This window comes from Vulpes lagopus, chromosome X, assembly GCF_018345385.1.
Source record: "Vulpes lagopus strain Blue_001 chromosome X, ASM1834538v1, whole genome shotgun sequence".
Taxonomy (NCBI): domain Eukaryota; kingdom Metazoa; phylum Chordata; class Mammalia; order Carnivora; family Canidae; genus Vulpes; species Vulpes lagopus.
Window position 1 is genome coordinate 106684560 of NC_054848.1, and position 144179 is coordinate 106828738.

General features: G+C 41.7%; 1 protein-coding gene and 1 pseudogene across 1 annotated transcript; one reads left to right on the forward strand and one right to left on the reverse strand.

Annotated features, from left to right (window-relative positions):
- Window positions 1–19953: 19953 nt before the first annotated feature.
- ADGRG4 (adhesion G protein-coupled receptor G4) lies at window positions 19954–105890 on the forward strand. Its single transcript, XM_041740084.1, has 22 exons — window positions 19954–20942; window positions 36974–42838; window positions 43807–43901; window positions 45756–45820; window positions 46909–46948; window positions 48220–48263; window positions 50144–50304; window positions 52072–52204; window positions 53921–54039; window positions 63981–64197; window positions 65624–65786; window positions 73667–73801; window positions 78815–78934; window positions 82883–82928; window positions 84478–84581; window positions 86703–86824; window positions 89085–89353; window positions 92833–92911; window positions 95802–96082; window positions 101069–101170; window positions 102118–102285; window positions 104716–105890. Exons 1-22 carry the CDS (start codon window positions 20318–20320, stop codon window positions 104841–104843), a joined length of 9081 nt encoding a protein of 3026 aa, XP_041596018.1. The 5' UTR covers window positions 19954–20317; the 3' UTR covers window positions 104844–105890.
- LOC121483044 lies at window positions 81327–82039 on the reverse strand (annotated as a pseudogene).
- Window positions 105891–144179: the final 38289 nt, after the last annotated feature.

The following is a 144179-nucleotide window of genomic DNA, read 5'->3' on the forward strand; positions in this document are numbered from 1 at the left end:
AATTGCATATAATTGTAGGAGGTATAAAACAAAGGTCCTTAATCTCTACCCGTTCTTTCTCTTCTTTCTTCTATTTTGAAAAAAAAAATATTTATTTTTAAATATTTTATTTATTTATTCATGAGAGACACACAGAGAGAGGCAGAGACACAGGCAGAGGAAGAAGCAGGCTCCATGCCAGGAGCCTGATGTGGGACTCTATCCCAGGACCCCAGGATCACACCCTGAGCTGAAGGCAGATGCTCAACTGCTGAGCCACCCAGGTATCACTATTTTGTAAAAATTTTAAAAGTAATGCACGTTCAGTATAAAATACTCAAACAGTACAGAATGGTATTAGCCATAGAGAAAACCTATTTAGTATGCATTCTTCCTTCTTATCTTGTCTTCTTCCTCTCTTACTCCCTCCCTTCCTGTCTCCTTTACTTCAGTTTTAAAAATTACATAGGTAATGGATGATAATCATAAAAGAACCAAGCAGTACAGAGCTGTATGGTATATAAAGGAAAGTCCTCAGTGCCCATCCCCCTTCCCCACTCACTTTTTTCATACCTGACAGACATATAGACTTACCTAATTCCTTTTAATGGCTGCATAGTATTCTGTAGTGTGTCCTATGAGTTATTTATTGGGCGCCAGGTAAGTTTCTGAAACATACATTGGAATTATTATAAAAGTTTAGGGGAAATGCAAGACAGATATAAATTGGATTGTTTGCTACTGAAAATTCCATTTTATAGATAGCAATCATATCCATTTCTATAGCACTTTAGACTTTGAAAATTGCCTTTGAAATATCACCTCATTTGATCCTCTTCCATAGCAGCTCTGGGAAATAAGCAGATTATTATCTCCATTCTTACAGATAAGGAAACTGAGGCCCAGGGAAATGAAGGAACAGAAATACGGTCTCACAGCTAGTTATGGATTCTCAGTCTGGTCCTCCTACAGCACTGTAAATTTAAGCTGAATTTCATCTTGCAAGTCATAAAGATTTAGACATTCCTGACTTCTAAGCTTATAGTTTAGAAAATCCATCCAAGTCATACAAATTCTGTTATTATTCTAATGAGAATGGCAGTAGACCGCTTGGTAAATATGAAGAGCTGTATCAATGGCTGGCACTCATAGCAAGCCCAAGATTCATTTGATATCCTAATTAGTTCTGTTACTTTAAATGTAAAATGAGCCTATTCACTCCAAGTCCCACTTAGAAGTGGTAAGAAATACAATATGTTGCATTATCCTATAGGAAAAGAAATGTTTAAATCAGTAGTAAATCATTCAGAAGTATATTTTATTTAAAATCAGAAAAGGCTCATCAGCACCCTACTGCCAAGCTTCTGTAATACAGTTCTGTAAGATTTGTAGTTTTAACACTGTTTTGCCTGGAGAAAAGGGGATTTCCAGTGTATTTCCCAAATAAGCAGCTTTAATTACACTTTCAAAAAAATCACTTTTTTTTTTTTAGAGAGAGAGAGTGGAGGGAGGGGCAGTGGGAAAGAATCTCAGACAGACTCCTTGCTGAGTATGCAGCCTGATGTGGGGCTTGATCTCACAACCCTGAGGTGAAACCAAGAGTTGGATGCTTAACCGACAGAGCCACCCAGGTGCCCCTAATTATACTTTTTATTTTATTTATAAATATTTTATTCATTTATTTGAGAAGAGCACGAGCAGGGAAGAGAGGGAGAAGGAGAAGCAGACTTCCTGCTGACCAAGGAGCCGGATGCAGGGCTCGATTCCAAGACCCTGAAATCATGACCTGAGCAGAAGGCAGACACTTAACCGACTGAGCCACCTAGGCACTCCCCTAATTACACTTTTTAAAGGAGAGGAGCTGGGTAAATGTAAAGAGATGATCAGGCTTCTCTAAACAGATCTACTTTATTTTTTAAAAGATTTTATTTATTTATTCATGAGAGATATATATTGAGAGAAGGAGAGACACAGGCAGAAGGAGAAGCAGGCTCCATGCAGGGAGCCCCACGTGGGACTCGATCCCGGGACTCCAGGATCATGCCCTGGGCCGAAGGCAGGCGCCAAACCGCTGAGCCACCCAGGGATCCCCTAAACAGATCTACTTTAAAAATAGAAATGATTTGATGGATTACTTTTACCAGTAAAGTCTTCTTGCATGGTGCTTTCTTCAAAATGTTTAGGATTGTTGGGGAATATAAAAAATAGTGAAAGGGAATAAAGGGGAAAGGAGAGAAAATGAGTGGGAAATATCAATGAGGGTGACAACAAGAGAGACACCTAGCTCTGGGAAATGAACAAGGGGTGGTGGAAAGGGAAGTGGGCGGGGGGTTGGGGTGAGTGGGTGACAGGCACTGAGGGGGGCATTTGATGGGATGAGCACTGGGTATTATGCTATATGTTGACAAATTGAATTCCAATAAAAATATATGAAAATCAATCAATCAATCAATCAAGGAAAGAAGTTTATAAAAAAAAAGGAAAAAATGTTTAGGATTGTTAAATTTGCAAGTTGTTGGGTCGAAGTCGTGTGCATTAAGGTTGAATTCATCCCACTTTGTAATTATGCTTGCATTCAATGTCTGTCTTCCCCTCTGGGCTAACTTGTCTTCCCAGCACTGTACTCCCCGTGTGTAACACAGGGTCTGGCACATGTAGGCACTCAGCAAAGTTTGGTTGGAAGGATATGCAAATAAATCAATCAGTGAGGTTTCAGCAAGGCTGCATAACTCAGGCAAGCTTCAATATTGTGGCTGGCGGACATGGCTTTAAGCAATTGGAAAAAGTCTTGCATTGGATGGGAAGAAGTGTGGTCACATGCACTTAAAAATTGTTTGTTCTGATTCTCAGCTGGGCGTATTTCTGACTTTTGAACACAGGTTTACACAATGAAAGAATACATCAGATGTCAGAGGCTTTATGGATTGATTCTCATGTTGAGCTTTATCTTTCTCTCAGGTAAGAAAATGGATTCTTATGCTTTTTTTCGATGTCTCATATACCATAGTTAGAAATAAGCCATTTGAAAGGTTGTGAGGCTGTCTCTCCACAGCTTCCTTTTGATCAATTTGGCTGTAGGACAGGTTGAAACTTTAGTCAGTGAATCCATTCACTCAGGATTGTGTTAAGTCTTTTATTTATTTATTTATTTATTTATTTATTTATTTATTTAATTATTTATTCATGAGAGACACGCACACAGAGAAAGAGAGAGAGGCAGAGACACAGGCAGAGGGAGAAGCAGGCTCCATGCAGGGAGCCTGATGCAGGACTCGACCCTCGGACTCCAGTATCATGTCCTGGGCCGAAGGCAGGCGCCAAACCGCTGAGCCACCCAGGGATCCCCAGGATTGTTGAAGTCTGATAGAAAACTGGCCTCAGGGATCCCTGGGTGGCACAGCGGTTTGGCGCCTGCCTTTGGCCCAGGGCACGATCCTGGAGACCCGGGATCGAATCCCACTTCGGGCTCCCTGCGTGGAGCCTGCTTCCCCCTCTGCCTGTGTCTCTCATGAGTAAATAAATAAAATCTTTTAAAAAATGAAATAAAAAAATAAAATAAAAAACCCTCTGCCTCTCTCTCTGTGTGTGTGTGACTATCATGAATAAATAAATAAAATCTTTAAAAAAAACTGGCCTCAAGTAGACAGTAGTTTGGACTATTGTCTTTGACATTTGTTTGTTTCTTTTTTTTTAAGATTTATTTATTTAAAAAAAAGATTTATTTATTCATAAGAGACACACAGAAAGAGGCAGAGACATAGGCAGAGGGAGAAGACTCCTCGCTGGGAGCCGGATGCAGGACTTGATCCGGAATCCTGGGATCACGCCCTGAGCCAAAGGCAGACGCTCAACTGCTGAGCCACCCAGGCGTCCCTCTTTCTTTCTTTCTTTCTTTCTTTCTTTCTTTCTTTCTTTCTTTCTTTCTTTCTTTCTTTCTTTCTTTCTTTCTTTCTTTCTTTCTCTCTTTTTAAAACTAAGTAGACTCCACATCCAACATGGGGCTTGAACTCAGAACTGTGAGATCAAGAGTTGCATGCTCCACTAACTGACCTAGCCAGGCTCTGTTCTTAACATTTCTTTTTCTTTTTTAAGATTTTATTTATTAAAAAAAAAAGATTTTTTTTTATTTATTTATTTATCTGTTTATTTATTTGTGATTTTATTTATTCATGAGAGGCAGAGAGAGAGAGAGAGAGAGAGAGAGAGAGAGAGAGGCAGAGACAGGCAGAGGGAGAAACAGGCTCACCGTGGGAAGCCCAATGTGGAACTCGATCCCAGGACACTGGGATCACAACCTGAGCTGAAGGCAGATGCTCAACCACTGAGCCACCCAGGTGCCCTTGTCCGTGACATTTCTTTCTTTTCTTTCTTTTTCTTTCTTTCTTTCTTTCTTTCTTTCTTTCTTTCTTTCTTTCTTTCTTTCTTTCTTCTCTGTTTCTTTCTTTCTTTCTTTCTTTCTTTCTTTCTTTCTTTCTTTCTTTCTTAGATTTTATTTATTTATTTATGAAAGACACAGAGAGGCAGAGACATAGGTAAAAGGAGAGGGAGAGGCAGGCTCCTCCCAGGGATCCCAATATGGGACTCAATCCCAGGACTCCAGGATCATGCCCTGAGCCAAAGGCAGACACTCAACCGCTAAGCCACTCAGGAGTCCCGTCCTTGACATTTCTTAATGCAACTCTGAAATGTTATTTGGTAGACAATGCACACTTAATAAGTTTTGAGTTTTCTTTTGGGCTAGTTTCTCTCATGCAAATGCTTTATTTATTTCTTTATGAAAAATTGTATTTATTTGAGAGTGAGAGAGTGCGAGCACAAGTTGGGGGGGCAGAGGGAGAGGGACAAGCAGACTCCCTGCTGAGGAGGGAGCCTCCTGACACAGGACTTGATTCCAGGATCCTGGGATCATGACCTGAGCTGAAAGCAGACACTTAACTGACTGAGCCACCCAGGTACTTGTCATGCAAATTCTTTATTTAAACCTCCCTGGAGGGGCACCTGCATGGCTCAGTTGGTAAGCTTCAGACTCTTGATTTCAGCTCAGGTTATGATCTCAGGGTCCTGAGACCCAACCCCACATTGGGCTCTATACTCAACAGGGAGTCACTTGAGATTCTCCCTCCCCCTTTCCCTCTACCCCTTCCCGTGCTTACAAGAATATGCACTATCTCTCCCTCAAATAACTAAATAAATCTTTTAAAAAATAATGCTTCCCAGAACATGATGATATCATCTTTCTTTTCTTTCAAGATACATATTTAATTTTATTTTTTAAAGATTTATTTATTCATAGGAGACACACTGAGAGGCAGAGACATAGGCAGAGGGAGAAGCAGGCTCCTCAATGGGAGCCTGATGTGGGACTTGATCCTGGATCTTGGGATCATGTCTTGAGCTGCAGGCAGACGCTCAACCGCTGAGCCACCCAGGCATCCCCATATTTTATTTTTTTTAAAAAGAATTTATTTATTTATTTTGAGAGGGTGAGCACAGTGGCAGGGAGGGGCAGAGGGAGAAGGAGAGAGAAAGAATCTCAAGCAAGCTCTGTGCTGAGCAGGGAGCCAGTTGCAGTGCTCAATCCCACGACCCTGAGATCACAACCTGAGCCAAAACCAAGAGTCAGATGCTCCATCAACTGTGCCATCTGGGCACCCCTAAGATATATATTTTAAATCCAATAATTATTTTATTGTGTTATGTGGTCATTATTATTTTCTTGTATTTGACTTTATTTTATTATGGTATCATCTTTCTATATATGTATATAGCAACATTCATAGAACAGAGATGGGGAAACTGAGGTATGCCAAAAGCTGATCACTGATTCACAGGGACAAACAGGCATCTGTTCTTCAATGGCCCAGACCTTGCCTAGGCTCTGTGACAAGAATGAAGATAGATTCTGTCTTTGTTTCGATTCTGCAGTGAATAGATGATTAAGATAGTTCAACTGAAGTAGCTGATAATTTGGAGACTTAAGGAAAAGGTTGCCTTGGAAAACTGCAATCTCATCCATATCAAGTAAATTCAGTTGATAACATTGTTCATTTAGCACATCAGTCTTTAGCTAAAAGGTCATACATGCCAGTGAATGACAATCCCTGATGAAATAGACCTGGGGTTTAATTTGAATAGCCCTCAGATTGAGAGCTAATCTTCTGGAAAAAATACCAAATCATCATCACCATCAACAACAAACACTGACTGGCTTCTTGCTGTGTGCAGGGCCTGATGGGAAACCACATTTCTCATAATAAAGCTTGAAATGGGACCTATGGGGCACAGTGGCAACTCTGTCACTTGGCCTTGACTACCTGCTAAGATGTTGATTTATCTTTCCCCTGTTTGCTTCCTCAAATGCAAAAAACTGTTTTCTCCATTTCTTTATCCAAACATCCAGCACAAGTCTTGACACACAGATTAGGCATTCAGTACACATTTGCTGATTTAATAGATTTGTTTTATTTAATAAATTGATGCAATTTAAAATTACAAATAAAAACTTTGAACACCTGTATGGTATCAGTATATGTGACACAGACTCTAAGTGGGTTTTTTTTGAGAGCTCATGGGGCATGAAATAGAGGGATCTAAGAACAGAAGGATCTAGAAGTGTAGTGTAGTCATGAAAGAAAAGGTGGAAGAGTGTGTTATACTGGAAAATTAGAATGAGTTTGTGAGGAATGTCATTGGTCAATGGAAATTATGATAGATGTGCAGATTTGAATCCTGAAGAGGTCACTTTAAAACAGTCACAAGGTTTTACAGACTAAGTCTCAAAGCCATGGGTCAAAACAATGATTTTTCTAGGTTATCAGACAAATAATTCTAATTGTTCTTCACTCATCATTTTCGTCTAGAGGGGTGGGGAAGATTCTGTCCTTGAAACAACGGTATAACTAAGGTTTAGTCTCCTTCGGGCTTCAGATAAGTCACCAGCTTCCCAACTGTGAGAGTCGTTGTGGGATAGAGGGCTAGGGTCAACACTAGATCAGGCAGAGGGTGACTCAGATGCTCTAACTGGATGGAGCCAGAATGTGGAGCAAAGCCATGTTCTTGGAAGAATATCAAGGGTCAAGAAGAAACCCAACTCTGTCATAAAGTCTAAGAATTGAGAACAGAGCCAGCAAGAAGGGATGAGGACGGGTCAGGAAGTGAATAGGTGCAGAAGGGAGCAGGAGGTAAGGATTTTTTTAGGACTTTATTCATGAGAGCCACAGAGAGAGAGAGGCATATACATAGTGGGAGAAACAGGTTCCATGCAAGGAATCTGATGTGGGACTCCATCTGAGGAGCCCAGGATTACGCCCTCGGCCTAAGGCAGGCACTAAACCACTAAGCCACCCAGGCATCCCAGGAGATGAGGATTGAAGTTCAAATAGCCTCCTCACTGGCCTCCCTGCCTCCACTCTTGCTCTGCTATAGCCCCTTCTCAACATAGTGGCCAGAGCAATCCTTTCATGTGTCAAGTCAGATCATGTCACTCTTCTACTCAAAACCTGCTGATAAGTTTCCATGACAATTAGAACACAATCCAAACTCTTTAATAAGACCTAAAAACAGGGGCACCTGGGTGGCTCCATGGTTGAGCATCTGCCTTTGGCTCTAGTCATGGTCCAGGGTCCTGGGATAGAGTCCTGCATTGGATTCCCAGTAGGGAGCCTGCTTCTCCCTCTGCTTAGGTCTCTGCCTCTCTCTGTGTCTCTCATGAACAAACAAATAAAATCTTTAAAAAAAGACCTAAATAGTACTGCATGATCTGGTCTTCCACTACTTCTTGAGACTCGTTTCCTTTCATCCTATTCTCACTCCACTCCAGACACACTGGCTTCCTTCTTATTCCTTGTATATGCCAAGCACAGTCCTACTTTAAGACCTTTACGTATGCTTTCATATGCTACTACTCATGTCTGGGTCACTCTTACTCCATATCTTTGTAACCCTAGCTGTTTCTGTCTCCTAGAACTAAGTGCAAAGGACCCTCTCTCAGAGAGGTCTTCCTTAACTATCCTATCTAATATAGATATTCCCATTTACCTCATCCCTTCCATCCCATTAGGTAACTCATCGGCATATTAATTTCCTTCAGAGGGCTTTTCATAATTTTAAATTATTTTAATTCTTTCATTAGAAAAAGATTTTATTTATTTATTTATTTGACAGAGAGATAGAGAGAGCCAGAGAGCACAAGTGAGGAGGGCCTGAGGAATGGCAGAGAGGGAGAAGCTCAACAGGGAGCCTGATGTGGGGCTCGATCCCAGGCCCCTGAGATCATGACCTGAGCTGAAGGCAGACGCTTAACCTACTGAGCCACCCAGGAGTCCCAGTTACTTTAATTTTTAAGGTTTTATTTTTATTTTTTATTTTTTTATTTTTAAAGATTTTATTTATTTATTCATGAGACACACACACACACACGCAGAGAGAGAGAGGCAGAGACACAGGCAGAGGGAGAAGCAGGGTCCATGCAGGGAGCCCGATGTGGGACTTGATCCTGGGTCTCCAGGATCATACCCTGGACCGAAGGTGGCGCTAAACCACTGAGCTACCCGGGCTGCCCAGGTTTTATTTTTAAGTCACCTCTACACCCAATATGGAGCTCAAACTCACAACTCCAAGATCAAGAGTCCCATGCTCTACCGACTGAGCCAGCCAGGTACCCCACAATTTGTAATTCTTATATTTACTTGTTTATTGACTACCTTTCTCTCTGGAATGTAAAGCTGACTAGGGTCAAGGGCCTGGTATGAACATGAGTTTACTCTATTGCTGGACTCTAGCACTGACACATAGTTGGTACTCAATGACCATCATTGTGGAGTAAATAAATTTTCCAGGGTGCTTCTGCTTTTATGAGTAAAGACATCCATTTTTTTTTGAATGGACATGGGCCTTGGACCCAAAATTTGAAGGAACAATCACGTTACCTATGTGGAGATAATTCTTCTGCTTCCTATTCTGAGAAGAATGCCTGGCAAGCTACATATGTGGCCAATTGCCTAGGTCTTAAAGGAGGGGATGTGTTGGATAACTCAGTGACCAGTGAGACAGAAATGAAGCTCAAAGATGGATGCTTTTATAGATGCCAGATCTGGTTTATCTAAAATCAGATTAGCACAAAACAAAACAAAACAAAATAAAATAAAATCAGATTAGCTGGTTACCCACAAGACCAGTGGGAACTGTAGGCAGTAGGTGGCAGACAGTAACTCCAGTTCTCTGTGGCTATTCACATGATGACCACAGTGTTGTGGGTAATGGAGTTCCCAGTATCAATCACCTATCCATTATATGACCTCAGACGGCCATAGATCTGCTAGACCAGGACTGAGTCTACAAAATTTTTCAAAGCTCCTGATCATTCATTTGCAAGGATTTGTGATATTAAGAGCCAGAAGACCCCTTGTGCAGATATAGGTTTTGTGTACTATGGAAATGAGTGTCTGCCCACTGCCCCCTCTTTTTAAAAAATATTTTATTTATGAGAGAGAGAGCAAGCACAAGTGGGGGGCAGGGGAAGAGGAAGAATCAGAGTCTCTACTTGGCAGGGAGCCCAAAGTGGGGCTTGATCCCAGGACGCTGAGATCATGACCAAGCCAAAATCAAGATGTGGACATTTAACTGACTGAGCCACCCAGGTGCCCCTGCCCATTCCCCTTTTATGAGTGAGTGGTGACATTTCCCAGTTGAGGCAGGCATGTTGAGGTGTACCCTTGGCAGAATGCCCATCCTCAGAATGGCCAGATTCTTGACAGTATAAATGTAGCCAATGCCTCTGGTGGATCCCTTCCCTGAAACTTGCTCTGTTTTATCTCCCTCTTCTTTTTTTTTTAGCTTTTATTTATTTATTCATGAGAGACACACAGAGAGAGGCAGAGACACAGGAGAGGGAGAAGCAGGCTCCATGCAGTGAGCCCAATGCCGGACTTGATCCAGGGTCCCCAGGATCACACCCTGGCCTGAAGTCAGATGCTTAACCACTGAGCCACTCAGGCGTCCCTTATCTCCCTCTTCTAATAGGAGGTATTTCCAGGTGTTTAGCTGGGCCTTGAGCCTTATGCAGCATTATGAGTTGAATTGTGTCCCCCCAGATTCATCTGTGGAAGTCCTTTCCCTCAGCACCTCAGAAGGTAATCACATTTGGAAATGGGGTCATTACAAGTGTAAGTGGTTAAGGAAAGATGAGGTCAAGCTGGAATAGTGTGACCTGTAACCTGACATGACTGGTGTCCTTATAAAAGGTGAAAATGTGGACATAGCATACAAGGAGAAAGCCCTGTAGAGATAAAGGCTGAGAATGGGGAGGCTCAACAGAAGCCTCAGAACACCAAATATTGCCAGTGAACCAGAAACTAGGAGAGAGGCATGGGACACATCTTTCCTTCAGAGCCCTTTGAAGGAAAAGACCCTGCCGACACTTTAATCTCAGCTCGTATATTCCAGAACTGCGGGACAATATTTGTCTGTTGTTTAACCCAACCAGTCTGGGGTACTTCATGCAATGAATATATGCAGACACCCCTGCTTGGTCAGGCTTTCTGAATCAGAAATCTGGAGTAAAATAGAGGAAAGCAGGTGACCTCTGGGGGGAGAAACAGTGACCGGGTCACGCCTACATTGTCCAACCATTATGAACTTCATTTGTCTGCTCCTCCTGAGATGGTTCAGGGCAGCACATGCAGAATCTTGGTCCCCTAACCTTTGAAACACTTTAACATTGCAAGGAGAAACTTGACAGAGATGACAGAGAAACAAATGCAGAATATATCTGATGATTACTCAATGCTGTCTTCAGAAAATTAGGGACTTTGCTGAAAAAAAAAATCCACATCATTTGGATTGCCTATCTCTTAGGGTTCTAAACCTTTTCCTCACTGACTTTTAAAATGAATGTATTGGGACACCTAGGAGGCTCAGTGGTTAAGCATCTGCCTTTTGCTCAGATCATGATCCTGGGGTTCTGGGATCAAGCCACACGTCTGGCTCTCTGCCCAGCAGGCAGCCTGCTTTGCCTTCTCCCACTCCCCCTGCTTATGCTCTCTCTCTCTTTCTGTGTCAAATAAAGAAATTTTTTTCAAAAAAATAAAATTTATGTATTTATTACTTTTGGGGTCTGAAACGAAGAGGAAACTTTCCCCCTGAACTTTTCCCCATTCTATGCCCAATGCTTCACTCACTTCAGAAAATAGTTATAAAGGACCCACTATGTGCCAACCATTATGCTGGGCACTGGAAACTGGCAGTAGGGGGGCCAAGACTCTGGTTAAACCACTGCCCTGAAAAATCAGAAAATATAAAAGTTGAAGCATTCTGTGGAAAACTGGCACTGTTGAATGCTCAATGAATTCAGTTCTGCTTAAAATTGTGTAAACATGGCATCACCAGGCAAAGCAGCTTGGGAACTTGGCAAAAGGAAAAATAAAATTACATACTGAGTAACCACTGTGGCAAGAGTTTTATTTTCCTATTCCCCAGGCTCTGCCAGAGATAGACCTGGAGCACAATGTTTTGCTATAGCAATCTGCTAGAGAGTTAAAAAATGTTAACTGGCAGACATAGACATCACAAGAAAAGAAATCTACATACCAATATCCCTTATGAATATAGATGCAAAATTCTTTTTCCTTGAGGATTTAAAAAAATTTTGTTTTGATTTTTAAAATTTTTAAGTAATCTCTAGACTCAACATGGGACTTGAACCCACAACCCTGAGGTCTAGAGTCATATACTCCCCCAACTAAGCCAGCCAGGTGCCCCCCCAAATTCCTTTTTTTAAGTAAGCTAATATGACCAACATGGGGCTTGAACTCACAACCCCGAGATTAAGAGTTTCATGCTTGACCGACTGAGCCACTAGATGCAAAAATTATTTTTTTGATTGTTAGTTTTATTTATTTTTAAAATTTTTAAAGATTTTATTTATTTATTCATGAGAGACACAGAGAAAGGCAGAGACATAGGCAGAGGGAGAAGCAGGCTCCTTGCGGGGAGCCTGATGTGGGACTTGATCCCAGGACCCCAGGATCACGACCTGAGCCAAAGGCAGATGCTCAACCACTGAGCCACCCAGGTGCCCCTAGATGCAAAAATTCTTAACAAAATACTGGCAGACTGAATCCAGAAATATATTTAGAGGATTATATACTTTGAACAAGTAGAATTTATCCCACAAATGAATGCAAAGGTGGTTCAACATGTAAAAATTGATCAATTAAGTACTACATCACATTTATAGACCGAAGGGGGAAAAAACCACATGATCATCTCAATTGGTGAGGGAGAAGAGTATGAAAAACTTCAACACCCTTTCATGATAAAAACACTTGACACAGTAGAAATGGAAGGGAGGGCAGCCTGGGTGGCTCAGCGGTTTAGCGCTGCCTTCAGCCCAGGGCCTGATCCTGGAGACCTGAGATCGAGTCCCACATCAGGCTTCCTGCGTGGAGCCTGCTTCTCCCTCTGCCTGTGTCTCTGCCTCTCTGTGTGTGTCTCTCATGAATGAATAAATTTTTAAAAATTAAAAAAAAAGAAATGGAAGGGAACTTCCTCAATCTGCTAAGAGCATCTATGAAAAACCCACAGTAAACATCATTCTTAATGGTGAAAAACTGAAAGCTTTCCCCTAAGATCAGGCATGAGACCAGAACACCCATATTCACCACTTGCACTCAGCATTATATTGGAAGTTCTAGCCAGAGTGCCTGGGCAAAAAGAAGATATAAAAGGCATCCAAAGTAGAAAGAAAAAATATACTATCTCTATTTGTACATGATATGATCTTACACATAGAACATCCTAAAGAATCCCCTCGATAAAGATATTTAAGTTAATAAATACATTTGGCAAAGTTGTAAGATACAAGATCAATACAACAATTAGTGGCATTTCTATGCACTGGCAACAAACAATCTGAAATAAAGTTAAGAAAACAATTTCAGGGATCCCTGGGTGGCGCAGCGGTTTGGCGCCTGCCTTTGGCCCAGGGCGCGATCCTGGAGACCCGGGATCGAATCCCACATCAGGCTCCCGGTGCATGGAGCCTGCTTCTCCCTCCGCCTGTGTCTCTGCCTCTCTCTCTCTCTCTCTGTGACTATCATAAAAAAAAAAAAAGAAAACAATTTCATTTACAATAACCTTTAAAAGAATAAAATACCTAGGAATAAATTTAACCAAGTAGTTGAAAGACTTCTACACTCAAATTACCAACATTGCTGAAAGAAATTAAAGAAGACCTAAGTAAATGGAAAAGATCCTGTGTTCACGGGTTTAATAAAAGATAACAAGTTTTAATATTAAAATGTCAATATTCCTCCAAAGAGATCTACAGATTCAAATGCAAACCATATCAAAATCCAATGGCTTTTTTTTTTTTTTTACAGATATGGAAAGGGTGATGTGCAATTCATATGGAATTGCAAGGGTCCCTGAATAGCCAAAACAATCTTGAAAAAGAACAAAGTTGGAGAAATCACATGTCTAGATTTCAAAACTTACTACAAAGCTATGATAATCAAAACTGTGTTATTGGCATAGGGATAGATGTAGATTAATGGGACAGAATTGAGAGTCCAGAAAGAAACTCATGCATATATGTATGGCCAATTAATTTTCCACAAGGATGCCAAGAACGTTCCATGGGAAGAAATAGTCTCTTTAACAAATGGTGCTGGCCCAACTGGACGTGTAAATACATATCCATGTACACATGTATACATGCATATACATGTAAACACATAAAAAGAATGAAGTTGGACTCCCTCTATATACCAGGTACAAAAATTAAGTCAAAATCAATGAAATATAAAGAACTAAATATAAGAACTACATCTGTAGAAATGAGAAGAAAGCACAGACACGTGTTTGGATTTGGTCTTGAATGACCTTTGGGCTTGGATGACCTTGGATTTGGCAATAGAGTCTTAGAACTGACACCAAAAGAATAAGCAGCAAAAGAACAAATAGATCAATTGGATTTTTATCAAAATTAAAGATGTGTGCATCAAAAGACACCATCAAGACAGTGAAAAAGCAGCCTAGAAAATGGGAGAAAGTATTTTCAGTTCACATGTCTTATAAGGTCCTAGTATCTAGAATATATAAAGAGTGTTTACAACTCAACAACAAAAACATGAACGCTATTTATTTATTTATTTTTTAAAAAATTTTATTTATTTATTCATGAGAGACACACAGAGAGAGTCAGAGATAGAGACAGAGGGAGAAGCAGGCTCCTCACAGGGAGCCCAATGTGGGACTTGATTCCCAGACCCAGGATGATGCCCTGAGCCAAAGGCAGATGCTCAGACATCCTGAACAACACAATTTAGAAATAGGCAAAGGGCTTGCTTGAATAGACATTTCTCCAAAGGAGATATGCAGATGGCCAACATGCACATGAAAAGATGTTCAATGTCGTTAGTCATTAGGGGAATTCAAATCAAAACCATGATGCGATACCACTCGACACCCTCTATGATGGTTATAATACTAATTTAACAAATGGAATACAAGTGTTGGTGAAGAGATAGAGAAATTAGAATCCTTATAAACTGTTGGTGGGAATATTGAATGGCTCCTATGGAAAACAGTGGCTGTTACGCAGTAAGTGAAATACAGAATTACTAAATGACCTGTCCTAGATATATACCCCAAAGAAGTGAAAGTACGTTCAAACAAAACAAATAGCACAAATGTCCACAGCAGCACTGTTTCTAATAGCCAAAAGGTAGAAAAAAACTAAATGTCCATTAACAGATGAATCAGTGAACAAAATATAATCTATCCACACAATGGAATATCATTCAGCCATTAAAAATAATGATGTGCTGGGGTGGCTGGATGGCTCAGTTGGTAGAGCATGCAACTCTTGATCTCAAGGTTGTTAGTTTGAGTCCCATGTTGGTTATAGAGGTTACTTAAAAAAAAGATCTTAAAGAAACATCGGGGTGCAGGTGTCCCAACGTTTCATTGCAAGTCAATCGGAGAAGGACAAACAGTGTATGTTCTCATTCATTTGGGGAATATGAATGATAGTGAAAGGGAATATAAAGGAAGGGAAAAGAAATGTTGGGAAATATCAGGAAGGGAGACAGAACATAAAGACTCCTAACTCGGGGAAATGAACTAGGGGTGATGGAAGGGGAGGAGGATGGGTGTTGGAGGGGAATGGGTGACGGGCACTGAGGTGGACACTTGACGGGATGAGCACTGGGTGTTTTTCTGTATGTTGGTAAATTGAACACCAATAAAAGTTAATTAAAAAAAAAAGATCTTAAAAAAATAATGTACTGATGTGTGCTAAAACATGGATGAATTTGGAAACATTATGTGAAGTGAATGAAACTAGAAACAAAAGATGACTTGTATGTTTCCATTTATATGAAATGTCTAGAATACTCAAATCCATATAGACAGAAAGTAGATTAGTGGTTGCCAGTGGGAGGGTGGGGGGAAGGGCCGCTGCTGCTTAATGAATATGGTGCTTCCTTTTGGGATGATGAAAATATTCTGGAACTAGATAATGGTGATGGTCATACACCATCATGAATCTACTAAATAACACTGAATTGTATACCTTAAAATGATTAAATGGTGAATTTTGTGTTATGCGAACTTTCTCAGTGCAAATCAAATGGTGCCTGGCACTCTGAGGGCTGTAGCATAGCCATTTGAATGAGGCTTATGATAAGTTTTTCCTAACATGGAAAACACTTATGTCATCACGTTAAGTGAGAAAAGCAGGATACCAAATTTTCCATACAATATGGTCTCAGCCACGTAGAAACAAACAAAACCCATGCCCGGAAGAAAAGAAACGCCAAAGGAAATTTACCAAAATGTTGTCTATGGGTGGTAGGACTCTGGCTGACTTTGTTCTCATCTTTTTACTTTTCTAATATTTTCCTTTTTTTAAAAAAAAATCATGTACAGTATCACTTTTATAGTGGAAGAAACACCTTTTTTTTTAAAGCGAGGACAACAATAAATGTAATTTAAAATAAAAGGAAGCAGGATAGAGGCGAGGAGACACAGAGGAGCCAAATCAAGAGAGAACACGCTTCAGGGGAGCAATCATGCAATTTGGACTTGAAAATTGCCAGGGAACAGATGGCAACGTCCAAGCAGACATCTGCAATGGATAGTTAAATCATATGCAAAGACACAAGTGGCCTTTGAAGCAGGCCCTGGAGAGGCCCAGCAGAGAACGCTGCTTGCCTGGCCAAACAGAAGGGCAAAGCCCTTGTCCTGCCTTGTCACAGCCTGGGCCCCTCTGAGCCCTGCTGGGGGCCCCAAGGGCTGCAGCAGAGCTCAATGCAGATGTGCTTGGCTGTGTAAGGGTACAAAAGAGGTTGTGGGAGAAGAAAGAGACTTCAAATCGTGATAGTGGTGAACATGCCAGCTGACATTTACCTGGGGCTTCACAGTTTATAAATGTTTCACATACATAGCATAAATGGCAGTTGTATTACAGCCTCATCTTTCATGATGGCCCCGCCAGGAAGGTAATTACTATTCCTATCTTAGCATGGAGGAACAAGACACAGAGAAGTGACATGGGTTTATTTTTCATACAGTGCTCACTAAATGCCACTGTCCTAAAAGCTTTCTCGTGCATTAATTGCCCATGTTGATGCAGCTAGTAAGCTGCAGAACCAGGACTCAAAGGCAGCTTTTTGGATTCCACTACCCCATACTTCTCACATCTATGTAGAAATTAGCTCTGCCTACAGAATCTCATATATGGCCACAAGTGGTTCTATCTATCCATCCATCCTTATTTTTCTGATTATAAATTTAACACAGGATTGTATAAAAAGTGCAAATATTACTGAAATAAGTAATATAGAAAGCAAGACCCCAGAACCCCCTAAATCTCACATCTAAGGATACTCATTCTTAACTGCTTGATGTGTGTTCTTCTAGATTTTTTCTATGCATGCTAATGCACATATTTTTCTCTTTTTTTTTTTTTTATTTATGATAGGAACACAGTGAGAGAGAGAGGCAGAGACACAGGCAGAGGGAGAAGCAGGCTCCATGCACCGGGAGCCTGACGTGGGATTCGATCCCGGATCTCCAGGATCGCGCCCTGGGCCAAAGGCAGGCGCCAAACCGCTGCGCCACCCAGGGATCCCCACATATTTTTCTCTATTGATAAAAAGCAGGATAATACTATATCTACACTTATGTAACTTCCATTTCATGTAGCATCAAGCCTTGGAAATCTCTTCATGACTATGTAGATCTACCTTATATGTTTAATTGTCCATTATATAGAGGTAAGAATTGCTTAACTAGTCACTTATGGATGGACATACAGATCTTCTTACTTTTGCTCAATTACAAACAATACTGCAATGAATATCCTTGTACCTGCATCTTTGTATACATGTAGATTTGTCTAGAATAAATTGATAAGGAACAGAATTGCTATGTCAAAAGCATATACACAGGGCAGCCCAGGTGGCTCAGTGGTTTAGTGCCGCCTTCGGCCCAGGGCGAGAACCTGGAGACCCGGGATCAAGTCCCACGTCGGGCTCCCTGCTTCTCCCTCTGCCTGTGTCTCTGCTTCTTTCTGTGTGTCTCTCATGAATAAATAAATAAAATCTTTTAAAAAAGCATATACACAGCCATATACAATGAAAATGTTCATAGACACTGACAGATTGCCCTTCAGAAAAAAGACTACTGGGGTGCCTGGCTGGTGCAGTCGGTGAAGCACGTGACTCTTGATCTCGGGGGTCGGAGCCCCACATTGGGTGTAGAGAAGACTAAAAAGTAAATAAATAAGGTTTTAAAAAAGAGACTATACTAATTGGTCTTCCCACGGTGTATTAAAATGACTTGTTTCCTCACAAGTTTGTCCATGCTGGGTATTCTCCGTCTAAAATGCTATAATTTCAAAACGTAAAAATAGTATCTTATTGTAACTTGTGTTTTAAAAATAGTAAGAGGCCATCTTTTTGTATTTCTCATTTAGTAAGCTGCTTGTTTGTGTCCTTTGGCAACTGGCTTTATATTAGCGTATTGCAGAGAGGAGAAACCCAGTAGACAACATGGGATTATGATACATTCTCTTTTAAGGGACAAATAAGCCCTGGAGATTTATGCTCACCATAAAACTTGTTCTTAAACGTTGTATTTTATGCTCACCATGAAACTCGCTCTTAAACATTGTATTTGACGTCATTTTGGAAGGCACCGTGGAACTCGTTCTTAAACATTGTATTTGACGTCATTTTGGAGGGCTGAACAGAAAAGCAGTTAGCCAACCATGATCGATATTGGGTTTCTTAGTGATTATCACCTTGTAGGGTTACCTTTTGATTTATTAGCCACATGAAAGATGATAAGATAATATAATCACATAAGCCAGGGACAGAAATAAACATTTGCTCATCTACCATGGACAGTTCAGAAATAGTTCCCTGGCAGGTGGATGGTAAGGGCTCCAGCACATGGGGGGGGGGGTTTGTGCATGCACACGCATGCGTGTGTGTGGGCAGGCATGTACTTGCTTGCCTTTGAAAGATATTCAGTGGAGGAATGAGGGAGAGAATATTGTAGGGCTAGAGAATATCTAGAAGCTTGCACCTGGGGATATCTCTCAGAAGCAGGGAAGTGGTCACTTCCTGCCGGCCTTTGTAGTGTGCTGTTCTGGCTATCAGTTTTATAGTGGTGGTCCCAATGTCACACCCCTAATTTAGAGGGAGGTTGGAATTCCGTTCTGTCATAAAGCTCTTTTTGGTTTGTCTTGGGCTGTGCTGGCACTGGAATTAGGTTGATGTTCAGCAGTTCTCAAGATATTTGCCTAGGGGCCTGGGGTGTGAGGTTTGTCATGATGATTGTATCACGATTCACCAATAGCTTCCTATTGAAACAAAGGGCATACTCCATTTAAATTTTCTTTTTTTTAAAGATTTTATTTATTTATTCATGAGAGACACACACACACACACACAGAGAGAGAGAGAGGCAGAGGGAGAAGCAGGACCCACGCAGGTAGCCCGATGTGGGACTTGATCCCAGGTCCTCAGGATCATGTCCTGGGCCGAAGGTGGCGCTAAACTGCTGAGCCACCCGGGCTGCCCCAATTTAAATTTTCATAGATATTGCCAAATTGCCCACCAAATGACTGTACTGATGGGCATGTTCTTCAGCAACGTTTGAGAGGGTTTTGCATGCATCATCTCACTTATTTTTCAAACAGTCTTGTATGATCAGTAGATAGGGCTATTATCTGGTATAAATTATAATATAAATAGTGATCCTCTGAGTTGTGTGTGCATACTGAAGCAGACGTTGAGGCATGGGGAGATTAAGCTACTTGATCAAAGTTATACAGCTGACAAATGTCAGAGCTGAGGTTCCAACGCAGGCTCTTTGACTTCAGAGCTGGTGGTAACTGGGTCCATGGCCACCGGAACCTTTTTTTTTTATTTCAGAGAAAGAGAGAGAGAGAGAGAGAGAGAGAGAGAGAGAGAGAGAGAGCATGAGCAGGGGGAGGGGAAAATGGAGGGGAAACAAACCGATTCCCCGCTGGGTGGGAAGCCGATGTGGGGCTCAGTCTCAGGACCCTGAGATCACGCACCACCTGAACCAAAGTCAAGAGTCATTCAATCAGCTGAGCCACCCAGAAACCTGCCACCTAGAAGCTCTTAAAGACATACAGCTCCCTCGGTAATGCGTTGGAAGGAAGGCATCAGGGTACACTCAGGGCAGTGCCATTCCTCCCATTCCTGAGTGCAAACAGAAGCCTTGCAGCTTCACTATTGTCCAACTGGTCATCCCCCAGGTCCCTGTTGGTGCCTTTAGTGAGAAGCAGTCTCCAGAGACAGAATAAATCAAGTAATTTGGCTCAGGAAAAGGCATTGGAGAAATAAATTGCTGTTGCACCATGAATATAATAAGGCAGTTAGGTGGATGGAAATAGCTATCTTTTGATTAGATGAGTGAAGATTATGTGCAGCAGATTTTAAGTCCAAGCTGCCTTTTCCTTGGCCTCCTCCCTGCCAACTAGCTACACACTTCTAACTGCCTCCCCAAACTGTCCAGCTGGTGTGTGCTCTGGGAACACTAATCTGACTTTTAATATTAGCCCAGGCAAAATATAATTAGGAAGAAACTCTTCTGCCAGAAAATGTCACATGCCAATGTCAAATAGAGATGATTTGTGTATATCCAGTATTTGGGCTTTTTTTTTGTTGTTGTTGTTTTGCACCAGTATTGACTCATGATAGCATTGTGTAATCCGGAATTGACTATGTGGCTAAAGAAGATGATAAAATTGAATTTTTGTTACTGAAATTTCATTTGCTTTCTCTCTCCCCTTCTCCAAATGTGGACAGATGCACTTTCACTAAAAGGAAAAAGACTGGATTTTTATGGAAGAGCTGACATGTACGTGAGCCTGACCAACACGATTCCTGAACTCACTCGATTCACAGCATGCATTGACCTGGTATTCGCGGATGACAAATCAAGTAATTGGATGGCCTTCTCCTATATTACCAGTAATGCCTTCCTGGGCAGAGAAGACATAAACCTTGGACTTGGAGGAGACCATCAGCAGCTAATACTACACAGCTTGGGCAAGACCTTTTATATCCGTTACCACCTGACTCCGTTTCAATGGTATACAGTCTGTTTGATGTGGGATGGTGTGAAGGGCAGATTAGAGCTCTTCCTGAATACAGAAAGGATACTTGTAATGATGGATCAACCACAAAACCTGACACCTAATGGGACTCTGATTCTAGGACACTCTCTTATGAACTGGGACAGCCAGGTTGAAAGTGCACTGCCTGGCTTCACTGGCAGCTTGTACTACTTTCAACTTTGGGACCACATCGTGGAAAATGAGGAGTTTATGAAGTGTTTGGGTGGAAATGTTGTTAGTTGGGACGAAGATGTTTGGCTCATCAACAAGATCATTCCAACTGTTGACATGAGACTGCGCTGCTGTGAGTAACTTCTGAATTGTCCTCCTTAGCAAGGGTTGTCCTTGATGTGGTCTTCTGCTCTCTACTCTGGATAACTCATTGTGGTCCAAGGCTCTGTCTTCCTCAGAGGGGCCCAAGGTTGCCAATTTTGTCATCTGCTTTTTAATGTAGAGCAAATACCATTTTCTTTTTCTTTTCTTTCTTTTATTTTGATATGATTTAAAATTTGCAGAAAAATTACAACAGGACAAGGAACTTCTACATGTTTTTACCTGGGTTCACCGACTATTACATTTTCCCTGCATTTTAGTAGTCTTCCTCTCTCTCTCTCTTTCCTCCTCCCTACACACACACACACACACACACACACACACACACACACACACATATACTGTTTCTTAATCATTTGAGAGTAAGTTGTGGACATAATGTCTCATTACCCCTACATATCTCAGTGAGTATTTCCTTAGAATAAGGACATTCTCTTACTATAATATAATCCCGGGGTCCTGGGATCAAGTCCCGCATTGGGCTCCCTGCTCAGCAGGGAGTCTGCTTCTCCCTCTTCCTTTACACCCTCCATCATGCTCTCTATCTCTCACTCTTTATCTAAAATAAATAAATAAAATCTTAAAAAATAACTAATTTCTGGGAAGGAGTGCATGGGGGGGCTCAGTCGATTAAGCGTCCTACTCTTGGTTTCAGAACAGGTCATGATCTCATGAGTCGTGGGACTCTGCTCTGTGTTGAGCTCTGTGCTCATCCAGGAGTTTGCATGAGGATTCTCTCCCTCTGCCCTTCCCCATTCACCTTCTTTCTCTTTTTCCTAGATAAATGAATCAATCTTTAGAAAAGAACTAATTTCTGGGGAGGTATTTGGAAGCTATGTAAATACCCTGTTGTTATCAAACTTTCACCCAAAAGTTTTTCATCTATTGATGATACTTGCCTCAATGGTTTATACAATGGTCACAAAATGTTGATTTTTAAAACTCCATCAGTTTTCAGCATTTATTAGTTAGTATTCTATTGCAAGGAAGAGTGTTTTCTTCTTCCACACTTACTTCTATATTCCTTCAGTTGTTTATGTGTTTATACCAGCATGAACTCATGGAGTCCTACCTTATTCCATGGGTTACAATATGTTGCTTTTATTCTGATGTTCAAATTGGCCCAGTTTGGGCCAGTGGGAGTCCTTCCAACTGGCTCTAGTGTCCTTTTGACACATTCACATCATTTTTTGAGTACCCCCTTACTTTTAGCATAAGATGTTATAGGCTCATCTTGTACTTTTTCTTCTTGGCACAAGAATCAACAATTTTACCAGAGAGTTCTGGTTCCTTTTAGCAAGGAATGGGATTTATAAACCAATTCATTTTTCTTTCATGAGCAATGATGATGTTAGGAACTGTTTGGGATGGAGTTCTTATAAGAAAACTGGCTCTTTGGAATGACACATGTATTTTTCTCCTTCTTTCCAATTTCAACAGGAAAATATAGGATTGGTTTTCTCTGTACAACCCTGTTCTCTCCTCAAATCCAATCTTTTCCACCCTCAGCATCAGCAGTCCTGAGCATGGGTAAAGTCAGTGATAATATCATCAAGATGGGATTTTTTTCTCATTTCCTGAAATGTTCACTCATTCTTAGGTTTTATGAATTTGGGGGGTGGTTATCGAAGAAATGAGGGCTAGATCCATGCTTAATAGGCTCCCACAGACTATGGAGATATATTTTCACCAGCAGTCTGGGTGCTGTTTGAATTAATGGCAAAGGTAGATTCCAGGGGGTTTCTGTGTTTCTTTGAGATCAGACTAATGCAAAGGAACAAGAAAGCAATTCCTTTGAGCAACTACCTAAAGGCATTTGGTTTTTCTCTTTTCTGAAGCCTTGAAAATAAAAGAGAATAGTCCTAGCTGGCTCCGATTACAAAACAGAGCTAGGGACTAGTAGGTTAAGCCTGAAAAGCTCACCCAAAGCAGTTTAAAGTAACTTTATCTTTGATCTAAAGAACCGGAAGCATGGCTCTATTAAATCCACATGCTTAGCAGTGGTCTTTGAAAACCTAATCTGGCCAGTGAATTGCCTTGGCCTTTCCTACTACTTTGCTGGTAACTAACTGATGTGTTAAAGTGCGAGACAACCCTCATTTACTTTGCTCTTTTGTACACTCTTTAAATGTACAATGTATCCTCTTGGTCTGATTGGGACCCGGTAGGCATAACACACAAATAATCCAACATGGCAAAAAGGAAAAGAAAACACAACCTAAAATGACAACCAGCAAAAGGAGTAGAAAATGTTATTTTTACTGTTCAGGTTTCTTCATATGTTCGTTCTAAACCGTAGACCAGGGGTCCAGAATGGCCTTGATGGGTGTTCAAAGCCCTTGAAATTGCATGCAACATACTAAAAATGCAAGATGTATTCTTTTCTCTGAGGACAGCATCTACAGTTTCCATCATATTCAAAAATAATATGATAATTGCTACCTTTTATGAAGTTCTTGCCGCATGCCAGGCATTTTATTAGATGAGGAAAGAAAGGCTCCACAAGGTTAAGTAAATTGCTTAATGTCACCTATTAAATAAGCAGTGGAGCTAGGATTTGAGCAAAGATTTGTCCAGTTGCAAAGCTCATGTTCTTTGAACCCCCACACCATGCAGGACTACCTCTAGGGATCTGTGGCCCCCAAAAGATTATGACCACTGTTTTAGAAGCTTCCTTTGAAGGGATTTGCTGGTGCTAATAACCCACCTGGGGAAATTAGGCTACCAGCTGCAGTCACTGCTTGCTCACAACTGAAGGAGCTGTAACACCACAGAATTTCTTCTATCACAGTCCTAGCCTAGCCTTGTGACATCTGGGGAAAAGGGGGCAATTACATAAAAAAATAGGAGTGATTACAACATGTCTAGCTTCAGCTTTTGCCTAATAAATTGGTATTTATGGTCCATAGAAGGATTATGACCTTTAAAAATAAATTTTAATGAGCACATTGCTAGGTTACAAATCTCAATAAATCTATTTACACGTAAATTATATATGTATATATTTATATATTCATGAGAACAAGGCTTTTGGGGGAACATTTGCTGAAAACCATGAACCCTACCTGGATTTAATAAACAAGTATTCACTATAGTTGGAGATGTCTCAGGAATATTTAAGCAACACAGTGATAAATAATAATAACAGCAAAGTTGCCAGTCATTAGTAATTTAGTTTTGGAGTTGTTTTTAAGCATCTTTTCTTTATTTTTACAACTTACGAATGCAGGCAGTGCCTGGCTGGCTCAGTCAGTGGAGCATGTGACTCTTGATCTCAGGGTTGTAAATTTGGTGTACACATTGGGTGTGGAGATTACTTGAAGACAAAATCTTTAGGGCCTCCTGGCTAGTTCAGTCAGTGGAGCATGTGACTCTTGATTTCAGGGTCGTGTATTCAATCCTCAAGTTGGGTGTAGAGCCTACCTAAAAGAAAAAAAAAATCTTTTAAAAATATTTTATTTGCTTATTTGAGATAGAGAGTGCTCACCACTTTGGGGAGGGGCACAGGGAGCTTGAGAAGGACAAGCAGACTCCCTGCTGAATGGGGAGACCTATATAAGGCTCCATCCCAGGATCCTGAGATCATGACCTGGGCCAAACACAGATGCTTAACTGACTGAGCCACCCAGGTGCCCCTTCAAAAAATAAAGTCTTGGGGATCCCTGGGTGGCTCAGCGGTTTAGCGCCTGCCTTTGGCCCAGGGCACTATCCTGGAGTCCCAGGATCGAGTCGTACATCAGGCTCCCGGCGTGGAGCCTGCTTCTCCCTCCTCCTGTGTCTCTGCCTCTCTCTCTCTATCATGAATAAATAAATAAATCTTTAAAAAAAATTTTTTTAAAAATTCCAAGTGCAATACATCATGGTTGTTTATTATACCGTGTTTACTATAATATAAAATCAAGGGCAGCCTGGGTGGCGCGGCGGTTTAGCGCCACCTTCAGCCCAGGGCGTGATCCTGGAGACCCAGGATCGAGTCCCACATCCGGCTCCCTGCATGGAGCCTGCTTCTCCCTCTGCCTGTGCCTCTGCCTCTCTGTCTCTCATGACTAAATAAAATCTTAAAAAAAAATAAATTGATTTATCATTTTTGCTATTTTGTTACTCTATTCATTAAAATGGATTTTTAAAAAGTAAAAATAATAGATATGCTGGTAAAAATTCAAACAATGCATAAAGATATAAATTAAAAGTAAAAGCCTCCTTTCTCATCCAATCTCTTACCCTAAGCACCTCTCCATAAAAGTGATGATTGTTAACAATTTCTATGTATCATTGCAGGAACAATTTAAAACTTGGGTTTACATGAAAATAGTCTTTGTTTTTCTTTTTCAAAGTTGGGATCATCATTATACACAAAGTCTTTTTTTTATTCACCTAGTAATATATTTTTGAGGCATTCTCATATCAGAAAATACAGAAAATAGAACTACCTGATTATTGGGGTGGGGGGGTGGAGAATGCTGATTAGTATGATAGAGTGGGAATCTCCTGTAATTTATTCAGTGAGCTCCCCTTGAAGGATATTTAAGTTGTTTCCAGGTTTTAGCTGCGTCAAAAGTCTACAGTATTTTGAAAATAAATGGATGGTGACAAGAATTTCTTGAAGTGACCATTAGGGACTGATCAATCACAAGCTAAAATTCCTCTCTAGGTATGTTGAGCATAATTGCCTAATCTTAGCTCAGACACATGATCCAACAAAGGATTTGTTCTGACTTATGGATATATGAAGACGAAGTCTTCCTAAAGATACGCAGGTGAAATGACTCCTAGTTATGCATTTGAGAAATCCCCTTTGGAAAGAATGAAATGACATGAACTGAGTCCATCCTGGGAAATCTGCACTGTATCAAAACCCAGGGTCCCTGTATCTGTGGAGCTATTGATTTGCTAAGATTTATTAATGGATCTCATGCTCCAGCTGCTTTGGATTACTTTATGAACTAACCATTCTTCGAATATGGAGAGATTGATTATATAGTTTATGCACTTTCTAAGGCCTTTGTTTGGCCCACTAGGAAGCCCTCTAAGCAATTATCAGCTCTGATAGGAAAGGTTCCATAGCGATGAGCTCTACTAGGTAAAAGGTAATTTGGTTTGGCCCTTGTATGTAATTCTCTGTGCTATCCTCGTTTTTTATCACGAAAGATAAGCAGGAGCAGTTTGTAGTTTGCTCGAACCTCCTTATTTGTATTCCTCTGCATGGGGTGACATTCTCCTATAGATTCAGAGATGGAAGCTCTAGCCTGTCTCTCTTCCTATCTCAGAATTCATTTTTCATGTCCTTGCCTGGAAACAGAATACAGACACCATTTTGAAAAATACATATATATTTTCTCATCATCTTAAAGATACTCATTTCATATTTTTTCTGCCCGCAGGCAAATCTGTCTGTAGCAGTTTCTGGTCACTATTATCTCTAACAAATCTAATAAACACACTCTGAATTATATTTCCAAAGGTCATGATTGAGAGAAAAAAACAGATGCAATATGTAGGCTAGGAAAACACAAGGATTTAATATGAGGTGATATACCCAAATCACACGCAGAATTTGGTACCTTAGCAAATGTTCTACTTAATATTCTGTTGGCAGGTACATCTGCAACAAAATGCCTCATAAATATTCAGCTACTCTATACCTCTGTTCTCCAGCTCCCAATGATTACAATAATACAATTTTGTCTAGAGTGAAGGAGCAAATGGCAATTAAGCCCACAGGCCCCTGTGAATTAGCATGGATTATCCCCACTTTAAAATACAGAGATAGCAAAGCTCATGCAAATCATTTGTGCAAATGATCACGTGTTCACAAATGGGAAGAATGAATGTGGCAAAACATGTTTGCAAGTCCTTCAAAGATAGAGGCCAGACTCTATAGTTTCTGTGGTCCCTCCAGTAGGGATGGACATTCAGTTATCACTCAACTACTTTCATGATGTGGGCTTTTGCACTTGCCTATTTTTTAATTGAGATCATTGTAGATTCACATGTGGCTAGAGATCCCTGTACAATTTGTCCAGTTTCCTCCAAGACTAACATTTCACAAAACTACAGTATAACCATCAGAATATTGATATTGATACAACTCACCAATCTTATTCAGATTTCTCTAGTTTTACTTGTACTTATTTGCATGTGTGTATTAAATTCTATATAATTCTATCACCTGTATTGATTTGTGCATCTACCTCCACAGTCAAGGCAGTGAACACTTTCAATACTTTGGGGATCCCTCCTGTTGCCCTTTATAAACACAAGCATCTCCCCCCTGCTCTTTCTCTCCACTTCCCTTTGCTCCCCACATCTCTAACTCTTGACAACCACTAATCTGTCTGCCATTTCTAAAAGTCTGTTATTTCAAAAATGTTAGTAAATGGAATTAGATGGTATGTAATCTTTTGGCATTGACTTTTTTTTCACTCAGCATCATTCCCTTAAGATTCATCCAAGTTGTATGTATCCATAGTTTGTCCTTTTCCATTGCTGAGTAGGGTTCCATGGTATGGATGAACCACAGTTTGTTTAGACATTCACTTGTCAAAGGACATTTGGATTGATTCCAATTTGGGGCTATATCCACTCCCTCTCCCTAAAAGAAACCCACATTATGTTATGAATCTTTGTGTAGAGGTTTTTGTGTAAACAGAAATCTTCATTTCTCTGGGATAAGGACCCAAGCATGCAATTGCTGAGCTGTATGGTAGTTGCACATTTAGTTTTATATAAAACTGTCAGGCTGTGGCTGTGGCCAGCATTTGATGTTGCCACTACTTTTTATTTTAGCCATTCTGGTAAGTATGTAGTGCTGTTTCATTATGGTTTTCATTTGCGTTTCCTTGGTGCCTAATGACATTGAACATCTTTTTCGTTCTTCTTTTTTTTTTTTTAAAGATTTTATTTATTTGACAGAGAGAGAGAGAGAGATGGAACACAAGTAGGCAGAGTGGCAGGCAGAGGGAGAGGGAGAAGCAGACTCCTTGTGGAGAAGGGAGCCCAATGCAGGGCTCGATCCCAGGACCCTGTGATCATGACCTAAGCTGAAAGCAGATGTTTAATGGATTGAGCCACCCAGGTGCCCCTGAATATCTTTCCCTATGATTATTTTGCCATCTGTACATCGTCTTCAGTAAACTGTCTATTCATGTTTTTGCCCTCTTTTTTTTTTAAATTGCATTTGTTTTACTGTTGAGTCTTGAGAGCTCTTTATATATTCTAGTCCTTAGTTGGATATATGTTTTGCAAATATTTTCTCCTAGTCTCTATATTGCTTTTTAAAATCCTTTTCACATGGGCTTTCATGGAACAAAATCTTTTAGTTTTGGTAAAGTCCAATTTATCAGTTTTTCTTTTTGTGGATCATGCTTTTGGTGTCAAGTTGAAGAACTCTTTGTTTAGTGCTAATTTTGTACCCTCTAACCATATTGAACTCACTTCTAAGTTTCAAGAGGTTGGTTTTTTTAGATTACTTGGGATTTTCTACATGGACAATCATGTAATCTGCAATGATTTGAAGAATTTTTTTATTAAGTAAACTCTACCCCCAATGTGGGACTTGAATTCACAACCCTGAAATCAAGAGTTCCATTCTCAGTTGACTGAGCCAGCCTGGCACCCTTCCAATGCCTTTTATTTCTTTTCCTTTCCTGCTGGAATGCCTCTAACTTCCAGTACTATGTTGACTAAAAGTGGTGAGAGTGGGCATTCTTGCCTTGTTCCCAGTCTTGGAGGGAAGACATTCAGTCTTTTACTATTATGGTGGATTTTATTGCTCTTTTAAAAAGATTTAGTTATTTATTTGAGAGAGAGAGAGAGAGAGAGAGAGAGAGAGCAAGAAGGGGGAGGGACAGAGAGAGAGGGAGAGAGAGAATCTTAAGTAGACTTCCCACTGAGTGCAGAGCTTAACTCACGGCTTGAACTCACAACGCTGAGATCATGACCTGAGCTGAAATCGAGTCATTTAACCGACTGAGCCACCCAGGCATCCCTGGTTGATTTTAAATGTAGGTTTCTTGGTGATGATCTTTATAAATTGACATAAATATCCCATGTTCCTAACTTGCTAAGGGATTTTATCATGAATGTACATGGGCTTTTTTAAAAAAAGATTTTATTTATTTATTTATGAGAGACAGAGAAAGAGAGGCAGACATAGACAGAGGGAGAAGCAGGCCCCTCACAGGGAGCCTGATGTGGGACTCCATACTGGATCCCAGAATCATGCCCTGAGCTGAAGGCAGATGCTCAATGGCTGAGCCACCCAGGCATCCCTGTACTTGGGATTTTTGTCAAGTGCTTTTTCTGTATCAGTTGAACGTGTTTCCTAACCCATGTAATTAATTGCGAGGCTTGAGGTTTGAAAGAATCTTTAATTCCTATAAATCTTGGTTAAAAAGATACTGACACTTAATTGGATTGGCTTTATTTGAGATATGAATGATTCTTCAAGGCAGATATTGTTTTAGTGCATGGCTGTAATTTGGGATCCTCATTGGGTTTCGATGCCTAGGCTCGCAAGAGCACCTTCACATTTTGTTTTATCACCATGATACTCTCCTCTAGGGTTTATGTCTCATTATTTTGGATGATTACTTATTCTTGAGCTGTTCAGCACTTGCAGAACTTGGTTTTTATTATCTAAGTTTGTCTTTCCTTGTTTTTTTAGGTAGAGTCTCTTCTTTCTCCTAGGTTTGTGGTGGTTCTGTGTAAATTGAGGGCATGCACTTATGGGTACTAGATAATTAAAACACTGGCACAGACAGAACATGAGAGACTCTTAACTCTGGGAAACGAACAAGGGGTGGTGGAAAGGGAGGTGGGCGGGGGGTGGGGGTGACTGGGTGACCGGCACTGAGGGGGGCACTTGATGGGATGAGCACTGGGTGTTATGCTATATGTTGTCAAATTGAACTCCAATTTAAAAAAATGAATAAAAATAAAAACAAAAAAATCAAAAATAACACTGGCACACACTGTCTTATGTCTCTACATGTTTTATCTTTGGAAATCTCATCCTATCAACACTGTACCTCTCTGGGCCTAGTCTCTAAATGAAAGGATTGAATACAATCTCCAAGACTTAGTTCTATGATTCTGTGATTTTGATTAAAAAAGACTTGAGTCTTTGTTAATAAAGATGTTAGAGGAAAAACTTGGTACAGTAATCCCTCTGGAAAAAACCTCTCATCTGAAAGATTCAAAAGGAGGTTTGCTGAAGTAGAGAAATCCAGGCTTTGGGTTAAAGTGAGGCAATGTAAGTTGCATTATTTTCTAAGAAATACTTGGTACTTAAAATACTACCTGCTTGGCAATTTTGTTCAACTCATTTATTTTTCCTTTTCTAAGCTTTTAAAAAGGATTTTATTTATTTATTTATTTATTTATTTATTTATTTATTTATTTATTTTACAGAGAGATAGAGAGAGAGAGTGGGAGGAGGGACAGAGACGGGAGAAGGAGAGAATCTCAAGCAAACTGTCTTGAGTGTGGAGCCTGATGAGAGGCTGGATCTCATGACCCTGAAATCATGACTTGAGCTGAAACCAAGAGTCAAATGTTTAACCAACTGAGCCACCCAGGCACCCCTTAAGATTTTATTTCATTTTTTTAAAGATTTTATTTATTTACTCATGAGAGACACAGAGAGAGACAGAGGCAGAGACACAGGCAGAGGGAGAAGCAGGCTCCATGCAGGGAGCCCTATGTGAGACTCGATCCTGGGACTCCAGGATCATGCCCTGGGCCGAAGGCAGTTGCCAAACTGCTGAGCCACCCAGAGATCCCAAGATTTTATTTTTAAGTAATCTCTACACCTAATGTGGGGCTTGAACTCAGAACCCTGAAATCAAGTGTCCCACACTCCCCTAAGACAGCCATGTGTCCCTCCTTTCCTAAGTTTTACGCTTCTTTTTGAGATGGTTACTGGAAATGTTAATAACAATTAACATCCACAACTCAGCCATCTTTAGATACAAATACCATACCTAACTCCCAACCTCTGTGTTCTGAGTTTCCAGTTACTCATTAGGACTCCTGTAATAGTGCTCTTTGAATATTGTATTAAATAAAATAACTTGGACTTTTGTGGCACTTGGTATTTTATTGTTTTCCAAAAATTTAGTGCAGTTCCATCATGAATCTTTTGTAAAGGAGTGGGAATTATTGTATTCTTGGAGAGTGATTCAGGCTCTGGGATGCCATACTCCTCAAATGTGGCATAAGTGACCCTTTAACAGGTTTGCTAAGCCAGTTGGCTGTGTAAAGCCATCTGTAAAAATGGGAACTAAAATCCTGACAATTCTCCCTCTACTTGTAGTTTTGAAGGTAGAAAGCTTGAAACAAATTTTGTGCTGCAGAAATATAGCAGTTTCTTGATAAGGCCTAACAGAATACGAATCTCTGATTGTTGAAACTATATTGTAAAATTCAGTGGGGGAGTACTTCTTATATAACTTTGACTTTCGCCCTTATATACATGTGTTGTGACTTTATGCATGTATGACTTTCATTAACTCTATCTGTACAGTCAGTTGCAGGCTTCTGAGTGTCATTCATCCCACTTGCTAATGGCTGCAAAATCCTAAAGAACATCCTACATACATCTCAGAATTTCTATATATGCAAATTAAAAGTAATTCTAATGCTCAAGACAGTGAAACAAGTTAGTAGATTGTCTACCACCATAATTATTTTTACATCTTAAGTAATATGCTTCTCGGGTGGATAAATTAAAAATGCTAATTTCCCAATGGTAAATATGCATGATTTCATTCTGGGTGATCTGCACTGGAGAAAAACTATGACTCAGTCTTTTTTTTTTTTTTTAATTAATTTTTATTGGTGTTCAATTTACCAACATACAGAAAAACACCCAGTGCTCATCCCGTCAAGTGTCCACCTCAGTGCCCGTCACCCCTTCCCCTCCAACACCCGCCCTCCTCCCCTTCCACCACCCCTAGTTCGTTTCCCCGAGTTAGGAGTCTTTATGTTCTGTCTCCCTTCCTGATATTTCCCAACATTTCTTCTCCCTTCCTTTATATTCCCTTTCACCATTATTCATATTCCCCAAATGAATGAGAACATACACTGTTTGTCCTTCTCCGATTGACTTATTTCACTCAGCATAATACCCTCCAGTTCCATCCACGTTGAAGCAAATGGTGGGTATTTGTCGTTTCTAATTGCTGAGTAATATTCCATTGTATACATAAACCACATCTTCTTTATCCATTCATCTTTCGATGGACACCGAGGCTCCTTCCACAGTTTGGCTATTGTGGCCATTGCTGATAGAAACATCGGGGTGCAGGTGTCCCGACGTTTCATTGCATCTGAATCTTTGGGGTAAATCCCCAACAGTGCAATTGCTGGGTCGTAGGGCAGGTCTATTTTTAACTCTTTGAGGAACCTCCACACAGTTTTCCAGAGTGGCTGCACCAGTTCACATTCCCACCAACAGTGTAAGAGGGTTCCCTTTCTCCGCATCCTCTCCAACATTTGTGGTTTCCTGCCTTGTTAATTTTCCCCATTCTCACTGGTGTGAGGTGGTATCTCATTGTGGTTTTGATTTGTATTTCCCTGATGGCAAGTGATGCAGAGCATTTTCTCATGTGCATGTTGGCCATGTCCATGTCTTCCTCTGTGAGATTTCTCTTCATGTCTTTTGCCCATTTCATGATTGGATTGTTTGTTTCTTTGGTGCTGAGTTTAATAAGTTCTTTATAGATTTTGGAAACTAGCCCTTTATCTGATATGTCATTTGCAAATATCTTCTCCCATTCTGTAGGTTGTCTTTTAGTTTTGTTGACTGTATCCTTTGCTGTGTGCAAAAGCTTCTTATCTTGATGAAGTCCCAATAGTTCATTTTTGCTTTTGTTTCTTTTGCCTTTGTGGATGTATCTTGCAAGAAGTTACTGTGGCCAAGTTCAAAAAGGGTGTTGCCTGTGTTCTCCTCTAGGATTTTGATGGAATCTTGTCTCACATTTAGATCTTTCATCCATTTTGAGTTTATCTTTGTGTATGGTGAAAGAGAGTGGTCCAGTTTCATTCTTCTGCATGTGGATGTCCAATTTTCCCAGCACCATTTATTGAAGAGACTGTCTTTCTTCCAATGGATAGTCTTTCCTCCTTTATCGAATATTAGATGACCGTACATTTCAGGGTCCCCTTCTGGGTTCTCTATTCTGTTCCATTGATCTATGTGTCTGTTTTTGTGCCAGTACCACACTGTCTTGATGACCACAGCTTTGTAGTACAACCTGAAATCTGGCATTGTGATGCCCCCAGCTAAGGTTTTCTTTTTTAAAATTCCCCTGGCTATTCGGGGTCTTTTCTGATTCCACACAAATCTTAAAATAATTTGTTCTAACTCTCTGAAGAAAGTCCATGGTATTTTGATAGGGATTGCATTAAACGTATAAATTGCCCTGGGTAACATTGACATTTTTACAATATTAATTCTGCCAATCCATGAGCATGGAATATTTTTCCATCTCTTTGTGTCTTCCTCAATTTCTTTCAGAAGTGTTCTATAGTTTTTAGGGTATAGATCTTTTACCTCTTTGGTTAGGTTTATTCCTAGGTATCTTATGCTTTTGGGTGCAATTGTAAATGGGATTGACTCCTTAATTTCTCTTTCTTCAGTCTCATTGTTAGTGTATAGAAATGCCATTGATTTCTGGGCATTGATTTTGTATCCTGCCACGCTACCAAATTGCTGTATGAGTTCTAGCAATCTTGGGGTGGAGTCTTTTGGGTTTTCTATGTAGAGTATCATGTCATCGGCGAAGAGGGAGAGTTTGACTTCTTCTTTGCCAATTTGAATGCCTTTAATGTCTTTTTGTTGTCTGATTGCTGAGGCGAGGACTTCCAGAACGATGTTGAACAGCAGTGGTGAGAGTGGACATCCCTGTCTTGTTCCTGATCTTAGGGGAAAGGCTCCCAGTGCTTCCCCATTGAGAATGATATTTGCTGTGGGCTTTTCATAAATGGCTTTTAAGATGTATGACTCAGTCTTGAATTTTACTCTGCACCATTTTCACTTGGATGTTCTATCACCCCAAATTCCACTTATCCAAGTCAGAAGTGCATGTTTTTCTCCTGAGAGAGGCCACCTTCCTAATTTTCCTATTTCCTATGAGTATCACTGCTATTCTCCCAGTTGTCCAAGAGCAAAATTTGAATCTTCTGAGATTTCTCTGTCTTCTTCATCTTGTAAGCTTCTTTGTTATCATAACCTGTCAATTCTTCCTTTAGGAATCCCCACACTACTCTTATTTCATTCCAAGCTCTCATCATCCACTTATTCAGTCAGCCTGCACATATTTACTGGACATCTACTGTGTGCCAGGCCCTATGCTAGGCACTAAGGATACACTGGTTATTAAAGAAAGGTGGGATCCCTGTGCATCCGGTGTAGTGGGGAAGACAGACAGTAATAAACATACACCAATGTAAACCTGCAGCTGTGACAACTACTATGAAGAAGAGGTATGGAGTGTCCAAAGAGCCTAGAATGCATTGGTTTTGTCCAATCATGGAACCTAAGGAAGGTAGCAGGCTTCTCTGAGGAAGCAATCCATGAGTTGAGATCTGAAGGATGAGGAGAAGTTAATCCGATGAAAAGGGACAGGAAGAACATTCCAAGTACAGCTAACAGTGTAGGTAGTGGTCTTGTGGTAAGAAAGTGAATGCCAAGTACTAGAGGACTGAAATGAGGATGGAGGGCTGAAGCCCAAAAAACAAGGCAGAAACCTCACACAAAGTGAGGCCTGACAGGTGGGTAGGGACCAAACAGTTCATAGCTTTATAAGCTCTACTAAGAAGCACATTTTTTTTCTTTTTTCTTTAATTTTTATTTATTTATGATAGTCACAGAGAGAGAGAGAGAGAGAGGGAGGCAGAGACACAGGCAGAGGGAGAAGCAGGCTCCATGCACCGGGAGCCTGACGTGGGATTTGATCCCGGGTCTCCAGGATCGTGCCCTGGGCCAAAGGCAGGCGCTAAACCACTGCGCCACCCAGGGATCCCAGAAGCACATTTTTTTTTCCTGGAGTAATGGAAGGCCACTAAAGGGAACTAAGTTTGTGTGTGTGTGTGTGTGTGTGTGTGTGTGTGTGTGTGTGTGTGACATGATCAAATTTGCATTTTGAAAAGATCATCCTGATTGAATTATGGAACAGATTGGAAGAGGAGCCAAGAGCAGAGGCAGAGAGTTCATTTGGGGGGCTACTGCAGAATCCAGGTAAGAAACTGATGCTGATTTGGTGAGGGCAATAAGTGATCAAGATGGAGAGAAACAGATGGAGTCAAGAGCTGTTTGGGAGATAAGAGTCATAGGACAAAATTATGGGTTGGCTATGGCGGGTGAGACAGAAAAAGAAGGAGGTTGAAGGAGAGGGTTTTGGCTTGCATAATTGAATGTGTGATGATGCCATTCACTGAGTGAGAGCACTGAAAGAGGACCCAGTTTGGAGAGAAGACAATGAGTTCAAATTGGGGCATATTGAGTTTGAGGAGTTAATGAGATATCCAAGAGATGTCAAGTAAGTAATTGTGGAACTCAGAATAAGAGTTCTGGTCTAGAGATGTAACTTTGACATTCATCTGCATACAGGTGTAACTCAAATATGGAGGGGTGTGGAGGAACCACAGGGTAAGAAGAGAAGAGGTTCTGGGACCAAGCATTGAGGAACTCTAATATTTAATGACTGGGTTAAACAGGATGGGTCTGCCAAGAGGAAAAAAAGAGTGGCCAGAGGAGTAGGAGTAGGAGAAAGCCCAAGAGTGGGCTATGTCGTGGAAATCAATGAAAAGAGTTATTTTAAGAAGGATGGAGTGGTCAACATTGTCAAAGCCTATTGAGAGGTCAAGTAAGACAAAGACTGAAAAAGTATCCATAGTATATGTCCTCATGAAGGCCACTGGTGACATTAGTGGGTGCTGTGCAGTGGAATGATGACAAAACCCAGACTAGTGTGGGTTTAAGAATGGGGCTGAGGAAGGTGGAGACAGTGGATGTGATGGGAAGGAGGGAGATAGGGCGTGCCTGAAGAGATGTGGGACTCTTATTTTTTGTTGTAAAAGACTGGAAGATGTTTTAAATCAGGAAGAAGAGAGATAATTATTGGTGAGGGATAACTGAGGTGGTAGCACAGCTAAGTTTCTGATAACTTCAATTGTTTTTTCCTGTGAAGTAAGGGGCACAGTTCCTTAATAAACATGTGGGGGCAGAGTTCGATAATGAGAAGGTTTTAAACAGTTACTGCAGAGAGTAGTAGCAAAAATTGACCAGATAAAAGTAGTGGGATGGCTGGGCAGTATGAAAGGCTTATTTGGGGTTGGGGATCATGAATTTATAGGCATATGTGTGACTGTGTCCAGCAGTGCTTGACTGCTCAAGTGCAGGTATGGAGGTGATGGAAAGTCGGGTTGGCACAGAGTTGGTGGGAGCGAGGTGAGGAGGAGGAGTCTACCAGCCTCCTAAAAAGTCTCCTTTCTCTCAGTGTCTTCCCATTCCTACCCATCCTGTACACAAAATTCTTTTTTTTTTTCCGAGAGAGAGAGAGAGAGAGAAAGCATGCGAGTGGGGTTGGAAAGGGCATAGGAGAGAGCTAGAGAGAGAGAGAGAGACAGAGAGAGAGAGAGAATCCTAAGCAAGCTTCATGCCCAGTGTAGAGCCCAATGTGGGGCTTAATCTCATGATTCAGAGCATGAGCTGAGCCAAAATCAGGAGTTGGACACTTAACCAACTGAGCCACGCAGGCACCCCTGAAATGGATGTCCTTCTATTTGTTACATAATGAGGGCATTTTGAGAACCATATTGAGATTTTAGAAAGTAGAAAATCATCTTAAGAAAAACCAAGTAATCAAGTGGCTTGATTATATCTGATACTTATCACCTCTTAAAAACATGAGAAAAAATTATAGAGCTCTTTCTAACAGAATTGTCTCTGATTTCTAAAGCCAAATCCAAAGTAACACATACTTTCTAATTTTCCAGCTGTTTCTGAAAATATAACAATTCAAGAAATGAGTACAACTCTTTCACAACAAATAGATTTGACAACTCCATCCCAAGTTACTGGACTAAAACCACAAGAAACTATATACTCTTCTACAATGTTTAAAAGCATGCCTGTATTTGCAGCTGATTATACAGCCATATCATATTCCAACACAACATCTCCACCTCTAGAAGCAATAACTGCACCGAAGTTTTTAAAAACACCTGTAGCTGAGACAACCAGATTCACAGCAGACATTTTGTCTACTTCAGCAGCCATCACTCTGCCTACCAAAAGTACCTCCATAGGCACTACTACCAATTTCATGAAAGTAAGCAAACCTCCATCTTCAGACAGCACAAGAACGACAAAAATGGCTGAAGCCATTGCTACTGAGACCTTGCATCCGACTACAGCTGCTAATTTTCTATACACATCTGGACTTAGCAAGAATTCAATTATATCCAAAACTTCAGTGACTGAGTCTCAGTCGACCATTATGAAGACATCTTTATTCTCATCTGCTGAGTTGACATCCATATCTACAACATCTTGGCTCAAACACAAATCCACAGGTATTGAGCCACTTTCTATCTCCACAGCTAGACAGGACTTTCTTGCCTCTACAGCTGCTGGAACATTACCTTGGTCCACAGTGGAACATACTTCAGCTACAACCACTCATGTTGGGACTGCATCAGCATTCATACCTGAGTCTGTGCACATCTCCACAGTTGCTCCAGAAGGTTCGGTATTTCCTAGAAATCAGACAGCATCCACGTTGGCAACAACCAACATGGAAATAGCATCTCCAGTTCATTCAAAAACGCTCCAAACCAGGCCTATTGAGATGATGCCTGTGCTAAGAACAACTGAAACAAAATTGACATCTACAAATTTCCAAGACGACTCTTCACCCAGGATGGAGGATACACTATCTACCTCCATACCAAAAAAGGCCTCTTCTGTGGCCCTTTCTTTCAGGACATCAACCCCATTCTCTGGAACTCAGAGTTTACAGCCAGTTACTGATTCTGAGACTACACATACAGCCTTGACTCTTGGGGTCACACTTGCCCCCATGGCACCTGACACTCTGCTTCCCCCCATAACACCTAGGCCAATATATACCCAGAATATACCCACAGGTGGCGGAAACATGCTTCCTTTGAATTCCACTAGATCAGCTTCCACATTCAAGGCCTCTGAGTCTGGTCCCACATCAATAACTGATGATGGTGCTCATCTGTTCTCCACCATTGAAACTACACAGACTTCCAGGCCAGACCAGACCCTGTTGACATCAGCATTCCACGCTTCTAATACAGGACATTCATCCACTACTAGCACTCCTATTATCCCACCAGAAGCCCCCTCAGAAAGCAAGGCTACCACTATCACTGGTGCTGGTATTACTGCTGGCACCACTACAGACAGATACGCAAAACCTCTATCCAAATTGACTACTTTGTGGTATGCTAATTTCTCCACAGTTTTGGGAACCACATCTATAACCCAACAGCCTGAGTCTAAACTTACCACTTTACAACTAAAACCTACCCCTCTGTCCATAGCAGCTGGAAGTGAACTTCCTTCAACGCCAAGGGAGACATTTGTTCCACCAGTAGGTGTAATATCTACCCTTGCTAACATTGAACCAAATGTTTCTACTGAAGAGAGTGCTTCTGAGACCACAGTAATAGAGACAAATGGCACAGTTGCATTTGGAGAGACAATAGCCCCTGTCCCAGAGTCTGCAACAACACAAAAGTGCAGTCATCCTGTGATAAGGATAGAAACAACTTCCCGTTATCTTGAGGGAAAATCAACTATAGCGGTGACAACTGAGCTTTCCCCATTTGCAACAATGCTGGAAGCAACAGATGAATCTGCGCAAATGGTAACAGCTTCTGTCACCGCTTCCCCTTTTCCTGACATTGAAAAGTTGACCACCCTGTTGGATAATAAAACTACAACTACTGAGGTGAGAGGAAGTTGGCTTTCTACAAAATTGATGGCAACCACACCTAAGAGCTCCTACGATGGAACCACAGAAATCTTTAATTCCACTCACACCCACACAGCACATTGGACTTCAGAGGCTCTACCTGTGGGGGATCCAACTCCATCTCCCATTTTTGGGAGCACACAGACATTCCCTGAACTCCTGGGAACTTCTACCACAAGGATAGTGGGGACCAGTTTTGCCACTGTCCTTACAGACATGATGGCCATGTCCTTGTCTGCTGGTGTCTCACCTCCACAGCCTACAGCTACCCACTCCTCAGCAACCCCTGCACCATCAGCTACGGTGACCACAACATCGGTGTCACCGTTGGATCAGACTGCTTCCACAACCAAGAATACCGTGCCTACCCGCAGACACTCGATTCACACCACTTTGGAAGCCACAGTGTTCCCTGTCGGGATGACACCCACAACAGTCCCTTCTCTGACAGATACTCCGGTCCCCTCGTGGAGACCTCCCGCTCCTGTGGCAACTATGGCTGAGACCACCTTTCTCTTCCCTTCGGCTGACACAGTAACCCCATTTACACCCACTCTTGTCTGCTCTAAATCTCTCCCTGACAACATTCCTGTTGTGTCCTCCACCCATGTGATCTCAACTGTGTTTACACCAGTAGCAACCCAACCCATGTCTCAAAGGGAGGAGACTTCTACCCATGCTCTTAGCCTTCCATACACTCTCAACAGCAGTGGAGATATTGTTAGCTTGGCTACTAGCACCATAGAAACTTCTGTTGTTGATGAAACCATGCCCTCACACACCTCTCCCAATAAGCTTACAGTAGATGGTCACATTTCTCAATCTTCAACACGTCTTGGAAACACACTGGTCCCCACCCTATTAGTGACTGATGTTTCTACCTTATCTTCTGACAAAGAGCAGATGACCATATCCTTGGGAAACACCTCTAGAACTGTGGAGGTGACAGAAATGTCCCCATCAGAGAATTCTTTTATTTCAGACTCCCAGAGTACTTCATCCTTGGAAATGACACATTCAGGATTTGCTGAGACCACAACAATTTCCAGTCACCAAACACATTCACCTTCAGAGTTTCCACTTGCCACTTCACCTGACAGGATTTCAGCTTCATCTCCCATGTCTGGAACCACACAGACTATACCTACCTCTATCTTAAGTCACTCAGTAGATGCTCACAATCCAGAAATGTCTACCAGTCTTGGGAAAACAGCCCTCCCTTCACAAGCTCTGACAATCACTACACTTTTGTCTCCTGAAAAAGAAAGCATCAGTACACTTTCAGTATATACTCCCAGAACTGAGAAAATGATAGTAAGTGCCACCTCTATGACTCACCTTTTCTCATACCACCAGGATACCTCATTTGTAGACACCGTAACTTCCAGGACAACCAGAATATCCAATCCTGTAAATGTCAACACAACTCTTTCATACTTGCTTTCCCTGAAAACTCAAACTAAGATGACTTCAGTTGCCTCTTCCATTTCTGAAAGTACGCAGACCTCCCCTGAGTCCTTGTCTCTTTCCACGACTGGACTTTCTCATGCCAATTTTACAATTGTCTTTACTGATGGGATCACTACAGTCCTTTCTACTCCAAATGCACCTACAGCACTTCGTGAGAAAACCCCTGTGGCAACATCCACTCTTATTGACCAGGTGTCCTCACTGCCAGTTAGCGTCACTGCTGTCAGCTCCAAAAGAGTTTCTGCCACTCCCACAATACTAATAACTAAATATTCTAAAACAGCACACCCAGACTGTTTGAAAAGTCCCTCCATAGCCACTTCTGGGCCTGTGTCTGAGATGCCTTCAATGTCAGTTAATGGCTCTGCTTTCTCACCTCCTGCTGTTTCTATTGACACTTCCACAACAGTTGGACCATTCTCTTCGTTATTGTCTTCAACTACCCCTAGGACTACTATGGCCCTACAAGCATCTACATTGGATGTTGCACCTGGGCCTACTTCAAAAAGCACATTGTTTTCCTCTACTTCCATTACTTCAGAAATGACAGAGGTGTCCTCCAGGATCACACCTACATCCTTTTCCTCTCTGACACAGTCAACTTTTCCCTCTATGAAAACCATTCCAACCACTGTTACAGCAGGGATAGTGACTCCATCCATAGGCACCACTGCCTCCTCTTTACTCAGTTCTAGGAACACTGGAGCTATTTCTTCCATTTCAAAGACCACATTTTCACCATTTCAATCAACAACTCAACAGTTGTCACAAAGAGATGAGACTACAACTCTGGGCATATTATCTGGGACTACTAATGGCTCCTTATCTCCTGTGAGCAGTAGTATAGTAACTGCTCTCACAAATACTTATTCCAGAACTGCTGCCCTAGAAAGTGTGCTTTCATCTACTCCATCAGATAATCTCCATACTTCGTTGAATATTGAGGTTTCTCCATCTTTGACTAGCTCCAAGAGCATTCCTGGACCCACAAAAAGTGTCAAAGCCACCACTTACCTTTCTTTGAATACAGAAAAGATGACTTCCTTGTCAGAAAATTCTTCAGCAGCTGAACTAACAAAAGGTGCTATATCTGTGGATACCCCTGTTTCATATCCTCTATGGACTCCATCCATTGCAACTCCACCCTCTTTGACATCGTTTCTTTTTTCACCTCGTAGTACTGAAGCCAAGTTCTCTACTCCAGAGACTTTTCTTCTTCTTACATCCCAAATGGCTGAATTTCCAGTTCTGGGCACAAGAATCACATCTAGTAACACCAAATCTCTGCTTATGACTACCTGGGACACACCCACAGCTAAAGGTTCTCAACTTCCAATTTCTGCCACTACTCGTATACCTACACCCCACAAAGTGGAAACAGAGACTCCATACCTTGTTCCTGGGTCTTTGTTGACATTCACAGCCTCTCAGACTGGTCTTGTATCTGAAGATGTTACGGCAAAATCATCAATTTCCATGCCAGGAAGTCTTCCTACCTTGGGGATGTCTGACAGCCCTTCATCATCAATATCTTCAAGATCTATCCCTATCACGTTGGCTGACATTAAGCACACATTTGAGAAGACAGCTACATCTGTAACTCCTGGGACCAGACTCACACTGAATCCTTCTGTCGCCACTTCAGGATCTATGCTTTCAGAGGCTACCAGTTCACCCATACTGGCTTGGATTTTATCTACGCTCCCTTTGGGTCCTCCACTGGTGACTGTATCCAATAGTCCTCACATAACTTCTACAGTAGAAGTGTCAAAGTCCACATTTCTGACTTCTGACACTACACCAACACACTCATTCACTAACTTTACAACACTACCCTTTGCTGCCATAAGCACGGCACTCACCAAAACCACTCCTGCACCTACAGTGGGCAGTATCACTGCTGGCTTCACAATTTCTCTCCCTATGTCTATAAAAATCACAAATGCCAGTACATACACTTCCAAATTCGCTGAGGCATCTTCCAGAACCACTGTGACTGCCAACTCCAGGACTGTGTCTCAACCTCTACCCTTTAGCAGAATGAGTAGGTTGCCTCCTACAACTGACCACACCCTATCTATTAGTTCCACGTTTCTGCCTAGCCCCACAGTAACATCTGCATGGAGTAAAATCTCACCTACATCATCATCCCCTACTTTAGTTCTTCCTAAGCCCACACTGGACTCCCTTCCAAATATAACCACCAGTACGCTTACTGCTACCACAGCCTCATTTCCACTCACATCCACTGGAGTAACACATCCTTCTACAGCAACTGTGTCTTCACTACTTTCTTCCTCTTCTGAGACAACCTGGCTGGACTCCACATCTTCTTTTCTATCTATGGAAACATCAACTTCACTTATTGCCACTAAGTCTACAGGTATGTTCCACAACATGTGCAGTTAATCACTAACAGAATGCATGCACAACAGGTCATGTGTTCTCTAAGGCGGCCAGTTCTCTGAAGGCAGAAAAGGATAAATGATACAGATGTTTCTTATCTCCTTCAGACAGTGGGTCCAGTGGATACCTTGTCCAAACAGAATTCTCTAGCCATCTTGCTTAGCTTTGCTTTATTGAAATATAATGCAAATATATCTTTTCATTCAACATGACATTTCTTAACACCCTTTCCATCCATTTTGTTCCTGATGCTCTGTCTCTGGCAATGTGAACATGGACCAGGAACTTCACTCTCTCCCCGTAGAGAATGATATGGCATAGCAGCAAACACCAGGAGATACTCTAGCCTGCCTTTTTTGAATTCCTCTTATACAGGCCTCAGCTTCTCCAGTCACCACTTCTTGCCAGCTTAGAATGCTGATCCATAGCCAGGCAGTATTTGGCTTCCATTTCACTCAAATACTGGATATACCTTCAACTTTTAACGTTCCCAAATTGAAATCTGATAAGATAGACAAGAGAAAGAGGAAAAGAGAGAAAACCTGAAGCAGAAAAAAAGGCACAGGAAAAAAAAAGGCACAGGAAGAAATAAATATTTCCTCAGGGTGATCTTGTGAGATATTGTTCAGCTTGACCGTTAAAAGGACTGGAAATGTGTTGGCTAATGAAAATTGAGGATTTGGGGGATTTGCAGAATGTCCATCAACTGTGTAGCAATCAGGAAACTGCCCAAATAATTAAAGCAAAAATGTAATGGTACATCTGTTTTGCTTTTGGATATGGAGCCAAAAGTGCTGGTTCTTGACCTTGGAGTTAAATTAAGCAAAATTTAAGAATGAGACTTCATTGTTAGTCTCTTTAAAATAACAAGCAATTTTGACCAAAATTATGGAAGTTAAGTTTCTTGGACTAAGTGAATGAAATTAATCTCATTTTTAATTACAGTTTCCTTCTACAATATTGAAATGAGCTTCTCTGTGTTTGATGAAGAGCCAAGGATCCCTATTATCAGTGTTGTAAATGAATTTGCAGAAAATTGGGTAAAATAATCTTTTAAATATTTATGGTACATATAAAATATGTGAAGATATATATATATATATATGATATGTATATATATTTAATATGAACTGAGTAGATTAAAACTAGGCTTTACTTTCTTCTACCCATTATACATTCCACAGCTAATTGGTTTTGATTTTTTTGCCACAAATTTATCTACTCTGTAAGTAACACCATAAGGATGTATGTGGTCTCTCTTTCACAGTGCCAATGCTGAAAGCTTTGATGGGATGTTATTATTTTAATTTGTTTAGAACTGTACATTTCCCTCCACTGACACAAATTCTGGGCCTTTGCCAAATTTTCCTATTTGGAGAAAGTAGGAGAACAGTGATAACAAAGTCTATGCTATTGTATTTACAAATGTTTGTTTCCTGCATTTTAAATTATTTTTCTCTTCCACAAGAAATGTTTTATTTATCTTTACTTCTTTTTGATAATAAGAGTAATGCATACTTTCTGTAAAAATTTTTGACACTGAAATCTGAGACCCAGAAAGTAAATGTTTTCTCTAATACTGTTCCTTGTATTGACTCCTCTTCACAGTCTGAGTTATATTCATTCAGATTTTTTCCTATACCTGCAATAACACTGATTCATGTATGTTATTTTACAAAAATAACTGGAATCATATAATTATGCTATTCTGCAACTTGCTTTTTCTCACTTAACTGTATATCTTTTTTTTTTTAGATTTTATTTACTTATTCATGAGAGATACAGAGAGAGAGAGGCAGAGACACAGGCAGAGGGAGAAGCAGACTCCATGCAGGGAGCCTGACGTGGGACTCGATCCCAGGTCTCCAGAATCACGCCCTGGGCTGAAGGTGGCGCTAAACCGCTGGGCCACCGGGGCTGCCCTAATCGTATTTCTTTGAGCATATTCATGCTGCAAATATTGACCTACCTCATATCCTTTAACAGATACAGAGGATTTCACTCAATGATTGTAATGTAGTATTTGTTTTTTTAGATCCAGCCATTCATTGGTGGACATCTGGATTGCTTTTATTTTTTTTTCTCTATTTGGAAACAATGCTGACAATAATACCCTTGCAATAAATATTGGAGGCACTTGAGTTTTTCTATAGAATAAATACCCAGAACTGGAATTGCTAGATCAAAAGACAGGAGCATTTCACATTTTAAAAGCTAGAGCTAAGTGGCCTCCCAGACAGGTAATGTCATGTCTGTTTCCTCTCTTTCCCCACCAGCATTTCTTTGCAAGTATATATGACATGATTATAAGTGCTTGAAAATAGACAGGTATATTTGTCCACTAGGGCTGCCATAACAAAATACAATTCACTGAGGAGCTTGAACAACAGACGTTTCTTTTCTCACAGTTCTGAAGGTTGGTAGTCCAAGATCAAGGTGTTGGCAGGGTTGATTTCTCCTGAGATCTCTCTCCTTGGCTTGCAGATGGCCACTTTCTCATTGTGTCCTCACATACCATACACACACACACACACACACACACACACACACACAGATTGAGGGGGGGGGAGAGATCTTGGGGTCTCTTCCTCTTCTTATAGGAACATGGGTCCTATCTGATTAGCGCTCCACCCTATGACCATATTTAGCCTGATTGCCTCTTTTAAAGGCCCTACTTCCAAAAATAATCACATTAGGGGGTTTGGGCCTCAACATGTGAATTTGGCGGGGGACACAATCCAGCCCCAAAATTGAATAACTGACTGGAGCAGATGGAAATGTTGAACTAACCAAAATAATAAGTTCAACTTAATGATGACATTGTCTCAGGTAATTTTCCTGGGTTAAGACAGAGGAGGGAAAATACTAAAACTGCTATGTTTTGTCTTTTACAGTTGAATTCTATATTTCAGGACAGTGAATTTGCTGTTGCTAATCTGGTTATTCAAATTAAAAGCAGGTATGTGAGTGTTATTTATTATGGGAGGAAGGCAGTTTGAGGGCATTCTGGGTCTTTTTCTGAGATTTAGGGACTGCATTTTGAGTTGCATCTTCCCTTCTGAGTATAGATTCTCTTTAGAATATGGAAGAAATTTCTGTTATCTCTGTAGGGTGTAAAGCCAGTGGGAGAACAAAACAGAAGAAAATAAATAGAGGAAACGGTGGAATTGAATTCAGTTACCTTTAATGCCCCTCTTAGCTTTAAAATGCTATGATTCTGTGACTTTAGGGGAAAAATCATGCCTTAAAGGATGAAGGTTAGGAACGGCCAATGGTGAGTGAAGATTTATAAGACCCTTTATTTTCCGATAATGCGCTTTCATTAGGAGTTAGAAATTCCAAAGGGAACTTGAAATGTTTAAAGTGAGGAATGCAAAAATAAATAAATAAATAAAATGAGGAATGCCGACTAGTCTAAGACTTGCCTGGGGCACAAATTTGGAGAGGTGATTGCAGTGCAACTGGCAGGAATTGAGTAGTATCCAGGAGTCCATGACAAAGAGGAGAACTGCCTTTCCCTACCCTGTCCAAGAACTCTGGTTTACACCTCTAGATTTGTTGCCATATATTTACTAAGAGGGTAGGATTCTACTCCACATATATTGTTTAAAAGCCTTCTTTTAAAAAAAAATAAAGCCTTCTTCTCTTGCTTTAAAGTACATCATGTACATCTTTTCAGGCCAATATGTACAGATTTAGCTTATTCGTTTTAATGACTACATGGGATTCTTTTGCATGGGTGTGCCACAATGTATATATCCAATTACCTAGTGAGGGACATTTCCGTTATTTCCACTCTTGTACATATATTTGTATGCACCCTTACTGTGCTGTTATGGGATAGATTCCTGGAAGTGGGGTTGTTTAGTCAAATACTTACTACCATTTTGGTATGCAGATAATGACCAGGCTCTTTTGAAGTGTCTCCTTAAAGCCTTAGTATTTGAATTCCAAGCTGGGGGAATTCTTGTTCTTCCTCACAGTTGTCTTTCTCCTGAGCTTTTGTACTAATGCATTTGGCACCATTTTTTTATGCTTTTGATACAGAAGCACTTCTGAGGGAGAAATAACCACGGACCAAACTGTAGTAAGTAATTTTCAAAATGAATCTACCTGTGACTCCTTCAATACCTGAGTAGATGTAAGTAAAATAGTGCTTCTACCCAAGTGTACATCAAGCAAAGCTCAATTGTGGTCATTGAGGGTCAAATTACATTACTTTCTTTGGCATCTGCACAAGAACCCAGTAAGAAAACCATCTTCTGCTTTTCTGAACTCCCTGCAGGGCAGTTTTTTGAGGTACATTTTGTGGGCTATGGGAGTGTGGAGTGACTTGGAGATTATAAATGGCAAATGGAATTTCTTGGTTGTAGACATCTTGGACAAAAGCCTGGTTCTCCCAAGAATGACACAACTGTTTGCAAGACTTGACATTCACATAATAAATCTACCATTTATCTGTATAGATTTGAAATCAGAGTGTGATAAAAACTATCTCCCATCATTCTTGCCCCAGTACTCAGTACTTATTCCAGTGCCTCAAAGCTTTACTGTGACAGACTCTAAAAGGATCAGTAAGCACATACTTAGTAAGGTATTTAGATATGAGATAAATATTTTGATTTTACAAAGTACAATCAAGCCTACAATGCCTTCCAAATAATCTGCCAGCATTTAAAATGCTTTCTATAAAGAACTGAGTCTTAATTTCTTAATTTAACACATTATAGATAACTTGACCTAAGTCCTCTCAAATAAATAGGTGTAAAAAGCCTTTTGGTGACAACGTGGTCCCCAGAATCAGGCTGCCCGGATTATAATCCCTGTTCCTCCACTTCCTTACTGGGAGACCTTGGGCAACCTAATTAAACACTCTGTGCCTCAGTTTTCTCACCTGTAGAATGAGGATGACAATATTACCATTCCTCATAGGGCTGTTGGAAAGATGGGATGGGATGATTTATGCCAAGTACTTAGCACAGGAACATAGTAAATGCTTGATAGTGTTTACTATTATCATCATCATGTTAGGGTCCAGATCCAGAAGGCTCAGATTTTGCTCCCAGTTCTGTGACTCGCCAGTTGTGCGATACTAGGCACATCATTTAACTTCTCTGAGACTTAGCTTCATCATCTAGGAAATGGGGTGATAAACCCTGCATTGCCCACACTACATGGGTAATATGAGGACTAGGTGCATTGATTTTTTTGAGGGTGATTTGCAAATGGCAATGAGTTACATAAATGTAAAGCATAATTATGATTGCTGTTGTTAACAATAAGCCCTGTACTCAAATGTGATATTTGTTTAAAGATTTCAGTGACCATGTACTTTTGTTTTGCATTATTTTGGAACAGAGAGAAGGGCAAGGAATGGCTACAATTTCCCATGTCCTATCCAGGTAGGAGCTGAGTTTATTCATAGCTGGTACATTTAGTTCTGATTTTCCTTCCATTTAATTCTGTATTTTCAGCCTGTCGGTCAGAGTTGTCAGAAGGAGATCAAAGTACATGCTGGTTATTTTACAGATGCTGTAATTGGGCTTTTGCCTTCAAGAAATAAGTTGTTTCAGTTGGTCATGGTGCAGCCTAGCAGCCTGCCTCCTGCCTCTTTGTAGTGAAGAGAAAATGGGGTTCAAAGAGGCCATAGTTTGGGGATGGGGAACAAAGTGTTGTCATCCAAAAAGTCCATGAAATAGCGAGCAGGGAAGTGGAAAAACAACATGGCAAGGAACCTTGGTCCTGTTCAGACCCATGGTCCAGCTCTTCCTAGAATGCTAGCTATTGTTGCCCCGCTTGGTGCAACTCAGAGGGGCTCACGGGAAGGTCACTGATATGTTCAGGGTTCTAAGAGTAAAGAGTCTGTTGCAGGAAAGGGAGAGGTTTAAAAGTGAGGAGTCCTCTTTAGATTGGCAAAATGAGAGCTGGGAAGAGATGGGCTCCACATGGAAAGGTGGGGCGACAAGGACTCTACTGACCGTGAATCAGTGGAGAGGGAAGCATGACTTAGATTGGACAAAGAGAAATTTTCAGTTAACACAGGCACGTCTAACTTTCAACAGCTGTAGGAAACGTAGGAAATGTGTGCTTCCAAAAGATGTATTGGCAAAAACAAATGGGGAAAAGGTCTAGGTAAGCTTGTGACTCCTTTTTTTTTAAAAAGATTTTATTTATTTGAGAGAGAAAGAGAGCATGAGCAGGGGGAGTGGCAAAGGGAGAGGGAGAAGTAGGCTCCCTGCTTAGTGGGGAGCCGGAAGCAGGGCTTGATCCCAGGATCCTGACCTGAGCCAGTCAGCTACTTAACCAACTGAACCGCCCAGGTGCCCCTAAGCTTTTGAATCTTAAAAAATGCTCCAAAATGGAATAGCAGAGAAAATTAGAATGTCTGAGGACCTTGCTCCAGCAGTTAAGGTCAAGCACAGCCCTATTTTTTCTCAATGTATCCTTTAGTGGACAGAATACTCTAGGGATATACTAGGTATTTGTGACCTTGGCTAAGTCTCAGCTCCCTCATCTGTGGAATGGGGACCATAATAGCGCTACTCATAAGGCTGTTGTGTAGGTAACATGAGTCAAAACACAGGGAGCGAGAGTGCTACAAATGTTAGCTACTATCACTACCATTATCTCCATTATTATTCTATTATAGAAATAGGCCTTCTGCAGAACACATCTTTAGAGACTAATTGAGCATGTGCCATTTGCCTTCTTGCAGTAATGATGGATAAATTGGAGACCAGAAGGATAAAAGGTTTTCTCCGAAGTAATAAATCCTGAGTACTCCATCTTCTCTATTAATTAGCACAAGCTCCTAGAGAACGAATGTCTAGTTCATTTTATTTCATTTTAGTTTGCTTTTTTAAAGATTTATTTATTTGAGCGGGGGAGGAGCAGAGGGATTGTGCAGACTCCCCACTGAGTGCAGAGCCTGAGAGTCCGGATTGATCCCAGGACCCTGAGATCCTGACCTGAGCCAAAACTAAGAGCCTGGCTTAACCGACTGAGCCACATAGGTGCCCCAAGTTGATTTTATTATAATGCAAATGTTGCTGACTGTTCTTTTGAAAATGCGTTTTGTTTTTTTTTTTGCATATGAAAATTTATCAGAAGATTTCAATATGTTGTCTTCCATCATTTCTTAAGATTTGCCACTTAATAGATGTAAAATGTTTGCTATTTATGGACTCTCAATTTAGTCATCTGTGTAGAATTTCAACACCACGGGCCAAGTGGCACTATGTTGACTCACTGCAACATGGTTCTTTTCTGCTCTGCTCTTTAGCTATGTTTGTCGGGCTATCCTAAAGGCCAGTTCTTCTTTAGCAGCCATCGAATTGATGAGCAGGATCAAAAGTAAAATACATGACAACCTCACGCATGGAAACTTCACCCAAGGTCAACTAACGTTATTAGTGAAATCTGAACACGTTGTGGAAAAACTAGGTAACTGGGGGGGGGGGGAGTATTCCATACATATTCACTCCCATTATTATAAAGGTCATAATGCATGCATAGTAACACATCCTGAGTTCTGACGAGGGGGGGGAGGAATTGTCTTCATGTTCCTTTCCACATTGTCAGTGCTCAGTTGCCCTGACAACCTTCCTACCCAGAAGAGCTGATGAAAAATACAGAGGGGTTACCAGAGACAATTGGTCAGCTCTGGCTATCAGCAGTGGCCAGTCTATCAACAGAGAGGGAAGATTGTCTCTCTTGCATAAATACCCAGAGGCCTGGGGAGCTTCCTCATTCCACACGATAGTTGTCCAATAGATGCTTGCTAATTTATTGATTGATATAGCCAGGCTATTCATCCAGTAAAGTGATTTGGGAACAATCCAGAATTTGTCTCACGGGCATTTCTTTCCTTTAATGGTAAAGAGGAAGGCTATTAGACCACTCCAATCTCCTTGCCCATGGCTGCCAGCTCTCTTACTTTTCCCCAGTGGACTGCAGGAAAAACATCAGGCTAACCCAGATAACACACAGAGGCATTAGAACACACAATCCTTGGCAACAAACTGATTAGGTAGCAGAGGGCAAGGCTGTGATCCCAAGTGACAGTGAGATGGGAGGCAGAGAAACATAGAAGCCACAGGCAGAGCCCACCTTGCAAATGGCTTTGATGGCTGTCCTCAGAGGAAGCAGCTGACATGGCCAGACCAGGCTGACTGGGCCACTTCTCTTGGCCACTCTGTCAATACCTGAAGGAAAGATTTCCGGAATCAGGGTCACAAACCCAGTGGGTGGTCAGTAGAAACTGGAAACTTACCACACACACTTAGCCCAGGTCACTTCTCCCTTAATGTGACACTTGGCAGCAAAACCTTGCCTTTGGCACACCACCAGCAGAGCAGAGCTCTTGTGTCTAATATTGGCAATGGCAGATACATTGGGTTTACTAAAACCAAATCCACCCCAGAGTGCATTAGGAAGGGAGGAACTACCCAGAAGGAGAAGTCAGCCTTTGGTTTCCTGTCACTAACAGTGGATACCTCAGAAGGAGGGCAGTTGGCAGGTTGAGGACTTAAGATTTTTTTGGGTGTGGCCTGAATTTTTTTCAATGAAAATGTAACATTTTTATTTTATTTTATTTTATTTTATTTTATTTAAAAGATTTTATTCATTCATTTCATTTCATTCATGAGAGACAGAGAGAGAAGCAGAGACACAGGGAGAGGGAGAAGCAGGCTCCACGCAGGGAGCCTGATGTGGGACTCAATCCCAGGACTCCAGGATCATGCCCTGAGTCGAAGGCAGAAGCTCAACCACTGAGTCACCCAGGTGTCCCAAAATGTAGCATTTTTAAAAAACCAAGACAAAAAAACTGTCCTGTCAACTTGTGGTTTTAATGAAAAGGGCCAAGTGTGAGTTTTTCCCAGGAGGCTTATTTTATTTTATTACATTTTTAAACATTTTATTTATTTACTTGAGAGAGCAAGCACAAGCAGTGGGGAGGGGCAGAGGGAGAGGGAGAAGCAGACTCTCCACTGAGCAGGGAGCCCAATGAGGGGCTGGATCCTAGGACCCTGGAATCATGACCTGAGTGGAAGGCTGATGCTCAACCTACTGAGCCACCCAGGCACCCCCTGGGAGGCTTTTTTTTTAAGGCAGCATTTCATGTATTTCAGTGAAGCCTGGTTTAAATGGCCTGGTAGAAAAAGTTTCCTCTTTTATTTGCTGGTGTTTACTTGTGGTGTTTCTCTGTAGAGCCGGGAAAGTGTGAAGCCCAGGAGACAGTCTCTAAATACAAAGGAACCTATAAATGGCTCTTAACCAACCCTACTGAGACAGCCCAAACTAGATGCATAAAAAACAGGAATGGAAATGCTACTAGAATCTGGTACGTATTGGCCAAGTTCTAATTGCTGGTTCAGAGACTCAAAGATCCACTTAATTGGGGCCACGCTTCTGTCATTTGTCTGAGTAGGCTCCCGCCTTCCCCTCTACTCCATCCTGCCTTCTTTCACCCTTTGGACTGACTTAAGTATATGCAGGTAACATAAGAGCATTCTAGAAAAATATTCAAGAAGACAAAAGAGAAAAAGTAACTTACAATCCCGCCACCTGAACACAGCTGGCTTTAGGTTGGCAGATTTTTTTTTTCACCTCTCTGTTCCCTGTGTGCCTTTAAGTTTTATGGAATTTTATGTAGCGGTAATCACCATCCTCATCTCAATAATGTGATTTACCTTTTCACTCAATAGTTGATCAAACATTTTCTATGTTTTATGTTCTTCTTCTTAATGACCATTTCGAAAAATTGCCTCAGAATCTACCTCGTTGATGGGCCATAATAATTTACTAAATCACCCTTCTATTGTTGCCTTATCATTTTCCTTCTTTAAATCATCAGTCTCTCTTCTCTGACTCTCTGCTGTTAATGGTTTATGCCATTAACTTAAGTAGGCAGACCAGAAGGGCAGCAGGTTTTGACAGAGGCTTAAAAGCTCTCTGTTGGAAGGCAATATCTTGGACTGGGTCCTACTCTCTTCATACATCTAATCAGTCAGCAAATCATGCTGGTTTTGTGATCACAATCAGAGCTCCCATGTAGCCTTTCCTTTCCATCCCCACTGCCACGACCCCAGTGCACACTCTTACTATTATCCCTTGTCTACTATTAGAGCAGTCTCCTCGCCTTCCCCCTGCTCTGGTTCCATGTTGCCCCAAGTATTAAGTCCAAACTCCAAAATACAGTGCTCAAGACCTGCAAGCTCCCTTTTTACCATGCATGCCGGCCAAAAAGGGCCATTTGCTATTCTGGACTCCAATGGGTGCCTCCTTGTGTCTCTTTCTCTGCTTGTGCTATTTGCTCTGCTTCAGGGCAGGGGAGCCTTTCTCCATCTCTGTTCTTTTTCTTTAAGATTTTATTTATTGGGATCCCTGGGTGGCGCAGCGGTTTGGCGCCTGCCTTTGGCCCAGGGCGCGATCCTGGAGACCCGGGATCGAATCCCACATCGGGCTCCTGGTGCATGGAGCCTGCTTCTCCCTCTGCCTGTGTCTCTGCCTCTCTCTCTCTGTGACTATCATAAGTAAATAAAAATAATAAAAAAAAGATTTTATTTATTTATGAGAGACACAGAGAGAGGGAGAGAAGCAGAGACACAGGCAGAGGGAGAAGCAAGCTCCATGCAAGGAGCCCGACACAGGATTCGATCCCGGGAATCCAGGATCACACCCTGGGTTGAAGGCAGGAGCCAAACTGCCGAGCCACCCAGGGATCCCTCCGTCTCTGTTCTTTTAGCGTCCAGCTTGGCTCAAAAGTTGCAAATAAGTTCTCCTTGCTTGGTGGTTTGATAGATTCAGTTCTGTTGATACAGTGTTTCAACTTCTACCTTGCCTAATAAATGTAGTTACATTTACAGACTGGAACAACCAAGTTTCGAGAAGCTACTTCAGAGACCAGACTCTGCCCTATCTCAGCCCAGAGGCTGGGAGTGGGCAGAGGGGAGGCATGCCAAGGCTACATGGTGTCCCTTCTTTGTTTACTTTAAGACTATTCTGGCCTCATTCTCCAATGAGAAGGCCTTTTGTGCCTCTCTCCTTTCTTTTTCAGCTCAATCAATATCAATACTGGCAAATCTCAGTGGGAAAAACCAAAGTTGAAACAATGCAAACTGCTTCAAGGACTTCCTGATAAGATCATGGATCTTGCTAACATTACTATCAGCGATGGTAAGACTGTTCTGTACACGTTAATGAAATAATGGAACCTTGGTTAGTTCGTCTGCTTGACCCGAGACGAGAGGGTACAGGCAAGCCTCATGGTAGGAAAATCTACCTTACAAAGATCCGATTTCAGAAACTAGGTACTTAATGTTGGTGGGAGTGGGGCATGCTAAGTTGGGACCATCAGTGTTTTTTGCTTTCTAGTGTTTTTTATTATATAATTTTTGGCTAATTATTATTTTTCATTTTAAAACCGTTTTTTTAAAAGATTTTATTTATTTATCCATGTAAGACTCTATTCCAGGACCCCAAGATCATGACCTGAGCGGAGGGCACGTGCTCAACCACTGGGCCACCCAGGTGCCCCTAAAACAATTTTAATAGGGGGGTGCCTGAGTGCATCTGACTCTTGGTTTCAGCTCAGGTCATGATCTCAGGGTGGTGAGAGAGAACCCACCTCGGGCTCCATGCTCAGCAGAGAGTCTGCTTAAGATTCTCTCTCTCTTTCTCCCTCTCCCTTAGCTCCTCTACCTGCTCACTTGCACACACACTCTCTCTCTTAAATAATAAATAAATCTTTACAAAAACAGTTTGGGGGTGCCTGGGTGGCTCAGTAGGTTAAGCATCTGTCTCTTGGTTTTGGCTCAGGTCACCATCTCAGGGTTGTGAGATTGAGCCCCAAGTGGGGCTCTGAGCTTCGTGTGGAGTCTGCTCTCCCTCTCGTCCTGCCCCTCCCTCCTTCTGTCTCTCAAATAAATAAATAAATAAATAAATAAATAAATAAATAAATAATCTATTTTAAAAACCAAAACTATTTTATTTTTATTTTTTTAGAAGATTTTTATTTATTTATTCCTGAGAGACAAAGAGAGAAGCAGAGACAGAGACAGAGAGAGAAGCAGGCTCCTCACAGGGAGCCCGATGTAGGACTTGATCCCCTGACTGGGATCACTCCCTGAGCCAAAGGCAGATGCTCAAACCGCTGAGCCACCCAGGCATCCTTCAAAACAATTTTAATAGGTAATTCTTCACATAGTTCAATGTTGCAAAACCAAAAAGGATATACAGTGAAACATCTTCCTATTGCTGACACCAGGCATTTAATAAATATCCACAGAAATATTTCATGTATCTATGAGAAAATTTACACATACGCACACCATATGTATGCATATACATATACATGTATATTCTCCCTCCCTCTTAGTACACAAAGTGGAGCTTGGTATCCATTGTACTCTGCACCTTGCTTTATGTTAACAATATATTGCAGAAATTATCATTTTAGTATATAAAGAGCTTCCTCATGCTTTTTATCACTGCATTACATTATACTGCATGGATATGCCACAATTTATTTCTTTAACCTATTTCCTGTGGGTGGGCGTTTAAGCTATTAATAACATTTTATTCTTACAAAACTGCTGTAATGGATATTGTACATATGTCATTTTGCAAAAGTGGGTTATACTTGAAACATAAATTCCTAAAAGTAGAATTGCTGGGTCAGTCATACTTTGATGGTGTCAAAATGCTCTCTGTAATGCTTGCACTAGTTCATACTCCCACTTGCAAGGTATGAAAGCACCTGTCTCCGGATATCTTCATCAACACAGTATGCTATCAGATTTTTGGATCTTTGCTGATTTGATAAGTAGAAATTGATATCTCATTGCAGTTTAAAAATTTTTTTGAAGATATTCACATATCATAAAATTTTACCCATTTAACAGGTATAATTCCATGGTTTTTAGCATATTCGCTAGACTGTTAGCAACAGTCACTGCTAATTCCAGAACATTTTGATCTCTCCAAAAAGAAACCCCATACACATCAGCAGGCACTCTCATTACCCCCTCCCTGCAGCCCCTGGAAACCTCTAATCCACTTTCTTTCTTCTTTTAATTTTATTTTATTGTAGTGAGAACACTTACCATGAGATCTACTCTCTTGACAAATTCTTAAAGTACAATGTTTTAAGGCTGACCTCCAGAACTTATTCATCTTGCTTAACTGAAACTTTATGCCTGTTGATTAGCAACTCCCCATTTCTCCTCTGCCAGCTCCTGGCAACCATGGTTCAACTCTATGCTTCTGGGAGTTTGACTGTGTTAGATTCCCCATATAGGTGAGATCATGCAATATTTGTCTTTCTGTGTCTGGCTTATTTCACTTAGCATAGTGTCTCCAGGTACATCCATGTTGTCGCAAGTGGCAGGATTTCCTCCTTTCTGAAGGTGAATGATATTCCAATGTGTGTGTATGTGTGTGACATTTTCTTTATCTCTAGATGGACACTTACATTATTTCCATATCTTGACTATTGTGTATAATGTTGTAATGAACACGTGAGTGCAGATATCTCTTTGAGACAGTGATTTTAGTTCCTCTGAATATACATACACAAGTGAGATTACTGGATCATGTGGTAGTTCCATTTTTAATTTGTGAGGCACTTCCATACTGTCTTCCATAATGGCTGCACCAATTTACATTCCCACACACAGTGTACCAGCATACCCTTTTCTCCACACCCTTGACAATACTGTGTTATCTCTTGATTTCTTTTTTTTTTTTTAAATGAGTTTATTTTTTTTTAATTTTTTAAATTTATTTATGATAGTCATACAGAGAGAAAGAGAGAGAGGCAGAGACACAGGCAGAGGGAGAAGCAGGCTCCATGCACCGGGAGCCCGACGTGGGATTCGATCCCGGGTCTCCAGGATCGCGCCCTGGGCCAAAGGCAGGCGCCAAACCACTGCGCCACCCAGGGATCCCATCTCTTGATTTCTGATAATAGTCATCCTGACAGTTGTGAAGTGATATCTCATTGTGTTTTTAATTTTTATTTTATTTTTAAAAGATTTTATTTATTTATTCATGAGAGACAGAGAGAGACAGAGAAAGAGAGAAAGAGAGGGAGAGGCAGAGACACAGGCAGAAAGAAGCAGGCTCCATGCAGGGAGCCTGACGTGGGACTCGATCCCGGGACTGCAGGATCACGCCCTGGGCTGAAGGCAGGCACTAAACCACTGAGCCATCCAGGGATCCCCCAATAAGTAAAATCTTTATTAAAAAACACAATGAGGGAAAAAAAACAGAAAAAAAAAAGAAGAAAAAAAAAGAAGAAAAAAAAAAAAAAAAAACAATGAGGGCTGCCCGGGTGGCTCAGTGGTTTAGTGCCTGCCTTCAGCCCAGGGCGTGATCCTGCAGTCCCGGGATCGAGTCCCACGTCGGGCTCCCTGCATGGAGCCTGCTTCTTCCTCTCTCTCTCTCTCTCTCTCATTCTCTCATGAATAGATAAAATCTTTTTTTTAAAGATCTTTTTTTTAAAAGATTTTATTTATTTATTTGAGAGAGAGTGAGAGAGAAAGAGAGAGCACGAGGAGGGAGAGGGAGAGGGCAAAGGGAGAGGGAGAAGCAGACTCCCCACTGAGCAGGGAGCCTGATGCAGGGCTCAATTCCTGGATGCTGGGATCATGATCTGAGCTGAAAGCAGACACTTCACCGACTGAGCCACCCAGGCACCCCAAGATTTTATTTATTTATTTGAGATAGAGAGAGAGAGTGAGAGAGAGCATAAGCAGGGGGCAGAAGGAGAAGGAGAAACAAGCTCCTCACTAAGCAGGGAGCCCAACATGGGGCTCAATCCCAGAACCCCAGGATCATGACCTGAGCTGAAGGCAGATGCTTAACCCACTGAGCCATCCAGGCATTCATCTGCTCTCTTATTGAAGATCAGTTGATGGTATATTGTGGATTTGTTTCTGGCTTCTCTATTCTGTTCCATTGTTTTATAGGTCTGTCTTTTTTTAAAAAAAAGATTTTATTTATTCATGAGAGAGAGAGAGAGGCAGAGACACAGGCAGAGGAAGAAGCAGGCTCCATACAGGGAGCCTGACATGGGACTCGATTCCAGGTCTCCCAGGATTATGCCCTGGGCTGAAGGCAGCGCTAAACCGTTGAGCCACCCGGGCTGCCTGGTCTGTCTTTATACCAGTACTACGCTGTTTTGATTACTGTAGCTTTGTATTTATCTTGATATCGAGGAGTTTGATGTCTTTGTTTGAATTTCTCAAGATTGATTTGACTATTTGGTTTGTGTGTGTGTGTGTGTGTGTGTTTGTGGTTCCATATGAATTTCAGAATTGCCTTTTCTATTTCTACAAAAGATACCATTGGCTGAACTAGTTCAGTGAAGCCTGTTGTCCCTGAAGTGTACATCTTCTGATGTTTCTCCTTAGAAGATGCAGCTTTGGGCTTGTAAGCATTCTCCCTGGATGCCAGGGATGACTGTGGTCCTAGCTAGGTTCTCTCTGTTTCTTGGATCTCTCTGCTAAGCTTCTGGATGGTTCACTTGTCTCAGGATCACACCCAGCTGTTAGCCAGCCTCCTAATTGCTAGTTGATGGCTCTGGGTTTTTTTTTTTTTTAAAATTTTTTTTAAATTTCTTATTTATTTATGATAGTCACAGAGAGAGAGAGGCAGAGGCAGAGACACAGGCGGAGGGAGAAGCAGGCTCCATGCACCGGGAGCCCGATGTGGGATTCGATCCCGGGTCTCCAGGATCGCGCCCTGGGCCAAAGGCAGGCGCCAAACCACTGCGCCACCCAGGGATCCCTCTGGGTTTTTTTTTAAAGACTTTATTTATTCATGAGAGACACACAGAGAGAGGCAGAGACATAGGCAGAAGGAGAAGCAGGCTCCCTGTGGGGAGCCTGATGCAGGACTTGATCCTAGGATCCTGGGATCCACCCAGGTGTCTTGATGGCTTTGTTGTTTTTGACAAAGCCCTGGGGCATAAGTTGCTCCAGAATCTGATCCCATTATAGCCCATCCCTTTGGCAGAGACAGAATATTGCCAGTCTTTGAGGCTTTCTCTTACCCTTCACTGTGAAAAAAATATCTGTCCTAAGGGGCAAGACCTTGGGAGATGGTGGGGTAATGAATGTTTCCTTCAAAAGATCCTCCACCTGGGTTTTCCCTGTGGAACAGGGACTGTGTGTGAGTGTGAGGGGGATGGGGACTAATTGCTGGCAGTCAGCTGCTGCCACTGCCCAGTATGGATCTTCCATAGACTGGAGTCAGAAATATGGGAACTTTCAATGCTCACTGGCCCTCATAATCCACTGAGAATAGTTCTTCTACCCCAGGGACCTGGGGGAGATGGTAACTACCATCTAGCCCAGTGGAGCGATTTTTCCACCAGGCAGAGCTCTGGGAGACGGCCACAGTTCCTAGCTCAAAAGCTATGGTTTCCCACTATACTGACCAAGTTTCCAGAGATTTTATTGATTAAATACATCTCAATTGGTTGTAAGATCTCTAATCAACCTCCAGAGACTTTGTGGGGCTTTTTTAGATTATTTATTTATTTATTCATGAGAGACAGAGACAGAGAGAGAGAGGCAGAGACAGAAGCAGGCTCCATGCACCGGGAGCCCGATGTGGGACTCGATCCCGGGTCTCCAGGATCATGCCCTGGGCTGAAGGAGGCGCTAAACCGCTGAGCCACCTGGGCTGCCCACCTCCAGAGTCTTTGAATGATTGTCTTTGCTAATTTTGACCAGTGTAATAGATATAGCGCTTCGTGAACTTTCCCCCAACCTCCCCTTGCAGTCCTATTCTTAAATTATTGCCCTTCCTTATCAGTGTTTTGAAAGCGTGGGTAAGTTTCCCTCATCGGATTTCAGTCTGTATATATCTTGTCAGGCATTGCTCTATCGTGTGAAGCACCCCCCCCCCCCACTCATACGACTAGTTGAAAAGTGAGGCGCAGGCATTCCAGTGCCTTGCAGGACAGGGAATTGTCTTGAGGCAGTGAACTCCTCGGACTTGTCTTCCTTGCAGAAGATGGAAATTTGAGATCCTTGCCAAGGAATATGTAGAAGAATTAGAAAAGTAAGCACAGGTCTGATGGTTTCTAGGTCTGAAATCATGAGTCAGGACACTAGGAAGGGTTGCAACGTGAAGTGAGTGCACAAAAAGTTAGAGAGGTCTGTGTTTTGTGCTGACCTCCCTCCTCTGGGCGACACGTTTTTCCTAGACACGATAATAGAATTTTCTCCATAGGAGAAAAAGTTAAACAACCATAAGAATAGGAAAAGCATGGCACTGGGTTAGGATTTTTAGAAAATTAACTGTCCAAAGTCACTTTATTTAAAAAAATCTGCAGAGGATGAGAACAGTCGTGTGGTGGCTGTAATGTACATAACTAAAAAATAAGTGATCAGATTTATTCACTTTGGAGGAATGCTTCTCCTTGTAAGTTAGGAAGTTAATGAAAAATGAGTACAATGTCAGAGAAAGAAAATGCATTCACGTTGTAACAATTTTTTTTTAGCTTTCAATCTTGCTGACAAGCATAGATATCTTGGTTGGAGAAAAACTTGTCAGTTCCCCAGTTAAATGCTCATTTCATGTAACTCCTTAATATCACAGAGTTCAAAAAGGTATCTTATTTCAAAGGTCTGTGGATTCTTTGCCCAGTTTTTGTGACCTTCAAAATATTTAAGATGCATCACACTCTAATGAAGCTGCCTGGAGCTTTCCACAAAGCTGTCTCTTGTGTGTGTCCATCCCGCCCCTGGGGTAAGACAGTGCATGGTGGAGAGAGAACGATGACAGGGAGAACTGGGAAGCACAGCTGTTCCAACCCCCAAACTGTGGAGAAAAGGGACAAAGGCACAGATGCTGTAGTAGAAAGTGATATTTAGAAACGCTAGCTTTGGAATCAAAGAGGCCTGAGTTAGAATCTCTGTGTCATAATTTCTTATTTGTATAAAGGGAATAATATTAGTACCCATCACACAGGGCTATCGTGATGATTAAATTGGAGAATGTGTGTATAATGTCTTGGGGTATCTTGTCTCCAAAATGCCCACCATCAATTCATTCCCTCCTTGTCAATTAGAAGTTGAATCAGGGCTGCCTTGTGACTACTTAGCCCAGTAGAATTTGGCAGTGGTGACACTGAGCCAATTTTGGGACTAACTTTTAAGGGGACTGGAAATTTCTGCTTCCTTTCTCTTGTATGCTCTCATTTGGGATTCTTCCTCTCAGAACCCAGACACCATGCTATAAGAAGCCTCAACAGTGGTGTGCTAGAAAATAGTTAACAACCATCTCTGCCAAAAAAGGTAATTTTGCTCCATTTGTTGATTTCCTTGGTGTAATATCCCCTGATGGCCGAATACAAACTACAACATGCAATTACTGAGCATGAAGTTGGTAAGAGATACACAGGAACCATAGATATAAATAATTACCAAAGCATAGATTATTAAAATGTAGCAGAATTATTAGGAAGTGATGATTCTTGAGTATCACCATTGTTTACCATAAAATTTATTTAATTAAAAGTTGATATAATTTAATTTTCAATAATGGTTGTGTTTAACAACCAGCTCACAAAATTCCTGAAAATTTACAATTCATTCTGACAAGTTGATAGCAGCTGGTTCCAGTATACCACAGGCTGGATCCAGCATACCACTGAGCCTAAGCCACTGGGAGAGGCCATGTGTCAGGAACAGCCTCAGTTGACCCTCAAAGGACAACAGCCCCAAGTGACTGGTCCATGGGCATCAACTGCCAGCCATACGAGTGAGCTGTCTCAGACTTCCAGCCCAGTCTAGTATTCAGATGACTCTAATTCCAGCTACCATCTGACTGCAACCAGATGAGAGACTGTAAATCAGAACCACGCAGCTGAAACTGGTCAACACATAGAACCATGAGGGATAATAATGAATTCTTGTTTGAAGTTGTGATGTTTTGGGGTGGTTTGTTATGCAGCTGTAGACAATTGCAATACTGACTCATAGAAATTAATAAATAACAGATATTATTATTGTTTTGATTGCTGCAATTATTGGCAGATTAATTGAAACTATTTTAAGCAATGGGGGGGTCTATTTATTTTACAGCAAATAAGGGAGGATTGTTTTTGCTGCTTTTGCCTGAGGACTTAACATTTTTACACAATGAGTAATTTGTCCTGAATTTGGCTTAAAAAACATATAACTCTACAATTACTTTCCACAATATAGTTAGTCTCCCATTGGCCTGTTGTTTACTTTCCTTCTGAGACAGGAAGGACTGCATGAAGTAAAGGCACACCACTGAGGCCCAAAGAATACTCCAGGTGGGCAGCTCTGGCTCTCCCATTTACAGGAAAGCCTGAAGATTTAATGAGAGTGATAGAAAGATCTGTGAATGGGCAGCCCTGGTGGCGCAGTGGTTTAGCGCTGCCTGCAGCCCGGGGTGTGATCCTGGAGACCCGGGATTGAGCCCCACATCAGGCTCCCTGCATGGAGCCTGCTTTCCCCTCTGCCTATGTCTCTGTGTCTCTCGTGAATAAATAAATAAAATCTTAAAAAAAAAAGATCTGTGAATGAGAGTGCTACATTTTTCTTCCATTCCCTGTCTTCTTGTTTTCTGTTTCTTTAACTGACCAGAAGATAGATGTAACAAGGACAAAATATTAATTTAGAAGTAATTACAACCTTGTTCAACCTCCCTCTTTCTTCCATCTAAGTTCCTAGGGGAGGCCGTTGTTGGGCAGATTGAAGTAAATTGTTAAGGGGGGGAAATTGATAGAATTTCAGTTAAGATTGCTTAATTTACATCGACAAGGACAGAGAGTTGTTTGGGGGAGAGAAGGGAGAGAGAAAAAGGAGGATGTTTATGGTAATTTATTTTTTATTTTATTTTATTTTGGTAATTTATTTTGTTCTCTCAAATAGACTTGGTTATTTGTTATTTGTTTTTTGGGGGGGTTTTAAAAAAGATTTTATTTATGTATTCATGAGAGACACACACAGAGAGGCAGAGACATAAGCAGAGGGAAAAGCAGGCTCCATGCTGGAAGCCTGATGTGGGACTCGATCCCGGATTCGGGATCATGCCCTGAGCCAAAGGCAGATGCTCAACCACTGAGCCACCCAAGTGTCCCCAGACTTGGTTATTTGTAATGTAATCCAGGTTAAGTGTGTTATGAGTATAATCTCTCTCTGGACTTTTTCTCAATGCATTGTTATTTCTCGATTATTTTCCATTGTATTTTGGTTACTGGACTTAAGTGTGAATGCTTTAAGCTAAGAGGGCACCACAAGGAGCTTAGCTTTATATCGCTTATATTGAACTAGAATTTAATTTGTGTTGTATTAATTTAACAAATACTGGCACTATGGTTATGACAAACAGGTCTTTTGTTTTAGAGATGCACACTAAAGTATTTATGGATGAAATTATATGTCTGGGATTTGCTTTAAAATATTCTGGGGTTGGGGGAAGGTGGGTGAGAGTGTAGATAAAATAAGATTAGCTCTTCATTGACACTTGTTGAAGCTAGGTGATTCATGAGGTACATGGGGACTCATTATACTATTCTTTCTACTTTTGTGCATGTATGAAAATTTCCATAATAAAAAGTGAAGAAAAAAGTGGGCGAGTTAATATCTATTATTCTTACTCTCTCTAAAAAAATCTAAATTAAGATGCTCTTTATTATATGTGGTCCATATTTGCTTTTCTTTTCTGTGGTTGCTGGTTCTTGACAGACAAATATCATCACCACCCTTGATTATGAAAACACAGACTGAGTGTTTGCTGATATTTTAGTACAGGTGGGATCTACTTAACTCAATCCAATACTCAAAAGTCTTAACTTAATTAGAATCTAATTGCAAGATGATCTTCAGTGACAAAAAGGTTTCCCTGGTGTATTTTAAAAAGGATTTAATGAATAAAAACTTGACTTATGTGCTATTTTCTGGGACTCTGCCTATTGTAGAAATTGAAGTCCAGCATTTTTTTACTGTAAATTTTGCTGCCTGGGTAGATATTTGCATTTGACTGCCTTTACTTTTTAAAGGGAAGGAAGTAGACCAGCATGGCCTCAAACTAAGTAATGCAGGTTTTCTATTACAATTTTCTTTCCCCAGAGAATGCGGATGATGTTGCAGAGCACATTTTAAATTTAATAAATGAATCCCCTCTTCTGGATGAAGAAGAAACAAAGATTATTGTTTCTAAAGTATCTGATGTTTCACAATGTCATGAGATAAGTATGAATCTAACCCAGGTTATATTACAAATAATCAATGCTGTTTTGGGAAAGCAAAACAATTCAGCATCTGATCTGCATGAAGTAAGAAATGAGTAAGTACTAATACTTTGGTAAAATAAGTTATTTCATAACATGTATAATATTTGTTATTCATTCCTTTGCATACAGTCCACCAAATTTTCAAGGTCAGGTGGCTATGCATAGAAAGCTGAGTTATTACAATGCAATGAGGACATCCACTCAAATCTCAATTGTGAAGAATGCATCACAAAATTCTTTTTTTTAAAGATTTTATTTATTTATTCATGAGAGACACAGAAAGAGAGAGAGAGAGAGAGAGAGAGAGAGAGAGAGAGGCAGAGGGAGAAGCAGGCTCCATGCGGGAAGCCTGATGTGGGACTCGATCCCAGGTCTCCAGGATCACACCCCGGGCTGAAGGCAGATGCTCAACTGGTGAGCCACCCAGGCGTCCCGCATCACAAAATTATAACTGATCCTTAATCACAGCAGCTTTTCAAATAGATAGTTGCCTCAAGCCAAACCTCCACTCTATTTTCCCAGTCCTGGTGGTCCCCCAACTTCTTTTTTTTAAAGATTTTGTTTATTCATGAAAGATACACACACACAGGGAGAGAGAGAGAGAGGCAGAGACACAGGCAGAGGGAGAAGCAGGCTCCATGCAGGGAGACTGATGTGGGACTTGATCCCGGGATTCCAGGATCATACCCTGGGCTGAAGGCAGGCGCTAAACCGCTGAGCCACCCAGGGATCCCTGGTCCCCCAATTTCTTTCAAATGCATCCACCCTATGCTCAAGCAAAAAGCTTGGGAATAATAAGTCACCTCCCTCTACCTCATAGCCAATCAAAAACCAAGTCTTGTAGGAGACATTGGATGTGATATTTTTAATCCCTGGAATATTCCTGGAACCCATCTACTTGTGTCCATCCCCACCATCACCACCACCCTAGTCCCCAGCCTCATACCTCTCAGCTGACCTACAGTAACCTCATAATTGGGCTCCTTCCCCTCTATGCTTGCTTCTCTATGGTCTTTCTTCTATATGGCAGCCAGAAGGATATTTTAATGCACATATCAGATCATGTCATTCTTTTGCTTTTAAAGCCCCTCAGTGGCTTTCTGTTACACATAGAATAAAATCCAAATTTCTTGGCCTATGGGGCCATGCAGGATTTAGCTTTATATATAACAATGTCATTTAATCTTGAGAACCACCTTGTGAGAGGAGTGCTAGTATTACCTCCAGCTTGCAGGTGAAGAAACTGAAGCTCAACCACGTTATTTTATTGGCCCATGCAGTTAGAAATTAGAGGAGCTAAGATTTAGACCTCAGGTTGTCTGACTCCAAAGCCAGTGCTCTTATTTGATAATTCCTAAACAATATAAAGACAGTGAATAAACCTAAAGGAAAAATCTTTCATTGAGGAAATCTCATAAGGAGAATAGGTTTTATATTAAAGCAGTAGGAGTGCTCTTTTCTCCCTGCGGTTCCTTGCAGAATCCTGAGGATAATTGAGCGTGCTGGTCACAAGATGGAGTTTTCTGGGAGGACAGCTAATCTGATGGTAGCCAGGCTGGCATTGGCTGTCCTGCGGGTGGACCACACATTTGAAGGCATGGCCTTCAGCATTCACTCCTATGAAGAAGGCACAGACCCTGAGGTGAGTCCAGCCCAGGGAACTGAGAACAAATCAGGCAAGCACTATTGCAATACTTCTTTGGGAGAGAGAGGAGATACTTTTTAAAGAGTTTAGTCTTCAAGGGACCCCTATGAAAATACAAATATCCCAGGGTAGATTCAGATAGAACCTTTAGTAGGCTAACACTTTGTTTTGAATGGTGTCCACAAGGTGTGCAATGACACCACCTTTGGCTCTGTGACCCAAAATCACCTCATGTTACTTTATTATTAGGTACCATTTCTGGAGTACTTATTATATGTTGGAGCATTGAGCTACGGTCTATACAGATAAGGAGATAGAGCAGTTAAGTAACATGCTCAAGGACACAGAGTCTAATGGCTGAGCCAAGATTCAACCTATGCCTGGCTTTAAAGTCTGGGCCCTTTCCATCACACCACAATCCCCACAGCTACTACCTCCACTGGCAACCAAGTTCTGATATTTTCCACCATAGTTTTGCCTGTTCTAGAACTTTGTATAAATGGAATTATATAATATGTACTGTCTCATATAAGATTGCTTTCATGTAGCATTCTTTTGTTTCTATAGTTTATTCTTTTTTATTGCTGAATAATATTCCATTGTATGGATTTACCAAAGATTATTTGTCTAGTCTCCTGTTGATGGCCATGGGGTTGTTTCCAGTTTTTGGCTATCATGAACAATAAATACTGCATTGAACATTCATATAAACATTTCTATATGGATATATATTTTCATATATCTTGAGTAAATACCTAGGAATGGGATTGCTGTTTCATAAGATATAAGTTTAAATTTGTAAGAACCTTTCATGTTGTTTTCTAAAGTGGATTGTGGAGTGATTTTTCTTTTTAAAAAAATCAAAGTATAGGATGCTTGGGTGGCTCAGTTGGTTAAGCATCTACCTTTGGCTCGGGTCATGGTCCCAGGGGCTGGCATCAAGTCTCACGTTGGGCTCTCTGCTCAGTGGGGAACCTGATTCTCCTTCTCCCTCTGCCTGCCACTCTGTCTGCTTATGCTCTCTCTCTCTCTCTGTCAAATAAATAAATAAATAAATAAATATCTTTTAAAAATTGAAAAAATAAAATCAAAGTACAGTTGACACACAGTGCTGCATTAGTTTGAGTTTTCATTTTTGTATTGACCATTTGGGTATTTTCTTCAGTGACATATCTGTTAAAATCTTTTGCCTACTTTTAAATTGGATTGTTGTCTTCTTATTGAGTTGTAAGTATTTTTTTTTATATATTCTGGATACAAGGCATTTATCAGATATATGTTTTGAAAGTATTTTCTCTGTGACTTGCCTATTCATTTCTCAGTGTTATCTTTTTTGTTTTGGGAGACGGGGGTGGGGGCAGAGAGAGAAGGTGAGAATCTCAAGCCGACTCCATGCTGAGTGCAGAACCCAGCATGGAGCTCCACTTCATGACCCTGAGGTCATGATCTGAGGTGAAGTCATGAGTTGGATGCTTAACAAACTGAGCCACCCAGGCACGCCTTCAGTGGTGTCTTTTGATGAGCATAAGTTTTACCATTGATGGGGTATAATTTATCAGTTCTTTCTTTTATAAACAATCTGTGACTTGTCTAAGAAATCTTTGCCTACTAGTAGGTCATGAAAATATTCTATGCTTTCCTTAAAAAATCTATGGTTTCAGCTTTAATGGTTAGGGCTATAAACTTAATTGAATTAAATTTTATGTATGATGTGAAGAGATACAGTGTAGCATATGGTTTCAAGTTCATTTTGTTCCATATAGATAACCACTTATTCCAGCACTATTTATTCAAGACCTTTGTTTCCCCATTGGCTTGCTTTGGTGACAAAAAATCAAATACCCATGCAGATGTAGGTCTGTTTCTGAACTTTCTACTCTGTTCCATTAATTCTTTTGTAGATGCTTATGCCATTATCATACTATCCTGATTACTGTAGTCTTGAAGTCAGGTAGTGTGAGCCCTTCAACTTTGTTCTTTTTCAATATAGCTTTGGTTATTGTAGGCCTTTCCTGTGTCCATAAGAATTTTCAAATGTGCTTATCAATGTGCGCAAAAAAGAAACATGTGAAAAGTGATTGGGGTTGAGTTGAAGCTATTGATGAACTTTGGGAGAATTGATTTCTTAGGAATATTAAGTCTTCTCATCCAGGAACATTTACTCAGGTTGATTTTAATTTTCCCTTAGCAAAGTTTTGTACTTTATTTATTTATTTATTTATTTATTTATTTATTATTATTTTAAGTTTTAATTTTCATTCTAGCTCATTAGCATACAGTGTTATATTAGTTTCAGGTGTACAATAATGTGATCTAGTACTTCCATACATCACCTGGTGCTCATCACAAGTGTACTTACTCCTAGATGATAGAGATAGACATAGATATAGAATATCAACTTTATTTTTATATTCTTGCAGCAAACAATTGTAAAATTAAATTAACAAAAATTCCATTTGCAACAACATCAGAAAACATAAAATGTTTAGGAATAAATTTATTTATTTATATCTAACATGGAGCCCAATGTGGGGCTTGGACTCATCACCATGAAATTGAGACCTGAGCTGAGATAAAGAGTTGGACAGTTAACGGAGCCACTCAGGTGTCCCTATGTTTTATAGTTTTAAGCAGAATAGTATCAAAATGTTTTATAGTTTAAGTGGAGTAGTATCACATGTATTTTGTTAAATATGAAAATAAAGTTGATATTCTATGTCTCTATCACCTAATTTTGGATCCTATGAATTTGGTAGTTGTAGCAGTTGTTTTAGAGATTCCTTAGGACATCCTATGTAATGTTATCTGGCAATAGAGACAGTTTAATGTCTTTCTTGTTTTTATTCCTTTCATTTCTTTCTTTTGGCCTTTTTGATATTAGTGTTTCCCAAAAAATGCTGAATTGTAGTAGTTAAATTGACATCCTTGTCTTGTTCTTGATATCACAGAAAAAGTATTCACTATTTTACCATTACGGTGATGTTAGGCATGATTTTTGTTTTGTTTTGTTTTTAGATGCCCTTTATTTGATTGAGGAAATTACCTTCTGTTCCTAGTTTGCTGAAAGGTTTTATTGTGAATGGTTGACAAATTTTGTCATTTTTTTTCTGTATCTCTTGAAGCAATCATTTGGCTTCTCTCCTTTATCCTTCTAATATGGTGAATTACATTGATTTTAGGATGTTAAGCCAATCTTGCATTTCTGGGAGAAAACCTACAGGTCATGATTAATTATCTGAATTATCGTGTTTGTATAATGCTATTTTCAACCTGCTTATATTTTAAGTATTTTTACACTTATGCTCATGAAGGTTGTTGGCCTGGAGTTTTTTCTAATTTTATCAGGCTTTAGATGAGGGTTGTGCCAACTTTAAAAGTGAGTTAAGAAATGGTCACTGTTCTACTTTTGGAAAGCATTTGTGTGACGCTGGTGTTATTCCTTTATCAGAAGCTTGATAGGGTTCACTAGGAAACTCTCTGGGTCTGGAATTTCTTTGTGGGAAGTATTTTGATAGCAAACCCAATTAATTTAATGGATGTAGAGCCATTCAGGTGTTCTGATTCATCTTGTGTCTGTTTTGGTAATTATATTTTTCTAATGCTTTATTTGATCTAACTTGCCAAGCTCGTTGACAATAGTTGTTCATAATATTTCCTAATTATTTCTTAATGTCTATAGGATTTATAGGGGTGGTCAGCAAAGGGTTTCTGTAAAAGGTCGTAAGTATTTCAGGCTTTGTATGTCACAGGTGGTTTCTGTCTGGTGAACGTTTTTTTTTTTAAAGCTTCTATTTATTTATTCACTAGAGACACACAACACACACACAGAGGCAGAGACACAGGCAGAGGGAGAAGCAGGCTCCATGCGGGGACTCAATCCCGGGTCTCCAGGAACACGCTCTGGGCTCAAGGTGGCACCAAACCACTTAGCCACCCAGGCTGCCCGGTTTCTTCATATTTAAAGTGCACTTCTTGGGGCAGCCTGGGTGGCTCAGCAGTTTAGCGCGGCCCTTCAGCCCAGGGTGTGATCCTGGAGACCCCGGTTTGAGTCCCACGTCGGGCTCCCTGCATGGAGCCTGCTTCTACCTCTGCCTCTCTCTCTCTCTCTCTCTCTCTCTCTCTGTATCTCTCATGAATAAATAAATAAAATCTTTAAAAAAAATAAAGTGCACTTCTTATAGATAGCATAGAGTTTGTGTTTCACTTTTTTATCCATCCTGAAAATCTCTGCCTTTGAATTGGAGTATATAAGTTCTTTAACATTTAATGTAATTTTTGATCTGGTTGGATTTAGGACTACCATTTTATTTTATTTTCTACCTGTCCTTCTGGTTTTTGTTCCTCTTTCCCTGATGACTTTTGGTTTATTTTAATATTTGTTACAATTGAATTTTGATTTTTATTGACTCTTTGATTTTATCTATTTGCATTATTTTCTTGATGGTTTTTGCTCTAGAGATTGTAGATGCACAATTTGCATCCTCTAATATTTTTGCAGTCTACTTAGAAGCAACATTGCATCAATTCATGTAAAACACAGAAACTTTGGCCATACATATCCATTCACACCCTCTATATTTTATGTTATAGTTGTCATATATATTATATCTAAGTTTAGAAACACCATAAGATGATGTTATCATTATTATTTTAAGGAGCCTTATGAAATTGAAAGAAAAAGCTTATCTTTTATATTTATGTAGGTATTTATAATTTTTAATGATCTTCATTCTTATTTAAAGGTCAGAGTTCCATCTGGTAATATTTCCCTTCAACCTGAAGAGATATACTTAGCATTTCTCGTAGTACAGGTCTGATGGTGATGAATTTTCTTAGTTTTCATTTATCTGAGAATATCTTTCTTTTTCATTTTTAAAAGGTTTATTTACTTATTTTAGAAAGAGAGAGAGAGAGAGGGAGAGAGCACAAGAAGGGGGAAGGGCAAAGGGAGAGGGAGATGCAGATTCCCCACAGAGCATGGAGCCTCCTGCAGGGCTCAGTCCCACCACCCTGAGATCATGACCTGAGCCAAAATCAAGAGTCAGATGCTTAACTGAGTCATCCAGGCGCTCCTCTCTGATTGCTTTCAATCTTTTCTTTGTTTCTTTGCAGTTTGGTATTATGCGTGTAGGTGTGTTTTTCTTTGCATTTATCCTGCTTGAGGTTTGTGAGATTCTTGAATCGGTAAATTTACATCCTTTATCAAATTTGGGGAAATTTCCATCATTATTTCTTTAAATATTACTTCTTTACCATTCTTTCTCTCTTCTCCTTTTGGGACCCTGATTACATGCATATAAGATTTTTGGATGTTGCCCCACAGGTCCCTGGGACTATGTTCATGCTTTTAATCATTTTACTATTTCTTTTGCTGATAGTATAACATCTATTGATTTCTCTTCAAGTCCACTGACATCTGTCATCTTCACGTTACACTTGGACCCATTCAGTGAAACTAAAACTTTTTGATACTGTATTTTTGGTTCTAGAATTTCCATTTTGTCCTTTTTTGCTTGCTTCTCTGCTGTTATTTCCTCTTTTGACATTAATTGCAAGCATATTTTCTTTTAAATACCTGAGCATGGTTCCACTAGCTGCTTAAAAATCCTTGTATGCAGATTCCAACATCTGGGTCATGGATCTGGATATTGTGAAGGTTATGTTGTGGGGATTCTGGATTCTACTATTTTCTTCAGAAAACTATTGGCTTTTGTTACACCAGGCAAATGACTCTGTTGGAATTGGACTGTAGATTCCATCTCTTGGATGGTAGCTTAAAGCTCAGTTAAGTTCCTTTATCCTTAGTTGGAGTCTGTCCTGTACATTGGTGGTTCAGAGGCCAGGCAGATTTTCTTTTCTTTTCTTTTCTTTTTAATGTTTTATTTATTTATTCATGAGTGACAGAGAGAGGCAGAGACACAGGCCGAGGGAGAAGCAGGCCCCATGCAGGGAGCCCGATGTGGGACTCGATCCCAGGTCTCCAGGATCACGCCCTGGGCTGAAGGCAGCGCTAAACTGCTGAGCCACCCAGGCTGCCAGGCAGATTTTCTACTAAGAATTTTGGCTCCTCCTGATGGGACATCTGGGTGGCTCAGTCGGTTAAGCATCGACTTTAGCTCAGGTCATGATTCCCAGATCTTGGGATGGAGCACATTCTCTCTCAAATAAATTAATTTTAAAAAAAGAAAAAATTTTGGCTCCTCCTCTCCAGCTTTCTCCTTTCCACAATTTCCTGTCCACCTCCCTCCAGCCCCACCGTCACTGCCCTGACTTTCTAGTAACATGCTGTGGTTACCCTGACCTTTGTTTTATGGTTATTTATGCCACTAAGACTACAGGTTTTCTATCAGAGTTTTCAGTGTTCTTCACAACATTAGTTTCACCTTGCCATCAGGTTAAGAGTTGTAAAAACAGGTAACTCACCTTGTAATGTTATCTTTTTCCAAGTGTCTAGTCTTATCCAGAATTGGCCTGCTTTTGTTCATTTTCTAATGCTTTTGAGTTGTGGTTATTTTCTGTAGTTGTTATAGGTAGGAGAGTCAAGTCCATTCGGAGCTACTCAGTCATGCTGGAGGCAGATGTTGGGTTCCCATTGTAGTTTGGTTACATGTGGGGTTTTCTATTATAGACTTTGGGGAAGAAGCAAGTCAACCAACCCCAATCATGTTCTCAGTACCGAACTGCTTGCACGTTGAATCTAAATCATAACTTCTCCATGGTACTTCATTGCCTTAGCAGAGTTTATTTGTGCTGGCAGAAGAGCCATATGGCTTTGGGATTCACAAATAATTTTTAGAAATATTATAAACTCTCATCTCCTCTACCTCTACAGCTAGCTAGATAGTTCCTTGATAGGCCACATGGATAATGGGGAAAATGGAGGCCCAACTGACATATATCTTTGTTCAACTACATCCCAGCTGTGTGACCCTAGACAAGTCACTTAACCTCTCTGAGCCACCATTTCCTGATATCATAATGCAACATACATTTCAGAGCTAATAGAGGGATTAAATGAGTGAATACATGTAAGGGTGCCCATATACCCTGAGAGAGTTCAGGTCCCAGTTTAAAGGTCCCCATTCACTTTCAAAAATGTTCTAGTGCTTATAAAATACTATTCTCAATCAAATCAACAAATTTTCCTACTAGTGAGCCTCTAACAGAATTCCTAAGGCCTTACTGCCTTGTTTCCTGCCTTACTTTTCTTTTTTTTAAACGATTTTATTTATTCATGAGAGACACAGAGAGAGGCAGAGACATAGGCAGAGAGAAAAGCAGCTTCTCTGTGGGGAGCCTGATATAGGACTCAATCCCAGGACTCTGGGATCATGCTCTGAGCCAAAGGCAGATACTCAACTGCTGAGCCACCCAGGCATCCCACCCTGCCTTACTTTTCAACAAAAGCATTGCCCCATAAAATATGGGCCAATGCCTAATGCTATTGTATTGGTTTTTTGTTCCTTTTCTTTCCTCTCAGAGGTGTATGGGTGAAGGAGGACTGCTTTCAAAGACTGGCCTTTATTTCTGAGAATCATGGCAAATCATGTGACTTGTCATTTCCCTTTCCACCTCTATGCATACCCAGAAGGAGAGAAGTCAGGGATAAGTTTGGGAAGAAAAAGGAATGTGTGTGTGTGTGTGTGTGTGTGTGTGTGCACGTGCACCCTGGTCACATCTTGTCTTATGATCTGAGTGAGGATGTACCTGTGTGTGTGTACATAAAAGGTGTGGCATACCTTGTGGAACTACTTCCCAGCCTTCAGCTTTCCAGCGTGATGCTCCGGGGTTGTAGCTGGGGCTGCGGTGGGAGGTAGGGAGGGCTCCAGGCTCATGGGTGATTATTCCAGTTACCATTTCCTGGCTTGCCTTGGCAGATTTACCTTGGTGAAGTCCCTCCGGGAAGGGCTTTGGCTTCCATCTATCTGCCTCAATCACTGAGGGAGAGAATTCCTCTTAGCAGCTTGCAGACCATCTTGTTTAATTTTTTTGGCCAAACTTCACTGTTTAAGGTAAGTTCTTGCCTCTGGTGACTGCCATGAGCTGACATATTATGACTCATTGTAATTATGAGCTCTTGCTATTTTCATGATGTTCTGTTTATTTTAGAATATGCTCTCTGATTTATTCTGCAAGTCTCCTGGCACAACCCCTGGCCCTCAACATGATTCAACGTCTTCTTTAATGATGTTCTGCAGTTTTTAATTTTCACAGCTTCTCAGCTTTGCAAGGGACCTTAAAGATCATGTGGTGACCAAATAGAGGCCTTAAGATGTTTTAAAACCAGAAAAGGACAGCACGTTCTCCTGATGAATGTTGTTTCAACTTCTTGGTGCTTTCCTCCTGAATCTTCCCTGGCTCCTCCAAGCCGTCATCCCCCCTCTTTTGTGCCAATTCATTTGAAGCTGAGTGGTGTCCAGTAGGACACTTGACCTCCAGCATTTGTTGCTCCTTCCCACCATTTCCACAGAACCTTCTCCAAGGCCTCTGGTCCTCACCCGTTGTTAAAACAAAGAGGGAGTATGATATGGTGGCTATAAGCATGGATTCTGGGGCCAGACTGGCTGAATTTAAAGCTGGCTATGTCATAGTCTACCTGTGTGACCTTGGGCAGGTTACTCAGCCTCTATGGGCCTTCATTTCCTCCTATGTAGAATAGGTTAATAGTAGTACCTCACTGGGCTGTTGACGAATGAAAGGAGTTAATACATATAAAGTGCTTAGAACATTGCCTAGCATGTAATAAGCACCAGGTAGCTGTTTGCATTGCTATTATTATTTGCCTATTTGGAGGCTCTGCCTAATAAAATATTCATTTATTCGGCCCACTCTGTCCCATCTAGCTGTGGGGAAGACAGCAGTCAGAGCTAGCATGAAATGGTCGATGATCACTATTAATCGTTAAGGTTCACACTTTATTATCTCATTTACTTATGAGAAACCTTGACTCAGAGAGTTCTGTGGTCTGAATGTCTGTGTCCCTCAGAATTCATGCATTGACACCCTAATGCTCAAGATGATGGTATTAGGAGGTGGAGGCTTTGGGAGGAGATAGATCATGGGAGTGGAGCCGTCATAATGGGATGAGTGCCCTTATGCAAGAGGCCCCAGACAGCTTGCTTGACTTTTCCTCCATGTGAGGACACAGCAAGAAGATGCCATCTATGAATCAGAAAGCAAACCTTCACCAGAACCTGACCATGTAGGCACCCTCATCTTGGACTTCCAACCCTCAGAGCTGTGACAAATTTCTTTTTTTTTTTTTAATTCTTTATTTACTTATGATAGTCACACACACAGAGAGAGAGAGAGAGAGAGAGAGAGAGAGAGAGAGAGAGGCAGAAACACAGGCAGAGGGAGAAGCAGGCTCCATGCACCGGAAGCCCGACATGGGACTCGATCCCGGGTCTCCAGGATCGCGTCCTGGGCCAAAGGCAGGCGCCAAACTGCTGCGCCACCCAGGGATCCCCCACAAATTTCTGTTACTCATAAGCCACTCAAGCTGATTTTTTGTTCTAACAGCTCGAGTGAACTAAGACAAAGAAGCTAAGTGATTTTGCTCAATGTTATACAGCTAGGAAGTGGCATAACTAGTAATCAAATCAAGGCTGTCTGACTCCATAGTTCAAGTATTTAAGAGGTCCATACATTAACAGCTATGTGTGTTTTCATTTTCTAGAGAGGCTATCCAAAGGAAGGAATTTATAATGGTCAAATATTCAGAGTTATTGCAGGGAGATTGCAAAGGGCCAACTTAAATATGCCACACACCACCTCAAATATAATACATTGTTTCCAGTTATATCTGTAGGATGTTTTTTTTTTCTCCTGGAGTTCCCTAGTGGTTCCCCTTTCTATGTACATTATATTTGTTCCTGTGGGTTTAGCTTAAATCCCACCCAGAAAGCCTGCCTGGAGTTCATGAGCCCCTGCTTTCATCCCCACCCCCTGCTTGCATTCTTGTCTTACATTTCCACCTAGTTTCTAGTCTGGTTTCCCTAAGTAGATTGTGGTGGATGTCATGGGTCAGGCATGTTTTATTTTCATGGCACAGGTACCTGACGTGTTTTCAGTAGATACATATTTATTAAGCCTTGTTCTTAAGTGAAAATAAATTGGTTATAACTGGGACAAGACAGTTAGTGAACAAAAATTTTAATAAAAATTAAGAATGTGGTTCATAGCTCTCTGACTCTTTTGGTAAACTTGAAATTTCTCTGTATCATCTGGCATGCCATTATTTTTGTCTTAATTTCTCTCTTTTCTTTAGAAGGCTGTGCTTGTCTCATAGAATAAAAGATAAACTTATTTTGCATAGATTTCACACCTAATAAGTAATTTTTATTCACTAACATCTTCCACTGAAGGGGATTAAAGATCTTTGCCAAAATTAGCCTACGGACGTCATAGTACCGGATAATGGATTAGAAGTAGCCTGCCATCACATTCAGAACGGGAAGGGCCCTTGTAACTCATAGTTACCAGTGAGGATATTGAGACTCAGAAAGGGGAAGGGACTTGCTAGAGGTGACACAATTTATTTATTCAGTCATACAGTTATTATTCAGGCAGCAAATACTTATCAAAATCCTGCTATGTGTCCCATGTGGTGCTGGGTGATGGGGGTATGACAGTGAGCAAGACAGACATAGTGTGGGCCCCTCATGTAACTTACAGTCTGATGGGGGAGAACAGAAACCCACAGATCCTAACTTTGAAGGGCATGACCTGAGCTTGGGTCCTGTGCCACTGGTTGTTGGGGAGGGAATACTTATAAGAGATGCCATCCTCTAACTACCTTTTCCCCTAAGTCCCAAGTCTCACAGCCTTGCTTTCATGCTGCTTCTTCCAACATCTTTTGATCAAAATCTTAACTGCCATCGCAACATATTACTTTAAAAAGTGTTGATAAGGGGCACCTGGCTGGTTTGGTCAGGGGAGTGTGCAACCCTTGATCTCAAGGTTGTGAGTTCCAGCCCCACCTTGGGTGTAGAGATGGCTTAAAAACAAAATCTTTAAGAAAAAGTTGTTGATAAGACACCATTACTGGAAAACGCATACCTCCTCCTCCACCAGTGGCAGTTCTCTAGGAGAAGGACAAAGCATTAAGCAAGTACAACATGGCATAGGGGTTCTGGGAGCATAGACGAGGGCACCCATTCTTGTTTGGGAGGTCAGGAAAGGCCTAGAGAGGTGTCTGCTGAAACCCAAGGTTGAGTAGAAGCTAGGAGATGAAAAGGGGCAAGGATGGAGGAGTGCTTCAGGCAAAGAGAACAGCTTCTCTAAAAGGTCCAGAAGCAAAACAGGTAAGACTTGAGCCTTGAGCCAAAGAGTAGAAGAGTGAGAAATGACATAGCTCCTTTTTCTGCATGGCCGCCATTTTGTAAGAAAACCAGAAGACAGATTAAGTCCTGGGTGGCTGTGTGTTTCCCCTCTTTTGGCATTTCCACTCCAGAAAACTGTTATTTCTTAGACTAAGTTGAAAGGGTTGTTAGATATCACCTGGTCCACTTTTCTTCCCGTTGTCAGTGTACCAGAGAGAGGAAGAGACTTTCAAGGAACAAGAGGGCTTGGGCTAGCACTTGGTCTTTTGATGGTCAGCCAGGGCCCTTGCCACCATATTGTGTTGTAGATCCACCTCTGCATGAGGCTACCACAGGGAAAATGCTCTGGGGAGGCAGTATTGAACAAACAGGCTGGTTTTGGATGAACAGAGCTGGTCAGGAACAGGAAGTAAGTAGCCTCCTAACGGAACCCCAGGCTGTGTTCACAATTACCCAGTTCTCAGTGGCTTTAGGACTCAGGAATATGGGTACTTGGCATCTCCTGAAAGTGGCCCGGCAGGCTCTCCAAAGGACATCATCTGGGCTCACCTCATCTAGGCTTTCTTGGCAAGTCCTCAGAGGACTTTCTTCCCATCCCTCCTGTCTTCACCTATTGCCTCTTCATGTGTGCCCCAGCAGAGGCAGTCTCCCAGCTGCCTCGCACCCCCTGGGGCCTTGGCCTATGGCACTTTGGCCCTGTGAATTAGCAAGGTCCACATCCCAACAGCCACATTCTACTTGATCTCCTTTGAATCAACATTTATTAGGCATCCCTGCCCCATCATGCACTAGCTGTTTGATCTTGGTCCAAGCCTTCCAGCCTCCCCGACCCTTGGTTTATCCGGAAAATGTCTATATTGTTTCAGTGAGGACTGAAGATAGTGCATGTGGAAAGCATTTAACAATGTAACTGGCTCATTTTGGGTGTAAGACAAAATATGTGCAGTATGTCAGGCCATGCAGGGGACATGAGGCCACAAATGCCTCTGCTCTGACCTGAGAATTCATGGTCCCCTAGGGAGGAGATGATGGTCCTCAGGAGCCTATTTCAAGCTGGACGTTTATCAACCTGCTTCCACCCTCAGGGACGATGAAATGGGGTGGCTTAGAACTAACCCACGATGAATTTATGTTTCTTATGAGGAGGGGCCTCTTACAAGTAAGTAAGGATGGTTTGAGGTTAGACTCAAACTAAGGTAAATTGTGAAATGTCAGGGTTCAGGGTTAGGAAAGTAGGGGATAGTTTTACTTTGTTGTAGTGTGCTCCTGAGTAGCAAGTGACGACCAAGTTGTAGCAACAAAGCCAGTGCTTGCTGGGTACATATTTGGTTGTAGGGCTGGGATTAGTGCATTGTTCTAGCTTGGTAGAATTGAGACCTTATGTGAAGACAGGAGGTGAACCAAATGGCTTCCAAAAACAACTTCTCAGGGGCTCCTGGCTGGCTCAGTCAGTAGAGCATGCAACCCCTGATCTCAGGGTCATGAGTTTGAGCCCCGCGCTGGGTGTGAAGTTTACTTAAAAAGAAATGAAATCTTAAAAATAAATAAATAAATACAAATAACATTTCTTCTCAGCTTGTGATTTGATTTTCCATATTTCTGTACTTCCTGCCATGCGTTAGTAATTCTGAACTGATTATTGACATGCAAGAAATTGGAAATTTAGGATTTGAACTCCTCTTCCTTATGTTTCATCCACAGACCAGAAATGCCACAAAAGCATTAAGCACCTTCGTTGTGAGTGCCAGCATTTCAGATACGTCCATTCAAAACTTGGCTGAGCCGGTGGTAATCACTCTGCAGCATGTTGAAGGAAACCAGGTAACATACCCATTTTCATCTCAGAACAGGAGGGCCTCTGAACTCCTCCTTGAACTTCCTGTTAAAGATAAGGGGCTAGTTAACAGATGTGATTCAAAGACTTGAAGAAGATTGTCCCATTCTAGGCAGTAGAGGTGTATTGTAGTTGAGGCCTTCTAGAAATAATGCCATTGCTTCAAGGGGTAACTAATGGTGGGCTTCTAGCACTGTGACAGATTGGCAGAGGTGTGACTAGGGCAGGTGGATCTTTTGGTTGTCCCATCACACTAAGTGATATTTAAATTCCATTTGTTTTTGAGTGAGGCAAACAATTTAAAATAATTGAACATTTTGATCCTTTTGAATTGCCACAAAGAACATTAAAATACGTATTAATTACCACCAAAGAATTAAAACCATAGTCATATGGCATAACATACGGTATATATTACTAAATGATCAAATTTAGCTGTAATATAAGAATGAACTACTATTCCATTCTTTGATGTTAATGTATGTCCAGTGTGAAGTCTTAATAGCTTCCTTCATTCCCAATATAAAAGACCATATGGTACAGCATATTTTTCACAGGTCTTAATTCTAGGAGGGAAGAAGGAAGAGTGCAAGAGGGATATAAGAAAAAACATGTTAGAAAATGAATGAAACATGTTAGATGGCTAAGATCTCTCAGTTCCAGCAAGGGCCTTGGCTTTCCAACAACCAATTTCTCATGCTTCCAGTTCCCTGGAGGTTGTAGGAGCTGGTGAGGCCCCAGGAATGCTCACTAGGCCTAGTGAGCAAGCAGCTCAACTTTGCATCCATAAGGCCAGATCTCAGCTGTGAGCCCCAAATACCAAAGTTCTGCAAAGAACACCTGCCTACATTGGACCTGCATGGACCATCCACAGCCTCCTTCTGGGCTTTACACCAGGAGGGCGTGGCAAATTCCAATGTTGCCAAATATGTGTGTGTGTGTGTGTGTGTGTGTGTGTGTACACATTTAGTTTTATTGTAACAAAGCAACTTGTACACCTTTTTAAAAAGATTCCATTTATTTGACAGAGAGAAAGCAAGAGAGCACAGGCAGGGCGGGGGGCAGAGGGAAAAGGATAAGCAGGTTCCTCACTGAGCAGGGACCTGATGCAGGACTCTAGGACCCTGGGATCATGACCTGAGCCACCTGGGCACCCCAACGTGTATACTTTTAACATTTAAAACAGCATCAAGTGGACCTGGGTGGTTCAAGTCGTTTAAGCATTTGCCTTCGGCTCAGGTCATGGTCTCAGGGTCCTGGGTTCGAGCCCCACCTTGGGGTCCCTGCTCAAGGGGGAGTCTGCTTCTCCCTCTGCCTCTGCCCCTCTCCCTGTTCATGCTCTCTCTCTCAAATAAATAAATAAAATCTTAAAAACAAACACACACACAAACCCTGAGCATCATCTTTCCTTTCCAGTGAAACAAAATTTAAGAATAAATAGGAACAAAGTTACAATAGAGAATGTCAATTCCAAATATGATTGCACAGGTACTGCTGATTCTCCCATCAAGTGGCAGGGCTCAAATCACCATTAGGAGAGAATTTTATTTTAAAAGTGTCTTCTTAAACTGCAAGGATGTCCATTAAACATCACAATTAAACATGCCAAAAGAGAAGCCATGTTGTCAAAATGCCCACTTGACCCACCCAAACATCTCAAACCCACCCTTTGCTGACCTTCTATAACCCCATTTTTAAAAAATATTTTATTTATTTATTCATGAGAGACACAGAGATAGAGGCAGAGACATAGGCAGAGGGGGAAGCAGGCTCCACATGAGGAGCCTGATTCAAGACTTGATCCCAGGACCCCGGGATCATGACCTGAGCCAAAGGCAGATGCTCAACCACTGAGCCACCCAAGAGCCCCCCAGAACCCCATTTTTAAGTTTTTTTCTTTTCCTTAACCAAGAGAAAGTAGACAGATGCATGTTGGTTAGTGCTAACTGTCCATATTCACATAGAGATGCAGTGTAATCTCTGAGCCTGATATCCAGAGAAAGGAGAAAAACTAGAACTCTATGCACTACTGCACAGGGGCCTTGCACCCTTCAGCTTTCAGCAGAGCTAAGGGAGCAGAAGGGTTCCTTCCCCCCGACCCCCACAGAGTACAGTGGTGTTGATTCCAGAAAGTTCTTGTTGAGACAGGAAGGAATAAAAATGAATTTGGAACAGAAAGGGTAGAGATTCTTTTCCCACTGCATCCTGCTCTGGACATTTCCCCCCAAAATAAGTTGAGAACCATGGTGTAGAGGGAGAGAAAAGAGACTTGAGAAAACAGAGTGAATGAGCACAAGAAGAGGGGAGAAAAAGACTGCAACTTGCTGCCAAGGACTGTAGAACATTTAAAAAGGAAGTTTGAAATCCATTGGTGTTCCATTACTCAGCTTCTCCTTCCTCTTCAGTATCTTTCGATCCTTTTTCATTATCATCTTCTTCTCCTTCCCCCCTTCATCGTCTATATGGGGAACCAAGTGGTAGGGTCAGGGATTTGGCCAAATAACATCTTTGATGACCTCTGCTGGTTCATTTGCACCTGCATCAGAATGGTCAGGAAACCAGGTGAAGAAGCTCTCTGGTTCCTCCTGCTGTCTCTTCCTGCTGGCTCCATTCTGCATTTGCCTTGAATGTTTCAGCAAATCCTTTCTGGATTTCCATTTGATTTCACTGGGTTTGGAAGATGAATCACCACTCTTGTTCGGATGAAATTCTTTGGAGAGAACTTTATTTTTGAAGTACGGGTTTTCATCAAAATAAAAATCTATTCTGTAACCTGAGTTAATAGCTTCAAATTCTGTTTCTTCAACTCTTGCCAAAGAACACAGCGTCTCTTCATCCTCCTCCCCAAGCAGTGCAGACACTTGTGGATGGTTGACAAGTGTTGTTACCCCAAAATCTGGGATTTGGGCCATCAGTTCTGACCTCTTCTGAAAAAAAAAATGGTTGGTGGAGTGTGTTGCATTTCTGTTCTACTTTCAAAATCTCCTCACTGACTTGTTCATTAAGTCTATTTCATTTTGTGCTTCATTCATATGTTCAATCACTTCTTGCTGCTCTTTTCCTCCCTTCAGCAAGAGCTGAGAGGTCAACATCTCTCCGGCTTAGAGGCAGGAGGCAGACTCTGTTTCTTTGAGTCAGAAGTGAAGATGGACATTTGGGGGCCATGCTGTGAGGAAAATCCACAGAAGGGAAGATGTACTTCTGGAAGAAGCTCCAATTACTTTGATGTTACCAAATATTTAATTAATTAATTAATTAATTAATTAATTTTTAAGATTTTATTTATTTATTTGAGAGAGAGAGACAGTATGAGCATGAAGGAGGGTGGGAGGGGGGTGGAAGGGGCTTAGCGGTTGGGCAGCCCTAGTGGCTTAGCGGTTTGGTGTCACCTTCAGCCCAGGGCATGATCCTGGAGACCCGGGATCGAGTCTCACATCAGGCTTCCTGCATGGAGCCTGCTTCTCCCTCTGCCTGTGTCTCTGCCTCTCTTTCTCTCTGTGTCTCTCACGAATAAATAAATAAAATCTTTTTTTAAAAAAAAGGAGAGTGGGAGGGAAAGACAGAGGGAGAACCAGACTCCCTGCTGAGCAGGAAGCCTGATGTGGGGCTGGATCCCAGGACTCTGGGAGCATGACTTGGGCCAAAGGCAGACAACCAACTGAGCCACCCCGGTGCCCCTGTTACCAAATATTTTAAAGAACACGTAGCCATGCAGTAACAGGGTGTTTTCTCACTTATAAACCCCAAGTCACTTGAGTTAGTCTTAAAACCAGCTCGCAAATGGTGTGGTGTGTGTGTGTGTGTGTGTGTGTGTGTGTGTGTGTGTGTGTCTGCTGTTTGTAAAAACATTGAGAAGAAAACACTTGTGTGTAGTTGTCATTGTGTGGTCATGGTCACAAGGAGAGGCATTTACCTCTGATTGTTCTTTCCTCTAGAGTTATGATCAAGTACACTGTGCCTTTTGGGATTTTGGGAGTAACGGTAAGTATTTTTCTTAGCAAGCTTTGTGTTCAGTTTTCAATGATACTTTGCCCCTCCCCATTTTCCTAGTACATCTCAAGAATAAGGTAATTTGGAAGACCCAGTGCAGAGTAGCCTTGAGCTGTTTGAAGCAAGTTGAGAAATGAATACCAGGCATTTCATCTATGTTTTCCCATGGAGATTTGCAACATCTACTATCTTTTTCCTTTTTTCCCTCATCTCTTCTAGACTGACTGTGTGATCTTGTTTACTCTCTTAGGGCCCCAAATTTTTTGAGGGGATAAGACTTCCTGGTTAGTCTCAAAGGGCCCTTCCTTCTTGGTTAAGTATGAGTCTTTGGGGACAGCAAGAGAAGAGGTTAGGGACAAGGATTGCTGACTGGGTTCCTCTTAGGTTTGCCTTCTCCATTGGAATATCCAGGGATATTGCCAAATCTCAAAGTATTCCCACCTAGAATCTGTTTTCCCTGAAATGCCAGGAGTGGCTATGTGCCCCTCTGCCTGGGAACTTTTCCCTTTCCAGTATCCTCGAAATTCTGGGAGGAAAAGGAAATTATACTTCTCTTTGACTCCCTGGGATGTAGGACTACTACTCTTTCCCTACAACAGAGAGATAGCATGCCCTTTGCTGGTCTTCTCCAAGTCTCCCAGGATAAGATTACTGTCAAATGATGAGCCTTGTCACTTGACAGCCTCAATAAATTGATTCACCTGCTCATCAATGTCAGTGGCCAGACTTCCCAAGTCACCCTTCGCCCCCACCATCTGTCCATGGATCCAGAACCTCTGGAATCTATGGAGTTATCCTGGGTGGACCAATTTCTACCACATTTATCCACCTGCTTTATGATAACTTCTCTAGTCTAGTGCTACCCTGGAGATTCTATTCTAGATGCGGTCTAAAATCTAAGGTCTACAGGTTACGGGGAGATATGAAAGTTGGTTTTAGAATCCTGAACAAATGCAGGAGAGAGAAACTACGCAAGTGTCAAGTAAACAAGAGACTTTAATTGGCCCTAAGGAGTGACTGACAGACCATGATCTGGCTTGAACTAGTTGTTTCAGATGTTTATTCCAGGGCCACCAAGTGGGTCCAAATGTCAGCCTATATTCCATAGCTTATGTTCTTCAGAAAGTTCTAGATCTACCTGTTCTTATTTGTGCTACTTAAGAAAATAATCCTCACCCTGTCACTTCAGCATGGTGGCAGGACTGTTGTTCATGATTAGAGTCTGTCCTACACTTGATCTTAGCTAAAAGGCTGAGAAGCGATGATTAGAGTCTGTCCTAATCTTAGAAGGAATCTGTAGAATTTCCACATGCAGGAACAGGAAGTGAGAGCTACAGAAAGTATGCCATGCACAAAGTCCCGAAAAAGTCAATTTCGCCTATTAGGCTTAATTTTATTTCAATGTTCAACTATACTTCTATCTTGCTCTCTTAACAAAGCATACTAATTATAACACACGCTCGGAAGGTGCATATAATGAAAAGTTAAACATTTCTGAGAAAAACCAAATTGCTTTAAAATTCCCTTCTGTCTCCTGCAGATGGGCAAGGTGGATGGAATTCATCAGGCTGTAAAGTAAAGGAAACGAATGAAAATCACACAATCTGTCAGTGTGACCACCTCACCCATTTTGGAGTCTTATTGGTAAGTTGTCCCTTAACCACTCCTTGATATAATTTGGGCAAATTTTATTAGATTACAGACCAGACATACATGCATGAACTGTTATGGAAAAGTGGCATGTGAGCAGGAAACAGCTCCTTCTTTGTTCATCCAACGTAGGGCATATTGAAATAAATATTTATTTTTCTCCTTATAAAAGTAATTCTTACTCCTCAAAATTCAAACATTACAGAAAAGGTCCCTATAATCCCCCACCCAAGAGATCACTGTCTTTAACAACTTTATGTAAATTCTTTCACATTCTTTTCCTATATGTATATTAATACATTAATATGTTTTTGTTTTATAAAAATGAAATCAAATTATTCACACTGTTTACCTGTTGCTTTGCACTAACAATGTAATGGGACACCTTTCAGGCAAATACATATCCATCTACTTCAATTTGCAAAATACCTTTATAGAATTCTCTTGTGTGGATTTAACACGATGAATTTAACCAATCCCCTATACGCAGGCATTTTAGTTGTTATTGTTTTTCTCCATTATGAACAATGCTGTAATACACATTTTTTTCATGACTCTTCTAACACTGGGGTAACTATTTCTGTAGGATAAATTAATGGAAGCAGAATTTCTGGGTCAAAGAGTATGGTCATTAAATATTTTAATTGTCAGATTGCAGTGTAGGAAAGATATATTTTTAAAATTCTTGCAGTACTTAACCAAACAAGAGTCAGCTCATCAATTCTCGTATTCAGGCTTAGAGCTTCAGTCATTGTTAGTTAACTCTTCCATCTCTTTAGTGGTCTAGAGCCCTCCCTAACATGAGAAGTTGCTGAGTTTTCCTTCAAAATTGCTCTCAAAGGGGCACCTGGCTGAAGAACACCTGTTCAGTCAGAAGAACACCTGACTCTTGATCTTGGGGTCAGGAGTTCAAGCCCCATGTTGGGCACAAGGTTTACTTAAAAAGAAAGAAAGAGGGATCCCTGGGTGGCGCAGCGGTTTGGCGCCTGTCTTTGGCCCAGGGCGCGATCCTGGAGACCCGGGATCGAATCCCACATCAGGCTCCCGGCGCATGGAGCCTGCTTCTCCCTCTGCCTGTGTCTCTGCCTCTCTCTCTTTCTCTCTGTATGACTATCATAAATTAAAATAAATAAATAAATAAATAAAAAGAAAGAAAGAAAAGAAAGAAAGAAGAAAATGGCTTTCAAATGTGTTACTTCTTTTCTACCCCTCTCCAAGTACTTTCTTAGTAGTCTTGAGTTACCTTAATATATATACTCTATACTGTCATCTGAATGTGTTGTGCACAAGTTGTTTCTCCTACAAATGGTAAGCTTGGCATTGTTGATATTCTGAACCAAATAATTCTTTGTTGTAGGGGACTGTTCTGTGCATTACATGATGTTTAGCAGTATCCCTGGACTCTCTACCCACTAGATGCCGGTAGCACCTTCCCCAGTAGTGACAACCAAAAATGTCTCCAGACAGTACCAATGTCCCAGGGGGAGACATTGCTTCCAGCTGAGAACTACCAGGGTAGACCAGTGCTTCTTAGCCTTTTAGGATTCATGAATCTCTATAATTATCTGAGGAAAGCTATAGACCTTCTCCCCAGAACAATGCACACAAATATTCAAATGATTTTGCATCCCATTTCAGGTCTTTTATGGTCCACAGGTTAAGAAATTTTGGGATTATGTAATCTCTAAGGCCCATTTTGTCTCTTAATTTTATGAAAGTTATTTAAGGCCTAAGGAAAAGGAAAAAAATTTGAGGTTCTGTGAAGTGTTTTAGAATGCTTAGTTCAAATAATGATTCACTCTGCATCCCGAATTCACATCTATTAGTTTGGTTATATTTTAAGTGTGGAACATGTTAATGACAATAAAGCCAAGGACTAAATGTTCTTCTAGTGCTGTTGATGGCTCTCCATGACCTGTACACAGTAAGTTGCACTAGGCATATTCAACAAACAATATACAGTCTTACTGTATATTCATCTGCATAGTCTGGTTTTAAAAGACCTATAGCAGAGATGTTATAAATATCCTGATGACCTCCTATAGTGAGCTCCAGAAGTGTTTTACCATGAATTTGTCTGGCAAATGTATAAAATACCACATTTGCATTTCCTAGGATTTATCCAGGTCTGCAGTGGATGCAGTGAATGAACAGATATTAGTGCTTATAACATACATTGGATGTGGAATCTCCTCCATTTTCCTGGGAGTTGCAATGGTGACATACATAGCTTTTCAGTAAGTTGATGAAGTCTTGCTCTGAGTAGGTTTAATTTGGTTTGATGGATGCTGTTGTCATTGTAACCTGTTAATTTAATAAAATGTTCCTATTCATCACAATAGGAAGAGGTCAAATCCATTAGATTATGAAGTGGACAGATTAAAAAAGAAACAACCAAGGCTCCTCTAAAAAGAGAGAGAGAAAAAGAGACTGTAATTGGATTTTTAAAAAGTGAGAGGGTTGTGGTATGGTAAGATTTCTCTAATGGGATACAAAACACTAACCATAAACGAAAAAGTTGATAAATTAGACTTCATTGAAATCAAAAACTTTTTTCTCCAAAAGACACAATTAAGGTAGTGAAAAGGCAAACCATAAATTGGGAGAAGATAATTTCAATGCATATATGTGACAAAGGACTTTTATGCAGATATACACATACACATACAAATGAAAAAGATAGACAATACAATTAAAATTAGGCAAAGAATTTGAAAGGGATCTCACAAAAGAGGATATTCATGCCTAACCCTAATCCTTACCCAAATGGCAAATAACCATACAATAATGTTTGCAACATCATTACTTATCAGAGAAATGCTAATGAAAACCACAGTTATATGTCTATGCACCTATCAGAATGGCTAAAATAAAAAATATTGCAAAGAACAAGTGCCAACAAGGGTGTGGAACAACTGGAACACTTATACATTGGCGGTGGGAATGTAAAATAGCACAAATGCTTTAGAAATTTCTTTGGCAATACCTATTGAAGGTAGGTACATATCTAGCTATTGATCCAGAAATTTCACTATTAGACTGATACATATCTGGCTATTGACCCAGAAATTTCACTATTAGAGAGAAATGAGTACATGTGTCCACTGAAACATATATACAAGAATATTCACAGCAGGTTCATTCTTAGTGGCTCCAATTTGGGAACAACCGCAATGTATATTAACAGTTGACTGGATGAATAAATTGTGGTATACTCATAAAATGGAATGCTTTGCAGCAGTATAAAAGAATGGACTACTCCTGTACAGTGCAGAACATAACATCTAAATCATATAGACGTAGAATTGAACAAAAAGAAAGTCAGAAAAAGAGGAGAGCATACTGCATCGTACCACTTATACAGAGTTCTAGGTACAGGCCAAACTTAATCTATGAGGACAAAAGCTAGAATATTGGTTACTTCTGTGTGTGTGTTGGCGAGGGGAGGTTATTGAATTAGAAAAAGATTGAAGGGGCCTTCTGGGATTTGAAAATATTCCCACTAGAGAAGATATTTACAAATGACGTATCTGATAAAGGGTTAGTACCCAAGATATATAGAAAACTGGGGCACTGGGCTGGCTCAGTCGATGGAGCACACGACTCTTGATCTCAGGGTCATGAGTTTGAGCCCCAGGTTGGGGGTAGAGATTGCTAAAAAAATAAATAAACTTTTTAAAAGTGTACAATAGTTTAAAAATGCATATAAAAAGGTGATGAAACTCAACACCCCCAAAATCAGATAGTGCAATTAAAAATGGGTAGAAGACATGAACGGACATTTCTCTGAAGAAGATATATAGGTGGCCAACAGATACACAAAAAGATGCTTGGCATCACTCATTGGGGAACTGCAAAGCAAAACTTCAATGAGCTATCACCTCACATCTGTCAGAATGACTAAAATCAAAAACACAAGAAACAAGTAGATCCAGCCCTGAGTCTGCTGAAGGAGTGATGACATAATGGTGGTGTCCAGAAAACTCCTTCCTTTCTTTTTCCCAAAATTAAAAAAGAAAAGGAAAAAGAAAAAAGGATGCTGCTTAGCTCAGAGAGGCTACTATTATTCCTGTTAGTGAAGGTCACTGTATTTAGGATACTCTGACTCCACCTGGAAAAAGGGTAGGGAGCTCAAAAAATCCAGTACATTTAAGATAGAAGGAGTAGGTTAATTTTAATAGGCACTTCTTTTCTTTGATTTTTTAAAAAAGATTTATTTATTTATTTTAAAGTGGGGGAAGGATCAGAGTGGGGGAAGGATCAGAGTGGGGAGGGAGAGAGAATCCTCAAGCAGACTCCCTACTGTGTAGAGTCTTACTTGGAGATCAATCTCATGACCTCAGCCGAAATCCACAGTCAGCTGCTTAACCGACTGAGCCATCCAGGTGCCCCTAGGCACTTCTTTTTTTTCCTCCACTTATTAGGCAGATACGATGTGGCAATGCTTGATTAAAACCAGAGACCCTGCCTACCTAAACGCTATGCCTTTTCTTTTAGCAAACTTCGAAAAGATCATCCTTCCAAAATCCTGATCAACCTGTGCACAGCACTACTGATGTTAAACCTGACCTTTCTGGTCAATTCCTGGTCATCGTCATTTCAGAAAGCTGGACTGTGTGTCACAGCTGCCATGGCCCTTCATTACTTCCTGCTCGTTTCCTTGACTTGGATGGGCCTGGAGGCGGTCCACATGTATTTGTCTCTTGTCAGAGTCTTCAACATATATGTCCCCAATTATATACTTAAATTTTGTCTAGTTGGTTGGGGTAAGTATATCTGCTTGTCCTTGATGTCTCTTGATGTCTCTCTTGATGTCTGTGCATTTCTAATTCCAGCTTCATTAGACACATTATTCAGAACTAAATTCTGTTATTATCATCAGTAAGGAATTAAGGATTGCCTCACTGGTGTTTGGGTGTGCATCTCTTTTTCTGCCTCTATTGCTCTATGAATTCAACTCTTAACCTCTATGGTGAGGAATGGGTCCACGAATATTTATTGAGCAGCTGCTTGTGTACTGTGTTAAACGCAAGCACTACTGGAAGGAACCGGTCAGATTTTATCCTTCCCTCTACAGAAGTTAGAACCCCAACAAATACTTAGTAGTATCACAGCCAATACTTACGTGTATGGTAGTACTTGTGTAGTAGCACTTACAAGTGCCAAACACTGCTCTAAGTGCTCTGCATACTTATTCAGCACTCACAATGTCTCTATGAGGAAAATTTCATCATTAATCCCATTTAATGGTGAGGACACTGAGGCAGAGAGATTGGGTAATTTGCCAAAATGCACATAGCTAGTAATGACCCACCTGGGATTTGAACCAGAGATTTGGCTCCATAGTTTGGGCATGTGACCTCTGCGATATGGCCATATTGTTGAAGGGACAGGGAAAGGACTTGCAAGGTGTGAAGGGGTGCTGGGTCAGACGCCCAGATACACACCACACCTCATGGTGGTCACTGTCACTGCTCCCCGATGGAAGAAGCCAGGAATGGAACCCAGCAAGAATATTTCCTCATTTAAATGTTGTTTCATTGGTTTGCTGTCCTGTATTTCTGACATGGTCAGCTCAGTGCCTCCCTGCCCCCACCCCTTGCCTATTCAAAACAGATTTTGAGTTCAGAGAATGTGTTGGATATACAGGAGGTACACTGAAGAGGGGACACATAGGATCCATGTGAGGATAGATTTTCTCTTCCACTGCCTTTGTAAAGACAATAGCTTCCCAATTAGCTACTCATCCTTTTAATGAGTTCATTAACATAGCACATGCTTTCCCTGGATCCACAGTCAGTGCTATTATCCAATGCTAATGTGGGGACCAGAGACAGGCAAACACCGAGCAGAGCATAATCTAAAATTGTTTCAGCACACTTTACAATCCATCAGAAACACAGAGCCCAAAGCAGTCAGTACACTCCTCCTGTGCCTGGCAGCCCTCGTCTCAAGTCAACCGGGAGATTGAAAAATGTTGTGGAAGAGGCTTCATGAATAATCCCCAAAGCAGATAACCCACATATGGCTAACTGGAAAGGGGCTGTAGATAACACTCCATGCTGACTTTCCTTCCCCCTTCTCATCTCTCTTACTTGACTTCCTTCTCAGACTCCTCCTCCTTCACTCTCTCCTTAAATGGTGGTGTTCCCCAGGGCTTCCTTCTTGTCTCTTGGATAATCTCATTCTACACACACTGGCTGGGGTGTCAAGTACACACTACAGCCAAGGCCAAGCCTGACTGGCTCCACTGGTCAGGATGCTACAAACCGCTTTCAGGTTCACTTGATTTACTTACAGAGATGGTGAATGGAAGAGTAACTAGAGGTGCCAGCTCCCAAGTCCTTGTCCCACACACTATAAAAGAATGACACCCAAACAAAGGGAACAGATAGCTGCCATGAGGGTTGAGGGATTCCCTGCCGCTGAAGAGCCTGTTCTAAGCCGAGGCTGTGCATTTTCGTATTCTGGAGCTCTGTTCTGAGGGGGGCAGGGTGCAAAGCCCCACACCTCCTCGGAACCTGGGAGGGATGAGAACCTGCCTCCTGATGGCCTCCTGGAGGAGATGGAAAGGCGAGTAGGGGAGGGCCTCAGAGTACCCCTCACACGCCCGCCCGCGATCTTCTCCAACTCATGTGGGATCCTGGGAAATTCTGTCCAAGTTCAGATCAGATTCTGGGCAAGCCTTTACCTGCTCTGCCTAGGTGGCTACCTGCAAGGTCACCAGGGAGCCACTGCAGAGCTTTCCAGCTATGGGCACTTTCGGAGCATTTAAATATTAAACAAATGCAATCACCTGCAAGGAAAACAAACTTAGCATCTCTTTATGTTTGAAGTTCTGTCTTCCTAATGCCAAAGCAACCTGTTGAAAAGGTTTTACTCCTGTATTTAAATCTCTGTCCAAGGCAGTAGATTGGTCCACATTTTTTTAACCAGTAGGGATCTTTTTGTTTACTAATCAATAATTTATTAATTTGTTAATTACCAAAGTATAAACACAGCTTGGGGACTGCCTCACAGCTTCCACTGTAAATGTGATACCTCACTCCATCCCTCCTTTCTGACCTCCAACAGATTAAAGCAATTTTTTAAAATTAAAGTCTAGTTAATACTCAATGTTATGTTAGTTTCAGGTGTACAACATAGTGGTTGGACAAGTCTACATTATACTGTGCTCATCACAGTGAGCAGCCACCTGTCCCCATAGAGTCCTATTACAGTGCCATTCACGACATTCCCTATGCCGTTCTTTTCATCCTCGTGACTTACTCATTCCATTAACTGGAAGCCTATACCTTCCACACCCCTTCACCCATGTCCCCCCCACCATCATCCCCCTCCTCTCACCACAACCATTTGTTTGTTCTTTGATTTTATGAGTCTGTTCCTGTTTTTTTCCCCAACAGATATTTTTGTAAATATCTACATCATGCTAGGCACTGTGCTAAGTGTGTGATATACAGATCAAAAGGAACTGTCCTATTTACAGGACAGCAGAGGATTTTTCAAGAGACTTGGCACTCTGGGGTTTAGAACAGCCTCACAAAGCACCTTACGAAACCCCTAAAATGTGTGCAGGTGCAATGCTCTTAGTTTAGGAGAAATACATTGGTTAGAAATAAGGAAATCATTTAAGTTTTGCAAATGTACATGACATTGGATTTTTTAAATCCTGTGTCTATACTCACATCACGTTTGACCACTTTGAGTAAACTGATTGCTTTATTATAGTCTGGCTGAATTGACTGGTCGTTAATTGGTCGATCTAGTCAAAATGTCAAACTAGTAACGAGTGTGGAAACAGCCCCCCTGTCAGAAAGCACTGAAGGCCATAGCTGATTGCCTGTGCCTTTCCTCCAAGATGACCTAGACAAAAAGATCCTGGGAACTAAGGAGAAAAAATTGGCAGCCCATCATCTGGGAAGAAATGCTTGATGCGAACCTGTATTCCGATGAACTAGATACTTCTAATGCCAAGTTGATTTTTTGGCACTTGAGTTATTTTTAATAATCAGTGGGCGTTGTATTGGAGCCTTTGGCATGCTGTTTAGTTTAGCAGATTGGAGCATTCCTAGAAATGTTTAACTTGGAAAATTTCACAAACATTTTGCAAACAATGGTATTTTGATGCCCGCACATCTGTGGCTCATTTAAACAGCGTCTTGGTGTATCAGGGCCCACAGTCAATGATCAGGACCTCTCCTGCTTCCTAATGGGACTCCTTTGGCTTGTTTCCCCACTCTAGGAATCCCAGGGGTCATGGTGGCAATCACACTCAGTGTGAAAAAAGATCTGTATGGAACGCTGAGCTCAACGACTCCATTGTAAGTACTGGCATCTCTGCTTCTCAGGTGGTGATGCTCTTGACCATCAGGGGCTGCGGAATGGCGGGGCGGGGAGGGGGTTGTTCCTGACCTGCAGCTTGGTCTTGGCGACCACTCAGGGGGACACTTAGCCTCATTGTTTTTGGCCTAAACACAGTCATGGGTGCACTCATATAACTGTTAGGTACCTTGGCTCTGTGTGACCTTGGACAACTTACTTTACCTCTTCCTTCCATTTCCTACCCTGGAAAATGGGGACAATAATGTTTGCTCTCAATGTAGTATGCATATTAAAATGATATCACATATATAAAGTGCCCAGCATGTGGCCTGTTCCATGGTAAGGGCTACATAACTGGCAGTGATTATGATTAGAAAGCTTACAGGATGTGGGGGGAGTTGTAGTGACCACTGTAAGGAAATATGGAGACAGTTGGAAGACATTTTCTACCTGTCAACAACCATCTCCCCTGAAAGACTCCACTGCTTTCCTTTGTAAATTGGTTCAGCTTTGTTGTCCTGTTGTTTTTCTTTTCTTCTTTTTCTCTTATCTCCTTTTTATTCTTTTTAAAAAAATTTTATTTTTATTTGAGTGCAGTTGACACACAATGTTACATTAGCTATGGTTGTCCAACTTAGTGATTGGACAAGTTTATAAATTATGCCCTGCTTACCATCTTTTGTTTTCTTCCCAATGTATAAGCCCATCTCTGTGGTTCTCTCATCCACATCCACAGAGAAGTAGCCATTTGCCTTTCCGTAACCTTCTTTTATAGGCATGTAGCTAGTTACCATATAGTCCTTTAGACTGCATGCTTTCCTTTCACGCTTCTGATTATTTTTTACTTACTTAGATTCATTCTCTTTATTGTTGCCTCTAAAGCTGGGTTGTTTTTTTAACTACAGATTTCCTCTCCTACTGGACTAGAATCAAATGTAGGAGGTCTCACATACAGACCCCCAGACTCCTCCATCTTTTACATTGAGATGACAGTTTCTGGGGTGTCAAAATTATATTGTCCTTTCCAGCAGGCGCCTTCTAATTATATAATTATTGTTACCCTTTCTTTCTCTCCATTTTCTCTTCCCTTGCTTCTCATCTCCTCCTCCATCCTTGCTCCTCGCCTGTTCTGTGACTTAAAGGGCCCCCAGTGTCTATCTATTGGTGATTCTTCTTCAAGATCAAAAGCAAAACCAGCACAGAACCAACTCCACTCCTCCTGAAAAGAGCCCTTTCATATGTGAATTGGTTAGTAAGAGGCAGAGTGCTGTAAAAGCTTTTTTTAAATAATTATATTTTGAAGAAGTAATACATGCACGTGGTACAAAATTCAAACACACAAAAGGGTAGAGGATGAAAAGTAAGCCCCGCTCCCAACCCCCAGCCATGCCATCTCTCTTCCTTGATGAAATTCTTATTACCAACAATCAGACTTGTATAGATATTCTCCTGTACACTCTGTCATCCACATGGTAGATATACACTGTTTGGTACTTAATAATGTGTCTTAGACAGGATTCTGTATCCAAACATATAGTGCTGCCCCTTTTAAAATGTCTTCTATAGCCTCCTTTAAGGTTTAAGATGATATTCAGAAAATACTAAGTATTAGACTTTATTAGGTAAATTAAAGATTTTTTAAAAAATTTATTCATGAGAGACACACACAGAGAGGCAGGGACATGGGCAGAGGGGGAAGCAGGCTCACTTTTTGGGAGCCCCATGTGGGACTCGATCCCAGGACCCTGGGATCATGACCTGAGCCAAAGGCAGACACTCAACCACTGAGCCACCCAGGCATCCCTATTAGGGAAATTAAATGCTTTTTTTCCTCACTCCCTCCCAACATACACATAAACCACACACAAACTCACAAACATGAAAGTATCCACACCAGTATAAACAATATAATCACAAGGACTTTTCCTTGTTCTGGAAAAGAGGTCTCAGCTAATTGACACACAGTTAAATTAGTTAAGCTTGTCCATGTTCAAAACTCAGAGGTAATGCCCCTGGTAATTGGAAATGCTATTAGATGAAGTATTTGTTCATATGAATCATCACATATTTCTTCTTTAATAGAAACAGTAGAGCCATTAAGAGTCCAATGGTCAGTGTTGCCTTTTGTCTTTCAAACCTGAGGCTGCAGAGGGAGGTTTAAAATATACATCATTAACATTGATGATCTCTTCATTGTTTGATATAGCATTCAGGAAAGCCAGTCATTGCTCATGTCCTTTTACTGTGATATTTATCATGCAAAGCAGAATTCATCCTGCAAACAAAAGCTCAGGTGTAAAGTGGTGGGACGGGGTAGGGGGAGAGCCACTTTGGAGGAAAATACATAATTTGTTCTTATGCTGTTGAGGAACAGAATAGCCTGCTAGGGAATTGGACGGAGAAGTTTCTGCATTTCCTCTAGGATTTCTGGTATTAGAAAGAACCCTGGACTGAGGCTCAGGGGATTGGGGTTTGAGCCCCACTCTGCCCCTAATGAGTGTGAGTGAACTCTTGTCAAGACAGCGCCTCTCTTGGGGCACCTGGGGGGCTCAGATGGCTAAGCATCTGCCTTCGGCTCAGGTCATGATCCCGGGGTCCTGGGATTGAGCCCCATGTCCACGTGGGGCTCCCTGCTCAGTGGGGAGTCTGCTTTTTCCTCTCTCTCTGCCCCCTCCCACTGCTTCTCTCTCTCTCTCTCTCTCTCTCTCTCTCTCTCTCTCAAATAAATACATTTTAAAAATCTTTAAAAAAAAAAGACAGTTCCTCTCTCTAGGAACAGATGCTCTCAGGTGAACTAAAATTGATAAGGTGATCTTGAGTGTCTGACTGAAAACTGTGAGTTTGTGTTTATCTATCTCACAATGGCCTTTTCTTCTTTGTCCCTTACAGTTGTTGGATTAAAGATGATTCTATCTTTTACACCTCAGTTGTGGCTTATTTTTGCCTCATATTTCTAATGAATCTCTCCATGTTCTGCACTGTTCTTGCTCAACTGAATTCCATGAACTCCCAAAGCCGCAGGACCCGGCGGAAGATGATCCTGCATGACCTTAAAGGCACAACGAGCCTGACATTCTTACTTGGCCTCACCTGGGGGTTTGCTTTTTTTGCCTGGGGACCTGTGAGGATCTTTTTCTTATATCTTTTTGCCATTTTCAACACGTTGCAAGGTAACTTCTGCTTCTTTGTACTTCTGTGGCTAGCCAAACCTCCACGAAAGCTTTGCTGCTTTGGAAAATAATCTTACCTTTTGGGGATTGAGAGGAGGGAAAGATACTCCAAGAGGCCTCTACTATCAATGGATTGACAGGCAGCCATTGGAAATATTACCCAGATATTAGGACTTCATTAAATGAGCTCACTCTTACTTTGGGATATACAGAACAGCCCAGAGAGCTAACTCAACTCCAGTTAGTCGGCAATATTTGTATCAAACACTGACTGGTGATTCTACAGTATTCATTGAATCACCACATTGTGCTCGTAAGTGTACAGATGTGCACTTATGTTGACATTCTGAAATGTGCAATCCAGTCGAACACAATAATTACTGGACAGTAAAAACACTAAACTTTTGATCCCCTAGACTTTGACTACATCAGACAGAGATCCAAATATTTTGGGAAGGAGTCAGGCTAGGAAATTGGAGAGTCATAAAGAAATGAAGATGAAGAGCAAAGAGCAGTGGGTCAAGGCAAGAGGCCAAGGTTCTAGTCTTGGTTTTGCTACAAATTGACCTTGGAAGAGTCACCACAACTGATTGGATTAGATGATCATAAACTAATGTCTCTATAGCTCTTTAATTTAATCCCCATTTTCTGGTGAAAGAAGGAAATGATAGTAATGTGGTAGGCAATTGATTGGTAGGCCAAAGATGTCATGAGAAGTAAAAGAGAAGGATCCAGTTAATATGCCTCTGACTAATTGTTGATGTTCATTTTAATCTGACTTTGCCTATTACAAATCTTCAGAGGAGGAGACATACAGAATGATTTCCTGAGAGTCTCAAACTCTGTTCTGTGTTCTTCTTGTCCTCAAATTTGGCCCAGTTCATTTGAGCCACAGGGGCAGCTATGAGTGAACTTGGGCAGTGCATTGAATCAGGGCCTCCCTTAGTACTCCAAACCATTTACCCACTCAATAAACCTCTTCACCAGACTCCAGTCCACTGGTGATCCATAGGATGCCCCAGCAAGAGAAGAGTTCTACGGTCAAAGAAGTTTGGGAAAGGCAGCAAACTGTATTCCCCCATTCTTAAAATGGTACAATACATATCATCATGGTAAAAGCTCTGAGAAATTCTGCTGGGGGAGGAAAAAACCTTTAAAAATTTATTTGAACCTCGAATTTTAAAAACTTCAGAGCACTTTGTTGTATGGTTATTAGCCCCTGAGGAATCTTGGGGAATGTGAATTGGTATGCAGTTATTCGATGCCAGACATTTGCAAGGTGCTGCAGGGAGATGGGGGAGCAATCTAGAATAAGGCACAATTTTTGCTCTCATGTCAAGAAACCATCTTATTTTAGAGCAATGAGGTGTATCAGCTGAAACTTTCTGCCCCACCAGATACTTCCAAGCATATTCTGATTGGAATGCTAAAAGACCAAATGCCAGGGAGTAGGATGTGTGCAGAAGTGGATTGGAACCAGATGCCCAGGCAGATTTCTTCCTCAGCAATAAGTTCATTCACTAATTCTGAGAAGAAACACACTCACCCTCTGGAAAGAGGGGCTAACAGGGAAGCTGACAAAAGAACAAGAAAGCAAAGCTGTTTAGAACTTACAAAGGAAGAAGGAATGTCTTCAGAACAGCAAGTGCTCCATTCCTGTGGTGGAAAGGGGAAGTAGTATCTAAGCAAGAGGCCTCCATGGCTTAGAAGCAGAATCCAGCTGGGGATCTCCTGAGGAATAAGCCCCCAAAGTCCCACAGATCCAGCATCAACAGAGCCAAGCTGTCTCTGTCTGTCAGATATGCTTTATGTCAACCAAGCACCAAGCATTTCTAGTTCCTCATCCTGCCTTACAAGATAGAATGTGCCATCTTACAGAGAGGGGTTTGCAGAGCCTTGAGTTTCAAACTCAACTCACACACATACACACTCACACACACGTGCATGCACACTCAGAGCAGGAATGCAATGAAACAAGTGAACAAATTAGCCATTTAAAAGACAGATAGCAAGTTTGCAATTTTGGCTGAAGGAGGTTGCCCTATGGTCAGGTGTGAAAAAATTCTGTGTAGGATAAGCCATTTCTGAAGGAGGGATGCACAAATAAAAATGCAGGTGACAAAAACCTGACATCTTCCCTCATGCCTATGTTCTAGTGAGTAAGCAAATCAATCTGTTATTGGAAAGAAAAGGGAAAGCTGACAGGCAGAGGAGAGCTGGCAGGCAGCTCATTGGAATTCACATAATAACCTTTAAGTCTTAGAACAAAATAAACTCCATGCAGGAACGGTAATAGGTGCTTGTTGTCACTGTTGCCCCTTGTTCCTGCTGAAGCTGGGGGAGTTTTACATGCTCCAAGACTGGGGTTTGCTCTCACCAGGTTGCTGCACCGCCTTCCAGGTGGTTGCTGCTCCGAAAGAGTGAGCGCTGCTCGATTCATCACCACAGTTGTTTGGTTACACGGAGATAAAGCCCTCGGGGGAGTTAGTGAGACATGTCATTCCATTTAGCCTCCAGATTGCTGCCTCCCACCTGGAATCAGAGAGTCTCAGGGCTGGGGCTGGGGACCCAAGATCTTTCAATCCAACTTTCCATCAAGTGACAGAAAGTCACATGCCTCTACCTGAAACTTTCCAGAGACAGAGAGCTCACCATTCTATAAAGCAGAGCATTCAGCTTCTCTCTTTTTTAAATTAAAATATATCTGACATTTAACATTGTGCGAATTTAAGGCGTACAACATGTTGATTTGATACACTGATATATTGTAATATGATTACCACTGTAGCTTCTAATCGGCTCTGCATCTTATCTGGATCACCCTTTCCTGAGGGTAGAATGTATAGTGCAGTGGTTAAGACCTTGAGCTTTCCAGCTGGACTGCCTATGTTTGGTCTTGACACTGGCACCTCAATATTAACCCTGTGACTTGGTCAGATTTACTAGACTTCTTGGACTCTGAGGTCTCTTATCTATAAAAATGAGACTAATAGCACAATGCCTATGATATAGTCATTACTTAGTAAACACTAGCTGCAATATGTTACCATGTGGTGATTCTGTGGCTCCCCCCACCCCATTGCTCCTGGTTCTAACCTGGCCACCACACAGAACAAGCCTAATTTGTCCTTTTCATGACAGGCCTTTCAGATCTGCAACTATAGCTACCATCTCTCCTCACCTTGTGTTCCCACTCCAAGTCTTCTCTATGCTTGAATACTTCTATTTGTCATCATCACTTTAAAACCAAGCCTCCCAAACTGAATATGGTGCTGGTAGGAGAAAGAGCCAAACTGGGGCAGGATGGCAGGAGACTCTCACTGCCTCAACCAAGATTCTTGACTTCCACGAATGCCCTAGCTGAAGTGAGCTTTGGGGGCATTTACTAATGACTTGTGCTCAACTAGCAATGAGTTAGGACCACTCTGATCCATCACTAATCATTCACTTCAGCACAACTGGCCAGTAAGGAGGCAAGCTGAACCTTGTATAAAGAACAGAGGGTTACAAACTACACTTGGGCCAAAAGAAAGATTTTGAGGCCCAAAAAGATATAATGAAGGTTGCAGAAAACTGTGAGAGTTTGTGTCTCAAGTGCCTTGGAATTCAAGTCAATAAACATCTGTTGGGCTGCTACACATAGAACTGGAGGCAAAGGGAAAAGTGATACGAAGATGAAAAGACTTTACAGTTGGGTGGAGAAATGGGCAACACACGGAGACCGTGGCCACAAATAGCAAGCTGTATAAGAAACAGAGTGGTATCGGAGCTCAGAAGTGGGAAAAATGAATTTCAGTTTGAGGTACCTAGAAAGGCTTTGTTAATGGGAGTTATTTCTGCCAATTCCGCCCTCAAACTTCAGGAGATCCAGTTGGCCCTCCAGAGCATTTGCCATCAGGAAAACCTCAAGTCCTACTTTTTTCTCCCAAGGAGATATTTTAAAGAGTGGGAATGAGAAATGGCCAGCACTGCTGGTGGATACCCTTAGCCCTTCTCTATTCCACTTTCAGGACAAAATCAAGGTTGGCAGTGGGAAATGAAGGCACCAAATTTATGGATTCCACACAGTGTAATTGTGCCAAAGAGCATGTGTATTAGTTTTTTATTGCTGTGTAACAAATTATTCCTAAAGTTTAGCAGCCTAAAGCAACAACACTTATTATCATACCCAGTTACTAAGGGTTGGGAATTCAGGAGCAACTTAGCTGGGTGGTTCTGGCTCAGGTACTCTTTTTTTTTTTTAAGTGGGCTCTATGTCAGAGCCCAATACAAGACTTGATCTCAAGACCCTGAGATCAAGACCCGACCTGAAATCAAGAGTCAGATGCTTCACTGACTGAGCTTCCCAGGTGCCCCCTGGCTCTGAGACTCTTATGAAGTTGCAGTCAAGCTGTCAGCCAAGGCTGTACTCATGTAGAGACTTGACTGGTTCTGGAGAATCCATTTCCAGGAAGCCTCAGTCACATGGCTGTGGACTGGAAGCCTCACTTCCTCACCATGTCAGCCTCTCCACGGGACTGCATGGTGTTGTCAAGTTATAACACTTGGATTCCTTTGGAGGGAGTAATCATAGATAGAGAGAAGCCACAATGTCTTTTATTACCTATTCTTGGAAGTGACATGCCATCACTTCTGCCATACTCTATTGATACAGTGTAGGAGGAGATGACACAAAGATACAAATGTCAAGATGCAGGGATCATTGAGAGCCATCTCAGAGGTAGACTACCATTGCAGGGCTGCTCTCTCAAACTTTAGGATAGACAGTAGCCCAGGGGGGAAACTATGGTTGATATGAAGTCTTGATACATACCTTCTTATCATCACTGCCTTTGAGAGGGAAGCTAGAAAGATGAACTCAGAAAGCCATAATGGCCCTGGGGTTCCTTAGGAGGAGTATCTATGGTAATAAGAGTAGACCTGGGTCTGGGCATTGGTGGCCACTGGCAAAAGAAGCTGAAACACACTGACCTTCTTTTGACTTAGGATTCCTCATTTTCATGTTTTACTGCGTAATGAAGGAGAGTGTGCGGGAGCAGTGGCAGATACTCTTCTGTTGTGGGTGGTTACGACTGGATAACTCTTCTGGTAAGATGCCAGTTTGGGTAAGGTTTTGAATTTTAGAGGTTTCACACAATTGATCTGATTAACTTGTCTCCTGACTTGAGTTCAGAGAGCATTGGTATCAAAGTGGAGGCTGTTTCCACATCATGAAAATGATTTGTACTTCTGTGCTGAGATGAATGAAGTCAAGTGAGGAATGTGACTTGGGCCATATTTTAACTTAGTGAAGCTTCTCTTTTGGCCCAGATTCCTTGGATTGCTTGTCCTGGCTGTCACCTCAATCTCAACTCAATTAAAAAGAATGTTGATTGAGTGCCCTACTGTGTTTCAGGCCCTGGGTCACAGGGGCTTTCTGGCCCATAGCCAACAGTGGGTTGAATGGATATGGGAAGCAAGGAGCAATAGTGGAGAAGCCTTGCTGGATGGAGTGATGGACCATCCTGCACAGCAGGAGATGTGGTGAACCCTGGTGCTGCCTCTGAGAATAGCTACAGTCCAGGCAAATTGATTTTCTATGTATCAAAAGGCTCTTCCATACAGTTCAGAGGGCTTCTCTCAGCCTCAATGCAAAGCCCAGTCTGTTTCTTCTAGGGAAGGCAAATGTTTGAACTTGAAGATTTTATAAGTAGCACAGAAATCTCCCTCCTTTATGCTATAAGTAGCACAGAGATCTCCCTCCTTTATGCTGGGAATGTCAGTAACCTGCTGGTTCCTGTGCCAGGCTCTAAGGAGAGCAGGCATCCTTGGTAAATGAATTAGCTCTGCCTGTATCACACATCACAGTATGAATCTACTTCTCACAACTTCATAGAGAAACTGACTCCTTGAGGTACCTAGAACAGATGCTCTGTGCATTAAGCTTATTTTTTAATAGGATTATTGAGGTAAAATTTACACATCATACAATTCTCCCATGTTAAGTATAGAATGTGATGGGTTTTATGGTTTCAATTTTTCTGGTGTCATTTCAGACAGGGACAGCAGGTGTGGGCTACATGTTGGGTGTAAACAAGAGAGATTGAAGAAAACCTTCCAGAACAAATTGTTGACACCATCCCTCAAGTCAACTATGACGAGTTCCACTTTGAAATCTTTAGGCTCTGCACAATGCACTCTTTCGGAAATATGCTTTCCAAATGGTGAGTAAAAAGCTACATTGTCTACATTTACACTCCAGAAATATTGAATTAATGTGAGGCCACATACATGGTCTTGGGAAATCCTTCCTCCTCAAAACTAAAAGCACATATGCATATATATACCTGGGCTCATTCCTGGCTGAGAGAGCGCATATAGAAGAACCTAGTGAACTTAGTATGTGCAAACCTGGTGGGTTATTAGACTCAGGCAGGAGGGAAGAGACTAAAGGTCAAAACAAATTCATGTGTAATTCAAAACAGTTGTCAGAGATGGTTAAACCCAGAAGGAACCTTAGACAATGTCTAGTGTGATCTTGTTTTCCAGATGAGGAACCTTAAATGAGGAAAGGAAAATGCCTTATGGCCACTCACTCACCATCAGCAGCAGAACTAGGGCCAGAATTCAGGTTTCCTGGCTCTCAGGCTAGCGCACATCACACACCACCAAGAGCACCAAATGTGCTGCACGACACTCTTAGAGGCTCAGCTTCTTCCACAGGAAGCCAGATTTTTAGGTACAGAGGCAGTTGTTGAGGTGGAGGTGGGTGTTGGGAGGGAAAAAATGTAGGGAAAGGATTGATCTAAAGGCCTGAAGTGAAGAGAAAGGCAAAGGGAACAAGGACTTAGGAACTCAGACTTATGTTGTGATGCCTCTGTGTTGTGTACTTCCAGTTGGACAATGGTGCAGTAACCTTTGGTTGCCTTTCTTAAGGACCAAAGTAGATTCCAGTTCACACATCTAGAACTCACCTTTGGTGGCCTGACTGTAGTCACTCTCACACTTTCTCATTGCCGGTGGTAGAATTGCCTTATCCGCTTGTATTTTACATCATGCTGATTCCACACAGCAGTTCTATTTCCAAGGGCTGTGGCCAATCTGGAATCAGCATGGTGAGTAAAAAAAATAAAGGCAACAAGGAACACCTGGCAGCTTGATTGGCAGAGCATGGGACTCTTGATCTCAGGGTCATGAGTTCAAGCCCCATGTTGGGTGTAGAGATTACTTAAATGATAAAAAATAATAATAAGTAAATATTCTTAAAAATGAAGGTTAAGGTCCTTTGGTTCAAGTCCCAGCTCTGTCACTAACTCTGTGACCTAGGGCACATCACTCCCCTACACGAAGCTGCATTATCTCTACCTTCAACATGAGGATGCTAGGATGGATGGTTAATCTCCAAAGTGCCTACCAGCTTCAGGACTGTGTGGGGCAGCATTGTTTCCTAGTTTAGGCTTGATTGGCCTATGTGCAGTCTCAGGCTCCTTCGCTGTATGGGGAAGTTGGTGCATATGGAAAGACTCGTTCCATGCCCACAAGTGTCTATCACTCTGGCCAGCTAACTTGCCGATATGCTCTGCTGCTCATGTGGAGGCACGGGGGAGCCATAGCTTATAACAGAGGGCAGGAGTTGTGGAAGCTGCTTAGTAGAGAATAGTTGAAGCTGATAGGGAACTAGTTTTGCGCAAGGGTTAATTAGTATTGGCTCTTCTGCTGTCCCTGAGGGATATTGTTTCATTAGCAAATATATGGCTTGAATGTACGTGTCTTTCCTCAGGGGGGAGATGGTAGCCCCCTGTGCCCAGGATTTTAGGGTTGTTTTTAATATTATGCCCAGGATTTTTTTTAAAAGATTTTATTTATTTATTCATGAGAGACACACACAGACCAAGAGGCAGAGACACAGGCAGAAGGAGAAGCAGGTTCCATGCAGGGAGCCCAATGTGGGACTCAATCCCAGGACCTGATCCTGAGACTCCAAGATCACACCCTGAGCCGAAGGCAGACTCCCAACAGCTGAGCCACCCAGGTGTCCCCATGCCCAGTATTTTAATGTTGTTGTACCAAGCAATAGATCCAGAGAGCTGAGGGGCCTGAAGTTGTGACCAAGACCTGGCTGGTGGGGCAGGTAGTCTAGCCTCTTGGGCCAGAGGTTCTAAATCTGCAGTCTGGATGTTGCCAACAGACAGTCAGAGCCAGGCAGCTTAATTTCCATTAGCATAGAGTGAAGCTTGCCTTCTGTACCACTGGGCACTCTCAGGCTTTAGAAACAGCTAAGGCTTCTGAGCAAGAATATCTGATTCACAGGGGCTGTGGATATGTGTGTGTCACCAGTTTGTGTGGTCCCTTCCTGAAGGCATTCAACATTTGTCCATGAATATCCTTCCCTAGGTCAAGGTTCCTATGAATAACACAGCCTGCTATTAACAATGCAGGAAGAACATATGCACCTGTAATTGCCTAAACGGTGCTGTCAGGATGAATGAATTTACTCTGGATCTGTAGAAACTACCCAAGGAAAACACCACAACCTTTACTTCCTAATTCCTCTTATTCACTCCTTCGTTCGGTAAAAATTATCTGATGCTTCTATTATCTGTGAAGTCCCCAGTGCCACTGCTGAGAATGTCCTTTTTCTTTCTTTAATGCAGGTAACTTTGATGAAGATCCCTACTGTTTCTCTCCCTTGAGTTGCGAAGTTGTGCCTAATTATGTGAGAAGAATATTACCTGTGGAAGTCAAAATGAGTTCCACACACAAACAGAGATTTCTTGAATAATTCCCAGCAGAGATACCCACCTCCCCCTGCTCCAGATTAGGGAAAATGTTGAGTTTGTGAAGTCATCTGCTCCAACTTTTTATTCTAAATATTATTTTGGAAGGAGCAGAGTGAAATAGCATTTAGTAGATATTAAAGTCAGAAGATTTCTCCTATTCTTTGTTATAGCTGTTTCTTTCTTTTTCCAGATGAGATTTGAGCCTATGGTTATAATATATTATGAGACGCATGTCTACAGTACTGGAGATTTTGTTTCAAAAATTCTAAATGTCCCATCCTGAAAGAAAATAATCAAGTTCAGGGTCCTCACTGCACTGTGAATGAAATAATTTAAGGCTGCCAAAGTTTTCGGATATCCAGTGAGCTTGACACCCACAGGGGACGTAGAAAGAGTCACAAGGTCATACCTTCTGGAAAAAAAATACCCTGTTGGCCTGTCATGACAAAGCATCTGAAATCCCCATTATTCAAGTCACTCTTTGATTGAATCCCCTTGTTGACATGTAAACATGTTTTGTGAAAAGGGTGGCTCATCAATCCATAGACACCAGTGAACTCCTTAGTGGGGATGAATTTCTTAGCCAAGACAGTCCCTGAGGGGACAGCAAGCAGGGTTCTGAGGAATGTGACAGAACAGGAGCTGTTTGAAGATGGTGGTTCTCCTTAGGGAGGAAAGGACAAGTCAGGGTGAACTGGACAGTGCCGGGATAGAGGTGAAAAAGAGTCACCCAGAGGCAACAGAGTGAGCGCTGAGGATGAATTCTGCCTGCTTTTTGCTCTGTGGGTAAGCATAGTGCGTGGCCTTCTTAATCCTCTCCCAAATATTGCTACTGAGCCTTCCTAGCCAGGCAGGTTGCTCACATTTGGCCTTGGGTAGCAAGAAGTATGGAGAAGAACATTTTGGAAAGATACACAAGCAACTGATTATCAGTGGTTGCCTTCAGGAAGGGGAACTGGGTATCTGGGAAGAAGGGAGACATACTTTTCACCCTCTACCTCTTGATATCTTTGAATATTGTATTGAGAGAATATATTACTCTTTATACAATAAATGAATGAATACATACATAAATATGGACAACTGGACCTTTCCAATGAGAAAGAAAAGTGAACTCTTGGGTTTCAATACCATAAATCAAATCCCCCATAATCCTTGGGAATACATATGGTACCGCTAGTGGGGTGGGGCAACAGCAGAGCTAGGTTCAAATCCCAGCTTTGTCACTTCTTAGAGTTGAGACTCAGGGAAATAACAGTAATAGTACATTCATTATAAAGTTCAAATGAGACTTACATGAAGTCTACGCATTTTCTAATACAGTGAAACACAGTAAATCTTAACCACTTTCTCTTTACAACGCACATCCACTTACCTCTCACCTTTTCATGGCCCACCTGCCATATCTCCCCATTGGATGTAGTATCACATTGGATCCGGTAAGCAAGAGTTAATGCTGACTACAAAATAGACCAGAGCACTGGCGCCAGGCACTGGTATGAAGCTCCTTGCCCCCCCCCCCCCAGTCCCCTCTACCATCTGAAGTAACATTAAAAAAAAAGTAGGCAGGCCCTTAGGCCTCCAGATACCTGCCTCAGAGTCAGTTCCCTTGCCTACGAAATTTTGTTTTTGAGGTAATCTCACAATGATTGTTATCTGTGGGTCTATATGTGTACTTTTTTGGAAGAGAAGGTGAGTGTGTGAGTGTGCATATGTGTGTGAAAGGACTAACATAAATAATGAAAAAATTGTGTCTTGAATGTCGGAAAATGTCTTTGAACTGACAATATTTTCACCTTCATTTGAAAACAAATTTAGGGACAGGACTTCAATATAATGAACAAATCTATAAATATATACATTCTGCAAATGCTTTGACTTGGAGAATCATTTTGGCTGTGAAAGTGCCCATGACTGTTCTGCTCCTGCTGGAGTGATGAATATACAGCCTGTCTCTAATGACCTGACATGCTGTCAAGAACAGAAACATTATTTCATAGAAAAGTTCATGATTCCTGTCATGACTCCTCCTACTAATTAGTAAAACATGGGTTTTCCACAAATTAGACAATTTGAAATTCTAGGGAAAACACTGACTAAGCGTCCTTTGGGCATCCTTTGGTTTGCTCTTCCTGGGCCCACAAAATGGCTGACGTTGTGTGAAGGCAGGCCTGCATGATTACAGAAAAGAGACCCTAGAACCTTTGTGCTGCTTTCAATCAACAATCCACCCCCAAGTATTCACTGAGCCATAATATGGAGAGAAAGATTCAGACATGTCATCCATAGGTCACTACCTCCAGCAGCTTTTACCATCCACTTGAGGAGACCAGATACACACACTAGAATAGCCAATGATTGAAGTAGGGAGGATACGGTGAAGAGTAGTGCTTCACAGGCAGGAACTGATGCAGTGTTTAGTCAAGCTGAAGGTGGAGTGTCAGGTTTAATCCAATCGGTAGTGAAATGGAATAGAGAGGCCAGGCCAAAGTTGGTCAAAACAGGCTTTTACTGGGACGCGCTCTCGGGCGAGGTTCCGCGGCCCACAGCGGAGGGAGAGAGCGGGGAAGTCTCGGGCTGGCGGAAGTCATGCCCAGGCAAACCGCGGGGTGGGGGTTGGGGGGCTATAAAGAGTTTTCACTGCTGGGGATTTACCCAAAAGATACAGGTGCAGTGAAACGCCGGAACACCTGCACCCCGATGTTTATAGCAGCAATGTCCACAAGAGGCAAAATGTGGACGGAGCCTCGGTGTCCATGGAAAGATGAATGGATAAAGAAGATGAGGTTTATGTATACAATGGAATATTACTCAGCCTTTAGAAATGACAAATACCCACCATTTGCTTCAACGTGGATGGAACTGGAGGGGATTATGCTGAGTGAAATAAGTCAATCGGAGAAGGACAAACAGTGTATGTTCTCATTCATTTGGGGAATATGAATAATAGTGAAAGGGAATATAAGGAAGGGAAAAGAAATGATGGGAAATATCAGGAAGGGAGACAGAACATAAAGACTCCTAACTCGGGGAAACGAACTAGGGGTGGTGGAAGGGGAGGAGGGCAGGGGGTGGGGGTGAATGGGTGACGGGCACTGAGGGGGGCACTTGATGGGATGAGCACTGGGTGTTATGCTATACATTGGCAAATTGAACACCAATAAAAATAAATAAATTGTACATTGAAAAAAAAAGTTTTCAGCGAGAAGATGGGGGCAGGGTGGCATTATGATTATGGCAAGGGTTACAGGTCTTGTAAACTAAGTTAGGGTAGGGTGGCAAGGCAGCATTGGTGGGAAGATGGGGGTGGGGCGGCAAGGCAGCGTTATTGGGAGGTTGCCAGCCTGGGGTGGCTGTTTTGAGGTTCCCAGTCTTGCCAGCCCAACATGGAGTATTCTAGGTTTGGAAGGGGGCAGCTTTGGCAAGGCAGGATCTCATTTCTCAATATCACAGGTAAATGCTCTGTATGAAGTAGGAGCCAAAAAATCTACAAAACCCCTTTGGAGCTTCAGGGTATGGGCTCTGTCTTCTTATTCTCTGCTGTGTCTTAGACACCCTGTGGGCAAGCCCAAAAATGCTAAACAGTACTAAACTTTATCTGGACCAAGTTTGAGGAAGCTCCTGCCTGGTACCTGAATCTTTACTTGTTTTGTCAGAAGTCCCAAAGGTGATGGTGACCATGTGTGATGGTCCACTTCCCCTGAACCCAGAAATATGGGAGGGTCGGTGGTTGGAAGGGTAAGAGGAGGTAAGGCTTGTATCTTTGACGGCTCAAGCCTATGGTTAATCGATGTCTTTCTCATCCTGACCCTCAAGTATTTAGGGGACATGATGAGTTTGAAGCAATGGAGAAAGGACCTAGTTATACTTCTGTTGATTAGACAAAACAAAGAGATGGATTAAATTCATTCTTAGAATATCTGATACCATACATATTCATCATATGCATGGGTAAATGAATGAATGGTCTACAATACAGAGTATATGAAAGCAATAGCTGACTTCCTTATCTAGGGTTTCTTTTTTTAAGATTTTATTTATTTATTCATGAGAGACACACAGAGAGAGGCAGAGACATAGGCAAAGGGAGAAGCAGGCTCCCTGAGGGGATCCTAATGTAGGACTCGATCCCAGGACCCTGGGATCACAACCTGAGCCAAAGGCAGACACTCAACTACTGAGCTACTCAGGTGACCCTTATCTAGGATTTCTTTTTTTTTTTTATTTCTTAAAGATTTATTTATTTGCTCATGAGAGACACAGAGAGATAGAGGCAGAGACGTTGGCAGAGGGAGAATCAGGCTCACCGCAGGGAGCCTAAGGAGGGAAGAGATCCCAGATCCCGGGATCACGCCCTGAGCCAAAGGCAAATGCTCAACCGCTGAGCCACCTAGGCATCCCTAGGGTTTCCTATCTTAGTGCTAAGTAAACCTATGTTACCCACTCATACATGAGCCTCATGAGGGCAGAATTCTTGTCTGCCTTGTCAATTGCTATACAGTCAGTGCTTGGCACAATGTTTCATTAAAGGTTCTTTGGTGGCCAGAAACAAACAAAATGTCTTTAAATTGACAATATTGTCAGTTCTGGTTACCCAAGGGGAAGGGAATTGGTGGAAAGAGTTTGGGGAACTCATATAAGTTATGGGAAGGTTAAAGAATAGGGCTTGAAACAAAAGAGGTCTACAAATCAGGAACCATACAGGTAGCTTCCTAGCCAAGAAACATCTTGTAAGGGCATCAAACCTGAGAAAAATAAAGAGTAATTTCTTCTATCCTCATGTTGTCAATTTAAGATTCAGAGTTTCGCGAGACTGCTTCTGATCAGCTGAGCTTAAATTTTATGCTGTACTAAGCAGTCAGATGAGAAATGTGGCAGAAGAAACCTTCAGGGAGCCTTTTGGTCTTACATACATTCTTTTTTTAAAAATATTTTATGTATTTATTTATTCATGAGAGAGAGAGAGAGAGGCAGAGACACAGGCAGAGGGAGAAGCAGGCTCCATGCAGGGAGCCTAATGTGGGACTCGATCCCCGGTCTCCAGGATCACGCCCTGGGCCTAAGGCAGACGCTCAACCGCTCAACCGCTGAGCCACCCAGGCGTCCCAAGCCCTCTGGTTTTGATAGTGGTAGGATAGGAGCTTGGATTTACCATCCCACCAAGAACACCCCCCAGCGGGAGAGAAGTCATTCTGCAAAAAAAATGAGGATGCTGTTAAAAATGGACTAGTAGGTGGCAGAGGGGGGAATTGCACATTTGCCCACTATGCACAATACAGGACTGAATGTATTTTGGTTGAATGAATGGCTCATTCAGTCACATACTTCTTCAATGAGGGTACAACAATGCTTGGAAGAGGAGATTCTGCCCTCCTAATCCCGGCCATGCCTCATTCATGTATTCACTTGTTTTTTAAAGGCTAAGGTATATCAGGACATGTTGAGAGTTCAAAGTAAGCATCCCAGAATGATGGAGAAGAGTGCTGTTATAAATGGTGACTTTAAGAGATCTTAGGTACACAGGTTGACCTTACTCTGAGGAAAATCAATATATAAAACCGAGCTTGGTTGTCTATGTTGTTGCCACATCTCTCCAGAAGACTTCACAACTCATTACATTCCTCAGTAAAGCTGCTTCACTCTATTGCTCTCTAAAATTTCCCCCATATATTTGAAAATATATTGTGACCCCAATTTCTAGGACCCTTCGGCTCTAATTAGGGAGGGCTTGGTTGTCTGAAAAGGAAATGAGAAGGAATCCTGCTTCCATTCTCCAGCTCACCATACTATTGGCAGGGTATTCTCAAAGTGAGGTTCATAGAAAAGGGGGAGGCATATGGCACTCAGGGCCCTGCACTGGAGGACTCTGGTGCGAGTATAAAAAAAAAGACCCAGGGGCATCCCGGGTGGCTAAGCGGTTTAGCGCTGCCTTCAGCCCAGGGCGTGATCCTAGAGACCCGGGATTAAGTCCCACATCGGGCTCCCTGCATGGAGCCTGCTTCTCCCTCTGCCTGTGTCTCTGCCTCTCTCTCTGTATCTCTCTGTGTCTCTCATGGATAAATATATAAAATCTTAAATAAAAAAAAAAAGGACCCAGAAGACACGAGTAAGTGGTAACTTCAAATATTGAGAAAATTCATCTCATCTAAATATATAAGAAAACTACAGATGTTTCCTTAACATATGTAATCCTATGCAAATAGTTATGTAAATTAAACAAAAACTTGGGACTGGCAAATTCCCAAGTTTCCAAGATTTACTTATGTTAACCTAGTATTCATCATAAAAATGAGTTTGAGGATTTTTTTTTTTAATTTTTTTTTTTTTTAATTTTACTTATTTATGATAGTCATACAGAGAGAAAGAGAGAGAGGCAGAGACACAGGCAGAGGGAGAAGCAGGCTCCATGCACCGGGAGCCTGACGTGGGATTCGATCCCGGGTCTCCAGGATCGCGCCCTGGGCCAAAGGCAGGCGCCAAACCGCTGCGCCACCCAGGGATCCCGAGTTTGAGGATTTTTGCTTACACCCCATACATAACACTTAGATGTGGGGAACGGGCAAGAGTGAAGAATATGCTCAATTAACAGGGTGGAGGCACTCATGTCGGACAGGCTGGATAGATGGTTATATGGAAGAATGGATAGATAAAATGGAAGGGTGGATGGATAGACAGACAGACAAGTAGATAGATACACAGGTAGATGGATGTCATTCTTGCCTTTAAAATGTTAGCCAACTCATCCATCATGCTTGGTTGTAGACAGCAATGGGACTAGAAATGGAAATGAATATGAGTTGCAGTGAATTTTGATGAAGGCCTAGTTCATGCAAGAAAGATTTAAAAAATTACTCAGCCCACAAATTCCCAGAGGAATGGAAAACTTTAGAAACAGTTACAGGGGAAGAATGAAGACCTAGTGTAACAGGCTCCATCCAATCTTCAGACACTGGCCCTTTCGGGAGTAGAGACAGAGGGGGATACTTTGTGGGTCAGACTTCCCCAGCCAGCATCATCTGGGTCTTTCATGGACTGAAGAAATGAGTTTGTAGAAGACTCATAGTGAGCTGGCTCAGATTCTAGCTGTCTTCCATCCAGAAAATATTCTTCCCAAGTCCTCTCCTCACCCTTTATTGACTGCAGATGGTAGTGTACAAGACATACTCTTCTGCACCTTGACTTTTTTGTTATTGTTTTTGTCGTGTCACATTCAACAATACACAGGATACAAAGAGCTTCCTTTTTTCAAAGGCTGCATTGTATTCCATGGTATGGCTATACCAGAACTTTTCTTTTCTTTTTTTTTTTAATTTTTATTTATCTATGATAGTCACAGAGAGAGAGAGAGAGAGAGAGAGAGAGGCAGAGACAGAAGCAGGATCCATGCCCCGGGAGCCCGATGTGGGATTCGATCCCAGGTCTCCAGGATCACGCCCTGGGCCAAAGGCAGGCGCCAAACCGCTGCGCCACCCAGGGATCCCTATACCAGAACTTTTCAAAGGAGGTTCCCTAAAAATGGTTTCCAAACTTTTGCTCTTTCAAATAAATGCTGCAATACATCACCTTATACATGTGGGAAAGAAAAAAAAAAAAAAACAGAAATCAGGTTGTGGACCAGAGGTTGGGGGGAATATTTCCTAATCTGAGGGCCAGTAGCTGTGTAGTTAATGAGAGGTAAAAGAGGATCCCTCTCTGCCTCCTTTCAACCCCAGTCCAGAAGTGACAGTGAGTAAAGGTTTAAGGAAGGTCTGACATTCTTTTTACCAATTATCTTACCATGTATAGAATGTCGGTCATTACAGGCACTTCCTCTGTGCCCAGCTCTATGCCATAGAAGATAGAACAGTGAATAAGCCACAGTTCTACCCATAACAAACTGGGACCATCTTTAGGGTAATGACACATCCACACCTGTAACAATTTGTCCACAGTGACATATGTTAACTCTTCAAATTGTGTGATAGAGACCTTTAGGCATAATACACAGTAGCCCCTTAATTATGAATCTAATTCCACAAATACTTATTGAGCATCTGCCTTGATAGGTACCAAACAAGACAGACACAGTTCCTATAATCATTCGGGAAGACAGAAAGTGAAGTATGCATCACAATCCAGTGTATGATACTCTCATACACTATGAATGGGGGTTCCAATTTACACAGCTGGTGGGACAACAAACAGGTTTGACATCTTTGGAAAACTTTTTGTAGCTTCTAATAAAAAGTTTAACACACTCTCTGAGCCACCCGTATCACTCCTAGGAAAATGTAAACATAAGTCCACCAAAAGACTTGCTCACAAAGGTTTGCAGCCACTTTATTCATAACAGCCAAGAAAGTGCAAACAACTTAAATTACTCACCAAAAAGTGAAGGGAGAGACAAACTGGGATGCTCATACAATAGAGTACTATGTAACAGTAACAAAAGAATGGACACTGGATACACATAACCACATGGATAAATATAAACAATATGTCAAGTCACAGAAGCCAGACACAAAAGGGAATATAGTGTGTGATTTTATATATAAGGGCAAAAATAACGGATAATTACGGAAGTCAGGACAGTGGTGATCTCTAGGGGAGGGGTATATGCTGGGAAGGCATAAAAGGGAACTTCTGGGGTGCTTAGAAATGGTGGATATCTTGATCTACATGGTGGTCACACAGGTGTATACACCTAGAGAAGTCCATCCAGTTGCACAGTTTAAAAAGTGCACTTTATGCATTTACTGTGCATATGCTGTGTCTCAGTTGAAAAGTGAGAAGAAAAAAGCCACACACTTTTTTTGAGGGTACTTTTGCAGTACCCATCCAAATGGATGTACATCCAAAAGTATGTACATATACTTGCCCCAGAAATCCCATTTCTAACATTCTATCCAGCACAGGAATACAAAGATTAATGGACAAAGGTTTTTCTCATTTTATTTATTTTTCTATATGTTCATCTTTTTTTAAATTGAATGTAATTAGCATACGATGTTATATGAGTTTCAGGTATGCAACATAGTGATTTAACAATTCTATATATTATATTATTCAGTGCTCACCATGATAAGTATAGTCCCCATCTGTCACTACACAATGATATTGCAATATTATTGACCGTCTTCCCTCTGCTGTACTTTCCATCTCCATGACTTATTTATTCTATAACTGGAAGTTTGTACCTCTTAATCCCCTTTATCTACTTTTGTCCATGGGCAAAGCCATTCACTGAAACCCTGAAATGGTAAGAACTGGGAATAAACTAAAGTCCAGCAATATCATAATAGGTAAATAAATGTGGCCTATACATAATCTGGGATGCAGCTGGTAAAAAGAATAAATTATATCGGGCAGCCCTGGGGGTGGGGGGAGTGGTTTAGCGCCGCCTGCAGCCCGGGGTGTGATCCTGGAGACCTGGGATTGAGTCCTACATCGGACTCCCTGCATGGAGCCTGCTTCTCCCTCTGCCTGTGTCTCTGCCTCTCTCTCTCTCTCTCTCTCTTTGTGTCTCTATGACCCAGGATCGAATCCCACGTCAGGCTCCCGGTGCATGGAGCCTGCTTCTCCCTCTGCCTATGTGTCTGCTTCTCTCTCTCTCACTGTGTGCCTATCATAAATAAATAAAATTAAAAAAAAAAAAGAATAAATTATATCAATATGATTAAAAATATAAAGATATCCACAATATATTTTTATGCTAAAAAGGAAGTTGCCAAACAGCACATATAGTATAATAAAGTACGTGTACAAACAAAACTGTGTGTGAATGCTATCCATATACATGCAGCAAGATAAGTCTATAAAGGCACAGACCTCCTTGTCAATAGAGGCTTACCTCTGGGGAGAGTAAGTGGTGAGGGCTTTCACTTCTTAGTTTAAATACTTATGTACTGTTTTCATTTTTATAACAAGCTTCTATATTTTTTGTAATTTACAATTTTGGTAATGATTGCAATATATACAGTGCTATGAGTTTCCCTGGCTTGGGAAATCAAATGGCTGACGATGCCATTCACTCACTAAGATAATAGTGAGGTGATTGAAAGGGGGGGAGTTGGTGAGAAGGATGATGAATTCAGTCTCAGACATCTGGTTTTGAGATGCAGATGTCTGGAAGGCAGGTGATGGGGCAGAGGGGAGCGATCAGGGTGGAGATCGAGATTCAGTGATATGGATGGCAATCAAAACCCAGAAATGAGGAACATCAAGGAGCAGACAGAAGTGGATCAACCTGCAAAGCATACCTTGAAGGAATGGCTAGACAGGTAGGAAGAAAATCAAGAGTATGGTGTCATGCAAGCCAAGGAAAGAGAAGTTCATGATGGACACAGTACTCAATGGTGACAAATGCTGATGCAAATGGACATACAATAAGCAGAGAAATGTGTGTTCTGGATTTAGTGACAAGAGAGCTTTGGTGACATCCAGGAGGTTGTGTGAGTTTGGGGGCAAATATAGCTCTTTCAATAAATTTAATTGCTAAGTTGCAGGAGTTGGTGGTAGAGATGATGGTCACTGGAAGGGACTGAGGTTGAGAAAGATTTTTTAATATGATGCTTAAAAGATTTTATTTTTGGGCAGCCCTGGTGACTCAGAGGTGTAGTGCCGCCTTCAGCCCAGGGTGTGATCCTGGAAACCCGGGATCGAGTCCCACGTCAGGCTCCCTGCATGGAGCCTGCTTCTCCCTCTGCCTGTGTCTCTGCCCCCCCCCCCCCCGTGTGTGTGTGTCTCATGAATAAATAGACAAAAATCTTTAAATAAAAAAGAATTTATTTTTAAGTCATCTCTACACCCAATGTGGGGCTCAAACTCACAACCCTGAGATTAAGAGTTGGAAGCTTTACTGACTGAGCCAGCCAGGTGCCCTGAGAGAGATTTTTTAAATGTAGTCTTAAAATCAGAAAGACTTGAACACATTGACATGGTGATGGGAAGGAGCTAGTAGAAGTGTAGAGACTGAAATATTGAGGGAGACAGGGTGTGATTTAGCCACTAGAGCAAGGAAGGAGGGGATGGGATCTATAGGAAGGAAGGAAGGAAGGAAGGAAGGAAGGAAGGAAGGAAGGAAGGAAGGAAGGAAGGAGAGGGTAGGTGCTGATGCAGGCAAACCAATAGAGTTGGTAAAAGGAATTCAAGGGCGCTCTCATCTGATAGCTACTATTTTCTCCACAAAGTAGGAGGTGATAGAACCTGCTGAGAGTGTGGGGAGAAGTGATAAGATGGAGAACAGGAGGAAGCACTGAGAGAAACAGAAGAATCTGTAGGCCTCCTTAAAGCTCCACTTGCAGTGAAGGACCATGGTCTGCGTCCTTTGCGGGATCGTGGGAGGCCATCTCCTGGGAGTAAGGATAGAGGTAGAGAGTCTAACCAATGTCAAAATCTCTGACAAACTAGATTGATAGATTCAGTGCAGAAAACCTACTCCCATAGCTTCTTGGCACTGCAAGACCCTCAATTCTATTTACTGCCCTAGCTGAAGCATTTGCATGTCATTCTGTCACCCAAAGGAGGTCCTACCAGAAGCATTTTGCCATTCTGGTCACAGCTCAGAAGTGGCCCCTTTCCTATTCACTTCCCCACCTACAATTCTGTCCTAAATTGGAAAGTTTCTTATTACAACATTATTTATGGTGACAGGAAGTCAGAGGCAATCTGGTATTCATCACCAAGAGAGTGGAGAGGAAAAATGTGGTTGGATGCATACTCCGGAGTAGTTTTCAGCAATTAGAAACAGGGGATTCGATGTACATAGAGCAACATGCCTAAGCTTTTAAAACATCGTGCTGGGTAAAACAAAAAAATAGCAAGAAACAGAATAATATGTATAGCAATATCATTTACAGAAATTTAAAAAGCCATTTACTGAAAGTGAGAATACATACTTTGTAAAAACACATACAAAGAAAAATAGAGTAATTAAGCAGAAGAGAAACGTTGCCAGTGAGGGAGAGGAGAGAATGTAAACGGGGTCTCGGGGATGACAGGCAATAATAAATAAATAAAACAAGATACCAATGATGATAAATTTGTCACGAGCTGGGTTTGATTTACTCCACCCTCTGCACCTAAGCCATTAACTAAATGCAGAGATATAGAAACAAACGCCTAGCCTCTCAGAAGACTTTATTTGAAGCAATACCTTTATCTCCAAACCAGAATAACAGGCTCCCCGAGGAGAGGGAGCTGGGGGAGAGTGTGCAGGTCATGTAGGGCTGCCCTCCCCTCACCATTTATTTTATGGATGGGGACACTGAGTCCCCGAGAAGAGAAATGACCAGGCCAAAGCCACACCCTCAGCTGCAAAACTTAGACTAGATCCAGGCCTCCTGAGCCCAGTACTCCCTTCTACTGACCATATGTATCCACTCAGGAGAATTTTCCTGTGTTTGGCTGTTGTTGTTTGTTTCTTCAATGAATTCAGCTCCATCCTGTCATTTCTGCTTCCCTCATATTTTTCTTAAGTTTAAAAATAAAAGCAGGAAAAAAGCATTCTGCCCTGACCTGTCAACATAGAGCCAGTGAAACCTAGCTGATTGCACGAATTCTCAACTATTTCTTTTTTAATTTATGGTATACTATTGAATATTAGGATTTTTGACAGTATGCTTCAAGGGGTTTCAAAAGTGTACTAAGCAAGTCAGTAATAATGACAATGCAATCCCTTCTGCATTATAACAATGCCTCACGGGGCCTGAGGAAGCATAATGATGTTTATCGATGTGCTTCTCAACACATGTCAACCTTGGGTCACAGTTTGAGTAGAACAGTTCTCTGCCCTTGCCACTCTTACTTATATACCCAGGAGATAAGTAAACATGAAAGCTTTCTCGAGACCTAGGTGATGCTTTTCTGCAACAGTTGTTTAATGCTGTTTGATGTTGCCCTATGCATCTTCCTCCTTGCAACAAATTGAATTCCAGTTCATTCTATATTGCTTGACCTACTCAACTCAATGTCCTTTAGGATAGCCATCATCATAACATTTTGTATGCTCAATTGTAGCAAAACTACGTTCCTTTCTTGGCACACAAGAAGGGTTCAGGGTACACCTGCTGAGAGCCATTATTCTAGGCAGCAGTGGGATATAGTGGAATAGAGTCCTCAAGGGCATGAGCTTTAGTATCAGAGACTCCAGAGTTTAGATATGAGACCTATCACCATGTAACCAACCTTAGGCAAGATACTTAAGGTTTTTAATTTGAGCCAACAAACATTAATGGGTCTGCGATATGCAAGGTACTGTTCCAGGTCCTTGGGGGTATGGTAGCAAACCAAACAGATGAAAACTCCTGCCCTCATGGAGCTGACATTGTAGTAGGGGGAAGTAGGCAGCAAACAATTAACACACTAAATAAGTAAATTATGTGATGTGGTAGAAGGTGGTGTCGTGGGCTAAAGGAGAAGGTGAGAAGGATGTTTGGGCATTGGGTTGCTGAGGAGAGGGTGCAGGTGGCAGCTTTATTAAATGGGGTGACCAGGGTAGGTCTTACTGAGAAGGTGACATCTGAACAAAGAGAAAAGGGAATTAGCCACATGGCTACCTGTGGTAAGGAGAGGTATTCCTGGCAAGATCAAGGAACAAGGAGGTAGCAGCAAGAAATGGTTGAATTCTGGATATATTTTAAAGATGGATCCATTATGATTTCAGGACAGATTGGGTATGGTGATTAAGAAAAAGAAAGCTACCAATAATGACCCTAAGGTTTTTGGCCTGGACGATGAGAATGGAGATACTGCCTACATCTGATAAAGGGTATAGTTTGGAGCAGGTTTTTCTTTTTTCTTACTTTTTCATCATGGAGAAAGGTCAGGGGCAGTGTTTCAGACACACTGAGATGTCTATTGGAAATCCTAGTGGAGACAATGTTGAGTAGGAAGTTGGATACACAAGTTCAAGTGGCAAGTCAGGGCGAAAGATAAAAATTTTGGAGTCATTGGTATAGAGATGACTTTGAGACTAGATTAGAACACCTTAGAAGTGAGTGGAAATAAGAGAAGAGTCCCAAGGACTGAGTCCTGAGGCCCCACAGCATGGAGAAGTCAGAAGAGGGACCCTAATGGCAAAGGAGACTAAGGGAGTGTCAGAGATGTTGGAAGAAAACCAAGACAGTGTGGAAAGAGACTGCAACAAGGAGGAGTGAGTGATCCAACATCTCAAATGCTGCTGATAGATCAAGAAAAGACTCTGACTGAGAACTGGCCCCTGGGCTGGCAATGCGAAGGCTGTTGGTGACTTACCTAGAGTAGGTTTTATGGAGCAGTGGAGGCAAGAACCTAATTGAAGTGGCTCAAAGAAAAACAGTGGAGACAGAGAATAGAGACAGCTCTTTAACTCTTCAAATGTGCTGTGAATGGGAACAAATGGGTGGTAGCTGGCAGACGAAGCCCTAACTTTCTCCTCTATTAAAAAGGATTAATTGTCTTGCCTATCTCTCAGTGTTTTTTTTTAAAGATGTTTTATTTATTTATTTGAGAAGAGAGCAGAGCAAATGAGAGAGAACACGGGGAAGAGGGTGCAGGGGGAGAAGCAAACCCTCCACTGAGCAGGGAGCCTGATGCAGGGCTCAATCCAGGGACCCTGGGATCATGACCTGAGCCAAAGGCAGATGCTTAACCCACTGAACCATCCAGGCGCCCCTCTCTCAATGTTATCGAAAAAATTAAGAGATTCAACAGAAAGATTTTGTGTACTGAAACAATACATGTAACATGCCTGTCACATAGCAGGTACTCAATAAATGGCAGCCACTATCTTTACATTTTTTATACTAGAATCAAAAGCATGCTCTGATACCTTTTTACATAATACAGACTTTAATGTCTTAGACTCATGTCTTAGATGAGTCACTGTGTGAGGAAAACAAACAAACACAAATCTCAGAATAAGTTTTGCTGTAGTGCACATCAAACCACATCTCACAAGATGACCTCCAAAGAACACATCTGCTGAGTTTTCATCACATTTGTGTTCCCTAGGATATAGTAATTATATGTAACTACCAAAGGCCTAAGAAAAAGGCTTCTTTTGAAAACACAATCTTCTCTCAAAATGGGACAAGCCTCTCTATTAGCCAGCATGTCTCTTGAGTATCACAAGGCCATAAGGTTGCCTCCTTTTTTTCCTGTACATACAATATTTTTCCTCTCTCATCCCCTAATTGCCAAGTTAAGTGCCAGAGAAGTAAACTGACGTCTGAGACTTTTTTTTTTCTGTCCAAGCCGATGCTCCCTCTAAACCTTTTTTTTTAAAGATAGTGAACAACCATTACATAAGCTATGGGTTATGAAGACTGTGCAGTCCTGAAGAGAAGTGAGTTGTGAAAGAAAACACAACTGAAAACAAAGTGAACCTGATGAGTACGTATGGGTACACAGAATAGTGAGGGTGCCGTATGTTCATTAGGCATAACTGGTGAGCAGTTGGCATGAGTGATTTGAATTAGTTATTCTTTGATACAGCCAAGTCTGATTGCATGTTTCCTCTGTTAATTTTCCAGGCACTAATATTTCTATCGATGATGAGGATGTATTCCAAAACACCACATTCTATTGTGTTGTGTTTATTTGTGAATTCCTTCCTGTTTCTTTTTTTAAAAATTTTATTAATTTATTCATAAAAACACACAGAGAGAAGCAGAGACATAGGCAGAGGGAGAAGCAGGCTCCCTGTGGGGAGCTTGACATAGTGCTCCATCCCAGGACCCTGGGATCATGACCTGAGCCAAAGGCACATGTTCAACCACTGAGCCACCCCAGTGCCCCAATTCCTTTCTGTTTCAAATAGAAGGAGTTCTTCCTTTCTAACACACACCCTCCCATTACCCCCTCAGCGACCTACCTCTTGTGATGCAAGTCTGTCCCTCTCTGTTCACAGCGCCCAAAGCGTGGGCACACTAAACATCCTTCCCCAGATCCTGGCTCCTTGTCCTGCCACAGCTCCCTCTTCTTTCTGCCAACACCAAACCCCTCACAGTCCCCACTCTTCCTTCCCCTACGACCCAGCTCTGTGGTCCCCTGCACCACTGAAACTGTTCTCGCAGAGATCACCGGGTACCTATGAACTGATTGGCCAATCTGATGACTCCTTCTCAGCCTCTATCCTCTCCAATCTCTCCTATCATTCCAAACCAGTGACGACCCCTCCATGCTGACATATCATCCTCCCTCAGCTTCCTTGACAACTATTCAATCCTGGCTCTCTCTCAGCTTTTCCCAGGGCCCTCTCCTTCTTCTCGTTCTCTTGCTTTGTGTATTCTCCCTGGGAGAGAGACTTCACCTCCAAGGCTTTCCTTGTAGGCAAGAGGCTTGTAATTTTGATGTCTGTATCTGCAGCCCAAAGCTCTCTACTGAAGTCCAGCCCAATATTTCCAACTTTTCTTGGACACCTATACCTAAATGACTCATAGATACCTCAAACTCGATGTGTTGACGTCCAAACTCATTAGCTTCATCCCCTCAGTCCCAGCTGGGAGTCCATCTCTGGTGGCTCCAACATTTGGCTGCCCACATCTAATTTGTTCCACAGTTCTGAAATGACTCCGGATTCCTTACTCCCTCCCCTCTTCTTCTCCAGGTATCATCGATGAATTCAGGGTCTCCACATCTTTTCCCCTCGAAGTCCCTCCTGCCCCTCCCAGCCGGCCCCCAAATCTGCTGATTGCAACCGCACTGAACTACATGGCCTTCCCCCAGTGTCTGGTCATCTTTTACGCTAAGGAGCAGAGTCTAACTTACTTATATTTCTGAAATGTATTTCTTATATTGTAGAAAACGCCATCTGTGTTCAACCTACAGTATATGCAGGCTCCAAGCCAATTATGCTACATAACTGAATATTCAGTACAAGGAGGCCCCCCAGCTGGTGGGCTGCAATGTGCGCGTTGTGCTAACAGGGCCTGGAGGAGCTCCTTTGGGTCCCTGGCTCCTCCGCCTGGGACAGCCTCCCTCCGCCCCTCCCCGGAAGTATTATGCAGATCATAAAAGGAAGACTAATGGCTGGACTTCACTCAGGGGACTCCTGCCTTGTTCTGTGCAATGGAGGTGTGTAAAAAGAAAATGCCCATTCTCTCACCCAGAGCAAAAATGGAACCCTGCAGCGAGCTGGAAAAAGCAGGTCTAATTCCTGACAGCGGCCTTTCCCAGCGCCCTCCACTCAACCCATTTGGAGAGAATGGATCTGATTGCGGTTCGCTCAGCTCATTGTTCAGGAGTATTCAGATTTAACAAAGGTGTATTTTAAAAATGTCTTTGTCTCATTGTTACATTTTTTTCTTTCAGATGAGAGATCCTGGCATCCTACAGTATTTCTTAGACTTTTCCCTCATTTCTCCAGGCATCACCCCAATGCAGATCTTAATTACCTCATTCCTGAGCAATTATAAGGTCTCTCCACAGCGCGCGTTTGCATGGCTCCTCCCCACCCCCCAAGCCAGATACTCATTCAGCTGGCCTGCGGGTTAATAAGCCCTAAACTGAGTTAACAGCTCTGACATCGACCACCCACCTTTGCCCCAGCACTATGCCTGGATTTTGGGGAAGGAGAGTGAGTAGTCCCCAAACCAAGTGCCCACAAAAAGGTCTACAGGTCAGCAGGGGCCTTGGACACCTCTGCCTAGAGAGATACCCTTCTTTGTCTGAGCAACTCCTAAGGTTTCAACACCCACCTTGAAGATCACAGGCAGAGGTGTTTTCTGCCCATCCGTGCCCCCACCCCCAGCGCTTTTTGTACACTTCATTGGGGGTGCTCGTTGCATTGGATTGGACATTCTCTCTTATCTTGAGACAGTGACCTCCTCGAGAACTGGGACTATGAGACGTACAGGGCTTAGTGCACCCAGATAGCTCTAGCAGGGCGACGAGACCAGTAAAAGCTAATGCTGAACAGAGTTGCAAGCCAAGTGTCGGAGGGCCAGGGGCTTTTCTTTCCTGAGCACCCTCTTCTGCAGCCAGACTAACCTGCCCGCCATTCCCTGAACAATCATTTCTTCACCCGTTGGCAACTCGCAGAAATCCTGTTCCTGGCCTACCTCCTGTCTGTCTGTGGCCCAGAGCTTCCCGTACTTGCATGGGCACATAGGTCAGCTAGGGATCTTATTACAGCTCAGGCTGGCAGTCTGGAAAGATCTAGAAGGGGTACCTGAGAGTCTGCATCTCTAACAAGCTCCCAGGCGAACCCTATGCTGTTAGCCCAAGGATCCCACTTTGAGCAGTGAAGACTTAGCTCGCATTCCCTATCTTCAGGCCTTCTTGTCATTGGAGTCAGGACTGCCGGGTACAGTCAGGTAGAGATGCCTGCTACCAAGGTAGCCAGCTAAGGAGGATGGTGAGGGTTGAAATCTGAACCCTGCTCACCAAGCCCTGCACCCTGGTACTGGCCACATGTGTTGGAAGGAAAGGGCACTTTTACCCCTTTGTCTCTGCCACCCGCAAAGCCTCAGGAAGCTCCTTGCACCCCTGGGACCTCACCCACCAGAAGCAAGCACCTTTTCTCTAATTCATAGAAAGGAGCCATATAGTCTAGCCACCTTGGCCATGGGTGATAACCCAGCCCACTGCACCCTTTGTCATTTGCTCCCTTCTGACCCATCACTCAGGTTGATGATTCTGTGTACAATTGGATTTTGCTCTGCCACTGTCATGTGTGCCCTGCATTTGTTGATATGAAGGGAGCAGCAGGATGTAAAAGAGCACTGTACTCTTCATCACAGGACATGAGCTCCAGCCCTGGCTCCTTTTTTACTCACTTCATGACTTCAGGCAGGACACATAAACCCTCTGAGCCTTGGTTCCTCACTTATCAAATGAGGATTGGCAAGACCTGCTGTACTGGCTTCTCTGGCTTATTGTGAGGATCAAAAGTGATAACCTAGGGGAAAGCCCTTTGTAAATTGTAAGGTTCTGTACAAATGTTAAGGATTATTACGAAGGGGTTAGGTGGCATATCTTTAAATCCTTTTGTAATTCTCCCTGGCTCCGAAGAATGGTGCCCTGTCTGAGGTGGCTTCAGAGCCCACGACTGGTTGACGAGCTGCAGGAGCGAGTCCTCTCCACATTCTTTCTAAAGCAGCACAGCTTACCTCGGTGAATAGCACGGCATGCCAACTTCGGAAGGAAGTGTAACTCGACTCCATTGGCTGGCAGAGCGGGCAAGAGGACAATGTCTGTAACACAAACACAGTGGCACAGGGAACAGGCAGTAGAGAGACACCAAAGTAAAGACACCATTCCGAAGAAATTTTCTTTTTTAAATTTGGAGGTTTGACTCACCTGTTTATATGCTAAAAAGAACCCCCTTATTTTGATTTCGGAATACTTTCTCTCCTAGTAGTCAAACTTATTATGGAATAAAACATTTTGATAATTGCTTTTTAATATGATGAAAGGTTGGAACCTTTTCCAATGACAAGGAAATGAGAGAATATAATGGAATGATGTCTTGTAATTTTTATAACTTCCAAATAGCAAATGAGAGAGTCGTTCATTTATTCACTGAAGTTTCCTTCCAGAATCACAGAAGTACTCCTACACAGCAATTAGGAGGGGGAGATGAGTGTTTAAGCATTAGCTGTAACTTGTCTTTCTGGGGAGGAGGGGATTAGGTTTAAGTTGTTGGCAATGGGGAAAGTTAATTAAGAAATAGAAAATTTCAGTTATTACTTCCCTGTTTCTGCAAAGGTTTTCTTAATTGAGAAGTGAAATAAACCATCACTGTAATTCTCAAGAATTTGTTTTTAAAAGGGAAGCCAAGGTAAATAATCAAAACGTTTGTATTTTAAATATTAATCTTTGCTTTAAAAATATGGTTCTTCGTGGGTATGTTTCTTATCTACCACTTGTCAAAGTCCATGGCTGGGCAGGACAGTGGGTGGGAAGCGTGGAGCTGGCAATGTTCGATCCCCCACCCCACCCTGAGGTCACAGCCAACCCTGTGGGTGTGTGTCACAGCTCACAAAGGGTGCTGGCCACGGTCAGGGAGGGCTTCGAACAGAGCCGTCCTCCTTCCGAGAGACAACTAATGGAGTTGATGACTCTCAGTGCCATGTTTTTAGACAAGGAGAGATTTGTAGCCATTGTGAATTTTGTGGTGGTAACTTCCTACAGTCCCTGCCCCATTTCTCCTCACCTGACGGAGTTGCTGATGTTTCCTTCTATATTTCCTCTAACTGATCTGGGTATATATTTTCTGGATGTGTGTGTCTGTCTCTGTCTCTGTCTCTGTCTCTGTCTCTGTCTCTCTCTCTCACACACACACACACACACACACACACACACACACACACAGTAAGCCCCTTCAACTCCTCTTTAGAAGTTGGTTTAAATGAAGTTGGTTTGGAAGTTAGGTTTAAAGCCAGCTGACTCACCCAACAGCATATCCCAGCGGGCAAAGGTTACTTCATCTTCCTTGAGTCTTTATTTCTTTTTGACACTTCTCTTCTTCATCTCTACTTGCCATTTGTTTTCTCACCTATGTATGCTGCCAGTTAGCTCTGAGAAAGGAATAACAAAAATTTAATGGAAAGGGCAATGTGTGTTCGTATCCTGTGTATCCGAGCTGAGACTAGTGTGCTTCTGCCAAGAATGAAAAAGCAGAAAATGGGATTTGGAAGATGGATTTTTATTTCTTACTGTTAAACTAAGAGATTAGTTGTTACAACAAAATCACTCACTTGCTGTCTTCTTCAGCAACGTCCTAATTTTATATTTGCCCTGATTTAAATATACATGACTTTCAAGCTACATCAAATTCTTTTGGGAAACAAGATGTGTGCAAATAAAACAGGTTTTTGTTGAGCAGGGGTGGGGAGGAGTTGGTCTTATCTGCTGTTTTAGCGATTTACGTGCCACAGTTTGCCTCTATCATTCATTCATTAGCTCATCATTCAGATTCATTCATTCATTCATTCATTCATTAAACATCGAGCAATAGCCTCACTTTAAAAAAAAAAAAAAGATTTTATTTATTGGGACGCCTGGGTGGCTCAGCGGTTTGGTGCCTGCCTTTGGCTCAAGGTGTGATCCTGGAGTCCTGGGATCGAGTCCCTCACTGGGCTCCCCGCATGGAGCCTGCTTCTCCTCCTGCCTGTGTCTCTGCCTCTCTGTGTGTATGTCTTTCATGAATAATTTTATTTATTTATTTATTCATGAGAGACACAGAGATTGAGGCAGAGACATAGGCAGAGGGAGAAGCAGGCTCCCAGTGGGGAGCCTGATGTGGGACTTGATCCCAGGACCCTAGGATCATGCCCTGAGCCAAAGGCAGACGCTTAACCACTGAGCTACCCAGGTGTCCCAAGAGCCTCACTTTGTGCCAGGTCCTCTGCCAGGCTCTGGGGACACAAAGATAGATAGGACAAGATAAAAAGTCCCTGTCCTCAAGGAATGGCATATAAGGGAGAAACAAAAGTGCCCTCATGGAGTTCACACGAGTAAGAGACACAGACATGTTCACAATAACTGCCATATCACGTGTGATTTCTGTGTCCTGAAGGATACAATTAAAGCCGATGATGGCAGATGGGATGCAATGGTGACTAATTCTGGGTTGAGGAGGATGAGGTAGACTTCTCGGAGGAGGTGGCTTTTAAGTAGATCCTTGAAAGATGAGTTGGTTTCTCCAGACCGAGGTGTGCAAGAAAGGTATTCCAGGCTAAGGGAATAGCATCTGGAAAGGCTAAGAGGTGCAGAAGTACTTGTAGGATTCCTGCACTTAGGTGAGGGGAGGAAGGTGAGAGGGGAGATGGAAAGGAAGTTGGATGCCCCCAGAATGTTGAACTCCAGTGTTTGTAAGCACTACTCAGCCCTTGGGGACCTTCTCAGTTGGCTCCCAGGCTTCTTCCCATTCCATTCTGTCTGTCTCCCAGATTCCTCCCCACTTCTGACGAGGGTGAGTGTAGGGGTGGGGATGAGGCTATAGTGACTGCACCTGTTCCCTTAGCCTGGTTCTCAGTACCCATTTAAGACTTGTACTGATCCTTCTGCCTCTTTCTACTCCTGGCTGCCTTGGGAAATGCCCCATCATAGCCTCTAGCCCTTGGGATTCAAGTTCAACCACTTTTGGCCAGTATCCTCACTGATTCTCTGCCTTCATCTCCAGCTTCCCTGCACTAGCAAGGAAGGACAGAGAGTATGGTGCTCAGACAGGAGCCCTGATGGTTGCACGGTGCTGCAGGACCATTATGGCTTTCCTGTGCAGTCTACCTTGCCATAGCTAGAGACTTGGCTGGGGGAGAGGAGTTCTTGCACCAAAGATCACCCCCAAGAGGCAGAATAAGAATGCAATGAATTTAGGGCACCTGGGTTAGTCAATTAGGTATCTGACTCTTGACTTCTGTGGAGGCCTGACTTTCGTCTGAAATATAGTTATTTTTCCTGTGCTTTTTAGTCATACTGAGGGAGAGAGAAAGTCTGGAGACACATCACTGATATCTTCATACATTTCAGTATAACAGCTTATGTTTTATCCATCGTCATTCGCCTTCACTTCCATTTCCTTCCTTCCAGGTTAGCACAGTAAACACCACATAGTGTGGGATTGGGTGAGACAGATCTGGATTTGGATTCAGGCTCAGCCACATATTAGTCCCATGAACTCAAGTCATTTCATCTCTTGGAGCTTTAATGTCTCCTCCCCTAATATGGAGTCAATAAGTAGCACTCACCTCATAGGAGATGTGGAGATGAAATGGGATAATGCACATGAGGCATTCCACGCAGTGCCAGTACAAAATGCCTATTCAGTAAGTATTTGTCATTGTTGTTGTTATTGTGATCATTGTCATTTCGCTATGTTTTTTCTGATATCTACATTCTCAATTCTATTCTTAAAGTGTTATCCCCAAGGTGACCAGTATTAGGATAACTGAAGACAAAGTAGTTCTGAGATCTCACAGATTGAAGTATAAAGGTCTTTGGTCGTCTCTATTTAGAAGTTCTGTACTATAGGGGTACCTGGGGGGCTCAGTAGGTTACGAGTTGGACTCTAGGTTTCTGCTCAGGTCGTGAACTCAGGGTTGTGAGATGGAGCCCCACATCACACTCTGTGGGGAGTTTGCTTGAGATTCTTTCCCTTTGCCCCTCCCCCTGCTCTCACGCACACACTCTCTCCCTCTCTCTCTCTAAAATAAATAAATAAACAAATCTATTTTTTAAAGTTTAGTACTGTAACTGACATCAGTTAGACAACAACCATTGACCATCATGTTCCCATGAATTTATCTGATATTATCCCCAAGAGATGATCCAGGAGTGATGGATGCCCAAAGATATCAATGACATGTCCCCAAACTTCCTCCCCCCACCCCTTGTATACCTAAAAAGCTCAGCACCGGGTATTGTATGTAAGTGATGAATACTGAATCCTACTCCAGAAACCAATATTGCACTGTATGTTAACTAAAATTTAAATAAAAAATAAATAAAAAGCTCAGAAAAAAATATTGTAGACTTAAATGGGAAATGCCTATTTCATTGGCCAGAGTTACTTTAACAGAAATCTTTTTTTAAAAAATTTTTTAATTTATTTATGATAGTCACATAGAGAGAGAGAGAGAGGCAGAGACATAGGCAGAGGGAGAAGCAGGCTCCATGCACCGGGAGCCCGACGTGGGTCTTGATCCTGGGTCTCCAGGATCGCGCCCTGGGCCAAAGGCAGGCGCTAAACCACTGCACCACCCAGGGATCCCCAGAGTTACTTTAATAATCTCTTAAGGCTCCATAGTTTCAAGGGAGCTGTCACTATACCCCTGGATTTCTGCACAGAAGTCTGATACTCAGGGTGCTTGGGTGGCTTAGTCAGTTAAACATCTGCCTTGGGCTCAGGTGATGATCCCAGCATCCTGGGATCAACCCCCATGTTAGGCTCTTTGCTCAGCAGGGAGCCTGCTTCTCCCCTTCCCTCTCCCCCTGCCCAACCCGTGTGCTCTCCCTTGCTCTCTCTCAAATAAATAAATGAAATCTTTTAAAAAAAGTTTTTTTAAAGATTTTATTTATTTATTCATGAGAGACACACAGAGAGAGAGAGGCAGAGACACAGGCAGAGGGAGAAGCAGGCTCCATGCAGGGAGCCCGACGTGGGACTCGATCCTGGGACTCCAGGATCATGCCCTGGGCCAAAGGCAGGCGCTAAACCACTGAGCCACCCAGGGATCCCCTGAAAAAAAGTTTTGATACTCTCTTGTACTTTCATCTAATAGCACTGGCAATGACTTTTGTTGGACATGATTGCTCCTCTGTCTTTTTTTTTTCTTTTTGAGAGAGAGGGAGAGCAGGGGTGGAGGAGCAGAGGGAAAGGAAGAGAGAGAATCTGAAGCAGGCTCCATGCCCAGTGCAGAGCATAACACGGGTTCGATCTCAGGACCCTGAGATCATGATCTGAGCCAAAATCAAGAGTCAGACACTTAACCCACGGAGCCACCCAGGGGCCCTGTTCCTTTGTCTTAAGGAAGACAATCTGGCCCAGGTAATTGGTCCTTTGATAAAATTACAGAAACTTTTACTTGAAAATATCAGTTTTTAAAATCCCAAGCCACTGCTAATGGATCAAAGTAGAGGGCCACTCTTAATTTAGAGTGGTTATCTAATCATATCTGAGTTGTTTAGAAAGCTTTGCAAACTAATGGACTAAATGTACTGACTCATAACTATTTTTTTGCCAACTATGTTCCTTAAAATTTCCTCAAGTAAATACTGATTGCAAAGCGACTAATGTTCTCTTCTATTTATTAGTAGTGCTGGGCAAGTAGTGAAAAGCACTTTTGCAAGTCAGAGGCAGACACAGATTTTGCCCCTCCTTCACTCATCAATATCTTGAAAAGCACCAAATAGAAAATATGTAGTAGTCATGACTATCTTCCACTGCATCTAGCATACCAAAGCTATGCTACTCTGCTTCCCAGTGGGAGAAGAGATGTCTCTTCTCTTTTGGTTCTGTTGTTACACCCTATCGAAGAGGAAATTAAAATGGAGATATTAAGCCCTCAGGCCTTCCAAGAGCTCTCATTGACACATAGATGGTCCCTAAAGCCATGGGACCAAATAATAATATCTGGTCAGAGAGTGTGCATAGACAAAGAGGGCCTAGGTCCAAACTCTAAGGAATCATGACATTCAGAGGTCAGATAGACAAGAAGAAGCCTACAAAGGACACTGAGAAAGAATGACCAGTAAGGTAGGAGGAAAAGCAGAAAGTATGATATGACTCATAGACATCATGAATGGAGAGAATTTCAAGGAGTAGTCAATGGTCTTGCATGCTGCCGTCAGGTCAAGTACTTTGAGGACTCTAAAGTGTTCATTGAATTTGGGAACACAAAGATTGTTGACAAAATTATTCAGGGCTGTCTCAATGGAGTGATGGGAAAATAAGCCATATCCTGAGGGAGCTGAGTAATGGATGGGTGGTCAGGAAGTAGAGATAGCACATGTGAAGACAACTCTAAAGGACTTCTGCCATGAAGGGGAGCAGGAAAATCTTGGAGGTCATGTGGGGTTATATGATTTTTCTAAGAAGGGAGATAATAGAGTATGTTCAAATGCTGAATGGGAATGTTCTACTAGAGATGGAGTGAGTGGGTGGGAAGAGTTGGGATTCAGGTCACAAGTGGCGAGTTTAGTCTTTTTTTAGGAAGAGGGAGATGTCTTTCATCATATCAAGAGGAAGGAGAGTCAGTTGCAGATGAGAATCATGGATTTGGTGATGAGAAGACTCATTCATTCAATGAACACATACCACGCATTGTTTGGGGCTATATCTGAAGATACTGTGAAATAGGCAAAGTCCCCACTCTCTTAGCATGGAGTTTTCATTCCAAGGGAGAAGACATATAATAAAGAATTTAAAACACATCATATGTAATAGAATTTCAGAAACAGAAGCATTATGAAGAGCCATAAAATAGGGCAAAGGGTTAGTGGGTAGTTGTGTGCATGGGGAAATGAAGTGGTTATTTTTTCAAGGGTATCCACAGAAAGCCTCTCTGAGGAGCAGAGACCTTTAAGAATATGAGGGAAGAATGTCTCAGGATGGCTTCCATTATCTCAATGAAATACAAAGTGAGGTCACCAGATTAGAATGAGGAGCGTAGGAGGGTTGAGAAAAGAGAGGAGAAGATATGGTATAATATGATATAATTATTCTGGAGAGTGTGAAAATTAATTTACCAGGGAAATGTACCAGGATTACCTGGTAGGCTTAAGTGACATTCGGTCTTTGTGATCATGACTTGAAAGTGAAGGCAGGCATCCCAATTCTGTGATTATGTCCAGAAACATTTAGTGGCTCAAGTGCTGAGTTCAATCAGAGTTGGGGCTTTGCCAGATGAACACTACAGTGGAGTGGAGGGGTGAGAGAGAGAGAGAGAGGGAGAGAGAGAGAGAACGAGCCCCAGGGGTTGTTAAGTTGTAAAGAAGTGATTATAATAATGGTTCGTGGAACCTGAGCAGAAGAAGGGAGGTTGAGAGAAAGCTAAGAATTGAGAGGAAAGGCAATGGAGCAGTGGATTACAGGTCTCCATGAGGTCAAAGAATGTAGACATGTCTGAGTCCTTACTTAGATTCAAACCTGAATGACCTTCCCTACACGTACATCCCACTGACAGAGCCAAATCCTAGCATCTACCCAGCCAATTGAATCCCTTGTGCAACAATAGATTAAGACATCTGTACAATGGAATGTTTTAAAGTCACTGGATACTTTTATAGCCTTTAGCTTTATTTTAGCTAGAGACCCACAAGTATTAAAGATCTAAAGACCTCCTAAAGTCCGCTAAGGGTCAAATTTATTCAGGTTTTGTGAACATCATTTCTTAATGTCCCACCAAACCTGAGGACATTCACAAAATTGGGCTCTGAGACCTTGTACAGTTTTGCCACTGAAACTGCAGTTCTCTGCTTTGCAGTACACTCTGTAATTCCTCTGGGATTGGGGCTGGAAAGCCTTTGATTGAGACCACTTTGGGTCACAATGTATTCTTTGATGACTTCAAACTCAAGACCCAAATCACCACAAGTATTTTCTCTTGTTTGCTTGCTTCTTACTCTCTCTTTTCTCTTAGCATAAACCCCCTGTCATCCTGGGGCATGACCCCACTCTACCAGAGGTGAGGACACTCTTTGCCTTCCTGCTTTAGCTCGGAATTTTAATCCTAATGCGGGGGACTGTCCATCTCTGAATCCCTTTTGTGATTTCCCTCAAGAGGCCAGGGGTCATTATAGATAGGAATCCTTGTGTTCTGGCTGGTCTACTCAGAGTTTCTGATGTGACTCTGCAGATTATTTGCTTCATTTTTAAAAAATGATCAGAGCACCAAGAGATTCTTTTTAAGCCAGTTCACTATAACTGTATGCTAGCCAGTTAATTTGTTATAAAGTCCTGACAAGGAAAATAGCATAACATGAGCTAGCATGTGAACTCTGCAAGAAGATAGATCTGGACTCTGCCACTAACTAGCTATGACCTCTGCTAAGTACCTAACCTCTCCAAGTCTAGTTTCTCATCTATACAATAGGGCTCATGATTGCTGTAAAGATTAAAAGGGATAAGCCATGTAAATGACATAGCACAATGTCAGTGGTCTACCAGCGTTTGTCAGGATCATTATTGCACTCTGCTAGAATGTGAACACCACAAGAGCAGGGCTTTCTGTTTTGTTCACTTCTGTATCCCCAATGACTTAAACAGTTTGGTACATAGTAGAGACTCATTAATTGTTCACTGAATAGATAATGTATATCTTATACTGTCTTTTGTCATTGCAACAGTGTTAGGTACGTGTAAATGTCTCTTAAAACTAAGAATCCTCAAATATTATAGCTATAAGCACCTGAGCAATCAAGACCACAGTTTCATCTTACAGATGAGGAAACTGAGGCTCAGGGAGATGGAGTAGGTTGTCCGAAGTCAAAGAATCAGTTAAAGGCAGTACCAATGGGGAAGAGCCCAGACCTCAAAGCCAGAGGACGTGGGTTCAAATCCCTACTCCCATTTACTAGCTGTGTGATTTGAACAAGTTGCTTCATTCACTTCTCTGCACCTGTTTCCCTATGTGTGAAGTGCGGGCACACAGGGAATATAGTTTATAATATTGTAATAACATTATTTGTTGACAGGTGGGAACTACACTTATCATGGGGAGCCCTGAGAAATGTATAAAATTGTTGAATTGCTACGCTGCATGCCTGAAACTAATATAATATCATATGTGAATTAAACTTCAATTTTTATTTTTTATTTTTTAAGATTTTTTATTTATTTATTCATGAGAATACACAGAGAGGAGAGAGAGAAGCAGAGACACAGGCAGAGGGAGAAGCAGGCTCCATGCAGGGAGCCTGACGTGGGACTCCATCCTGGGTCTCCAGGATCACACCCTGGGCCAAAGGCAGGCGCTAAACCACTGAGCCACCCAGGGATCCCCTGAAAAAAAGTTTTGATACTCTCTTGTACTTTCATCTAATAGCACTGGCAATGACTTTTGTTGGACATGATTGCTCCTCTGTCTTTTTTTTTTCTTTTTGAGAGAGAGGGAGAGCAGGGGTGGAGGAGCAGAGGGAAAGGAAGAGAGAGAATCTGAAGCAGGCTCCATGCCCAGTGCAGAGCATAACACGGGTTCGATCTCAGGACCCTGAGATCATGATCTGAGCCAAAATCAAGAGTCAGACACTTAACCCACGGAGCCACCCAGGGGCCCTGTTCCTTTGTCTTAAGGAAGACAATCTGGCCCAGGTAATTGGTCCTTTGATAAAATTACAGAAACTTTTACTTGAAAATATCAGTTTTTAAAATCCCAAGCCACTGCTAATGGATCAAAGTAGAGGGCCACTCTTAATTTAGAGTGGTTATCTAATCATATCTGAGTTGTTTAGAAAGCTTTGCAAACTAATGGACTAAATGTACTGACTCATAACTATTTTTTTGCCAACTATGTTCCTTAAAATTTCCTCAAGTAAATACTGATTGCAAAGCGACTAATGTTCTCTTCTATTTATTAGTAGTGCTGGGCAAGTAGTGAAAAGCACTTTTGCAAGTCAGAGGCAGACACAGATTTTGCCCCTCCTTCACTCATCAATATCTTGAAAAGCACCAAATAGAAAATATGTAGTAGTCATGACTATCTTCCACTGCATCTAGCATACCAAAGCTATGCTACTCTGCTTCCCAGTGGGAGAAGAGATGTCTCTTCTCTTTTGGTTCTGTTGTTACACCCTATCGAAGAGGAAATTAAAATGGAGATATTAAGCCCTCAGGCCTTCCAAGAGCTCTCATTGACACATAGATGGTCCCTAAAGCCATGGGACCAAATAATAATATCTGGTCAGAGAGTGTGCATAGACAAAGAGGGCCTAGGTCCAAACTCTAAGGAATCATGACATTCAGAGGTCAGATAGACAAGAAGAAGCCTACAAAGGACACTGAGAAAGAATGACCAGTAAGGTAGGAGGAAAAGCAGAAAGTATGATATGACTCATAGACATCATGAATGGAGAGAATTTCAAGGAGTAGTCAATGGTCTTGCATGCTGCCGTCAGGTCAAGTACTTTGAGGACTCTAAAGTGTTCATTGAATTTGGGAACACAAAGATTGTTGACAAAATTATTCAGGGCTGTCTCAATGGAGTGATGGGAAAATAAGCCATATCCTGAGGGAGCTGAGTAATGGATGGGTGGTCAGGAAGTAGAGATAGCACATGTGAAGACAACTCTAAAGGACTTCTGCCATGAAGGGGAGCAGGAAAATCTTGGAGGTCATGTGGGGTTATATGATTTTTCTAAGAAGGGAGATAATAGAGTATGTTCAAATGCTGAATGGGAATGTTCTACTAGAGATGGAGTGAGTGGGTGGGAAGAGTTGGGATTCAGGTCACAAGTGGCGAGTTTAGTCTTTTTTTAGGAAGAGGGAGATGTCTTTCATCATATCAAGAGGAAGGAGAGTCAGTTGCAGATGAGAATCATGGATTTGGTGATGAGAAGACTCATTCATTCAATGAACACATACCACGCATTGTTTGGGGCTATATCTGAAGATACTGTGAAATAGGCAAAGTCCCCACTCTCTTAGCATGGAGTTTTCATTCCAAGGGAGAAGACATATAATAAAGAATTTAAAACACATCATATGTAATAGAATTTCAGAAACAGAAGCATTATGAAGAGCCATAAAATAGGGCAAAGGGTTAGTGGGTAGTTGTGTGCATGGGGAAATGAAGTGGTTATTTTTTCAAGGGTATCCACAGAAAGCCTCTCTGAGGAGCAGAGACCTTTAAGAATATGAGGGAAGAATGTCTCAGGATGGCTTCCATTATCTCAATGAAATACAAAGTGAGGTCACCAGATTAGAATGAGGAGCGTAGGAGGGTTGAGAAAAGAGAGGAGAAGATATGGTATAATATGATATAATTATTCTGGAGAGTGTGAAAATTAATTTACCAGGGAAATGTACCAGGATTACCTGGTAGGCTTAAGTGACATTCGGTCTTTGTGATCATGACTTGAAAGTGAAGGCAGGCATCCCAATTCTGTGATTATGTCCAGAAACATTTAGTGGCTCAAGTGCTGAGTTCAATCAGAGTTGGGGCTTTGCCAGATGAACACTACAGTGGAGTGGAGGGGTGAGAGAGAGAGAGAGAGGGAGAGAGAGAGAGAACGAGCCCCAGGGGTTGTTAAGTTGTAAAGAAGTGATTATAATAATGGTTCGTGGAACCTGAGCAGAAGAAGGGAGGTTGAGAGAAAGCTAAGAATTGAGAGGAAAGGCAATGGAGCAGTGGATTACAGGTCTCCATGAGGTCAAAGAATGTAGACATGTCTGAGTCCTTACTTAGATTCAAACCTGAATGACCTTCCCTACACGTACATCCCACTGACAGAGCCAAATCCTAGCATCTACCCAGCCAATTGAATCCCTTGTGCAACAATAGATTAAGACATCTGTACAATGGAATGTTTTAAAGTCACTGGATACTTTTATAGCCTTTAGCTTTATTTTAGCTAGAGACCCACAAGTATTAAAGATCTAAAGACCTCCTAAAGTCCGCTAAGGGTCAAATTTATTCAGGTTTTGTGAACATCATTTCTTAATGTCCCACCAAACCTGAGGACATTCACAAAATTGGGCTCTGAGACCTTGTACAGTTTTGCCACTGAAACTGCAGTTCTCTGCTTTGCAGTACACTCTGTAATTCCTCTGGGATTGGGGCTGGAAAGCCTTTGATTGAGACCACTTTGGGTCACAATGTATTCTTTGATGACTTCAAACTCAAGACCCAAATCACCACAAGTATTTTCTCTTGTTTGCTTGCTTCTTACTCTCTCTTTTCTCTTAGCATAAACCCCCTGTCATCCTGGGGCATGACCCCACTCTACCAGAGGTGAGGACACTCTTTGCCTTCCTGCTTTAGCTCGGAATTTTAATCCTAATGCGGGGGACTGTCCATCTCTGAATCCCTTTTGTGATTTCCCTCAAGAGGCCAGGGGTCATTATAGATAGGAATCCTTGTGTTCTGGCTGGTCTACTCAGAGTTTCTGATGTGACTCTGCAGATTATTTGCTTCATTTTTAAAAAATGATCAGAGCACCAAGAGATTCTTTTTAAGCCAGTTCACTATAACTGTATGCTAGCCAGTTAATTTGTTATAAAGTCCTGACAAGGAAAATAGCATAACATGAGCTAGCATGTGAACTCTGCAAGAAGATAGATCTGGACTCTGCCACTAACTAGCTATGACCTCTGCTAAGTACCTAACCTCTCCAAGTCTAGTTTCTCATCTATACAATAGGGCTCATGATTGCTGTAAAGATTAAAAGGGATAAGCCATGTAAATGACATAGCACAATGTCAGTGGTCTACCAGCGTTTGTCAGGATCATTATTGCACTCTGCTAGAATGTGAACACCACAAGAGCAGGGCTTTCTGTTTTGTTCACTTCTGTATCCCCAATGACTTAAACAGTTTGGTACATAGTAGAGACTCATTAATTGTTCACTGAATAGATAATGTATATCTTATACTGTCTTTTGTCATTGCAACAGTGTTAGGTACGTGTAAATGTCTCTTAAAACTAAGAATCCTCAAATATTATAGCTATAAGCACCTGAGCAATCAAGACCACAGTTTCATCTTACAGATGAGGAAACTGAGGCTCAGGGAGATGGAGTAGGTTGTCCGAAGTCAAAGAATCAGTTAAAGGCAGTACCAATGGGGAAGAGCCCAGACCTCAAAGCCAGAGGACGTGGGTTCAAATCCCTACTCCCATTTACTAGCTGTGTGATTTGAACAAGTTGCTTCATTCACTTCTCTGCACCTGTTTCCCTATGTGTGAAGTGCGGGCACACAGGGAATATAGTTTATAATATTGTAATAACATTATTTGTTGACAGGTGGGAACTACACTTATCATGGGGAGCCCTGAGAAATGTATAAAATTGTTGAATTGCTACGCTGCATGCCTGAAACTAATATAATATCATATGTGAATTAAACTTCAATTTTTATTTTTTATTTTTTTAAGATTTTTTATTTATTTATTCATGAGAATACACAGAGAGGAGAGAGAGAAGCAGAGACACAGGCAGAGGGAGAAGCAGGCTCCATGCAGGGAGCCTGACGTGGGACTCCATCCTGGGTCTCCAGGATCACACCCTGGGCTGCAGGCGGCGCTAAACCGCTGAGCCACTGGGGCTGCCCTAAACTTCAATTTTTAAAAAGCCCCTAATGCATAGAGCTTTTATGAGCATTGGATGAGTTGATACATGTGCCTGGCATATAACACATGCTGTATGAATTAGCTGCAGAGCTAAGAACCTCCCCACTTTCAGTTCTAGGTGCTTCCCAGTACATTGGTTGGTTGAGTTCGGTATATCTCGGCTGGAATGAGTGACATTTTCTAGGTTTCTAGAAAGTATGTAATTGCTTCTGTGAGGGGCAGAACAGATGAGTCTGCCTCAGATCTCCATCCTATGTCTGGTGGCTCTTCGTTGTAACATTTAGATTCCAAATGCAGCATTGTTTACCTTGTCATCGGAAAGGAGAATATGTACTTCCCTTGGTGCCGAAAGTAGCTCTTGTACAAACACTTCGCAGGATCTTCATCATCTTTGAATTCCTAGTGTCTGACACATAGTGGAGTTCAGGTAAACATTAGTTGTTGTTTTTTTAAAATATTTTATTTATTTATTCATGAGAATACACAGAGAGGAGAGAGAGAAGCAGAGACACAGGCAGAGGGAGAAGCAGGCTCCATGCAGGGAGCCCGATGTGGGACTCGATCCTGGGTCTCCAGGATCACACCCCGGGCTGAAGGCGGCGCTAAACCGCTGAGCCACCAGGGCTGCCCAACATTAGTTATTTGTTGAGGGAATGTACCCTCCTCTGGATCCTTAGTTACATGATCATGCAGAAATATCAGGAATTAGGGAAGTTTTTCTGTAAAGGTCCAGATAATACATATTTTAGGCTTGTGAGCCACACAATCTCTGTCACAGCCACTCAGCTCTGCTGAAATGAAAACATTTGAAATGAAACTGAAAACAGCCACAGACATAAATAAATGGATGTGTCTACATTCCCATGAAACTTTACTTACAAAGACAGGTGACGTGCCCAGGCATGCCTCACAGTTTGCCCACTTCTGGTTTATAGTGTGGCAAGAAACTGAAACAAAATTAACAAGGCACCAATCAGTGTGGGAGCCAAGAGTGCAGAGGTTCAAACTTAGTGGTTATGTATTCTTTCAGGTTCCTGGACTCGATTCTTTTTGAGTGTTCGTAGTTGGAGACCACATGATTTAGGGCATAGTTGGTCAATGGCTCAAAGGCACAATAAAGCACTCCTGGGGAGTCCTGCTTGCTCTCTGCCCTTACTTCTACCCCAAAACCTACACAATAAGGTCTTTACTCTTGCTTTTTAAAATGGGGCAGAAAACAACAGGGAGGAGGTACTTATCCATTCATTTGACAACCGACTGAATATCTTTCCTATGGCGACAATTATGGGAACCGAGAGCAGGAAGCTGAAAGGATGACAAAATGCACCATCCATGCTCTCATTGAGCACACTAGCTAGTAGGGAAGGTGGCCCAGCAAACTGGAAGCAACACTTACGATGGGGTTTGATATTGTTAGTGTCTTTGGAAAGCAGTGGTGAGTCCTAGAGTTTTAAAATCATGTAGTATATTATTTGGATACTGGAGACTTACACTGCACCTCAAGGAAGTTCAGATCTAGTAGCCAGCATAAGTAAAATTAATCACTATTATTACAGTTAATTTTTATTTTTATTTTATTTATTTATTTGAGAGAGAGGGAGAGCGAGACAGAGTGGGGAAAGGGGCAGACCGAGAGAATCCCAAGCAGACTCTCCACTGAGCATGGAGCTGCCCCATGGGGCTCCATCTCACCACCCTGAGATCATGACCTGAGCTGAAATCAAGAGTTGGTCGCTCAACCAACTGAGCCTCCCAGGCGCCCCAACAGTTAATTTTTTATGTGTATAGATGTGCTTTAAATCAAATGCCATCCCTAGAAACAATACACTCAGAGAATAAAGAATTTTTCTCATTTCATTAGCTTATGCAGCAGTCATTAATGATACCAATTTCTCTGATATTTGTCTGGAAGGATGACAAACCAAACAGACCTGGGGAGGGACAGAGTCCTTCATTCTCCTGTGATCAATACTAGGCTGCACAGAACAGGATGCAGAAAATAAGGGAGAAATATAGCTCATTATAAATATGTCATAATTAAACCCTATCTGATGTATTTGGCACAGGAGAATAATTGGAAATTCTATTTATGGTCCTATTTACACTTCTATTGTCAAAATTAATGATTCACTATAAGTGAGAGGTTTTGCCTATATTCATCACCGTCAGTGCTGAGACTAAATGAAAATGTGTTTATATTTCCACAAATCTTGATTTTCATTGCAAAGCCCCAGACTCAATTTTTATCTGTTAACATTTTTGTCCGATAGTCTACACTCTTCCCTAAATTAACAAATCCTTACCCTTTGGGCATCCCGGTGGCTCAGCAGTTTAGCGCCGCCTTTGGCCCAGGGCCTGATCCTGGAGACCCAGGATCGAGTCCCACGTCAGGCTCCCTGCATGGAGTCTGCTTCTCCCTCTGCCTGTGTCTCTGCCTCTCTCTCTCTCTCTCTCTCATGAATAAATAAATAAAATCTTTAAAAAAAAGAATAAAAAAAGTCCTTACCCTTCAAAATAGACATTTATTTTTAATGGGTTTCATTAACTACTGAATAGATAGAAATGTATGCCATAAGCATAAGGAATGGCAAACAACCCTGAAAGTATCCACACACATTTAAAGAATTAAATTTAGTTTCGTACAAGTAATGCATCACATGGAACAAATTCCAAATTTATGAAAGATTATATGAGAAAATTCTACCATTTTTCCTGCCCCTGGTCTGTAAAACACTCCCTTACTCTTTTTAATGGCTGCCTAGTATTTTATTGTATGGATTTAGCATTATTTATTTAACCTGCCAACTGCTTATTTATATTTTGGTCGTTTAGAATATTTTGCTGTTATAAAAAATGCTGCAGTCATTAGCCTTGTATGTAAATTATTGAACATATACATGAGTATTTCTGTAGAATAAATTTCTAGAAATGGAGGTGTTGAGTCAAAAGGGATGAGTATTTTTATATAGAGAAAATTTATACTTCCACCAACAATGCATGCGAGTGCTTGTCTCCCCAGACCTTTGTCAATGAAATGTGCCACTAAGCTTTGTCAGTGTTATAGGTGAAAATGGTATCATTGTGGAATTTAAATTTGCATTTGTCGTATTATTACTGAAGCTGAACACATTTTCGTATGTCAATAGCCATGTGTATTTGCTCTTCTGTGAACTACTCATTCACCTGCGCCTATTTTTCTGTAAGGCTTGTTGCTCTTCTTCCTATTCACTTGTTAAAGCTATTCCTTTAGGGAAATCTGCTCTTTATCTAATATTAACCCCCCGGGCCCCCCAGTTTGTTTGTCTTTTGATTTTGTTTAGGTGGTTTTTACCATGTAGAAATTCCGTCTTATTGTATAGTCAAATGCATCACTCTTTTCTTTTGTGGTTTTGGGTATTCTGGCATATTTAGATAGATCTTCTTTACTTTAAGAGTGAAACACTGTGTTGAGCACCTTGTGGGATACAAAGATGAAAGACAAAATGCATCCTTCCCTCCAAAGAGCTTGTGGCATAGTGTGGAAGAGAGGTATGCTTAAAAATATGGGAGTGGGTGTGTGTGAAGAGAACGATGTGTAGGGGCAGGAGTGGGGATTAACGTAGGTTGAGTGTAGACCTAGTTAGCCTTTCTTGGCCTCCATATCGGGTCACTGATGCTCTTATATCGAGCAATGATCAGCAAGCTTTAGATGTAAAGGATCAGATAGGAAATATTTTCAGCTTTACAACTACTCAGTTTCGCCTGAACAATGGGAGTCTATGTTCCAATGTAACTTTATGGAAGGACACTGAAATTGAATTTCATGTAATGTCATGTGTCATGAAGCAGGATTCTTTTTTAAAATTTTTTTTCCAAACATTAAAAAATATTTTTAAAAAACCACTCTCAGCTTGAGGGCCATACAAAAACAGAGGGCAAGCCAGATTAGACCCATGGGTCATAGTTTGCCAACCCCTGATGTAAAGGAACCATTGTGAAATTCTATCCTGGGAGCAAAGTTAATTTTAGAGAAACCTATCAATTATTGAAAGCCTCACAAATAACTCTAAATTCATCACTTTATTTTTAAGTTTTGCAAAAGAAATCTGGAAGTGGTGAATGGGAAAGCACTGAATATGTGACCCACTGCTGCTCAGCTAAACACTGCTTCGAGGTAGAGAGAATGGAGTTCTTTGAATCAAATTCACTGATTCCTTCTGTTAAACTGCCTTTCACCTAATATTTCTGTCAGAGAATCTAGAAACTATGGTGATTGATGCCATAGAAACACACAGCGAGCGAGCAGGGTGATGAGCTTGTGAATTGCAGCATGGCTGAGAGGCAAAAAGCTTTTTAGCTGCCAAGCTAGAGGTAAGGTAATAGAACAAAATGCAATGCAGCTAGCATGCAGCGAGCTTCACTGTTTACAGAGCACTTTTCACATATATTATCACAGTTAATTTTACTCAAAATGCACAATAATCCTGTGTGGTAGGCATTTTTATTATTTTACCAGTAAGGATTGGACTTTTCTTCTGGCACTTATTCAAGACCAGAGAGATGCCCCTCAATGCTAAGGGTAGGATCACAGTTAGCAAATAATAGTGATGAAGATGATGATAGGAAAAATACGCTGGTCACTGGGTGTTGGTTATGTTCCAGACACGGAGCTAGGCACTTGACACATGAGGCCTCATTTTGGTCTCCCAATTGCCCAACTACAGAGTCATTATAGCATTGCATTTTTAATCACAAGCTTTGGAATTAGATAGACCTAGATTCAAGGCTTAGTTCTGCTGATTATAACTCTGTGATCTGGGGCAAGTTACTGAACTTCTCTGATTTCCAGTTTCCTAATCTATAAAAGGCAGGTGACATGCTATCTATTTCTTGGTCCAGCTTTGGCACAGATCAAATGAGATGAGTGTGAAATGCTTAGCATAGTGGTTCATCCATACTAAGTGCTCAGTAAATCCTTATTATTATCACTTAGAGCTTATAACACCTCTGATCCCCCTGCTAAATATGATTACGATACTAGATTAGAATCCACACACCTAGCATGCAGGCCTTAAAAATACATATATACTTTGAAATAATTATATACTCATAGGAAGTTGCAAAAAGAGTAGAAAGAGCTGCATACCGTGCACCCAGATTCCCCCAATGGTGACATCTTATCTACTTGTAGTATAATATCAAAATCAGAAAATTGACATTGGTGTAATACTGTTAACTAGATTAAAGACTTGATTCAGTTTTCACAATTTTTATTTTTATTTTTTTAGACAGAGAGAGAGAGAGGACGTGCATGTGAGCAGTGGGGGGAGGGGCAGAGGTGGAGGGAAAGAGAATCTTAAGCAGGTCCCATGTTGGGCGTGGAGCTGGACTTGGGGCTTGATCTCACAACCCTGAGATCATGACACGAGCTGAAATCAAAAGTCAGATGCTTAACTGACTGAGCCACCCAGGTGCCCCAGTTTTCAGAATTTTTAAACCTGCATTCACTTATGTGTGCATATTACCCCAAGTATAGATTCCTGCCCACTCCTACAAAGATGCAGAACTGTTTCCATTACTACAAAATAACTCCCTGATGCTTCCTCTGTGGATTTGCATCTAACTCCCATCCTTTGTCCCGTGGCAACCATTAGTCTCTTCTCCATCTCTAAAGTTCTGTCATTTCAAAATGTTATATAAATGGAATCAGATAGCATATACCCTTTTGGGATTTTTTTTTCACTAAACATAAAATACCATTGAGGTCCATCCAAGTTGTGTGTATCAATAATAGTTCATTTCTTTTTATTGCTGTATGCCACTGTGCGGATATACTAGAATTTGTGCAACCATCACCCACAGAAGAATGTTGGAACATTTCTAATATTTGACTATTACAAGTAAAGCTGCTATGAATAACAGTGCACACTTTTTTGTGTGTGTAGATAGAAGTTTCCATTTATTTATGCCCAGAAGTGTGATTGCTGGGTCATATGGTTTAAGTGTTCAAATTTATGAGAAACTGGGATGCCTGGGTGGCTCAGTAGGTTAAGCATCTGCCTTCGGCTCCGGTCATGATCCCAGGGTCCTGGGATTGAGCCCCACCCACATCAGGCTCCTCACTCTACAGAGAGCATGCTTCTCCTTCTCCTTCTGTGCTCTCTCTCTCTCTCTCTCTCTCTCACTCCCTCTCTCTCTCTATCAAATAAATAAATAAAATCTTTAAAAAAATAAATACATTTATGAGAAACTGACGAACTGTTCTCCAGAGTGTCTGTACCATTTTACATTCCCACCAGCAGTGCATGGGTGGTCCAATTTCTCCACATCTTCACCAGCATTTAGCACTGTGACTATTTTTTTATTTTAGCTGTTCTAATAGGTGTGTAGTGATCATTCCTTTTGGTTTTAACCTTCATTTCCCAGGTGGCTAGTAGTATTCAACATTTTTTCCTGCATTTATTTGCCAGACATGTCTCTTCTTTGGTGAAATGTCTGTTGATGTCTTTTGCCCATTTTATAACTGGATGCATTGCATTTTTACTGTTGAGTTTTGAAAGTTCTAAGGGATCCCTGGGTGGCTCAGTGGTTTAGCGCCTGCCTTTGGCCCAGGGCGCAATCCTGGAGTTCCAGGATCGAGTCCCGCATCAGGCTTCCGGCATGGAGCCTGCT

Excerpts from the sequence above, each read along its gene's own strand:
- ADGRG4 (XM_041740084.1), top strand. The coding sequence starts at position 20,318 with ATGTGGACAGATGCACTTTCACTAAAAGGAAAAAGACTGGATTTTTAT. Across the intron at positions 42,839-43,806 it reads TATTGCCACTAAGTCTACAG|TTTCCTTCTACAATATTGAA; the intron begins GTATGTTCCACA and ends TTTTAATTACAG. Across the intron at positions 86,825-89,084 it reads GTGACATACATAGCTTTTCA|CAAACTTCGAAAAGATCATC; the intron begins GTAAGTTGATGA and ends CTTTTCTTTTAG.